The sequence below is a fragment of the Ictidomys tridecemlineatus genome, chromosome 3 (genome assembly GCF_052094955.1).
Source record: "Ictidomys tridecemlineatus isolate mIctTri1 chromosome 3, mIctTri1.hap1, whole genome shotgun sequence".
In the NCBI taxonomy this organism is placed as follows: domain Eukaryota; kingdom Metazoa; phylum Chordata; class Mammalia; order Rodentia; family Sciuridae; genus Ictidomys; species Ictidomys tridecemlineatus.
The window spans coordinates 50244089-50383647 of NC_135479.1; the positions used below are offsets into that span (position 1 = coordinate 50244089).

General features: G+C 46.0%; 9 protein-coding genes and 1 non-coding gene across 32 annotated transcripts; 4 read left to right on the forward strand and 6 right to left on the reverse strand.

The window, feature by feature from the left end:
- Positions 1-537: 537 nt before the first annotated feature.
- Positions 538-4835, forward strand: Chrne (cholinergic receptor nicotinic epsilon subunit; the record flags this gene model as incomplete). Its single annotated transcript, XM_078042734.1, has 11 exons — positions 538-705; positions 830-874; positions 1000-1109; positions 1246-1401; positions 1831-1931; positions 2297-2497; positions 2573-2687; positions 3909-4023; positions 4118-4304; positions 4392-4498; positions 4614-4835. Coding segments are annotated over 11 exons (1461 nt in total), but the record flags the coding sequence as incomplete, so codon positions are not given.
- C3H17orf107 (chromosome 3 C17orf107 homolog) lies at positions 2827-3922 on the reverse strand. Its single transcript, XM_005337362.4, has 4 exons — positions 3719-3922; positions 3432-3623; positions 3036-3314; positions 2827-2952 (listed from the first exon to the last, which is right to left on the reverse strand). The coding sequence occupies exons 1-4, from the start codon at positions 3860-3862 to the stop codon at positions 2854-2856; spliced, it is 714 nt and encodes a 237-aa protein (XP_005337419.2). The 5' UTR covers positions 3863-3922; the 3' UTR covers positions 2827-2853.
- A 563-nt stretch (positions 4836-5398) lies between the features above and the next one.
- On the reverse strand, positions 5399-55957 carry Mink1 (misshapen like kinase 1). Of its 14 annotated transcripts, none has more exons than XM_013363787.4 (34): positions 55664-55957; positions 23085-23150; positions 21260-21316; positions 21047-21172; positions 18928-19038; positions 18439-18529; positions 17866-17996; positions 17518-17572; positions 17281-17359; positions 16865-17031; positions 16328-16397; positions 15754-15964; positions 13816-13932; positions 13240-13326; positions 12813-13031; positions 12418-12591; positions 11835-12095; positions 11362-11447; positions 11119-11229; positions 10859-10977; positions 10508-10596; positions 10253-10276; positions 9959-10122; positions 9378-9483; positions 9159-9296; positions 8844-8952; positions 8108-8275; positions 7856-7999; positions 7508-7642; positions 7243-7343; positions 7011-7160; positions 6764-6923; positions 6533-6672; positions 5399-6251 (listed from the first exon to the last, which is right to left on the reverse strand). In XM_013363787.4, the coding sequence occupies exons 1-34, from the start codon at positions 55718-55720 to the stop codon at positions 6168-6170; spliced, it is 4107 nt and encodes a 1368-aa protein (XP_013219241.2). In that variant the 5' UTR covers positions 55721-55957; the 3' UTR covers positions 5399-6167. The 14 variants fall into 14 exon arrangements, with proteins under 14 accessions (XP_013219241.2, XP_013219244.2, XP_013219240.2 ...); XM_013363790.4 differs by having other exon boundaries at positions 11835-12035; positions 16856-17031; XM_013363786.4 differs by having other exon boundaries at positions 9378-9480; positions 16856-17031; positions 55664-55956.
- Positions 9607-9679, forward strand: Trnav-cac (transfer RNA valine (anticodon CAC)). Its single transcript has one exon. It is a non-coding gene; the product is annotated as a tRNA-Val (tRNA).
- Positions 55958-62262: 6305 nt separating the features above from the next.
- Pld2 (phospholipase D2) lies at positions 62263-75513 on the reverse strand. 7 transcript variants are annotated; one of them, XM_040269478.2, is made up of 25 exons: positions 75371-75513; positions 74401-74510; positions 74181-74311; positions 73936-74078; positions 73447-73552; positions 73290-73355; positions 73080-73138; positions 72854-72946; positions 72607-72759; positions 71763-71912; positions 68470-68553; positions 68263-68341; positions 67332-67442; positions 66998-67168; positions 66534-66660; positions 66224-66342; positions 66019-66132; positions 65775-65879; positions 65473-65561; positions 65250-65363; positions 65045-65094; positions 64225-64359; positions 63877-64030; positions 63309-63423; positions 62263-63033 (listed from the first exon to the last, which is right to left on the reverse strand). In XM_040269478.2, exons 2-25 carry the CDS (start codon positions 74507-74509, stop codon positions 62809-62811), a joined length of 2802 nt encoding a protein of 933 aa, XP_040125412.1. In that variant the 5' UTR covers position 74510; positions 75371-75513; the 3' UTR covers positions 62263-62808. The 7 variants fall into 7 exon arrangements, with proteins under 7 accessions (XP_040125412.1, XP_040125413.1, XP_013219266.2 ...); XM_040269479.2 differs by lacking the exon at positions 75371-75513 and adding an exon at positions 75285-75309; XM_013363812.4 differs by lacking the exon at positions 75371-75513 and adding an exon at positions 75045-75203.
- Positions 75514-81745: 6232 nt separating this feature from the next.
- Positions 81746-82495, forward strand: C3H17orf114 (chromosome 3 C17orf114 homolog). The gene is made up of 2 exons (XM_078041267.1): positions 81746-81818; positions 82302-82495. The coding sequence occupies exons 1-2, from the start codon at positions 81746-81748 to the stop codon at positions 82466-82468; spliced, it is 240 nt and encodes a 79-aa protein (XP_077897393.1). The 3' UTR covers positions 82469-82495.
- A 2860-nt stretch (positions 82496-85355) lies between these two features.
- Positions 85356-87454, reverse strand: Psmb6 (proteasome 20S subunit beta 6). Of its 2 annotated transcripts, none has more exons than XM_005337366.4 (6): positions 87299-87454; positions 86845-86912; positions 86277-86408; positions 86030-86159; positions 85697-85841; positions 85356-85570 (listed from the first exon to the last, which is right to left on the reverse strand). In XM_005337366.4, the coding sequence occupies exons 1-6, from the start codon at positions 87398-87400 to the stop codon at positions 85428-85430; spliced, it is 720 nt and encodes a 239-aa protein (XP_005337423.1). In that variant the 5' UTR covers positions 87401-87454; the 3' UTR covers positions 85356-85427. The 2 variants fall into 2 exon arrangements, with proteins under 2 accessions (XP_005337423.1, XP_077898861.1); XM_078042735.1 differs by having other exon boundaries at positions 85356-85590.
- Positions 87455-87545: 91 nt separating this feature from the next.
- Vmo1 (vitelline membrane outer layer 1 homolog) lies at positions 87546-96137 on the forward strand. Of its 3 annotated transcripts, none has more exons than XM_078042738.1 (4): positions 87546-87721; positions 95079-95271; positions 95361-95476; positions 95754-96137. In XM_078042738.1, the coding sequence occupies exons 2-4, from the start codon at positions 95089-95091 to the stop codon at positions 96049-96051; spliced, it is 597 nt and encodes a 198-aa protein (XP_077898864.1). In that variant the 5' UTR covers positions 87546-87721; positions 95079-95088; the 3' UTR covers positions 96052-96137. The 3 variants fall into 3 exon arrangements, with proteins under 3 accessions (XP_077898864.1, XP_077898863.1, XP_077898862.1); XM_078042737.1 differs by having other exon boundaries at positions 87546-87689; XM_078042736.1 differs by lacking the exon at positions 87546-87721 and adding an exon at positions 91192-92464.
- On the reverse strand, positions 91958-93402 carry Gltpd2 (glycolipid transfer protein domain containing 2). The gene is given in 6 exon segments (XM_013363778.4): positions 91958-92035; positions 92037-92171; positions 92173-92494; positions 92589-92626; positions 92628-92743; positions 93387-93402. Coding segments are annotated over 6 exon segments (705 nt in total).
- Positions 96138-111647: 15510 nt separating the features above from the next.
- On the reverse strand, positions 111648-114374 carry LOC101956892 (transmembrane 4 L6 family member 5). Its single transcript, XM_013363761.2, has 4 exons — positions 114204-114374; positions 112706-112786; positions 112052-112188; positions 111648-111828 (listed from the first exon to the last, which is right to left on the reverse strand). Exons 1-4 carry the CDS (start codon positions 114372-114374, stop codon positions 111648-111650), a joined length of 570 nt encoding a protein of 189 aa, XP_013219215.2.
- Positions 114375-139559: the final 25185 nt, after the last annotated feature.

The following is a 139559-nucleotide window of genomic DNA, read 5'->3' on the forward strand; positions in this document are numbered from 1 at the left end:
ACCCTGCTGTGGGCTTGTGATTCCAGGTGCTGTTCAAAACCTTCTCGTTTTGTGAGAGATTAGGTCTGCAGCTGGGGAGCTGGCTGAAGACCAGGTAAAGGATGCCAGAATGAGGTGGGGCAGTTGCCAATAGATGTAGCCAAAATGTCCCCAGCTGCAGCAAGGGTGGGTAGAGGATTAGGTGACAGTTCCCTAACCGGTCCCGGAACTAACACCCTCCTCCCTCTCGCACATGCACCCTAGCCTGTCCCCCATCAACCCTGCCAAAGCTCAGAATAACTCAGAACCAGACAGCAGGATGGCATGGGCTCTGCTTGGTGCCCTACTCCTCTTGGGGCTCGTTGGTAAGGACAGGGGTCAGGGAGGCAAGTGGATACACAGAAATACTGACATGAAGGCACTAATAGAGAGCTTTGGTCCCCAGGTGGGATATGGTTGGCTTAGGAGACAGCTATAGAAAGATACAGAGCCTCAGGGACCTGTGTAGACCCACAGGGGCAGAGAGGAGAAGCCCTCCTGCCTCTTTGTGTCCAGTGACCCTTCCTTCTTGATTTTATCCCAGTCAGAGGTGAGGGAAAGAATGAGGAGCTGAATCTTTATCACCATCTCTTCGACAACTATGACCCAGAATGCCGGCCAGTGAAGGAGCCTGAGGACACTGTTACCATCAGCCTCAAGGTCACCCTGACCAATCTCATATCATTGGTAAGATGTCCCACTCCCACCCTGACCTTAAAATCCCATTTCTGGCCCCAACTACTGAACTCTGCCCTAAGGCTCGTTTCTGGCCTTGAAATCCTATTTCAATCACCCAAACTCCTATCTGCAGAATGAGAAGGAAGAGACCCTTACTACCAGCGTCTGGATTGGAATTGTGAGTCAAATCTGGGGAGCAGTGTGAGGTCTTGCCCAGGAGACCCTTTTCTCCCAAACTTCTTGGAGGCAGCACCAGGTGGGAAATGTGGGGTACATGTCTTTCTATCTCCCAACTCTTCATAGGATTGGCATGATTACCGATTCAACTACAGCAAGGATGACTTTGGGGGCATAGAAACCCTGCGGGTCCCTTCAGAACTCGTGTGGCTTCCAGAGATTGTGCTGGAAAACAAGTAAGGACCAGTCAGGCCACCAGGCTGGAGGGGAGCCGGCCTCAGAGGCTGGGCAGGACTTGGGTGAGGTGGGTGGCTGGGTGCTTGGACAGGTGTACCCACTTGTGTAAAAAGCACGGTTTCTCTGAGCCCACAGTATTGACGGCCAGTTCGGGGTGGCCTACGACGCCAATGTGCTCATCTATGAGGGTGGCTACGTGAGCTGGTTGCCTCCAGCCATCTACCGCAGCACCTGTGCCGTGGAGGTCACTTACTTCCCCTTCGACTGGCAGAACTGCTCACTCATTTTCCGGTGGGAAGAGTTACTCAGAGGCCCGAATGATTGTGGGAAGGGCCTGGAGCAGGGGGCGGAGCAGGACGGGGAGGTGGGATTCCTGAGACCAGGCTTTGTCTAGAGGCAGAGCCAGGCCTTGGAATGGGGTGGGCTGCTGGAGTTGGGTTCTAAGTAGGGTTGGGGCCGGTGGGCAGCTGTAGTCTTAGCTACTCTGGAGGCTGAGGCAGGAGGATTGCTTGACTCCAGGAGTTGGAGGCCAGCTTGGACAACATAGCAAGATTCTGTTTCAACAAAATAAAAGCAAAAAGGAAGCAGGGGTGTGCAGGTGGGGTCTGGGTAAGGTGGTGAAGCCTTATTTCTAAGCCATATTCAAGCTTCCAGGGAGGGGCCCACAGCAGGGACCCAGGTCTGAGTTTCTGGGTGGGTTCCCTGGTTCTGATTCCACAGCTCTCAGACATACAATGCCAAAGAGGTGGAGTTCGTCTTTGCAGTGGACGAAGATGGCCAGGCCGTTAACAAGATAGATATCGACACCGTGGCCTTTACTGGTGAAGTTCCCTCTTGCTCTGAAAAACCTAATTCTAGATGGGGTCTAAAGAGGGGATTCATTAGAGTGGGATTGCCCCAAACCAGGCATCCTGAGAACATATTAGACAACTCGGCCTTAGCTTGACCCCTTTCTGAATTCCTGATCGTCATTTTAGTTTTGGCTCCTTGCTTGTGCTCTTTTCATACCCTGGCTAGGACTGCCCTTTTCTGCCCGATGTTCATGGCCCAAGAAATGCACCCTGGTCAGACAGCTGCATCTTTCTTGGCCAGAAGTTACAGGTTTCCATGGTCAGGTGTGCAGCTGGAGAGCAGGGCAGGATGCCCCACTTGCCAGAGTTGACTGACTGCACCTCCCATCCTGCAGAGAATGGCGAGTGGGCCATTGACTTCTGCCCGGGGATGATCCGCCACTATGACAGCGGCTCCGCTGACGGCCAGAGAGAAACTGACGTCATTTACTCGCTCATCATCCGCCGGAAGCCGCTTTTCTACGTCATTAACATCATCGTGCCTTGCGTCCTCATCTCCGGCCTAGTGCTGCTCGCCTACTTTCTACCAGCGCAGGGTAAGGAGTAGCCTCAAACCTAAACCTGGGCTCGCTCCTGGGGTCAGGCCCGCTCTCACTGGGTGTTCGCTCCAGCTGGTGGCCAGAAATGCACCGTGTCTATCAACGTCCTGCTCGCTCAGACTGTCTTCTTGTTCCTAATTGCCCAGAAAATCCCAGAGACGTCTCTGAGTGTGCCGCTGCTGGGCAGGTAAGGGTAGAGTGAATTCTGGCGTTGGGGGCAGGGTCAATGTAGAAGTCAGAGTCAGAAAAGTTGGACATGGAAGCTTGAGGGTGGGACCGAGGGCGGCCTGGGTAGGGACTAGGCCAAGACCAAAGGACTCTAGAAATTTTGGCAGTCTCCTTCCCTCCTGGCTTTATTTGGATGCAGTGTGGGGCCGGGTCTGTGATGGATTTCCTGGTTCCCCGGTGTCCTCACTGCTTCTGGGCACCACCTTCATGTCTCCTGAGTATTTCTGGTGGAGGATAGTTGTCTTCAGTGCCTCCTCAGCCCCACCACCTCTGATCCTCAACACAGCCCCTCTCATCCCGAACTCACCGGTTCCCCGGGGATCCTAAGGCCCAGCTGGGGTCGCCATTGTTGCAGGAATGAGGTGGACCCTTGCAGACCGCGTCCACACAGGCACAGCCACGCCCCCTGGAGCAGGAGCCTGGCGCTGGCACCCGCTGCAGCCCCGGCTTGCTGAGCTCCCTGGCCGGCAGCCAGGGCTACCCGCGCCAGCGCTCTGCCTGGATCCCCGGAGTTCAGGGCTAGGCCAGTGCTGCTGTCGCTGCTATCCAGTCTCCGCATCTCCTGCTGCACCCACAGGGCTGAGATCTGCATTGGGAGTATAGGGGCTAGAGAGGGGACGAGGTCTCTGCCTCGCTGCCCTAATTCCCTTACCCAGTCCTTTTTCTCCGCACTCCTCCTCACACCCTATCCCTAGTGCAGCACCTCTAACAAGGTGGCGCCAAAATTCATGATGCTGGATGCAGCTTCTCTTAGCACCAACACTAAGGTGGGCTTCCGGGCAGGCGGTTCCCGCGGCTCCAGAGATTTCAGTTCTCTGAACTTCTGCTCCAGATACTCGTGGGCTGCAGCCACAGCGAGCTCCAGTGAAGACAAAAGAGGGGGCTGGAGGGCCACCTGGAGAACGAGCAGGGATAGTGGCATCATCAGGTGTGGGGTGCCTTTGAGCCTCCCTAGGCTGCCCTTAGGGTGGACTGTTCGCATAGCCTCACCTCGGTGGAGCTGTGGAAGTGGTAGACCCACAGCAGAGTGTCTAGGGATCCAGGAGTCCCCTTCATGGCCGCCACAGATGGTGGGAGAGGCAGTAGGGCCTCACTGAGGGGGAGCAGGTAGGGTTTGAGGTGTGTTTGTGACATCAGAGAAGCCAGTATGCTGTAACGTCATGAATTCGGGGATCCTCAGGTATCTTATTTTCGTCATGGTGGTTGCCACGCTCATTGTCACGAATTGCGTCATTGTGCTTAATGTGTCTTTGCGGACGCCCACCACTCATGCCACGTCCCAGAGGCTGCGCCACGTAAGCGGAGGAGGCGGTTAGGGTGGGGAGCGGGGTAGGGGGATCGCCCTTGAGTGGCAGGTGGGGCTTGGAATTGATCCCTGCCCTGCCCCAGGTTTTGTTGGAATTGCTGCCGCGCCTCTTGGGATCTCGCCAGTCTCCTGAGGCTCCCCGGGCCGCCTCAACCCCGAGGCGTGCGTCGTCGGTGGGCATATTGCTCCGCGCAGAGGAGCTGATCCTGAAAAAGCCACGGAGTGAGCTTGTGTTTGAAGGGCAGAGGCACCGGCACGGGGCCTGGACGGGTGAGCACAGCGGGCCCCAGCGGGCCAATGGGGGCATCCGAAGTGGAAGAAACCTAGTGACCCAGCCCCGGTTTTCGCCCCTGCCAGCTGCCCTCTGCCAGAGTCTGGGTGCTGCAGCCCCGGAAATCCGCTGCTGTGTGGATGCTGTGAACTTTGTGGCTGAAAGTACTAGAGACCAGGAGGCCACTGGTGAGGTGGGTTAGGAGCCAGAGGCAGGATGGGGAACTACAGAGGCCTCCCACTGTCTCCTGTGCCCCTAGCTCTTGCAGATATTCCTTTAGGGACTCAGCTTTACTATCTCTTCCCCAGGAGGTGTCCGACTGGGTGCGCATGGGGAAGGCCCTTGACAACATCTGTTTCTGGGCTGCACTGGTGCTCTTCAGTGTCGGTTCCAGCCTCATCTTCCTTGGTGGCTACTTCAACCAAGTGCCTCGTCTCCCCTACCCACCCTGTATCCAAGCTTGAGCTTGTACCTGCTGGCACTACAACTGCCCATCCACCTCTAGCAGGAAATAGATTTTGAAAAAACAAGTGGTTGCCATTATGTATTATGTTTCCTTCCTAAGAGGTACCACAGTGACCATGTGGGCAGGCCTGGTCCCTGTCCAGGTGTCAACAGAAGTGGAGGGTGGATGGTTCAGGCAGGCTGTTGGTGCCAATCCTCCAGAAAGCAAGGCTTGCCCTCCTCAGTTCAGCCTTGCTGACCTCTGGGCTTTTCTCCAGCCCAGCCCTAGTGACTCCAGGCCTCCTATGAGCTTCTAAGTTCTGTTTATCCAGTTAATAGCTATTAGGAGAGACCCCTTTGCAGGACTTGCAGGAAGCCCTGTGCTTCTTTGGCCTGACTCTGATAGAATAGGTGGGGACCCAATACCCTCAGTGAAGGTCACCACTGAAGGCTGTGGCTGAGGATGCCCTGGTGTGCCCTGTCATGTCTTCTAGGTTTTCTTGGCTCAGCCCACTCCACCTCCATAATTACTCATCACAGATTCCATCCCCCACTCCCCCAGCCCTAATCCTACCAGTCCAATGGTGCATGCTCTCCCTGGCTAATATCCAGGGTTATGCGAAAAAACAGAATAATATGGGGCCTGAAATGGTGGGAGCTGGTTGAATTGTCTTTATTAACAAACGGGATATCCAAGGCCACTACATTGAGGAGGGGCAAGGGAAGGAGAAGGGCTACTTGCTGCTCACACTATATACAGATGCAAGCAAGGGGGAGCATGGAGGGTGAGAGCTTCCTGCTCCCTCCCTCCACCAGGGAAGGGGAGAGGCTAGAAGAGATGGGGGCTGGGAAGGGGGGAATGTTTTGGCTGGCGGGGTCCCCACTCCATTCCCTGGGGTTTGGGGGGAGGGGAATCATTAAAGTGCTTTCAGAAAATGAGGAAATGGTCCCTGCCCCTGCAGTGGCTGGTGACCCCCCTAGAACCTAGGGCCCAGTGACCCCCCCCCAGAGTCTGGTACATTCAAGGGGGGAGCCGGCTCCCCTGACGTGCAAATAAAGGGGTCCAGGGCCCTGCCCAGTCAGCAGCAGTGGGGAAAGGGATCTAAGCCCCAAGCACTCTCCTCTTAAATGGAGAAAGTGGGGAGGGGCGAGGCCCACTCAATTCCTGGTAAGGGGAAGCTGTGTCCCTCCCCAGAAGTTGGGGACAGGCACAGCTGTGGGGAGAGAACATGTTGGGGAAGAGGGTGGTCACGTGATCACAAAAGCATCAGGGGTCAGAGGTCACGTTCCCAGCAGGCTCCAGTGAATCAAACCAGTAAAAGCAAAAGCCCAGGGAGGGGAAATAGGGGCGGCCTGGGAAGTCTGGCTGTGGGGGAAGAGCTGGGTCCAGTGTGGGGCAGCCCCAGCCCAGGGCCCCGTCACCAGTTCATGATGCAGTTACGGTTCAGAGTCATGAAGTAAACTTGGCTGCTGCCTCCGGAGCGGACTGAGGCAAAAAATACCTGGGTAGGAGAAGAAGTCACCAAGGGTTGGGGTGAGACAGAGGAAGTAATGAACTGCAGAATGAGATGGGGGTACCTCTTGCAGCCCCACAAAAGGCAGAGGTATGCTGCTAGATCCCAGGGGAGGAGGCATCAGAAAAGCTCTCAGAACCAAAGGAGAGGTAAGGCAGATGTTAGGCCTGCACACTGTTTCTAAAGGTCTCCTTTCAGGAAGACACCACAGCCATTCCCTCCCCAGATCTCTGCCCAGGGACCTTTAGATAAGAGAAAGAGCTTCCCACCTTGTCATTCCGCTCACACAAGAACTTGAGCCTCTGGGCCCTTTTGTGCATGAAGACCCCGTCCAGGTGGCCCGTCTCCACAGAACGGATCTCAATGGCTTTCTCACCCCAGCCCATTATCTGGTTGGAGCAGATGTAGGCTGTGGGGAGAAGGTGGAGGAGGGGCAGTGAGCAGGCTGCTCTCCTGTGCTACCTGAGGGGCAAGTGGCTTGGAGGGTGGTCATCACTCACCTACAGAGGTGGGCATCTCTCCCCACTGCAGCACCACATCCTTAATGATCCGCCCGTATGTGTTGACGTAGACACCCTCGTCCTCATAGCACAGCAGCATCTCCATGCCATCAGTGTTGGGGAGGAAGATGATGGCGTGGGGCGTGATCTGGCTCTGGATCTGAGGAGGAGAAGGGTGGGCTGTGTCCCCATGGTCTGGTGCCCAGAGTGGATGGTCCCACTCTCCCCACAGCCCCACCAAGCTCACATGCACAGGGATGTAGATGTCGTAGCTGTTCCCCGAGTCTACATCCACAGCATGGAAGCCGGCACTGGAGCCATAGATGACCTTGAGCCGCTGTCCTTCCTCTACTGTCAGGTCAACCAGCAGAGGACGGTGAGGGAGGTCAGCAAAGGACTGTAGAGGATAGGAGGAATTAGGGGAATAGGTGGAGAAGCTAGACGGTGAAAGGGTGTCATGGGGCTGAGGCTGAGATTACCTTGAAGGCCATGAATTTGTGGTAGGGCTTGGGGGCCCAGGCGTACACCTCCACTGAACTCTTCAGGGCAATGACCAGGAACTTAATACGCTCATATTTCACTAGAGGCAGAAAAGACAGACAGATGCAGGAACTTCCTTTCTCAGCCCGCTCTGGGCCTGCCACCAAGCTGCCCCAAGTCCAGGACCACGTGTCCAGCTTTCAGGCTCTCCCAGCATTCAGCCCAGGCTCTTTTTCTCCTTGGCCACTCTGTTAACATCCTTACCGACACGATAGTGCCCGCAGCCCTCCATGTCCCCCACAGTGGTCCAGCCCTGCTTCTTCTCCACTTCTGGGTCATTGTGCAGAATCTTGTTCCGGAGCCAGGACAGGTAATACACCCGCAGTTTGTTCCTTTTCCCTGAGGGGTGGACACACATACACACACACACACACACACACACACACTCCCGTCCTCATTGGAGGTCCAGCTGCTGCCTCCCCACCATCCTGTCTGCAAACCACAAGTGTGGCCCCACCTTCTGGCTCCTGGACCAAGGTTGCCCTCCTCCCCAGGCTGAAGATGGTGACAAAGCTGAGGAGCTGAGCCCCTCCCCCCACTCCACATACATACCTGAGATGGTGATGAGCAAGTTGAGCCCTTCCAGTACGTCCATTTGCTGGAAGCGTCGCCGCCCAATGAGCCCATACACCTTGCCCTGCCCGCTTCGATCCAGTAACATCAACCCATTCTCTGTGCCCACCAGCAGGTTGACCCCTGCAACAGGAGCCCTCAGGCAGGTCAGAAGCAGAGCCAGGACCCTCACCTGACTGTGAGTGCAGGAGCTGTGTTAGACCCCTCTTCAGCCTTCTTGGCCTGGCTTACCCCAAAGGGCTGCACAGAGGATCTCAGAATTGAATCGTTTCTTGTACTTGCGAATCTCGGGAGTTTCACTGTGAGCCCGGGTGTTGGTGGGGTTCACATTGACCACAGAGCCCTTCCTCACGTCGTACTGTAGCTGATCTAGCCGACCTCCTTCTCCACCTACTAGGGCTGCCAGGAAGAAGAGGGAGGGTAGGCTGCAGCCCTCTCACCTATCTCTTTATCTCCAACCCCCTACACATGGCCTTGGTACCTCAGAATATTCAGAAGGGAAGGGAAAGACTGTTGAACAAGGAGGTGCAAGGAAGAGGTACAAGGTCAAAAGATTTGGTTCAAGGGCTGGGGTTGTGGCTCAGCAGCAGAGCGCTTGCCTAGCATGCCTGAGGTACTGGGTTCGATTCTCAGCACCACATGAAAATAAACAAATAAAGGCATTCTGTCCGTCTACAACTACCAAAATAAATTAAAAAAAAAAAGGGGGGAAAAAAAGGCTTGGTTCAAATCCTAATTGTCATTTATCCATTTTGTACTTCTGCCCAGGTCCCTTGGCCACCATTCTGAGCATGTGCCTCCTCTGTCAAGGGGTCTCAGAAGTCTCCCTGCCTCTGTGCCAGAGAAGGAGTTGAGGCCCAAAGGAGAGTTCCTGCCTGTACTCTGTAAAGCCACGTCCTCAGGGACACCTGCATTCCCCCCCAAGCCACCTCGGGGGCCCGCCCCATGGCAGATTTCCTTTCCTCACCTGTGATAGGAATGGTGTCCCCACTGCCTCCTGGCTGGTAGATCCCTAGATCCACAAACATGGTGAACGAGCTCTTGCCAGGGGCCTTTACTAGTCCACGAGACTGGTACTGTTTGGGGGCAGTGGTAGTAGTTAGTCAAACAAATAAGACCCCAGCCTGTGGCCCTGCCCCTCTCGTTCCCAGGCCTTAGGTCCTCACTGAGAAGCTCACAGTGCCCAGCCCCATCTACCCCTCTTACCACAGTGCCCCAGCTCCCCCCAGCTCTCCTGCCATTGCAGGGTTCTTACCCTATGGGCCTGTTCCAGCCCACTTACATCACTGCCCCCATCCTTGGAGGGGGGGCTTTGACCTTTGCTGTTCTCGGTTGGCGAGTGGCTGGGCTGAACCACATCTGGAAGGTTTGTGTAGCCATTGCTATCAGCATGCAGCAGGCTTCGCTCCTCTTCGGGAGTCTGCAGAACAGAGGAAAAGTTTGGTCCTGGCACAGAGGAGGGTACGCCACAGGCATGGGAAAGGGCGGGAGGCCCACTCACACGCTGAACCACCATGGTGCCACCCCCATATGGGGGCTGAGTCCCGGCTATCTCCTCGACGTCATGAACCACCATGGTGCTGACACTGTCTGTGTCTCCATCGCTGCTGTGGGAGAGAGGAAGGTGGCCCTCCAAATCCTGCCTGCCACACACAAGTGCCACAGGAAGAAGAGGCGAGCCAAAGACTCAGGCTTCCAGTTTCTCTTCAAAACATGACCTGTTCTGGGCTGGGGATATAGCTCAGTTGGTAGAGTGCTTGCCTCACATGCACAAGGCCCTGGGTTCAATCCCCAGCACCACCAAAACAAAACAAAAAACCCACGACTTGCTCAGCCTTCACTAAGCAGTCAGGCGCTCCCTGCATGGTACTCAGGGCAGATTGGTGCAGAGGCACCTAGAAAGTCCCACCACAGTGGATGAGCAGAAACCCAGAACCTCCACCCGATGCTCCAGAGAATGGGGACCACTCGCCCTCAGGCCTGTTCACAGCCCCACCTCTCCTCCCCACCTATCATTATGGTCGAGGTCCCTCTTCTCCCCTTTCTCTGACATGGGACACCTCTCCCCAGGACACGCCATACCGGCCCCCAGGGGTGTCTCTGCTCCCCTCTGATGGTTCGCCATCGCCTTCTTCCTCATCATCTTCGCTGCTCTCCACCTCCTCACTGGATGATGAATAGTCCATGGCTTTCTTGGGAGGCCGCGGGGCCTCATCCAAGGTTCGCTCTTTGAGTAACACAAAATCCTGCAGGGGAGGAGAGGCGTGAGAGGAGGGGGGAGGACACAGAGGGGCCGGGGCAGAGGAGGTACAAAGGGAACCAGTGCAGACCAGGGCAGGAAGCAGGAGAGGGCTCCCACAGTGGCCCCTCACTAACCTCACCAATCGCTCGCTTATAGCTCTGGGAGGGGCCGCAGGGGAAGAAAGGCAGCCAGGAAGAGGCAGGAGAGAGGGTTAACAGAGGTTAGTGATGTGGACGTGCCATCTATGACCCCCACAGTCCTTCCTCTCATGTGCATTAGTGAAGGCCCCCTGACACCCAGCCCCTGGGGCTCTGGAGGCCCCTCCACATCCTGCCCCTAAGCCCCCGTCCAGGGTAAAGCAGGGCCACGCCTGCCACCAGGTGACTCACTGCGGGCCGGCCTGGCCGTGAGCGGTGGTCATCAGGCTTGGCTTTGTTCCCAGGGGAGAGCACTGGGGAGCTGTCCAGTTTGGTGGAGGCTGGACACAGCAGGGTGAGAGAAGAGTGGTCAGTGACACTGGACAGGGATGGCCTCAAGCCTATACCCTTGGCTGATCCCTGGTCCTGAGCCCAGAGCTCAGTAACATGTTCCATGTCCATCCAGGTCCCCTACACCCTGTGGGTGTTCTAGTTCACAAAGGCAGGCCTGTGGTGATCAGGCTGTCCAGGCCCAGGGCAGGCCATCAGGCCCAGGGCAGGCCATCGGGCCCAGGGTAGGCCATCGGGCCTGGGCTCACGTACCTCCCACTCGGTTTCGGTTTCGCTCCAGTGAGCCGGCCTGGGGGAGGTGCCCATGAGAGGCAGGGAGGACGCTGTCCGAACGCTCCCAGCCTGGGTCACTCCTCCTGAGGTCAGGGTTACTGTGAAGGGGTAGAGTGAAGGTGAGGGAGATAGGGGCTCCCTTCTGGGGTGTCGAGCTGCACTGCAGAGGGAACCATCACCAGAGGGAAGCAGGTGGCAGAAGTGAGAGGTGGGAGTGAGTGGAGGGACAACTCCATTACCTAGAGGCGTTGGGCGGGCCAGGGGGCTGAGCAGGGGGCCCTGGAGGCTTGGGGGTGCCCCGCTCTGCCCGCCTTTGCAGATAGATTTGCCAGGCGGAGTTGCTGCGAGGTCTGTGGAGGGAGCACAGGGTGCCGGGGCAAAGGGACTGAGGTGACTGGGTCAGGGCTTGCCCACCCCTAAGTGGGTAACTTGGTAAAGTCCCTTATTCCCTAGGCTGCCACCTGACTCCACCCAGATGTTACCTGGCACGGACAGCTTGAGCTGGCCGGGACCCTCCGGCCCCACTGGTGTTAAGGGCAGTGGCAATAGATGAGGTCCTCTGAGGCACCTGGAAAGGCGAGAGCATGGTCAGCACACCCCGTGCCAGCCCTGCAGGGGCACTCAGAACACAAGACACCTCCGCAGCCCTGAGGTGTGGTCCCTAGCTTTTTGGGGAGTTGGTAAGTCCTGGTTATGAAGCCGGGAGACGGCAGAGCTGCGATTCTCACTCAGAAGGCTGCCCCAGTGCTTGAAGCACCCTGGTGCTTTTCCACCCCCCCACATTCAGCACAAGGAGTTACATGACCCAGCCTTGTGCCTTCAGTCTGGCCAGTTCACCCCACAGGGCATGGGCCTTTCCCACTCTTTCTATCTTGCGTGCCCATCTGTTCTCCTTCCTTTCTTTCCTGTCACTACTTCTCTGCTTTTTCTTGGACCCCCACAGGGCTGTCCTTACCTTGGGTGGGGCCTCATTATCTGGCCGGACCCAGGAGGGGGGGTTCGGGCTGGGTCCAGGCCCTTCGGAGGTGGGGTCTGAATTCTGGCGAATGACAGCTCCGCGGGCACTGGGCGTGGCAGTTGGTGTAGGGACTGCTGGGTCAGGGTCGTGGGAGGCTGGGAAGGCAGCCAGGTTTCGGGTGGGCTGGTCCTGCAGGGACTGGGATCGGGGTACAGGTGCTGCATATGGCTTCAGTGGGACCCGGTGTGCCACCAGGCTCTGCAGGGAGAGACCAGGAGGGTGGGCTGCCTGCTCTGTGGCACATCCCCACCTGCCAGTTGGGGTCTGGGCTGAGAAGAGGCATTACTTGCCCCCCTGTCAAAGGGCACAGGTTTCCTGGAGCCCAAGAATAGATAGAAACACATCCAAGCTCATAGCAGCAAGCAGGCGATGGACTGTCTGTGCCCATGTGGCATTTGCTCTCTAATCCTAGGACTCCAGTGAATATATGTATGGACGTGGACACGTGTACTCTGAGTATGACTACCTGTGTGTGTATGTGTGTGTGTGTGTGTGTTATGACAGGAATGGGGAGACTCACCTTGTGCGGTCCCTCCTGGGGCTCCACCGGCCTCTGCATAGGAGGAGTTTGGGAAAGGGGTCCTGGAGGGCCAGGAGAGGCCTGGGGGGTTGGGGGCTCTGGCCCTGTGCTGCTTGGCTTCGTCTTGGCCAAGGGAGAGTTCTGCTGCTTGTTCATCCTCGTTCTTTCTTCCACCTATGATACAAAGGGCTGTCAAGCAGGCCAACTCTTACCTTCCTGGTCTCAAAATATAGATCCCCACCTGCTCTAACAGCCCCAGTCCTACAGCCTGTGTTGGTGCTCCCTTCCCCTAATCAAAGCCCACTATTGGGGAATAACTGCTTTTTGCACTTTCCAGGGCTGGAACAGTGGGTCTGATGGATGGAATCTCAGGAGGCAAAGAAGACAGTGAGTACCTCTCGGGCCCAGGCTGGCTTATCAGCAGGATTAATGCCTCGACCATAATGATACAGAGGCTTCCTGTCCCCAGGCAGGATCTGCTGCTGCTGCTGCTTCTGAAGCTGCTGCTGCTGCTGCTGCTGCTGCAGGGACTTGAGGTAGGCATGCTCCTGCTGCAGCTGCCTCTGGAGCCGTTCTGATTGCCTCTGCTCCTCCAGCTGCTTCCGCTTGTATTCCTGGGCCCAAGGGTAGGGAAAGAGGGCTCAGCAGGGTGTGACCATGGAAATTAGAGCAGGCGTGCCCTTTCTCTCCTCCAACTGCCTAGACAAAGCTGCTTTCCTGTGATGTCTTGGGTGAGTCCTTTCCCCTGAAGTGTTCCCATCCCAGTCCATCAAAGCAGCTCTGGATGGCATCTTCCCAAAGGACGCCAAGGGACCCCATTACCAGCAGTAGGGCCTGTTCCTGGAGCAGCTGTTGCTGAAGGATCTCGAGCTGTCGCTGCTCCTCCTCTAGCCTGTGACGAATATATTCCTGGGGGGCGGGGGTGGGGGCACAGGGCAGGGAAAGAGGGAGAGGCAGCAGAGGGGGGGCAGCAGCAGGCGGCGAAGGGAGCGATCAGCAGGGTGAGGATGAGGAGGAGCAGGGAAGATGAGCCCCAGGGTGGGGGTGGGGGTGACGCAGCACAGATGGGAAGAAGAGGGCACAGGGAATGAGGAGGAAGCGAGTGGGGGCCATGAGGGAAGGTGCAGGGGAGGAGTCAGGGATGGTCAGAGAGATGGGGAATGAAGGCACAGAGACAGGAGGAGGGCAGGGAGCCAGGGTTGGGGGTTGAAGGGTGGGAGAAAACAGAGAGAAAGAGTGAAGCTAGAAAAGATAGGGGAATCTAGGGGTAGGGGAGCCAAGGGGGAAGGGCACAAGGGAGCAGGGGAGGCAGGCAGCAGGAGCAGGGGGAGGGTGGACGGGGAGGACGGGGCAGGTGGAGAGGGAGGCGGGTGTGTAGTGCGCGCTGGCGGCCCGTACCTGCTCCCGCTCTGCCTGCCGCCGCTCCTCCTCCCTCCGCAGGGCCTGCATGTCCTCCAATCTCCGCTGCTGCTCCTTCTCCTGCAGCTTCCGCTGTTCTCGCTCCCGCCTCTGTTGCTGTGAACCAAAGACAAAGTGGTCTTTAGACCATGCCAGATGTTAAGACAGCCCAGCCCAGAAAGGGGCCCTCAATGAACAGGAGCAGGTCTTCTTGTTTGCTAGGGGTGGTGGAGAGGACAGCTTTAACATGTTTCTGCAAATATACCTGCCCCTGTGCCAGAGGCTGCAAGGGTTTGGCTTGGGGAAAAATGGTTTGTTTAAGGTAGCCATGAGCAGGGGACCAGAGGCTAAGAGCTGATTGTGTCCTTGGGGGGGCCTGAATTGGATGACACCTTCCTCTAACCATTACTCCACACAACAACAAACAAAACCAAAGCTCATCTTCAATAACCTCAGCGCCCCCAACTCCTGGACTCAAAGCAACCTTTGCCCAGAGTGACCTGAGTGCAACAATGAGTGCAAGTGACACACTTTGGCCACCAGAGGGCACCAGGTAGCCACACACAGAAAAGCAACCTTTGGATTTAAGAAACTGCCTTGACTAATCCATAGTCCCAGGTTGCCTGTGACTTTCAGAATCTTCCTGACCAATGGTTCTGGACTCCCCAAAACAAGAAAAAGTCAAGCTCAGTCCCAGGGGCCCTTACACAAGAAGGAACTTGTGCTTGTTCTACAATGAGTTCCTAGCAGCCTTCTCCAGGAGATAACAACTTGTTACCCCAGATTCTGTTTCAGGCTATCCAGCACTACACGTATTAAAAAACCGAGAAAGAGTCTTAGCAGCACCCACTTGAGTCTAATGTATGAAATATGATATGTCAAGAGCTTTGTAATGTTTTGAACAACCAATTAAAAAAAAAAGAAAAAAAAGAGTCTTAGCAGCCTTTCTTATAGATTATTTTTTGTTCTGCAGAGCCTGCTTGAGAAGAGAGTAATAGGTGGTGTGGATGCTATACAAGTTCCTTGCCTCCTATTTTTGTTAAGCCCAGCTATGAACTTTGAAATTAGGTAATAATTCAACAAAAGATACATTCATTTAAGGCATTAAAAAAAACAATCTATATTCTCCTTACCCCTGCAAAATAAGTAATTTAAACATGTATGTATATGCAAATATATTATAATTGGTTGAAAAGAGAGAAAACTACACTTATTTAAAAATAAGATTCTGGTGGCACACACCTGTAATCACAGTGGCTTGGGATACTGAGGCAAGAGAATTGTGAGTTTTTTTTAATATGTACTTTTTAGTTGTCAATGGACTTTTATTTTTTTATACGTGGTGCTAAGGATCAAATCCAGTGCCTCACACATGCTAGGCAAGTGCTCTACCACTGAACCACAGGATCGTGAGTTTAAACCCAACCTCAGCAATTTAGCTAGGACCCATATGGCTCAATGGTAAAGTACCCCTGGGTTTAATGCAAGCCAAAATAACCAAAAATAAAAGGAGACTTTGAAGGGGTCCTTTTCCCATTCCAAGCAGATCAGCAGCACATCTGATAGTAAGATGAACAGGTGCACTCAAGTACACAGATCCCTCTCCCTGAGCCTGGCAGCTCATGGAACCAGATACATCCAGAGTAGAGGTTTATAGCAGAAACCAAGAGAGGAGCAGTTTTGTCCTAGGGAATCGCAATGACCTTTCAGAAACTGGCTGTTCTCTGAAGGGTGCTGACAGTACAACCACAAAGGACTGAGGGGACGGGGGACAGTGGATGGGGACCCAGGCCTGGAAACTGAGTTTCTAATAACAGAGGATAGAGCTTTTGTAGAAAAGTCTTAAAGAAGTGGGGTTGGGAAGACCCAGCTCACTCCTTGTTCTTCCTGCTGCCTTAATGGAACCATGGTTGGGACCAGGGCAGAGGTTGGCCCTACCTCCTCAACCCGCCGCCGCTCCTCCTTCTGCTCCTCTATTCGACGCTGCCGCTGGTGTAGCAAGTGTTTGATGTGTGCCTCGGGGTCTCGTTGTTGCTGCTGCTGCAGCTGCTGCTGTTGCTTTAAAGCCTCGGAGTTGCTCTTATTCTCCTGCTGGAGTCGGAGGAATTCCCTGCGTAGCGTGGACTCCCCAGGCACATTCATGATGGAGCTGGGTCAGTGTCACAAAAGAGTGCTGGGTCAGGACCTGCTAGTTCCCACCTCATCCCTGGGGTGCCTGTCTGAGTGGGTGCTTTAACTGCTAGAGTCTGCCTCTGGCCACTTCCAGGGGGCCAGGAGATTTGTCTTTAATATTCTGGCCGGTACCCGCTGCATCCCTGAATCACGTCCCTCCTCACCACTGGCTCATGCGTTCATTTGATCTCTTTCTGGCACTCAGGGAATTGGTATATATAGGCATCTACCTTTTTAATGCCACCACCATGAGATTGAGAGTCTTCAAAGCCAGGATCATTTTTGTCCCCTCAGCTAATACAGGATGGCCCTAATTCTTGCCTCTACCTGCCAAACCCACCTTGGCTCTCCTTCCTCTCCATGACTGTCATCTTCTTCTTCACTGCCGCTGTACTCATATTCTGTCTCCTCTGCAGGGGGAGATCACCGCTGTTTCTTCATCCAGTGCCCCATATCCCACCCTGGGCTAGGGAAACCTTAGACAGGGATAACTAGTAAAGGTCTGTCGGATAACCAGCATGAGGCTCCATCTGCCTCCCCAGAGCAGTGGGGAGGCAGGGGTCTCAGGTGTGGGCCAGGACAGAGATGGGGACACGACCCCACAAGAGGGGGCATGGGGCAGATGTGCACATGCACTGACACATGCATGCGCTCAGTGTGAGATCTGCCAGGATGTGAAAGGGCGATCCTCATTGGAAGGCTGACTCAGATCAAGTGGTTAAAAACCCTTCTGGGGCTGAAAGTTTGAGAAAGGAAATCTTGGAGGAGAGCTGAGACCTGGGAGTTGCGTATGAAGCGAAGTCAGGGCTGAAGGGAGTGGGGGCTGAGGTATCTCCTAAGACCCACCACCTCCTACCTGCCCACTGACCTTTCTCACCCCGCTTCTTCCGGGACCGGTCAATGTGGTCCTTGAGCTGGATGCGGACCTGCCGCTCCGTGGGCTGGTCGCGGATGAAGGGAAACTTGAGCAGCTGTTCCGTTGGTGGGCGGCTCAGATAAGTCTTGATGAGACAGGTGTCAATGAAGTCAATGAACTTCTTAGACCTGGAAACAGTGGTGGCTCACACTGGGGGGGGCCTCTCTTGGAAGGGGAGGGTTGCAGGAGGAAGAGGGTGGACCACTTGCCCCAAAGCCACCATGACTTTCCTCCTGGCAGCTCCACTTCCCAATCCATCACCACCCACCACCCATACCTCTTCCACGGGGCAGATCACATACACAGAAGAGTATTAGGGTGGGGGTCACCCTGCCCAGAGACCTCTTTTTTCAGACCCCAAGCCCTCAGAGACCTACCATTTCTTGGACTTGAGCCTGGGTGGAGGGTTCCGAGGGATGAGGAAGAGGGCTCGCATTGGATGCATGTCACACAGAGCTGGGACAAGAAGAGACACCATCAATCCCTTCTCCACACTGAGGGCCCAAAGGACCTCTCTCCTCAACATGACCTCCCAGGTCTACCTCCTCCTTATAGCCACTCTCTGGGCCCCCTCCCTCCTTTCCCATCCTACCCAGGACAGACTCAGCACTTACGGGGGGCTCCCTCTGCCATCTCGATGGCTGTAATTCCTAGAGACCAAATGTCACTCTAAGGAGGGGAGAGAGGGAGGGACAGGTGAATATTCCTGACAATTCTGCCCAGTAACCTCTCTCTGCCCATCATCTCCAGCCCCTTTAGGATCCCTTCCTGAGGCCCCTGTCCTCCAAATGATCCTATTTTCCCATCTATCCTTTCCTTGCCATAAAATGTTCTTTACTAGGAACATGTCACCACATTTTTACTTTTTTTCCCCCCCACTCTGTTCATGCACCCAAACTTTCAACCTCCCCATCTCACTTCCTTTCCCTGTGGGCCCCATGCTCCATCTTCCCACGTCATACCCTGTAATCGTAGGTGGCATCAGGATTCTCATCACAGGCAATAACCTCCGGGGCCATCCAGTATGGGGTCCCAATGAAAGTGTTCCGCCTGCCCACAGTGCGGTCCAGCTGAGCACTCACCCCAAAATCCACTGTGAGTTGGGAGAAGGGGATGTCAGCACAAGGAGTCCCCTTCTGCTCCCTTGACTCAGGTCCCGTGTGCACAGCAGCTGAGGCCCTGGCCCCATCTCTGAGAGTGCTTAGAAACCCTCAGCACTCCCCCATCAATGTCCTGGAGAACTTGACAAGCCTTCCTATATCCTGGGGATCAAGGGACAGCATCCCAGGCAGTAAGGGTCATGATACCCCATCTCCCTCTGACAGATGCACAGTACTGGGTACCCAATAGATGGCAGGTGAGAAGCTTCTCAAGTGCTTTTCATCAGAAGGGAGGAGGGAGGCATCCCAGGGCAGAAGACAGGAAGGGAGGAAGTAGACCTCCTCAGGATACAGGCATTAGACCTGAGACACCAAAGGAAAAAGGGGGCCCCCATTCTCTGCCCAGTAGGAGGGCCTCGCAGTGAATCAGCGTACCTAGCTTGACCTCAGCATTCTCTGTCAGCAGCACATTCTGCCCTTTGATGTCTCGATGGATCACCTTGTGGGCATGGAGATGGGCCAGACCCTGGGACAGCAGAGTGGAGAAAATTAGCCATGGTGTTGGAGGGTGTGAGAAAGAACAAGGAGGGGAGCAGAAGTGATCCATCTAGATAGAGGTAGGCTAAAGGTGCAGACCTTCCCCACCAGGGCCCCAGATATAAACTGAACTGTCCTGGGAGAAGCATCCTTAAATTGGTGGCTCCCTCCCCATGAGGCCCTAGCAGCTGCAGTGTTACAAGAGGAGAAGTGGCAGAGCTTGGAGCATCTCCTACAACACCCTGAGAGCTCTCAAAGTTGGGACCCTGTCTCCACCCCCATGCTCCTTAGAGTGGGCAGTTCTCTCTCCCCAGTGTGGGGAGGTTGCATGCCCATGGAGAAGCTCTGGTAGGGTGACACGGGGAGGGGAGGGAGCCTTGAGCTCACCCTGAGAATCTCCCTGCAGATGTAGGCAATACAGTCCTCCTTCAGGGCGTTCCCTTTTGTGTTCTTTACCAGGTCAGTCACTGAACCAGCACCACAGAACTCCATCACGAGCTATGTCCCAGGAAGGCACCAGAAGGGAAAGTATTCATCAAGCAAGGCCTCTGCCCCCTGCCAGACCCCTGGAGGAGGACCAGAGACCTTGGACCAGAACTGATCTAGGTCAGACAGCAGGAACTGCCTGACCCCTAAGAGGCACAGGACATCCTGAGATCAAGAGAGAAAGAACAAGAACATAGCTAGGAAAGAACTAGCAGGTGCATTTTCCTTGGGGAAGGGCCCAATGCTTTCATCAGATTTTCACTGAGATCCCCAGATCCAAGTGGTTATGAACATTAGTTCTGTCTGTTGGGTACAGTAGTAGACACTTGTGAAGTCAGCAACTTGGGAGAGCAAAGCAGGAGGATTGCAAATTTGAGGTCAGCCTCAGCAACTTAATGAGGCCCTGTTTCAAAATAAAAAATTAAGCCAGCACAAGCTGGGTGCGGTGGCACACACCTGTAATTCTAGCAGCTCAGGAGGCTGAGGTAGGAGGATCTCAAGTTCAAAGCCAGCTTCAGCAAAAAAGAGGTGCTAAGCAACTCAGTGAGAGCCTGTTTCTAAATAAATATAAAAATTGGACTGGGGATGTGGGTCAGTGGTTGAGTGCCCCTTAATTCAATCCCCAGTATACCCCATCCCCACCAAAAAAAAAAAAAAGAAAAAAAAATTAAGCCGGCAGAGATGTGCATATCTGAAATCCCAGCAGCTTGGGAGGATAAGACAGGAGGATTACGAGTTCAAAGCCAGCCTGAGGGGCTGAGGCCATAGCTCAGTGGTAGAGCATCTGCCTCGCATGTGTGAGGTCCTAGGTTCAATTCTCAGCACCACATAAAAATAAATAAATAAAGATATTGCATCCCAACTACAACTAAAAAAATTAAAAAAAAAAAAAAAGCCAGCCTGAGCAACTGTGTGAGGCCCTAAGCAACTTAGTAAAGTCCTGTTTCAAATTAAAAAAACATTTTATTTGGGGATGTAGCTCAGTGGTTAAGAGCTTTTGGGTTCAATTCCTAGTACAAAAATAAATAAATAAACTAAAAGGGCTGGGATGTAGCTCAGTTATAGAGTACCCCTGAGTTTAATCCCCAGTACTGCAAAGAAAAAAAAAATGGATGAGACGTGTACATTTGCTATTAATTTGAAATAATTTGCTTGTGTCCTGAGTCTGGGCCTGTACCTGGGGCAGGGGAACACAGTGGTAAGAGACAGTGCCTAGTATGTCCAGAAGAGGGCACCCAGCCACTAGATCATTGAGGCAATGATCTGCCACTACACACACATCTGGCAGCTTAACCTGTTTCTCACCTTTGTGTGTATGAATCTATGTCTTCAAAAAGCCTCAGAGCCTTTAAGGCCAGGACCATGGCTCATAGCCCATCTGTGCAGGGTATATGCAAAGTGCTTACTAAGTACTTGCCTGGCTGACCGCTGGGAGGGGAGGCCTGGCATGAGCTCCAAAACTCCCAAAAGCCATTGCGATACTGCCTGCTGCTCTCCCCTCAGGGCCGGGTGCAGCACCACAAAGGGTGAGGCTAAGAGAATCCCACTGGCACCAGTGTTCAGGCAAGGGAAGGAATGACTCTTAAGAATGTTCTGGGCCAAGAGGATCCTGGGCGGGCTCTGGTCAAATAATCATCCCAAAAGGCAGTACACTGCTGGGAGGGGTCTAGATCATGTCATTTCTGATAGACATTTTGGTTTTGTGGGTCTCCCTGGAGCTGTGCTTACAGGCAGGAAAACTGATGGACGAAGTGCCCCTCGTCTCTTCTAGCCCTTACCAGGATTTTACTGCCCATCAGACTGCTCGGGGCAAACATAGGGGCAAATACCATGCTGCGCTGTGCTGGACGGAGGGTCCATGTGAATCATGAGGTCCCTCTGGATCAAGAGACAAAAAAGGCTGTGTATACTGAAGGGAGGGTTGGCAGGCAGAGATGCTGGGCCCTGACCCTGATTTCCACATAGGCAGCCTAGAGGGAGACAGGAAGTATGAAAGGAGCAGCCAGAAAGCATTTCTCACCCAGAGCTGGTCATCATTCCCAGGCGGGCTCTTCTTGATGAAGGCTCCATAGTAGGTGGCAATGTTGCGATGGTGAGAATACTTCTTCAACATGTTGATTTCCTGTTTGATCTCTTCCTCTTCGTCCTAGGTGAACATGAGGAAGTGAGTCTGCTGACCACTCTATCCCTCCACTGATGCCCAGCCTGCCCTCTGCCCTGTTCTACTCCCTACCTCTGTGACATCCATGACCTTGATGGCAGCCAGCTGCCCAGTCTTGACATGCCGACCCTATAGGACAGAGAGGAGAGCATGGCGGGATCTGGGTCTATACTCAGAGAACAGACCAACAGAGAAGGCTTGATTCTGGGAGAGGCCTTATCTTTTAGCTTAATTCTAGTCTTACAATGTGCCCCTCACTGTGACCAGATGCCTCAGTGTACATGTTGGTCATAGATAAGCTAGGTGTGGTGGCACATGCCTGTAATCCCAGCAATTTGGGAGGCTGAGACAGGAGAATCAAGTTTGCGGCCAGCCTCAGCAACTTACTGAGACCGTCAGCAATTAGGGAGATAATGTCTCAGAAATAAATAAACAAACAAACAAATAAACAAACTAAAAAACCATGTTTGTCATAGACAATAGAGGGAGAAAGCATCTGAGTCACTGGGGCCAACAGAGCTCCTTAGACTGAACTGCCAAGCTACAAAGATGAAACCCCTCCTATAAAAAACTTGAGAGTGATTGTCATTTATTCCACAGATTGAAAGCTAGAGTGGGAGAGAAAGATACTTCTCCATTCCAATGGAGGTAGCTGGGGGAGGGGCTGTCCCCTCACCTCTGTGAGGCAGAGTGCCGGACAGGAGGCCTCTCCAGGATCAACCCACCCCAAGGCTTTTTATTAGTTGTCAACAGGGAAAGAATAGAGACTCAACTAAGGATCTTAAGGAACCTGGGGAAACAGGGACCCAGAGGGGCATAATGACTCCGTCACTAGTCTTAATGGGCGGAAACTTCCCCTTTTTAACTCCCAGTTGTTCCCTATCCACCCCATCCTTCTAAAATTCCTAGGAGGAGCCATCAAAGGCTTAGACAGGAAAGTCCAAGGCTTCCTGAGAAGGGGAGGGAAGGGGAAGGCAGCCACTTGTGCAGATGGACCTGAGTACTGCCAGCCCATGGATTATTTTTGTCCTCCACAGCCATTCAAGACCCCAATCCCAGAGAAACGGAAGCACACAGAGCTACTATTTCCATGGCAACAACTAGGCAAGAGATGGGGCAGGGTGCCTGTTTCCCAAGGCTTACAAGGGAAGGAAGGCAAAAGAAAGTCAAGTGGTCCCAGTGACCCAATAAACAAAGAGAGGACTTGTGAAAATGCCAAGTGCTGTGTTTGGAGACAAAGAAGCAGGCTGTGTGTTCTAGGAGGCTGCTAGCACTCTTAACATCTCCACTCCCTTTCCCCCAATCCAAGTGTGGACAGTGGTCAGGCCATGTGAGAAGGCTGGGTTTAAAAGTACCATCAGTGGCTGAGAAAATGCCACTTCTGTGCAGGAGAAGGCAGACTCATAAGCAGAAGACCTGAGCTCTGGCTCCAGCTCTGTTGCACGAAGCTGTAGGAGGTCATGAAGCCACTTCCCCTCTGCAGAAGGCTACCTATAAGGGTCACCAACCCCAATTCCTGGGTCTCTTTGTGGTCTTCGGAGGAGTCAAACCCACATCTCTGGTCTGAGTTCTGAATTCCCAGATGACCTCTGACACCCAAATATGCTCCCCACTGCCTCCCTGGCTCCTCCCACTTCCTGTCCCACAGCCACCCAGCTGCAGACCTGTTCCTGCCCTGCCCGAGACCAGTTCTACACTGAGAGGAGAGCCCAGTCAAATGCCCCACTTCTTGCAGCTATTCTCTTTGCTCTCCTCTTTCTTGGGTCTTTTCTCCCCCACCCCGGCCTCTGTAATTACCTGTAGCACCCCTCAAATCTCCAGAACTAGAAAGTGCTTCATCCATTTGAGAGGGCCTTGCAAATGTGGAGGTCACACTTCTGCACGATTAGAATCTTACCTTGTACACCTGTCCATAGGTTCCATTGCCAACCACCTCCACCAGCTCAAAGATTCCAGCAGGGTCCTGGGAAAAGGGGACAGGAAGGACACAGAAATAACAAAGTGTCAACACTTCAGAAAAGGACTCTGATGCTAGAGGGGAAAAGAGGGGTGTTCTGTCAGATGATGAAGGGTATATGAGAATGTCACTGGGGGACTTGCAGGGCTACTATGGTGGCCAGCTTGCCCTGCCCCTGGATGGTTCAGAGTTCATGTTCTATGGGAAAAGTCAGGAGGGGGCTGTTAGGAGGGAGCATGGAAGTCAACCCAGATGGATTTTCAAAGACACTGAGCAGCTCTGTTGCATCCGCACCTGCAAATGACAATGTGAAGGACCCACCTCTGGGGTTGGTGAAAACTTTAAGTGATGTAATACCCATAAAATGCCAAGATGGAGTCTGGCACAGAGCGTGTGCTCAATAAAAGTTAATTACCATCATTATTATTTTATTTTAAAGGCAGGGATGAAGAAAGCTAGCAGGGTGCACGAGGGGCTAGCAGGAATTCTTTCTCCTCTGGTCCTTTTCTCCCCTTCCTAGTCCTCCTGAGACTGGTGGGGGGGTGGGTTTCAAGGCCAGGGTTGGAGGCACTTTGGGGCAGGTGAAAGAAACTCCAGGGAGGGAAAGAACAGATGTTGGTTAGAAAGGGCCTCTGGCGGACAAATGAGCAGGGAGAACTCCCTGTTCCTCCTCTTTTGAGCCAAGCAGTGCCAGGAGGAGAGGGCCCAGGGCTGAACAAAGCCTCTAAGAGGCTCTTGGGTCTGCTGGGCCATAGCAGGCAGCCTGGCCTCAGAGGCACAGCTGCCATGGCTGGGCTGAGGCCACCCACACACTCCAGGCAGGACATTTTTTTTTTTTTTTTTTTGAGAGAAGCTAGCAGGTGGAGCTGCAAGCTGGAGAGAGGCCCTAGCACTGTCGATGCTCCTGCGGCTCCTGTGGAAAGGGCAGGTCCTTCTCCACCACTGCAGGGATAGGGAGGGGAGGCAGAGTGAGGACGGCACCTGAGAATAAACTCTCCAGGAAACACCTAGGCCTCTGTGCTGATCATATATAATCCAAGACCCCCTTCTCCCTCATTCTGAACACTAACAAGGTTTCTGAAAAAATAAAAACACAAGAAAATAAACCTCACAAGCAAGGCAAGCATACCCCTTATCCACCGATGTGAGCATACAAAACAAGAGTCAGGCATGGTGGAGACGTAGTTCAAGGATTTGAAAGAATGTCCTCACTGAACTTGCTGCACCTTCTAGAGAGGAACTAGAGGACAGGAATGGCTCCCTGAATCTGCCCCATCATAGCATGTGGCACACGCAACAACTGTATTTACAGGTCTGCAAACTCCTGGGGAAAAGACCCATGATCTCATCTCTCACTAAGGCTGTCCAGCATCCAGCCCAGGCCTGGCATTTGGGAGCCTGAGAGGAACTGCGAGCCTGCCCCAGAGGGCACTTGACAGAAGTTGGAGACCTCCCAGGGGCTCTGATGGGGACTGGGCTGACCAGGCCAAGAACTTCATGGGGTATGTTCAATTATTTTGCTTCTATTGAAGTTATTACTAAAAAAATCTTTTACTAGTTTGTCTAAAAAAATCAGTAAGGTTCACAGTAAAGAGGCATCACTGGGGTGGAGGGCAAATAAGAGGTTTGTCTGAGAACTGCAAGAAACCTAGAAGAAGTTCTCATGTCTAACTACAACTCCAGACTTAGAGCTTTGAGGAGAACACACTTCCCTAAAGATCTCCCCAAGGGCTGGGCATGGTGGTACATTTCTATAATCCCAGTGGTTCTGGACGTTAAGGCAGGAGGATCACAAGTTCAAAACCAGCCTCAGCAATGTTGAGGTGCTAAGACACTCACTGAGACCCCGACTCTAAATAAAATACAAAATAGGGGATGTGGCTCAGTGGTCAAGTGTCCCGGAGTTCAAGTCCCCAGTACCCTCCCTCCCCCCACCAAGTCTCCCCAAGATCCTGGCACAGCAACACACACCTGTAGTCCCAGAAGCCCTGGAGGCTAAAACAGTAGGACTGCAACTTCAAAGCCAGCCTCAGCAACCTAATGAGATCTTGGGGAACTTAGCAAGACCCTGTCTCAAAAATTTAAAAAAAGGGCCTCTCAAATTTTTTTTAAAAAGGCCCAAGGCCTCAGTGGTTAAGCATGCTTGGTTCAATCCCTGGTATAATGTGTGTGTGTGTGTGTGTGTGTGTGTGTGTGTGTGTGTGTGTGTGTGTATCTCCCCAAGACAAGAGCTCATCCCTTCTGAAGCCTCACAACTTTCATAGTTGGGAAGTCCTTTCTTGAATCTAACTTTGATTCTGCAGTGGAGGGAGACAGAAAAAAGAATCAGGGTTGTGATTTTCTGAATGTTCCTGATCTAAGAGGGAAAATAATGATTGGCCTGCTAAAAGCACAGTGATATATCACCATTTCCTAAAATCACTACAAATAAATCTTAACTTTGCAATCCTAATTTTAATCTGTCTCCTTCCTATATGTTTGGGGGGAACTAAGGGATGAGGTAATCTGAGGTCAGACATTGATATTCAATGGAGCCCCGCCTACTCTGCTTGTGGAACAGCAGCACATTTTCCCCATCAAAATCCACCCCTAGGGGCTGGGGATGTGGCTCAAGCGGTAGCGCGCTCGCCTGGCATGCATGCGGCCCGAGTTCGATCCTCAGCACCACATACCAACAAAGATGTTGTGTCTGCCGAGAACTAAAAAAAAAAAAAAAAAAAAAAATCCACCCCTAGCATCGTGCTCTGCAGCTGCCCCTCCCTTCTCAGCATCACTGTCCCCTCTCCTTTCAAGTGTCCTGATTCACTCTCAATTCCTGCACCTGCCATGTCAGCCCTGTCCCTTCCGTCCTCCTCTGTGCAGCTCCTGTCCCTCCATAGCTCTTTTTGCTGCCACTGGCCAATTTGATCCTCCAAGCACAGTGATCTCCTAATTGTCCCAGCACTGTCCCAGCTCCCCATTGCTGGAGGTCAGCCCAAGCAGCTCTGCTTGGAATCCACCCTGCTCTGTCATGAACCAACCAGTGTCTGCATTTGCCCTGCACAGGGCTAGGCCTTAATGAGGGGATATCAATAAGAAAACCTTATTTCACTCATCCCTTAAGTATTCATTAGGTACTAATTATGCAGCAACTCCTGAACTAGGCACCATGGGAGCTCAACCATGTATAAGAAGCATATCACCTCATCATTTTACAGATAGGCCAAGTATCCAAAATGGACATGTGGCAGTATATGACATAAGAGCAAATGAAAAAGCTGGTATGGTGGAAAGAGCATGGGAAAGTGGCTTTCCAGTGAGAATTTGGGCATTAGCCCTACGTGTCTGGGACCTCATCTTCCTCCCACAAACTGAGAGGGAGTTGGACTGGGTAAAAAGCCTGTTTTATGGTTTCAGGGGAGAGAATTAAATTCTAGTTGGGAACGTCTGGCCATCTCCCTGGAGGGCTTTGGAGGCTGGTAAGTTTTCAACTGAAGAGAGGAACTAAAGAGCAGAGAAGGCCATGTGCTGCTGAGGGACAGCCAAGTTGAGATTAGGGGAGACGTGGGAGTACATGTCTATGGGGCATTTAAAAATAGGATCTGGAGATAAAGATTTTGAGAGAGATCTTGAGTGTGAAAGACATAAGACAAAATATTGAGGGAGAGTGTCCAGGGAAAGCAGAAAGGGAGAGCCAAGGCCAGCCTCAGAAGTAGCTGAAGGCTGCACACTAGAGGGCAGGTGAAGAGACACCAGGAGAAGGATGACCCTGGAGGCCATCCTGTAGGAAGGACAGGGTGAATGTGGCTCAAATGCTCCAGAGCATTCAGAGGACACTGAGAAAACACCCCTGGCCTTAGCCTAGGGAACCTTTGTGGGAACTGCAGTTGCAAAAACAAGGCGGAGAGAAGGGGCCAGGGGAGGCAGGGAGCAATGAGGAAGTAGAGACTACAGGGGCAGTACCCTCTCTGGAGAGGCTGAACTTTGAGAGGAAGGGGAAATCAGATGATGCCTGGAGGAGGCAGCAGGGTCAGACAAGATGGTTTTCAAAATAGGGAAGAGTGTTCATGCCCGAGGAAGGAAAGAAACCAAAAGGGAGAATGAGAGAGGAACTGTTTTTTTAAATAATATATGTATATATATAGTTTTTTTCTTGTTTGTTTTTATAGTGCAGAAGATTGAACCCAAGGCCTCACACGTACTAGGAAAGTGCTCTATCGCTGAGCTACAACCCCAGTCCAGGTGTATGCATATTTTTATTCCATAATATATAAATGATCTTTCTCTGGTTTGCAGTAGTGATAAAACCCAACAGTGCCTATTTCTCTCTTATTCAGATACCCATGGATTAGAATGCCCAGAGAGGTATAACACAATTCAGATTTGATTTTTGTGTTAGTTAGGCTACAAATGTAGCCCTTCAAATATGGTGCCTCCATTCACCTCTTCAAAGGTGAGGGGTCTCCAGAAGGAGGTGCTCTGCTCCTGGGAAGCACCCAGGCGGTCCTGGCTGGCCCTGGCACAGCTTTACAATGTGCTGTCAGTCTTGTCTAGCTCTTCTTCGTGATGCCCCCAATTCTGTTCTCCTCTCAGGAATCTGCTTTTTGTCTAGCCAGCTGTCGGAAGATAGGAAGAGATGATAACCAGAGCATGAGGATATCGCTGAGAAGAGCGAGAAAGGACAGGGAGAGATGAGAAGTGAATAGACAGTGGTCTCCTGAGGTCAAGAGGAAGGAAGATGAACGTCGTGGCGTATGCCTGTAATCCCAGCAATTTAGGAAGCTGAGACAGAAGGATTACATTTGAGAATAGCCTGATCAACTTAGCAAGACCCTGTCTCAAAAGTAAAAGGGGCTTGGTTTTCTTTATTGATCTTATCCCTGCCCTGAGTTGAAATTTCTCAAGAACAAGACCAAGTAGGTACATTTAAAAGAATAATCTAACAATAAGACATTCCCACTTGGCATTTCGATTCAATATTGTACTGCAGGTTTTAGCCAGAATGATTAAAAAGAAAAAGAAATGAGAGGTATCTAGAGGCAGGCACAATGGCACATGCTGGGAATCTCAGCAAACTCAGGAGGCTGAGGCAGGAGATTGCAATTTCAGGGCCAGTCTGGGCAATTTAGCAAGACCCTATCTCAAAATAAAAAATAAAATATACAACAGGCTGGGGATGTAGCTCAGTGGTAGAGTACTTGCCTAACATGTGTGAGGCTGAAAAGATTTCATTTAAAAAGTAAAAAGACAGCCAATAGGATGGGAGAAAACATTTTCAAATTATGTATCTAGGGGCTGGGGCTGGAGCTGGCTCAGCAGTAGAGCACTTGCCTAGCACGTGCAAAGCCCTGGGTTCGATCCTCAGCACCACATAAAAATAAGTAAACATATAGATAGGTAGATAAATAAATAAAGATAGTGTGTCCAACTACAACTAAAAAAATTATGAATCCAATAAGGATTCCTACAATTCAATAATAAAAAGATAAATAGGGCTGAGGGTATAGTTTAGTGGTAGAGTATTGCCTAGTATTTATGAAGCTCTGGGTTTGATCTCCAAACACACACACACACACACACACACACACACACACACACACACACACACACACACAAAATGAAGATAAAAAGAAAGAGCCAGAAATGTAGCTCAGTGGTAGAGTGCTTGCCTAGCATGCACAAAGCCCTGGGTTCAATCCCAACATATATCAGAAAAATAAAGAAAAAAGATCAAGAGCCCAATTTATAAATGGGGAAACCCTTTAGCACTGTGGACTACAGCCTGAGGTGGTCAGGGGCACCACCTACAGACTATGGGTGAATGCTAGTTTTTGTATGCTGGCCATGCAGCTCTTGGGTTGGGGTGGGCTTTGAGGAGCCCCCCCCACCAGGGTCCTTCTGTCCCCTGATTCCCTAGGAGGCCTGGCACTGAGCAGAGGTGCTCTCCAAACAATACTGCACACTCCTGGGCAGCACTTATTGTGCCTGTGGGGTAGGGAGAGAGGGAAGTCTGAGCTAGGTAAACAAGTAAAATTAAAACAATAAGAAACAGGGAAAGGATCTGAATAGCTATTTCTTCAAAGAACTTATATTCAGTGGCCAAAAAGCACATGAGAAGTTGTTCAGTATCTATAGTCATCAGGGAAATGCAAATCAAAACCACAATGAGAATACCACTTCACTCCCACTAGAATGGCTATAATCAAAAAGTTCGGACAATAACAACTGTTGATAAGGATGAGGAGAAATTGGAACCCTTGTATATTGCTAGTGGGAATGTAAAATAGTTCAGGGCCCTTTGGAAAAAAGGAAGTTCCTCAAATGTTGAAGAGAGTTAACATTATGACTTAGCAATTCCACTTCTGGGCAGACTCTCAAAAGAAATCTGTACATGAATGTTCACAGCAGCATTATTCATAAAATACCCAAAGTAGAAGAAACAAGAATGTCAACTGCTGAGTGGATAAACGTGGTGTGTGTGTGTGTGTGTGTGTGTGTGTGTGTATATATATATATATATATATATATATATATATATATATACACACACACACACATACACAATGGAATATTACTGGCAATAAAAAGGAATGAAGTGCAGGACTAGAAGTGGTAACAGGAAAGAATCTTGACAGTGTTATGCTAATGAAAGAAACCAGTTACAAAAAGGTCCACGTATTGTAGGACTCCATGTCCAAAAGAGGCAGATTCATAGAGACCTAAAGTAGATTAACGACTGCCTGTGGAAGGGGTGAGGGGGGAATGATGGCAGCTGTGAATGGGGGCTGGGTTTCACTTGGAGCTGATGAAAATATTCTGAAAGTAGATACTGTAATGTTTGTACAAATCTACTAAAAAGCACTTTAACAACCTTTAAGAGGGTGGAGTTTATGGCATATGAATTATATTGATGAAGTTTTATTAAAAATAACCCTAAGTGCTGGGCATGGTGGCACATGCCTGTAATCTCAGCAGCTCAGGAGGCAGGAGGATTGCAAGTTCAAAGCTTAGTAAGACCTGTTGCAAAATAAAAAATAAAAAGGGCTGGGGATGTGGTTCAGAGGTTAAGTACCCCTGGGTGAGATTCCCCCCACTCCCCCAAAAAGACAAAAAAAAAAAAGTATTTACCATAGTGCTTATTTATTTATTTATTTAGGTACTGAGGACTGAACCCAGGAGCACTTAACCACTGAGTCACACCCCCCAACCCTTTTTTGTATTTTATTAAAGACAGGGTCTTCCCAGTGGCTGGGGAGGGTGAGGCAGAAGGATTGTGAGTTCAAAGCCAGCCTCAGCAACTTAGCAAAACTCTAAGCAACTCAGTGAGACCCTATCTCTAAACAAAATACAAAATAGGGCTGGGAATGTGGCTCAGTGGTGAAGTTCCTGTGAGTTCAATCCCTGATATCTGCCCCCCCACCCCGAAAAAAATAAATAAAGAACAGAATCTTGCTGAGCTGCTGAGGCTGGCTTTGAATTCACAATTCTCCTACCTCAGCCTCCTAAGATGCTGGGATTATAGGCATGTGCCACTGCAGCCTGTGGGGAGTGGTGACTTGGCTCAGGATCTCTGACTGTCTCGCAGCAAGAGTCTGTGCCTGGGCTGGGAACTTCCTGTACAAAGATGCAGGTCAAGATTGCCCAGTTGCTATGGTGATGCCCGGCTAAAAGATTTTATGCAAGGCATAGGACTATTGGTCTTGATCCTGAGTTCAGACACCAGCTGCCAGGGGTAGAGAATTATGAGCACAAAAAGGTAACTATAATCGGACTTTGTCCTTCAGCCTACCTGCATTGACGAAACTTTCTCACAGAAAACCCTTTTGATGATAGAACCTATATAATAAAGATTCTAAGCTAGCTCTGGTCATTGTTCCTCTATCAGAAGACGGTGTCCCACATAGCTGGTCCCAGCGTTCTCTCTATGTGTGTCTGTTTGTCTTTTCCAATCCCCCATTGCCCCTTGCCAGTTTCTGAATTAATGGCCATGCAGGTTGTGGCAGCAACTGGCTTAATAAATTATTGATTAATGATAATTTCCATTCTAAAAAAGCTACCCTTCCAGGCACAGTGGTGCACACCTGTAATCCCAGCAGCTCAGGAGGTTGAGGCAGGAAGTCCTCAAGTTCAAAGTCAACCTCAGCAATTTAGCAAGGCTCTAAGCAACTTAGGGAAACCCTGTCTCTAAATCAAAAATAAAAAGGGCTGGGGGGCTGGGGTTGTAGCTCAGTGGTAGAGCGCTTGCCTTGCATGCATGAGGCCCTGGGTTCAATACTCAGTACCACATAAAAAATAAATAAATAAAAATAAAAATATTGTGTCCATCTTTATATATATATATATATATATATATATATATATATATATATATATATATATATATATATATGCTCACTGGTTAAGTACCTCTGGGCTCAATCCCTGGTAAACAAAAAAACAAAACAAAACAAAAAAAGCAAACAGAAAAAGAAAGTTACCCTAATGTGGAAAGGAGTCCTTAGTGTTTCAGGTCAAATATAAAAAAAAGTCCTGAGTCAAAAAGCAAATAACAACATATGATAACTCATATGATTAAGAGTTTGATAATTTGGTTTCTATTCTTGGATTTGCCACAAACAGGCTGTGTTTTGGGTGCAAGTCACTTAAACCTTCTGGGTTCCCTTTTGATGCACTAAGAAAACTCTTCAATTCTACTAGAATTTCAAGTGTACGTCCTCACTCCATGGAGCTGCCACCTTAATCTCTACTCCTTCCTCATTCTGTGTCACTGACTGCTAGGCTGGGGAACAGAAGAGTGAATAAACTGAGACAGCTCCTGCCATCCTGGTATGCACAAAACAACTCTACAATTGATTATTTAAGGGACAGTGGTGCCTAGCATATGTGAGGCACTGGATTCAATTCTCAGCACCACATACAATAAATAAATAAAATAAAAATATTGTGTCCAACTAGAACTTAAAAATATTTTTAAAAATTGATTATTTAATTATAGCTGTGATGTTCTAGGTGCTATGAAGACATATAGGGCATTAAGAGAACAAACTTGATCACAGGAATCAGGAAAAGGCTCTTAAAAGAAAATTGGCCCAAGCCACAAACAGAAAGCTGTCCCAGCACCTCATCTAAAAAGGCAGGCTATCACATGTCCCTTCCCCTGGCCCCTGCCATTACAAACTTAAGAGATCTCCCACCTTTGCTATCTCAGAGTTTGCACTTACTGCCTACAATCCTCACTGCCCTTTAATAGTTATAATAACTAGCAGTTTTAAAGAATCTTCTTTGTTCCTGGTACTACCAAGTACTTTAGAAGTATAATCTCAGCCAAATGTGGTGGTGCACACCTGTAATCCCAGCTACTTAGGAAGCTGAGGCAGAAGGATTACAAGTCCAAGGCCAACTTGGGCAACTCTAGTCCCCGTCTCAAATAAAAAAAATTTTAAAGGGCTGGGAATTATCTCAGTGGTAGAGTGCTTGCCTAATATATACAAGTCCCCAGCACTGGGGGAAAAAAAATATAATCCCATAACAAACTTAGAGGTAGGTACAACCGTTACACTCAACTATAAACTCCTTCAAGTGAAGGAAAATCAGAGCACTTACATGACTTGCCCAGGGTTACACACAGCTAGGAAGTGGTGGAGCCAGGATCTGGCCTCAAAAATCTGATCCCAAGGCCTACAGTGTGCTTTACTTGGCTCACAGCTCCTGTGGCCTAAGGGACTATGTTTTCAAAAGTTTGGTTCCCTTTCTTGCCTCAGTAAGAGTCCACGAGATGAGTTCCTGACCTAAGGCAGCCCATCCAGGACTGAAGGAAACTTGAGGGCAAACTTCCCTTCAGCCATTCCAACCAGGTGGAAGATGCCAGATGGTACATGGACAGCCAGGACTACTGAGGCTTTATACCACAGGTAAAGGAGAGCAGAAGCTCTCAGTGAGCAAAGAGGGACGATGAACCTAGAGATCAAAGCATATGCAGTCGGAGAAGGGACAAGAGCTACAGAGGAGACAGGAGTGGGAGAGTGAGCAAGTGAGTGATTTTAGCCACCCCCTGCTGTTACATGAATCCAGAACCACCCTGCAATTCCAGTTCTAGAGATCCATCTACGCTGCAGTTCTGGTGCTCAGTCTCTAACAAAATTCTTGACCTTAAATAAAAATAACGTTGACAGCCTGACACTGTAAAACAGGAGTTTTACAAAGACCAACTAATTTAATCCTCACAGAACTCCATAAGGTAGACAGTATTATTATTCTCACTTTACAGAAGAGGAAACTGAGACTCAGTGGAGGGAAACAACTTGCCCAACGTCAAACAGCCATTTCAGTGGTAGAGCCAGGATTTGTATGCACACGGCTGACTCCAGAATCTATTCTACAACCATTTCTTTATTTGAGCTAGCCACAGCAGGTTCCTGCAACCAAACAAACCAGACACCACATTCCTACTGCACTTCTCACATCACTGGGTTTCATTTCCCAAAGTAGAACAGAAGCTGTTTAGATGATAACTGGGTTTCATATACAGTATGAAAGTTGGGCAGATTCATATTGATATGGGTGCTGAAATGAAAAATAATGGTAGAATTTTTTCCATGCCACTCTGTCTCTGTGACATACTCAGGATGCACAGTGAGCATGTGAAGCCAGTATATGAGTGCTTTCTTCCTCTCACTATAGCTTTTTATTTAAGCATATCTTATCATCCCATATTTTACATATACTGAAACTATAGACAGATGTGGTGGCACACACCTGTTATTCCAACAACTTAGGAGTCTAAGGCAGGAGAACTGCCGGTCGTGGCTATCCAGGGCAACTTAATAAGATCTTGCCTCAGAATAAAACACAAAAAGGGCTGGGATAAGCTGGTTGCAGTGGCACACACCTGTAATATCAGTGACTTGGAAAGCTGAGGCAGGAGGATTACAGGTTTGAGGCCAGCCTTAGCAACTTAGTGAGTCCCTGTCTCAAAAAATAAAAAGGGTTTAGGGATGTGGTTTAGTAGTTAAGTGCCCCTGGGTTCAATTCTCAATACCAAAAAAATAAAAATAAATAATAATAATAAATAGAAAGGGTTGGGGATGTAGCTAGCTAACTGGTACAGCATTCATGTGGTATGCATGAGGACCTGGGTTTGATCCCCAGTATGGAGGGTAAGGTGGGATTTTACATACTTATATTTTCTGGCTGATGAAGAGACTATGGAAGGAATCACAAGTGTTGGACCTACTTATTGAAGGGCGGGACTCTGAGACAACTGACACATCTTTTTGTGTGGTCAAAACAGTCAGCAAAGTTGGGGAGGTAGCTCAGTGGCAGAGCATTTGCCTAGCAAGTATAAGGCCCTGGTTCAATCCCCAGCACAGGAAGTTGGTGGGGGGTGGGGGGTGGTGAGAATAATTTTCTTAAAAATATTTTTTAGTTGTAGTTAGACACGATACATTTATTTATTTGTTTGTTTGTTTGTTTATTTATTTATTTTTATGTGGTGCTGAGAATCGAACCCAGGGCCTTGCATGTGCTAGGCAAGCGCTCTATGCTGAGCTACAACCCCAGCCCCCAGAGGTGAGAATAATTTAAGGATATAGGACTGAAAGGATGGAAGAGATACAAAACTGGGTGGGTCAGAGAAACACATAGCCTAAGGTGGGCAAAGAGGCAGAAGGGCGCAGGCACATTAGGGTATGGACTGTCCCTCAGACTCTGCACCCCTGTCTTGAAGCCTCTTTTGATTATTGCTAGTGTGAGAATCTCCCCAGCTAGAGCCCAACAATTCCTGAAGGCACTGCTTATGCTTCTGACTCTCCTTAGCATTGGGCAATGACAAGGACAGCATACTGATCCTTCCCAAGACACCCACTTACAACTTCACCTTGGACTCTGCTTGCTAGAGCTGGCCAGGAAAGAACCAGACACAAGGCAAGGGCTTTACCACTGAGCTATATACCTCCAGCGCAAAGACTTTATACCATCTAAAAACCTGGCGGGAGCTTTTAAGCTACCAACAAGGAGAGAAGAGAATTAATATCCTGAGAAAGTTACATGTGTAAAATATAAAGGGTTAGATTTGCTTGTGAAGCAACTGCGGGAGAAGCAGATAGGATAGGAAAATGGATCCCTCACTTTCTGCTGACCCATGAGTTTATAATTATAGAAATTCAGAACTGGAAGGGTCCATTATGAATTCCAGAAAGTCCTGGGAGCTGCTAAAATGGTAGAAAAAATTAGAACCATAAAGACTGGGGGGAACTTTGGTTTGTGTAGAGGGGAGCGAGGGGGGGTTGGGGCTGTGGAGATGGGAAGACCAGAAGAATGAGACAGACATTATTACCCTACATACATGTATGGTTACACTACTGGAGTGACTCTGCACCATGTACAGCCAGAGGAATTAAAAGCTGTGCTCTGTTTGTGTACAATATGTCAAAATTCTATTGTCATGTACAATTAAAACACACAAAAAAAAAAGAAAGAAAAGAGTCTGGTGTTAAAATTAAAAAAAAAAAAAAAAGACTGGTGGGTGGGAGATGGAAATTCTTGGGAAAGAAGCATACAAAACCCTAGTGGAGACAAGGGAAGAACTGGTCTCGCCTGTGCTTCGAGCCCAACAGTGATTTTTCATTCAGATATGCCCTGGCAGGTCCTGCTGCTGTAGCCAGTGCCTTTTCCAAATCCAGGCAAGGTGCCATCCTACCCGAACAGGGAAACAGTGCCAGAAGGTGGGTGGGACTGCCACAGGGTGTCAGGGACAGGAGGATAAGGCAGAGTGAACCAACTGTGAGGATGGGAGAGGGGGGACCCCACTTTCTGGGCTGCAGTCCCACCTGAGTACTCACAGGAGATAGGCTTCCTCCTGTCCCCAACCATGCCAGGACTCTATAGTAAGGGGAGAGACCTAGGGAAACTTCTGATAAGACAGAAACAGAAGGAAAGAGGGGGAGAAGAGAACTAGGGGCCACCGGAGACAGAGAATGGGAACTTGTGGCATAAAGAGGGAAGCCAAGCCAAGCAACTCGCCCTGGAAGACAGGGCTGCCAAGGCTACGCAGCCCTTGTTCTCTGGTTCCATTTCAGAGGAGACCAGGACTAGGCTGGGCTGAGAGGCTGGTCCTCCTCCCTCCTGGCTGAAAACAATAGGCCTGGTTTCCTAAGCTCTTCCTGTAAATCAGAGGGCCCACAGGAAGAGGAAGAGAGGGGCAAAGGCAGTGAAGCGCCAAGGGAAAGCTTTTGGGGGGGGGGGGGTTTCCACCTCCCATAAACTTGGCAGCTCCTTCAAAGCCGGCCCTCAAAACACCAACCATCCAAGTACTAAAACACTGCATTCTGTGAAAATGCTGGATTTTGGGTACTAGGGATGGACTAAACCCATGGGTGCTTTACCATTGCACTATACCTACCCCCAGTCTGTCTTTTATCTTTTGAGACAGGATCTTGCTAAATTGCTGTGGCTGGCCATGAATTTGTGCTCCTTCTGCCTCAGCCTCCCCAGTTGCTGGGATTACAGGTGTGCACCACCATGCCCAATCAAATGCAGTTTTAAAGCCCATCCCCTAGTCCTCCTACCAACTGGATTAATACTCCTAATCTCCTTCTATGTGAGATTTTCTGATGCCACCACCAGGGAAGGGGCAAAAGAACTGGCAAAGACATGGAAAGAGGGGCAAGTGTTCTGGTAGAGGGGGTGGAGTCTCAGACAACCTTCACTTAGATATGAATAGCTAGAGGATGTGTGCAAGAGGAGAAAATACAGGAGGGCCTATGAAAAAGACAGACTGTAAAAGAAAATGGGAGAGGGGAAGGGAGACCAAGGGTAGGGAGGTGATAGGAAAAGTCCCAAGAGATCACCCCCCACTTCCTACCCAGTAGAGATACCAGACACAGCCCCAAAGCAGAAGTCAGAAGTCTGCCAAGTGAATCAGGGGAGGATATAGTGTGACCCAAAGGGCTTGGTGTGGAAAGCAAGCCCAAAGCCAAAGCATGAGAGTTTAAATATTCCTAGGGGGAGAAAGGAATAGGGGACAGATGCTTATTACAGCACCTCTTCACTGCGCCAATAACCAAAAGGAAGAAAGAATGGGTAGAGGCTGAAACCCTACCAGTTCCCTATTGTCCATCATGCCCACTGATAAGTGACTCCCCCTCCCAATATTGCAGATTGAACTAAGGGGTGCTCTACCTCTGAGCCACATCCCCAGCCCTTTTTATTTTGAGACAAGATCTTATTTTAACTTGTTGGGGCTGACCTCAAACATATGATCCTCTTGCCTCAGTCTCCCAAGTTGCTGGGAATACAGGTAGGCATCCAGGCAAACAGGAGTCTTTAATAAAGCCTTCCCCAAACACCTTTTCCCAGCTTTCCTTACTGCCTGAAATAGACTCTCCACTCTGAGAGCCCTCCCTCTCACACTGTGGACCTCAATCAGACCCCTCTGTGCTGATTCTACTCTGTGAAGTATCACTCCTCTGTGTATCCACGTTTTGAAGTGTTTTTATGGGAATGAAGCTCAAGAGGGAGGAAATCAAGTAGGCTTCAGGAGTAGATGGGAGGGAAAGAAGGCAGGAAATTTATATAGGGGAGGAATGGTGGTTATAAGCGACTCCTCCTGGGTCTCGTAAGCCAGGATGTGTGAAACACGCGCACACACACACGCTTGCAGATACACGCAGAGGCAGAAACAAGTCAAGACGTGACACATCCATGAACGCTAATTCCATTCTCATCAGAAACCGGTCAGAGCAGAGGGGGCCCTGCCTGAAATGAGGAGGCTGGGAACCTGGCGTCCTAAGTTGGTTTTGCTGCCTCCATGTAAGGCTCCCCACAGACCTGGCGGCCTCAGACAGGGCCAGGTCTAGAGGTCTTTACAGAAGGAGAGGCCTACAGGAGGTGGTAACTGACATGTGGAGAGAGGAGAGAGCTTTTGGGAGCAGTGTGGAGTAGACAGGCAGTGGAGGAGGGAAGGCAGGAGGGAGAAGAGGGGACCAGAAATCCAGCAGCCTAGTACTGGTTCTAAAATGGCCGCAGGCAAGGCAAGGACAGATGGTCCCTTTCTGATGCTGTGCTGGGGAAGGAGGGAAAGGGAAAAGGGAAAAATCAACACCATTACACTCAGGAATTTAAAAATAAACGGAAAAACCTAAAAGATAAACAGCCTGCTTCTGATGTTCTGTCTGTCTCCAGTGCCTTCTAGGAGAAAATAGAGCTGTAGGCCTGGGAGGCCAACCCCTAACCTTGGGTCAGGAGACTGCCAGAGGTCATTCTAGCCATCTTTCTGTCCCCAATCAGAAGATCTTGCAAAATCTTCTAGGCAGCCAAGACGCATCTTGCCTTTATCTCCCCAATCTTCCTTCCCAAGTCCCACCTTAGTTTGGTAAGGCCTTAGTTGTTTTTTTTTTTGGGGGGGGGGGCTACTGGGGATTGAACTCAGGGGCACTGGACCACTGAGCCACATCCCCAGCCCTACTTTGTATTTTATTTAGATCAGGGTCTCACTGAGTTGCTTAGCACCTCACTTTTGCTGAGTCTGATTTTGCACTCAAAATTCTCCTGCCTCAGCCTCCCGAGCTGCTGGATGACAGGCATGTACCACTGCGCTCCGCAAGGCCTTAGTTTTATACACAAGAGTCCCTGGGTTAAATCTCCAGCACCCAAAAACAAAACCCCAAAACAAAACAAACAAAAAAAGCATTTCTTTAAAATGTTACAAGCTGTCAGAGCAGTTTGATTCTCTCTCTTCCACAAGGATCAGTCTCTGTCCCTGGCCTGCAGAATTAATTTCATCACCTCACAGCTGTGGCCACCACCCCGTTGCCCAGTGCTTCACAATCTACTAGGTGCTTTCAGTCATTATCTCATTTGCACATCAAGCCTGCAGGGTGGCCGAGAAGGAATTATTACCCCATTTTACAGATGAGGAAACCAAGACTCTGACAAGCTAAAGTCATGGTGAAGCCTGAACTCAAGTCTGCTTAGATTTCTGATGGTAACACCACACTGCTGTTATGGCTAGCTTCCCCCTGCCGGTCATGGGCTCAAGAGATGAAGCTGCAGGTTCAGATGTGACTGCCTCACAGCTGACTATGTCAGGTGTGGTTTACTTTGGTGTCCTTGTGTTTCTTGCTGGTGTGAGACAAGGCAAGGGGGAGGAGCCCCACTCTCTACCGCATCTTTCAGTTCTATGCCCACCCTTTCCTACTTCTGGGTCTTTGCACTTTTTCTTCCAAGTTCATCACTCTCCTCTTTACCAGGATGTCTTGTGCCCATCCCTTCAGATCCCAGTTTGGACATTACCATCTCTAGTCCCTGCTCCTGCAGCACTTGAACCACCCATTTCATGATACCAATTACATTTTTGTGATTGATTTTTTGCTTGTCTGTCAACTCTGATAGACTAAGTTCTTAGAGGTCAAGGCCATACTCAAAGCCTATCTATGCAATGAATGAATATAGAAGTAAAAAAAAACATTGGTGTTTCTAGAAAAACCTTCCTTGCTCCTTAAAGCAGTGGTTTCTAACACTAGTTTGGAGTTATTTCCATCCTTCCAAAATGATCCTTAAATATTCGCTTCAGTGCACTATGCCAACAACTAAAAGTGAATCCTTTTTGTCATGTGAATCAACACTCCATAATTCATTTGCTTGGTAAATAAGCATTACCAGAAAGTGGACTTTCTTAGAGGAGGAAACTCCTATATGATCAGCAAAACCCAAACAGAACATTAATAAAGGCCCAAACATCACCGAAGGCAACAGGGCAAGAAGAGATGAAGGGAAAGCCTCCTGGAGGAGAAGAGAGTTAAAGACGCTGGCAGAGGCTGGGTTGGGTGAGTAGGGTGGAAGGGGGCCCCATCTCAGTTAGAGAACAGCTTACTGGAAGGTTCAAAAGTGTAAAAGGAATACTCAGGGTAGGTCCTCTCAGCTGAAGCAGAAAGCAAGACAGGATGGTGGCGAGATGCAACTATAGGGGATGGTTAGTGTTCTTACTGTACTAACAACCAGAAGGCCTGGGTGCTGGTTCTGATGTTTTCCGTGCAGTTTAGGCAAACAAGCACATCATTTAAGCTCTCATGGTCTCTTTTCCTTACCTACCCAATCCCATGTCACAAAAATTCATTGATGTAGCCCAGTGCAGTGGTACCCACCCCAGCAACTGTGGAGACTGAGGGAGGAGGATCTCAAGTCCAAGTCCAGACTGGGCAACTTATGGAGACTCTGTCTCAAAAGAAAAAAAGGTCTGGGAATGTAGCTCAGTGGCAAAGCACCCCTGGGTTCAAACCCTAGTACCTCCCACCAAAAAAAAAAATTCATTGATGTAAAAACATTCTGAAATCTATAAAGTGCTACAAATTTGCCTAGAGTCTTTGTGAAGAAATTGGCTCCCACAAAGCAGAGAAACTGTTAAAAGGTGATTTACTGGAACCATTGATATCAGTGGGACTTAGGTCAGGAGAAAAGAAAGACAAAAAGTAGAGAGGGCAGGTGAGGGAGAAGAGAGGAAATAAGACCTGTGGCCTTGGAGGCAGGCCCACTAGGGGCAGTCCCCAGGAGCAGACACCTGGAAGAGCAGGAGAAGGCACGGTCTAGAAGCAGGAGGAGCAGGCAGGCACGGAGATACCAGGCCCATTCAGGCTGCAGATACCAAGCTAACGGAGGAGGACAACACTAGTAATCAGGGGTTGGATAATAATAAGCTTTCTCCCTGCTGGTTTTCAATGGTAGCACAAACAAATCATTATATCTCATTGCCAACCTCCTACTGTTGGGAGTCAGGTGTCCACAAATCCAAGGGGAAAAGACTAGGGAAGCTTCATGACCAAGAAAACCTGTGCCTTGTCTTACCCCCATATTGCTTCTAATTTCAGAAGATAATTGGAGGTCATGAGAATTCGGAGAAGGAAGGTAGGGAACAGTGTCACAGGAGGTCAGAGAGGATGAAAAGGAGGAAGCACAGAGGTGCAAAGCTGAGTCAGTTGGAAGAAGAGAGGGTGGAGGGTGGGGCAGGCAGGAAGGTCTGAATCACGGACTTCAAAAGGAAGGACAAGGTTACTCTCCACAGTGTGGAGACCAGATATTCTCTGGCTCTGCCAAGAACCAACCCAGAATAAATTACAGCCCAAGGGATGTGGGTGAGACAGGAGGAGGAACTTCCTGACCAGCAGGATGGAGCAAGCATGTTCACACAACTTTTCACCAGCCCTGTCTCTCTTGTTTCTCCTAAGAAACCCTCTCTGATTCCTTTCATACCAACTCTGAAGGCCTGGAGAACCAGTTCTTGCATTCATTCAATGAACATTGAGTACCTGCCGTGTGTCAGGCTCTGCTAGCTACTAGGGCAGGCACCAAATACAACAGAAACAGTTCTTTCCCCCATGGCCCTCACAGCCTAGCCAAGGAAGCAGAGATTAACGAAGGACACATCAGCTGGGCATGGTGCTGCATGCTTGTAATCCCAGCTACTTGGAGGCTGAGGCAGGAAGTTTGCAAGTTTTTTTTTTTTTTTAATTTATAAACTTTTATTCACTTTTAAAAAAATATTTATTTTTTTTATTGTTGGTTGTTCAAAACATTACATAGTTCTTGATATATCATATTTCACACTTTGATTCAAGTGGGTTAGGAACTCCCATTTTTACCCCGTATACAGCTTGCAGAATCACATCAGTTACACTTCCATTGATTTACATATTGACATACTCATGTCTGTTGTATTCTGCTGCCTTTCCTATCCTCTACTATTCCCCTCCCCTCCCCTCGGAAGTTTGCAAGTTTGAAGAGAGATTCTGTCTCAAAATAAAGCTGCAGCCAGGGATGTATCTCAATGATAGAGTGCTTGCCTAACATGTGTGAGGCCCTAGGTTCAATCCCTAGTTCCACTTTGTATAAAACTGAAAGTACTGAGTACTATCAGAAAGATTAAAAGGAGGTTGTGATGGGGAAGAGGGCCTGGAAAGGCCTGCTAAGGAAGTGATATTTAAGGATAAGTAAGGATTAACCAAACAGAGGCCAATGGTACAGAGGGCCCAAGGGGGCTCTAAGGCAGGAGAGAGGCTCTGGTCTCTAGGCAGCAGAGGAGCCAAGCATCTCTAACCACCGAGCCCTGAGTCTGCGCCTTTGATGACACTCTTTAGACATGTTTGTACGAATGTCTTGTTTCTCACATCCTATTTCACATATCCCAAGTCTATCCTCATCAGAATGTCCCCAGGGGTATGGCACAGTCCTCTCAATCCCCACCATCTGAGTACTTCCTCTGGGTGGGTCCAGAGCTTTCACACAAAGCAGGATCAGAGGGACTGCCCGGTGACTGCCAGAATTCCTGACTCAGTGGGCAGGACAAACAGGAGTTTCATGTCAGGACAGAAGATTTTCAAGTCACTCTATTCTAGTGATGCTGGAAGACTTTCAGGAGATGGCAAAAGGCTCTAGGACAGGGCAAGGGGAGTCAGGTTCACAGAATTCCAGACCTGCACCTGGGGCTATGACTCACCACAACCATTAAGATTGAAATCAATAGGCCAAGTGGTTTTCTCTTTCTTAAACAAAACAGTAAGTCAGGAGAAGAATGTTAACAGAACCCCAGAAGACACCCTTTCTGAGTACTTTCTTCAATAAGAGAAGCTGCAGCTACCACCTCCCATGGCTTTTATTTAATCCTCTTGTCAACACTAGTAGGTGGGTCTTGTTATCTTCAGTTTACAAAGCACAGAATGAGGTACAGGGGTACTGATTATTTGCCAAAGATCACATAGTAAGTAGAAAAACTCGGATCTGAATCCAAGTCTCCAAGGTCTACACTGCTGGAAGGCTCCATCTATTGCAACCTCCCCTCATAAAACCAAGTGAAAATCCCCTGTCTTCCCAAGCCAGTCCTCACTTGGTTCCCACTGCTCTTCCTCTTCAGCATTAAAGGACAGGAAACAATCTTTAGAGTGTACATATTCCAAAGGTCATCTGTGTCTTCCCACAGATGCTTGGCCCCATGCCCACTCTCCAATATGGTGCCCTCGCTGAGATCTCCATACTGGGGACTGACATCTCCTAGACCAGCTCTAAACCACCAGTCCACACTGGCAACCACTTCTACTCTCCCTATCAATCTCTCCTAACCCTTCGCCCGGCTTAACACACAGTCACCACCTCTTATGAGCGCCTTTCCTTGCACAGAAAACACTGCAAATCCCACATCTGATCTACTGATATGGTTAAACAGCCACTCAGATTTTTAGGAAGGAAGAGACAGAAGAAGGGCTCCTGGGTCTGGAGGGAACTTGGAGAAATCATACTGGCTCACTGGGAAAGCACACACACCAGGACCCTACCCTGGGGGACTGAATCACCTCCAGGGGCAGGGGCCTGGTATGTGTATGTTTCAAAGGTTACCAAGGTGGTTCTGGCTGCACCTCTGATTAAAAGCTACAGAGTTCCTACACCCTTGTTTTTTTTTTTTTTTTTTTTTTTTGGGTGAAGAAACTAAGTCCCAGAGAGACGTGAACTAGAAATGCAATGGAAACTAGAACCAGGTCTCCCAGCTCCTAATGTCATGCTCACTTCATGGATCACATTGCTCAAAGGCAGTTAAACCAAGCTGCACAGACTCTCCTATCAGCAGGGCTCCAAGTGGGAGCTCAATAGAGACATCAATTTTACCCAAGGACATCCTGACACCAGGGAAGCAGATCTGGGCAGTTACAGGGCACTCATTGTTAACCTGTAAAATATATCTATCTAATCTGCAAAGGCTGTACCTGGGACCCCAGGATAACCATCACACACTTGAGTACATTTCTGGTGGGGACCAGGCAATCCAGCAAATTAACCAAGCATATGAGTACCAAAGTCATTTCTAACTAGTTCTGGGAAGTTGGCCTACTGCTGGAACCTTTTAAAATGTAAAATGTCCAACCGCCCATGTCTACTGTAGGCACAAGCACTCAAGTCATCTTTTACTTTTATTAATGATTATGATGACAACAACATCCAGGAAGTGCATAATGGATGACACCTGGGAAGACAGAGTTTCTAGGAGTCAACACTGGAACATATCTTTATTCAATCTTTGAGCACTAGGGTTGGGTAGACTAGGTTTGACCCAAGGAAAACAATCAGGCTCAATTCATACCTGGCTCAATCTAAGAAAAAAGGAGGCTTTAGATTGTAGAAAGGAACTGTGGTGAGAAGGGCCATTCAATATTGGCAGCCCTAGAAGGCGAGGTTGAACACATGTAGCCTCCTCTAAGGTCATGAAGCTAGCTTTCCCTGCATCCTTGCGATGAGGATGCTATTTGAAAGACATGCAGAGGTCTTTGTGCTGCAGGCGTTTGCATGGTAATCTAGGGGCATAGCCCTGACCAGTGCACCCTAAGATACCACCCCAACCTACCACTCAGTGGACTCTGTGCCTGGATTTTGACCTTCAAGATGGGCCTCTCGAAGACAGGGGGCTCTCCTGGCCTTCTCTCTTCCATTCTTCCAGGTTCACTTTAAAACTAAGTCTCTCTCTCTCCCTCTTTTCCCCTCTTCCCCCACTGAAGATCAAAGGAAAAAAAATGTAAATCATGTGGACAAGGAAAGAACATCAAATTGCTCACATCCATCCTAAGACATCCACTCACTGCCAGGTCATGTTTTGGATCTGTCCAAGGCTGTGGACACCACAGAGGGATAAGGAGCCTGACCTGGCTCTCAACTCTCCCTTCAACACACGTACCCCCTTACACACAAATACAGAAAGGCTGTTAAATCTTATTATCTTCATCCTCTAATCGACCTTCCTTCCAACTTCCTCTAGCACTTGCCCCCAGAGCCCTAGGATGAGATAAAGTAAAAGATTGAGAACAAGCAAGGTGACAGATAAAAGCACAATGGAATTGGAAAGCAAGTTACAGCTGGAAGCTGAATACAACAGAAACCCTTCTCTTTCCACAGCCCAAACCTCTTGTGATTCCATGCAGCCATTTCATTTAAGCCTTCAGGCCTACCACCTTGGAGCCAGGAGGGAGGGCAGTGCTCTGGGCTGGCTTATGACACACGGATTTCTCAGTTCACCTCACCTGACTCAACAGATATTAAGCACCTGCTATGTCTGGCCCTCTGCTCAACTCTGCACACACACAGAGGGATGAGCTGTAGAGTGGTGGGTGGTTGCCAGGGGTTGGGGGAGCAGGGAACAGACTGTTACTGTTCATGAGGAAGACTGAAAAAGTCCTAGAGATGGACAGTGGCAATGGTAGCACAATGATGTGAAAGTACTTGATGCTACAGAACTGTACCTTTAAAAATGGTTAAAATGGTAAGTCTAATGTTATGTATATTTAACCATAATAAAAAAGATTTTTTTAAAAAGCAGTGGGAGGAAATGAGACAGCCTTCCTCTCTTCCCTATGAAGAATAGGCCTTCTTTTGAATTATTCAACTCTGTTTCCTCCAGACTAAATCTTCTGCATTCTTTTGCACATCTTTCTCTTCTTGTCATCCAAGTGCTCTATCCAGTGGCCCAACATCCAGAAATCCCCATCAGTTCTGGAGCCAGGAGGGAGGGCACCATGTGCCCTCCAATGCCAAGCCCCTCACAGTTTCAAAGGCTCAGGCTAAGGTCCCTTACTCCCTCCTACCCTCAGAACTGCCCCAGGTATACCAATAAAATCTGCCCTCCACTAGGACACAGATCTAGACCACGTGCTCCTGGAGGGCAGAAACCATTTCTCACACAGGCTGTTTCTAATCCAGAAAGTGGGCCACATTCCAAAAGTCTCCATGTACGTTACCAAGCAGCATTATGGATGGTGTTAGAGCCCTCGTCAAGCCCACAAGTCCTGTTTACCATAGGTCACAAAAATATTATATATTTATGATTCAAGCAAGCAGAGAGCAGCACAGGCTGCACATGGAGCAGCATGCTGGCTACACACGGCCCCCAGCCCACCCACATGCACAGGGTGAATGGAAAATCAGGTTCTGCAGTGAGTCAGACCTGAGTCTGAATCTGGGCCCTGCCACTTACTGGCTGTCCAACCTCGAGCAAATTATCTAATTTCCAAGTAACTTCTCTAAACCTTGGTTTCTTCATGTAGAAAATGCGGACAATCACTCTACCTCAAAGGGTTATTGTGAGGGATAATGAGATTACATAAGCAAAGAAACTACTGTGTAGTAACTGCTCCTTGTTGTTCCTCTTCCAGCCCCCAAACCCCCCTTCTGAAATGAATCCACATTAAAATATAAATAACTTGTATCAAAGCAATCATTGTTCTGAACTGAAGAAAGAAAAGAGGGGTTTACAAGACAAGACTGGAAGGACAGAACCACACGCTCCGGATCCACACGCGCGCGGCCTGTTCGCTCCACCTTGCTTTCACATGTGGGCCCAAGGTAGTTTCCAGGGTGAGTAATGACTTTGTTAAGGTTGGAGAGACATCTCCAGTTTCTCTGAACCTCGGCTCTGCAAGGCCACGCGACTGTCAAGTTCTGTTCTCCTCACTCAGATCTGGAGACACAGGCGGGATGCTGCCTTGCTTAGGGCTCTGCTCAGGGCTCGGTGTCCACCACTCCCAACCCCAAAAGATGCACTAGGGCAAAGTGCCTTCTACCCTCTGGTCACTCCCTTACAATTTGTGTGATGACAACCATTCTTCACCTCCATCTTCCAGGGGACAGCCGGAGGACATGAGAGAAGAGACAAACATGCCGGCCCCTATCTCAAGCACTGTGCACACATGCCTACCTCTGCTTCACACTGCTTAGGCTTTGGGGTGCCCTGCCTAATTGGTTTCTCGAAGACTCCGTCCTCAGCCACTCAGAATGAAAGCCCAACTACTGCATGCTTCAGCCACTTTCTTACAAATGTGCCTTGAAAGAAAGAGTGGGTGGGTGATGAAGAGAGAACACAAAAATCTTCCTTACAGTCTGGCTCGGAGCCTACCCCCTTTTACCTTCAGAGGTGTGCTGGCAGACAAATAAAAGCTGTTAGTCTAAGAGATATGTGCCATGCACAAAAATAATTTAGAGCCCTGTATTTTCCTCTCTGTACCCAGAAAGAAGTAAAGAAAGGGACATAGAAGTACTTCCTATTTCACAGAAGAAACTTCTCTAGTCCTTCTCCTGGCTTCTACCAAACCCATAACCAGTTCACCAGGGCTCTAGTGGCAATCTGGGTGGAGAAACAATTCTCTAATGCACTGTTCCCAGGATTGCAGGATAGTTAAAATGCCTGAGCCCCACATACTAAGTGCCACTACTGCTCCCAAAACATAGTGACAGTTAAAACTCCATCTCCAACATTTTTCAAACATGTAGACAGTGCTAGAGTGGTTGAGAACCACAACTACACACTTGTATGGTTTTGTGTTCCATGGGGCCCAGCATACATGAGGCACACTTCATGACTTATGAATTGAATCTAGTAGGAAAGCATAAGTCTCTTAGATTTGTATTTCACTAAGCAAATAGTTACTGAACTGCTACTATATACTCAGCACTTTTATAGGCATAGTATCCATAGGAAATATGGATCACAGTCCCTATACATAAGGTAGTGGGGACATCATTCAATACAAAATGATTCATAAAACATCACTCAATACAAAGCAACAAGCTGAGCATGGTGTCACATGTCTGTAATCTCAATAACTCGGGAGGTTGAGGCAGGAGGTTTGCAACTAAGCAAGATCCTAAGCAATTTAGGAAGACCTTGTCTCAAAAGTTTAAAATAAATAAATAAAAATGGCTGGAGATATAGCTCAGTGGTATAGTGCCCCCTGGGTTCCCATCCCCAGTATCAAAGTACACTCACACACACATACACACACACACACACTCCCTATCAATTTATCTATCTATGAACTATAATCAAATTAAATCATAAGGTCTATAAGGAAACAGATAAGATTATTAGTTAAGGGCTAGCATTGTCAGAGGAAGCTTTGTGGAAAAAAACAGAAGTTGAGGTGGCTCTTTAAAGGAAGTGGAATTTTCTTCACTCAGCCTTTCTGATCCTCAGTCTGTCCCTGAAAGGACCACTGTCTATGGAAAACTCCTCTAAACCTATGGTTCCAGGAGAAATTCAGGAACCCAAGCCCTTCAAGTCCCATCCTAGAATGGTCCCTCAGTAGAAGAGGGTTGCTCAGTGGTAGAAATTTTCCATTTTCCCTCAGAAGACCAGCTTTTATCAGGCCTGCATTACAGAGGCCTTTTATCCCAAAGGCAAGGCAGAGGTGTCCAAGATGGAACCAGTAGACTTCTGTCACAAGCTGAGTGGTGGGGTTCCCAGGTGTGATTACAGAAACTCCCCACTTCACCTGTAATCTCTGGCCCTGAGAGTCTCCAGCTCTGGTGATGTGAACTTCTCAGGCGAGTGTCAAATCTTAACTACCTCCTCCGCCAAAGGTCTCTAGGTCTCTGGCCCTCTTGCTCACCAACCACTTCTACTTTCCTTAGGCAAACAGTCCCTATTTCCTCCATTCATCTTCCTCCAGCCTCTTGGGCTCCTCCCACATGCTGTGCCACAAAAGCTCCTCGAAGCCCATCCCACCATCCTCTACACCACCAACCACCTGACATTCAAGCTGCTCCTAGAGTCTGGCTCCTCTACCAAGCCCAAGACTTGTGGCTTCCCCAACCCTGTTTCTCTTCAAACATGCAAAATCAGTAACACTCCCCCTACACACCCCACTCATCCTTTACTTATACACAATGTAAATTGAGAGTCTCGTCTATTTTTATACACTATCTAATGTTAGGAAGAATCCCACTTACCACAGACCACAAGAGCTGAGCCCAGGCCTGGGCCTACTTGTTCTTATTTCTGGAAGACTGACTGACCTATTCTAAACCCTTGTCACCACTTAGCCACCATACAAGCTAATAACATCTAGTGATACACCCTTCTCCCACACATACAAGCTCCAGAGGACAAAAGCACTCTCCCATCTTCTGCAGAGCCACAGACTTGTACTTAAAGACTCTTCTCAATAAATAAATGTAAGGGTCATAGAGTCATATGCTCTTTTCATATATGCTGTGGATTGAACCCAAGAGCACTCTACCACTGAGCTACATCTCCAGTCCTTTTTATTTTAAGACAGGGTCTTGCTAAATTGCCCAGTCTGTCCTGGAACTTGCAGTTCTCCTGACTCAGCCTCCTGAGTGCTGGGATTACAGGCTGCGCCACCAACCCCAGAACATGACCTTATCTTTTGAAACAAACTATTTTTTCACAAGGTTCACAAGACATTCTTTTGGAAGTTAAACCAGGTATAGTTTTTGCATAGAACCTATACACATTTTCCTCTATACTTTAAAACATCTTTAGGTAACTTATAATACCTAATTCAGTGTAAACACTATGTAATATTTACTATATTATATTGCTTAGGGAATTATGACAAGAAAAATCTGTCTGTACATACTCAGTGCAGAAACATTTTTTCCCCTCCAAATAATTTTGATCTGAGGTTGGTTGAATCCACGGATGTGGAACCCATAGATATAGAGGCCCAACTGTACGTGATTATTTGATTAATGTCTCCATTCACTGCTAAGACTATGAGAACCTTATCTGCCTTGATCATTACTGTGTCCTCTGTACTAGGTCCTTCCTCAACCAGAACACGAAAGCCCACTCAGTTAACAGGTTCATCCTCGGGCTATCTGACCAGTGGATAACATTTTTAGGGGCCCCCTTGGGTCCACTATTTCTAACCTTAAGTAAGAACAAAGAAACTCATGTACCTTTTAGATTGATACCCATTAGAGGATTTTTCTATAGTTGGGAGAATCCCAAACTCAAGTTAAGGACTGGCTGGCTGGGAGGAGAATGGCAAGAACTGGAGAGAACAAAGAATGAATGGGAGGTGTGAACAGGGTCCAAGTCTTCTACCAAACCATGTTTATGTATTCTCCTATAGTCCGTGGGCATTCAAGAAATGCTTCAGAGTTGACTTATTAATTTGATTACTTTTGTTCTGTTTCTTCATCCTAGGGAAGAAGAAACCGAAAAGGACAGAGGTATAAAGTAGGTGCTGAGGAGGATAAGAACTGAATATCAGATTCCAGAATGACTGATTACTAACCTTGGGACAATGGCAAATGTGTGTAATTCACAGCAATCGTATTTAATGCACATGTCCCAACCTTAACAGTTCTAAGATACTGAGGAAAGCACAACAGTTAAGAAAAAGGGAGCTTAGCTAGGTACAGTGGTGTGCACATGTAGTCCCAGCTGCTTGGAAGGCTTGGAAGACAGAAGGATCACTTGAGCCCAAGAGTTCGAGGCCAGTCTGAGCAACATAAGACCTTGTTTCAAAAGAAAGGAAGAAAGGAAAAAGAGAGCCTGAGCTTGCAAAGGCATTTCTTAGATGGATGCTCCCAAAGTTCTGATTAAACAACTGAGTACAATCTCACACCCTGTTATAGAACCTGGTTCTCAACACTAAACTGACGATACTCAGTGACTTGGGAAGGACAGTACTGATAACCTTCTGATGTAACTTTACCCAAAGACAGAACAGTTCAGCAGGCAGACCCTCAGATGGTTTCTGGAGATGCCCTCCAGGCCCAGCACTGTTATTTATTGCTGGGTTACGAGGTTACCACATTCCTTATTTATAGACCTATATTAGAACATAAATTTGTTGACAGTAATAGCACATTTTCTGCCTTCTTGTCCCTTATGTGACAAGAAGATGTTCTTCATGGCCCATCTATGTCACAGGCACACAGTTCACAATGGGAAGGAAATGGAGGCAAGATGTGACATCAGGGTCCTATGCAGCAGCATGTTGACTGAACTCTTGGGGCAAGAGTAAAGGGGTGGAGAAGTCAGCTCTCTTGCTCATCCTCTTATTGTTATCTTAACTGTCAAAACCTCACTTTCCCAAAGAACCTCCTCTGTATGTATTGCTAAAGGCTGTGGTAATCTGTCCTATCTCACAGTATAATGGGTCTGGAGAATGGCTGAATATCTAATACCAGCAAAGTTCTCTGTACTTTTCCTTCCAATGTTTGGCCAAAGCATCATTTCATTTTATTCCAAATCCCACAAGCTCCCTAAATGCCCCCTGCCCCCCCCCCCCCCCCGCCACACACACACACATGCAGTTTTTCTAGGAAAAAAGTCAGGAAATAACCTTACTCTGCTGTAAGAGGTCAGCCTTCCCATTCCCCTGTCCAAGGCATCTGTTTGGACAGCTAGCACATCAGAACACAGCAGCAGTCCCACCCTGTGCAGCAGCCTAGAAATACATGCCCAGAATTGCCAGCTTTCCAAGTGGTGCTGGCTCCACAGCCATATGAGAAGAGAAGGAAGGGGAAGAGACTTTTCCAGAGAACAGCCACAACAACAACAAAATCATTTGAAAAAGAACATCTCTGTCAGCAATTACCACCTCACAACAAGTCCTTCTTGAATGTGCTCTACATTATTTCAATTTAGCAACACTGAGCCCAGCTTCAGTTTCAAGGACACTGCAGTCTAAAACTTCTAACTGGCTGGACAGTAAAGAGAAGCTGTTTGATTTATGAAGTGGGTCAAACAGAAGCAGTGATGCAAAAGGAAAGCGGTCAGCCTGGGGTCTTTCTGTCGTTGTCCCATTCACTTCCGCTCATACTTCATCCTTTGTGAGAAGCCCAGAGTTCCCAGCAAGAAGGTTCTTCTGGAATCTAACCGAGCTTGGACATAGAGAAAGAAGGTTTGAAACAAGAGACACAAATTTTCTAGTGGATCATCCTAATTATATTTCAAGGACCATTGCTCAGATGGAGGCATCCAGAATTCTGTTTATTACAAGGCCAGGTCTGATTCCAAAAGCATCTCAGAAAGGATACAATCTCAATGATGTGTATACATAAATGAGGGGAAGAGGAAGCATAACAACCTCTACTGAACACTTTCTCTAAGTAAGCACTGTGCTAAGAGCTTTCAATTGTTAGAATACACACAAATTCAACAAGCATCTGTGCTCTACAGTGTGCAAAACACTGTTTTAGATGCTGGGATACAAAAATGAACACAGCACTCAAAATCCTAGCTTTCACAGAACCTGCATTTCATTTTATTTTTGTGATGCTGGGGATCAAACCCAGGACTTTGCACATACTAAGCAGGCACTCTGCCAACAAGCTGATTTGCTGGCTTGAATTTGCATTTCAGTCATGGTTGACAGAAATAAATCTATGTCAGCTGGTGATAAATACTACGAAGAAAGATAAAGCAGACTAAGGAAATGCTATGTAAAATTTTGTATAAAAATAAAGCAGGGAAGGGAGTGCTATTTTAGACAAAGTTGTCCTGGAAGACTTCTCTGATTGTTAGCAGTAATAAGGGCTACCACATATGTGTGCCAGGAAGTGGACAAGAATTTAACGTGCAGCATTTCACTTAATCCCCGACAACACTAAGTTCAATACAATCATCATTCTCAACACATAGAAGAAAAAATGGAGCTCAGAGGTAAAATTCTTTGCAGAATCTGCAGTAAGGGGAGTAAGAGTAAAGTGGATCTGAGGTCCAGGTTATATAGGAAATGAAGAGGCCAGGACTTGAACACAGGAATCCAATTCCAGGCTCCATGTATCTCTCCTCTATACTGTGCTACCATGTTAGTGGAGAAAAAGAGCCCCAGAGATGTCAGTGTAGCCAGGTATGGTGGCAGACGCCTGTATTCTCAGAGGCCTGGAAGGTTAGGGCAGAAGGATCTCAAGTTCTAGGCCAGCATAAGCAATTTTATGAGGCTCTAAGCAACTTAGCAAGACCTTGTCTCAAAATAAAATATATAAAGGGCTGGGGATGTGGCTCACTGATAAATTGCCTCTGGGTTCAATCCCTGGTATCAAAAAACAAAAAAAAAAAGGAAGTCAGTGTGGCTATAATTGCAAAGTAGCAGATGCACCTGGCAACTTCACTTCACACATGGCTAAGAGATTAATGCAATTCAGTTTTCCTACTATCAGACTATTTTTTTTAAAAAAGAGAGAGTTACAGGGAGAGAGAAAGAGAGAGAGAGAGAATTTTTTTTAATATTTATTTTCTAGTTTTCGGCGGACACAATATCTTTGTTTGTATGTGGTGCTGAGGATCGAACCCGGGCCGCACGCATGACAGGCGAGCGTGCTACCACTTGAGCCACATCCCCAGCCCCCTATCAGACTATTAACTCTCATCACCAGCTGAACAACAGGCTTACCTTGAAACAAGAAGAGAGACACCTTAAGTTCTTTAGGCCAGCTACCTAATGTTGACTATGGTCCTCTGCCACCCCGACTTCAACCCCCAATACACAGTCATGTAAGTCAAGGGAGACATCCTTTACTGCCAATTCTCCAGATTACCATTTCTCTCTGGAAAGCAGAAACAGAACAGGTGATGACTGAGCCGGCTGCTCGATAGAGCTAAGGCAGCTCTGAGGTGAACTGGAGGGGACAGACATTGAGAAAAGATAAGCAGCAAGGAAAACACAGGCCCTCTCCAGTCCTATTTCAAAGAAAGCACAGTTCTTCCTCAAGCCCTGGAGTGCTGAGCTGGTAGCGAGGGACACACGGGAAGGTTTCTTCAGAAGCAATGACAAGACACAGAAGCACAAAGAGCACACACCCAGCTCTCTTGAGGGAAAGGAGAGGAGAATAAGGCAGGGGGTTATTAAGGAAGGAGATTAACATTGCTTCAAGCAGGGAAGTCCCGAAGGGAAATACCACATCCAAGGTCAGTGAGTATTTACAAAATTGCTGGAAATCCCAGGTTGAGAGTCCAGGCCCATCTACCAGGGAGGCTAAGAGGAAAGAGAAGCCCAAGTAGAGTCCCACAAAGTTCAAATCAAAGGTCATGGTTTGGACCCACCCATTTTGTAACTATATTTTAGTTATCAGAGCCACAGAACCTGTAGCCAGAGTTAATCAACAACCAAGGTGAGCCAGGAAGGTGGGGTTCATCCCAGCGTGGACCACACTAGGGGACATTTACTCACAACCTGGATTTGCATCTTATATTCCAACTGACTGGAGTATCCCAGTTTAAACCCTGGCTGAGCTGATCTCCTAAAGTCTTTGGACCCTCTCCCGTACACAGACAGACACACACACACACACACATACACACACACAGAAATTCAATGCTTGGTCTCCCTTCCTAGCAACTTATCATCTTATCTCCAGCAAGTCAGGTTTTATAGCCCAACACTGCATCAAATAAATTATGACCTGAATGGCCAAGAAAAAACTGTGTCACCTAGAGAAACCCAATTAACAACATGACTCTGCTCTCTTCAATTCCTCTCTTCCCTCCAGTCATATCCGGGGCACCTGTGTGGCTGACCGCCTTTTCCCATTCCTGGCCATGTTCCTAGCTAACTCAAAAGCCAGAAGACAATGTGAATAGGGACCTCCTGAGAAGCTCACCTACAGAAGCAAAACCCTGCTCTCCTTGCACCTTGACCTGCTGAGAAAGTTGGAAGGGCACTAGATCAAACACCACCTGGGTGACAGCCTTAAGTATTCACCTTGAAATCACTACATTGCCCTTAAGCCAAAGCTTCCAGCTGAAGAAAAATATAAATGCTGCTAAAAGCTCCTAAAGGAGAAGTAAGTAAATTCCCCACGCCGGGACAATAGAAAGGTATTCTGAAGAAATTCCTGCTGCAGTTGTTTCCTCTAAACCTCTTTCCTAATTAGCCCCTCCCTTGAGAGATCATCATTACCTCTACCCCCACTGCTTTTCCAGACCTCCAGACTGCTCACATGCAGCATGTGTTTTCTGTGTGTACATATATGCAAACATCCTTTCTTAGCCCTTGCTAGAGTTTCTGAAGGGAATAAATGCTTCCCCTCCTCCCCCAGTGCACTTGTCTATCCTCCTGGCCCCACACTGCTGCAGAGTTGGTAATGTAATATCAGGGACCCCGAGACCGGAAATGCCTGGATCTGGACTGCTGCACTTGAAACCCGAGAGAAGGGACAGGGAAAACTGAACGTGGGGCTGGAGAGACCGTAGGAGGTGTGGGGTGGAGTGGGGAGGCTGAAATGCCGACCAGAGAAGAGTTGCAATTCAGGGGTGGGCGAGGAAGAGAAAGAGGGATGAGGGGGAGGCTGTCAAGGCAGTTGCAAAGTCAAAATTGGAGAACCGAGGAAGGGGGAGGAAAGAGATAAGTAACAGCAAGGGTGTAAAGAGGGCCAAGAGGAGGTGAGGGGTCATAATAAAGACTATGCAGGTGATGAAAGGGGCCTAGGTTTAAGAAATTCAGTGGTGACTCTCGAATACCTAGGAAGAAGGGGGTACTGGATCCCAGAGGTTAGGGGTGGCAGGGAGGTGTGGGGGCGGGGCACCACAGGGTGGGGACCAAACTGGCTCCCAGAATCTGCAGCGAGTGAAGCGAGAAGGAGAGCAGAGGGCGGGGGCCCAACAGCGGCGGTACCCCGGGAAAGGGGCAGGGGTCGCAGAGAGGAAACGGGCTGGTGGAGGGGGACGCCAGGAAAGCACGTGAAGCGTGCAGCCACCAGGCTCCCTCCCTTGCGGCGAGGTCAGTAACCAGGGCGAGGCTGGGGGACGGCGCGCTCACCCGCAGGGCGGACAGGTCGATGTCGTCCAGGCTGCGGGCGGGGGCTGGGTCGCCCATGGCCTCCGCCGGGAACCGGGCCCCGGGGCCGCTCACACTCCGGCTCGGTTATTCCACTGCCGCCGTCGCCGCTTCTCCCCCATCGGGGGACCCTGGGGGCGGACTCCACCGCGCCTCCCCCGGAGAACGCGGAGGGGGGAGGGCCGGCGGGAGGACCGACCCACCGACTGACAGGAGCAATCGCCCCGGAGTCTGCAACCCGAGCCTCCCGACTCTCTTGCGCAGGCGCGGAGCGGCGGTGCCCCGGGAGGGTGGAAGAGGGAACGTGACGCTAGCGCGCCGGGTTCCCCCTCCCCCTAGGCGCTGGCACCTGCGCGCAGGCGCAGCCGAGCAGACGAAAGGCGCGCACCAGGACTAAGCGACCGCGCGAGCCTGGCTTGAAAGAAGTGGGCGGCGGCCGGGGCGGCCGCAGAGCGCGCCCACCAACGGGTGCGCCTGCGCACACGTTTTTTCTTCCCTTTTCCTATTTTTGCCCTTTCTCTCTCCTGTTTCCTTCCTAGATCTCCTTTGACGCCTTTCCTTTCCTTTCCCTCCTTTCGCGTGCCCAGCTGCCAATCAAGCCACCCACCTCTCTATTTGCGGGGGAAGGGAGGCGGGACCCAACCCCCTCTATTACTTTGGGAGTTGTTATGGTAACTCCCCACGCGAGGGCTGGGTGGCCTCTAGATAGGACGGGCTGTCCACCCACCCAATTGCCATGGCAACTGTGGAGCCGCTGAGGGAGGGGCCTCTCCGTGAGAACTTGGCTGGAGAAACCACGTGGGAGTTGGGGGGTGGAGCGGGCATTGGCTGCCGCGGGAATGCCCTTTACTCTCTACCCCAGCTAGAGTGAAGAGCGTTGAAGAGGGGAATCTCAGATCTGAGCATAGGGAATCCCACTTCAGACCTTTGTCTCTGCACCTCTCTTAAAGTGTTCTGCACAGAGGAACTGTTTGATCATTGGAATCGCCAGTGGCAAAAGGGGAAGAGGAAGAAACTGTCTAATCCCTTAAAACTTGCTCAGGTCACCTGAGATCTAACCAGGTTGGCATAGCACCCCTGGCCATTAGCCTCACTAAAGGCTGGATAATGCTATCTAAGAACAGGGAGTCACATTCTGCCCCCACTGACTAATTTGCTTTGTGACCTTGAGCTTTGCTTCCCTGGGCTTTTCTTTCATTGCAAAGTTCAGGGGGAAGTCTTTGGGTCTCAAGATTTCTTCCAACACTAATACTATCTCTGAAGGACCCCAGCAACCTTAATATAAACATCACTTAGGAGTCTGACGGGTAGTTCAGGGCTGTATCCCAGCTACTTGAGAGACTGAGACAGGAGGATAACAAGTTCGATGCCAGCCTCAGCAATTTAGTGAAACCCTGTCTCAAAATAAAAAGAGCTGGGTATGTAGCACAGTGGGAGAATTCCCCAGGGTTCAATTCCCCAAAACCAGAATGAAAAAAAAAAAAATCTTAGGAAAATTTGAAAGAAAGGTCCTTGGAAAAAAGTTGAACGACCTATTTTCTGGACCCTTAGCACATATAGATGTTTAAATCACCTCTCTTGAAGGCTCTCTTGACCCACTCTGAATTTGGCTCTTCTATTTTAGCTACCTGGCTTAAGCCCTTTAAATTTAAGACTTTTGAGTTGCAGGTGTCTGTTGACTCTCCTTAAAGGTAAGAATAAGGTCAGTGTTGGGTGCACAGGGCTTGGCACCTGCTAGAGCAAATGAACACTTAAGTTGAATGAAGGCCTCTGTTGTCCAGAGAGGCACTATAATAGTTCAAGGTCAAGATCATTGGATAGAGCTGGTGTTGTAGCTCAGAGGTAAAGTGCTTGCCTAGCATGTGAGAGGCACTGGGTTCCATTCTCAGCACTGCATATAAATAATTTAAATAAAAGTCCATTGACAAAAAGAAAAAAAGATCATTGGATATTACGAATAAGTATAGATTTCTTCACTCCCACCCTTCCCCCACCCCACCCCTATTAGGGATTGAATCCAGGAATGCTTCATCACTGATAGCTACACTCAGTCCCTTTTTTTTTTTTTTTTTTTTTTTATTTTGAGCTAGGGTCTAAGCTGCCCAGGCTGACCTGGCATTTGCTATATCTTCCTGCCTCAGCCTCACAAGTAGCTAAGATTTCAGAGTCGCTCTACCACACCCTACAAAATACATAGAATTTGAAGTTAGCACTTTAAGCAAATCACTACCTCTCTGAGGCTCAATTCTAATCATCTGTAAAAGAGATAATAATAGACGTTAGGATAAAATACAATTATAAATGTAAAGCACTCAGCATATACTAGACCCTCAATAAATTTACTAGTGACTGACTTATAAAGTGTTTAATAGATATTAAATGAATGAATGGAATAAATCAAAGTCACAGGGATGGAATAAATGGCCACCCAATCCTCAAGAGGCAACGAAATCTGGGAGTAAACAGGACAAAGAACAAGTTTGGCCCTAAACTGATAATTACTTTTTTGTTGTTGTTCTTACTGGGAATTGAACCCAGGGGCACTTTACCACTGAGCTACATCCCCTGACTATTTTGTATTTTGAGATGGGGTTTTGCTAAATTGCTAAGGGCCTCCCTAACTTGCTGACATTGACCTCCAACTTGCGATACTTCTGCCTCAGAGTAATTGCTGGGATTAGAGGCCTGGGCTACCACACTTGGTTCCAAGATGATAATTATTGAAGCTAGAGTAGGAATCCATGGGTAAACATGAATCTGTGAAGATTCCTTACCCTATTCCCTACTTTTGTATATTTTTAAGTTATCTATGATAAAAACAAAAAGATAAACTAATGGTGGAGGGAGACCTGGACTGGGCATCAAAAAAATTTAAAATACAAAACATACAACAGGGGGCTGGGGATGTGCCTCAAGCGGTAGTGCGCTCATCTGGCATGTGTGCGGCTCGGGTTCGATCCTCAGCACCACATACAAACAATGATGTTGTGTCCGCTGAAAACTAAAAAAAAAAATAAATATTAAAATTCTCTCTCTCTCTCTCCCTCTCTCCCTCTCTCTTTAAAAAAAAAAAAAAATACAACAGGGACTAGAGATATAGCTTAGTAGAAAAGCGTTTGCCTGCCATGCATGAGGCCCGGAGTTAGATTCCCATCATCAAAAATAAAATAAGATAGGCTGGATTTATGGTAGAGCGCTTGCCTAGCAAGTTCGAGTCCCTGGGTTCGATCCTCAGCACCACATAAAAATAAATAAAATAAAGGTATTGTGTCCAACTACAGCTCATAAATAAATAAATAGATAAATAAATAGAGGCTGGAATTGTAGCTCAGTGGTAGAGCACTTGCCTAGCATGAGTGAGGCACTGGGGTTGAGCCTCAGTACCACACAAAAACAAATAAATAAAATAAAGGTTAAATTCTTAAGGAAAAATAAATGAAAGCAGTACCTCTTTTAAAAAAATAATAAGGGGCTGGGGATGTGGCTCAGTGGTAAAGTGCTCGCCTAGCATGTGTGGGGTGCTGGGTTGGATCCTCAGCACCATATAAAAATAAAGATTTTTATGTCCACCTACAACTTAAAAAATATTTTTTTAAAATAATAATAAAATAAAAATAAGACCAGCTGGGGTGGCTGGGATGTAACTCACTTGGTAGAGTACTTGCCTTGTATGCACAAGGCCCTGGGTTCAATCCCCCACCAGAAAAAGAAACAAACAAAAACTAGCTGGGGTATAGTTCAGGGGTAGAACATCTGTTTAGCATAGCTTCTATCCCCAGACCCAAACATACAACAAAAGATTAATTATAGAACCCTTGGAGGAATAATGAATATTGTATTGGCCTAGTTGTCTGCCACCAACCTTTTCCTCCATGCTGGGCCTACAGACTTTGTTTTGTTCGGTGCTGGGGATTGAACCCAGGATGTCAGACATTTCAAGCAGGTGCTCTGCAACTGACCTATACCCTCAACCTCTAAGCCAGCTTTAGCAACTTTTCCAAGCCCTAAACAACTTAGAGCTAGTTTCAAAAAAACAGATAGGGCTGGGGGAGGGGGGGTGTGGCTTAGTGGTTAAGCACCCCTGGGTTCAATCTCTGATACCTCCCAAATATAACTATTTTTATTCTAAGCCCTCTCCTACTATTCCCTTACTAAACACTCGCACATGCTAGAGGGCTTCCAATCAAGATTTGAGGACTCAGGAAGGAAAGTCAAGTTGCCAGTGTTAAGTAGAGGCCCATCTAGCCCCTGACCCTACCTGGGGCAACTACTGCCTCCACCCCACTCCACAATTATGAGGAAAGACATAATTTTCCTAAGACTTCTTAGGAAAGAAGTACTTAGTACCAACAATGAGGCTAATTAATAGAATGCCAATTAGTACCCAGAGATTGCTCTGTGTGGGAGGGGGATTTCTTGCACAGAAGTGGCTTTTTTGGTCTGGGGATTGAATCCAGGCACTGACAGTGGCTTCTTTAGAGAACCAGAAACCTGAACTCAAAGGAAAGGATGGGGGGCTGGGAATGTGGCTCAAGCGGTAGCGGAGCAGCCTGGCATGCGTGCGGCCTGAGTTCGATCCTCAGCACCACATACAAAGATGTTGTGTCTGATGAGAACTAAAAAATAGATATTAAAAAAAAATGCACAAGGTCCTGGGTTCAATCCCCAATACTGCAAAAAAAAAAATTAATTAAAAAAAAAAAAAAAAGAAAGGATGGGGCGGGCACTTTATGTCCTCTTCCCATCATCACCCCCCTGAATCCCCATCTTGCAGGAAACCTCATTAAACTTGCTTTACTCTGCTTGGTTTCTTTCTGCTTTTGTGGCCAATTGTGATACTGGTGATTGAGACTGGTGGAATGGAAGGGCATAAATGAGGCCCAGTGATCAACTTTTTTCTAACTTTGAAATATTTCATACATATTTAAAAAGTCATTTTAAAGAAAAGTTATGAATATATGTGTATATATAATCTAATAGGCATGGTAGCCCACACCTATAATCCCAGCAACTCAGAAAGTTGAGGCAGGAGGTTCACAAATTCAAGTCTAGCCTGGGCAATTTAGCAAGACCCTGTCTCAAAATAAAAAATAAAAAGGACTGGGGATGTAGCTCAGTGATAGAGCAACCCTGGGTTCAATCCCCTGTCCAAGAAAAAATAAATAAATACGTTAGTAAAATTTAAAAAAATGTATAAAACCCATTACACATATATTTACACACACACAGTGTGCATATATACATTTATGTATAGTCCATAAAGTGTGTTTCATAAACTACGTATTCACTACTCAGTATAAAAGATAAATTGAGTTTATCTTCAATTGAATTGAAGCTGTTTGTGTACCCCTCCTGGGAGGTAGCCATCCTCAGTTTGGTGTTATCTTCTTTCCTCCACTATGCGTTTTAGTCTTTCCTCTTGGGCATTTCTTCAATAGAACTTTGTGCAGTGCTAGAAGTGGTGTATATCTGCACTGAATAGTATGGGGGCTGTTAGCAATAAGTGGCTATTAAACACTTGAAATGTGGCAAGTGTGAAGCACTGAATTCTTTTTTGCTTCTTTCTTTATTTGTGGTGTTGAGGTTCGAACCAAGGTCCTAAGCATGCTAGACAAGAGCTCTACCTCTGAGCCACATCCCCCACCCTCTCTCGATTTAATTCACTTAAATTGAAATACCACATGTAGCTAGTAGCTACTATGTTGGACAATGAAGCACTGCAACCTGCCTTAAGGGTGAGGACTTTGCTGCACTTAATTCTATGAGTCTAGAACAGTGGCTGGCAGATAGCAGGAGCTCAGTTAATATTCAGGTCAGCGACTGAGTCTTTATAGCAAGCTGGCCATATAAGTATTATTCCCATTTTCCTGTCCAAACCACTGATGCCCAGAGAATTAATGTATCTTGATAACTTCTAAGTGATAAATCCAGTTTTCCCTGACCTTGACCTTTCAGCCCTGCCTCTGTTTGGTACTGGGGATTAAACTCAGGAGCACTCCACCAGAGCTACATTCCCAGCCCTTTTTATTTTTTGAGAAAGGGTCTTGCTGAATCATTCTCAAGCTTGCAATCCTTTTGCTTTAGCTTCCTGAGTTATTCAGACTACAGGTGTGAGCCATTGCACCTGGCCAAGCCTATACTGAGTGTGTGTGTGTGTGTGTGTGTGTTGAGCTTTGAACCCAGGGTCTTATGCATGCTAAACATGAGTTCTACCCCTGAGCTGTACCCCTAGACTCAAGCATGTACTTCTTAACCATTCCAAAGGGGTTTCACTAAGCTCCTCTGGGTACTGCTACTTGAATAAGAGGCAGCCTGTCAGGCCCTTCTCAGGGCACCCCTGTCATTGGCAGCTGCAGTATAAGCTCCAGGGTTCTCCGTGTCTTGGTTTTGCGTTGCCCTTCCTTCTACTGAAGCAGCAGCACTGTGCACTGAAGCTACAGACAGAAGCACGGAGATGCATGCAGACAGGAAGAAGAAAGGAGTGGGGATGGGGGAGAAGGTGTAGGAGACTGGTGTCCTTTGTAGGCAGGAAGGGGGTGTCTGAGACGGAGCACTAAACTCCTTCAATAAAGAGGCATATGCCTTTTCTAAACTTTTATTTATGAAATGCTTATTGAACTGGTAAGAAGTTAGTGTCTGTCAGCAGGCTGGTGAAGGGAGTTAGTGTGCCTTTTTCCCTGACCCCAGTGGGGGCTGCAGCCAGAAGTGGTTTTATCCTTCCCTCCATCTTGGCAGCAATGGGCTGAGAGACCCTGGGGTAGGGAGGGGGTCCAAGGGCAAAAGGAGAGATGGGGAATGCCCAGGGTAGAGTCCCCTCCTCCTAGAATAAGAAGCTTAACTCCAGGCGTCTGGTAGGAATTATGCTTCTCTGGAGCAGTGGTTTCAATGCTGAGGCAGGGAGGGTGAACCTCAAAGGGACCCTCTTCTGCCTCCCCAGATCAGGTTTGGAGTGCCTCTTTGACTACTTTTCAAGTAAAGGTTCTCTATGATTTCTCTAGTCCCCTCCAGGGATGCCTGCTTCCTCGGATCTCAAAGGGCACCCACTCTCTGTCCTCAGGGTTTAGGGACAGAGAACCGAACATGGTAGAGTTCCACAGCTGGTGACCTCTCCCTGTCTGAAGCCTCAGCTATGTCCACACTTCTAGGGGTATCATCCCCTCCTTGCTCCCCAGCGGGGGCAGCAAAGACTCATCTTCCAAGAACTTGAGAGGGAAGTGAACCAGGTGGCCCTGGACCAGGTTGAGCTCAGACCTGGCCAAGGAAGGGCTGACTGTGGCCAGAGGTTCCACGGTCACATATTCCCGGAGAGTCCGCAGGGAACGGGTGGCATTAGATGGCAGACAGCGGAAGATCTGGGGGCAGGAGAGCATGGAAGCCAGTTACACTTGGAGACGCTTGCACAAGAGTCTAAGCTAACTGGCCTAGACTCTTGACTCCCCATACCACTTCTCAATATCCCCCATGTTGACTGGGGCCACTAAATCCCCTAATAGTAAATGCTCCCTACTCAAAAGGCAAGTCCCCCTCCCCCCCACCTCCTTTCTGAGAATGACTGTTTCTCTCTGCCCCACCTTCAGCAAGATAATTCATCAAATCCCCAAGGCTAGCCCCCCCCCCCAGCTCCCACCTGCTCATAGATATTGGCATTATTCTCTGCTGTCTCTTGCCACAACTGGAAGAAGTCATCACAGATAGGGTCTCGAAGATCCAGGTTTGGCCGTGCATTTGCCCCGAGAATCACACTATGGAAGAAAAGATCCGGATGGGGCCAAATTAAGATTTTTTTTTTTTTTAGTTGTCAATGGACCTTTATTCTATTTATTTATTTATAGGTGTTGCTGCGAATCAAATCCAGTGCAAAAAGCTCTACCACTGAGTCACAACCCCAGCCAAATTATGATCTTTAGAGAACATGAATATCAGAAAAGTTATAGTATCTCTACCCTGGTACTTCAAACTAGATGGCACTATTAAACTGTAAAATAAGTAAATGAGTCCAACAGAGCATTGATTTGTCTCTATTTTTAAATTTTTTTTTCTTTTTTTTGGTGTTCCTACTTTGCTGATAGCCTAAACTGGATTAGCCTGCCTCCTGGGAAATTGAACACTAGCTCTAGGCAGTTCTCACATCTGACTCAAAAGGCAAGTCCCCCTCCTCCACCCCCTCCTTCTTGCAGCACCCCACCCAGCTCTACCTGAAGCAGTGCTTCCGCAAGCTCAAGGCAAACCTGCCCGCCTGATATTCTGCCCCATCCATCAGGGATGGCTCCATCTCTGTGTCCTCAATCAGCACCGCCAGTTCGCTGTCTCTCTTCCCCAGCAAGCTCCGGTCATTGATGTTCGCAGAACCTGTGGTAGGTGCAGGACATGCTGCATCTGCCTTGGCCCAGGGGCATCCTCAAATATCCCATCACTTTTATCAGAAAACTGGCCTGTGGGCAAAACCTCCCTTGACCTTCAACTGCAGTCTCTGTCATCCCTTGTCACCCCTCTGCCTCTCTCCACCCTCCTATTGATGCTAAGGGCCCAGATCCAAAACTGACCAATGATGACTGTCCGGTCATCTGCAATGAGCAGCTTGCTGTGGATGTAGATGAGTTCTGAGACTGGGTGCCCGCCCAGCTCTCCGTGTGTGCGGAGCCCACAGATGGATATGTAGTCCCGCCAGGCTGTCCCCACTGCACATAAGAGAGGATGGGGAGTGAGGTGAGAAGTACCCTCTGTGTGCAGATGGGGCCCTGTCCCACCTCTCTCCTCATTTCAGAAGCCCTGCCTAGAGTCTAATCTGTACACTTCTCTTGGCACTGAAAGGCCACCTGGGGTCTGAGTAGCTCCAGAAGCACAGAAGAATGACAAGCCCCATGCAGTGGCAAAGGCCTTAATCCCAGCGATTTGAGGGGCTGAGACAAAAGGCCAGCCTGGGCAATTTAGCAAGACCCTGTTTCAAAAATAAAATGAAATTGGGCGCAGTGGCTCACGCCTGAAATCCTAATGGCTCTGGAGGCTGAGACAGGAAGACTGTGAGTTCAAAGCCAGCCTCAGCAACACTGAGGCACTAAGCAACTCAGTAAGACCCTGTCTCTAAATAGTAAAATACGAAATAGGACTGGGAATGTGGTTCAGTAGTCAAGTGCCCCTGAGTTCAATCCTTGGTACCTCAAAATAAATGACTGAATAAATGAATGAATTAAGCAAAAAGAGCTAGGGAATACTTCAGTGGTAGAATACCCTTGGATTCAATCTCCCCAGTACCATAAAAAAAATAGAATGACAGCCTCCTTTCCTTACTCCCAGACCTTCAGCTCCCTAAGGTCCCTCTCCCCAGAGGTCTGGTGGGGGCTTGACCCAGTCCCCAGCACTCACTAGCTGCTTTGAGGCGATGCAGGATTGAGTACTCCCCACGACATAGGGTCCTGAGAGGAAAAAAAAAAAGGTGAGGGAGGTGGAGGCTGGGCAGGGGAAGGGAAGTTTCAGGAGAGGTGGACCTCAAAGGTCTAGCAGGAAGGAGTCAAGACAGAGTTAGGAGGGGGCATGGGCAGAATGAGACGCAGAGCCTGGCTGTGGTCACCTGTAAGTGAAGTGCAGAATGGCCTGGATGGAGTTACCTCCACCCGTGGAGATGTCACCCTCGAAGCCAGGGAGCAAGGGCAAAAGCACGTATACTCTGAAACACTGTCCCTGCCTGGGGAAAGGAGCAGAGTCAGAGGTGTGACGCCCCTTAAGTGAACCCTACCCACTCTGGCTGGGCTTAAACCATGCCCACTGTCCCCACCATCCTGAGTCCACCTTACTTGTGGGCCTTCAGGATTCTGTCCACAATCTCATCGCCCACCTTGTTCAGAACCGTACGCCCATCTGAGCAGCTAATGAAGAACTGATTCTGGGACAGGGACCAGAGAGAGACATCAGCAGCCTGGTCCCAGGCCCTGTCCTCACTTCCCACCCCCCAGTCCCCAGCCCAGGCCTTGGTCTTGCACTTTCCCATCTAGTCCAAGCCCACCCACACCAGCCCTCCACGATCACACTGGCACTCTGAGCCTCTCCCCTGGGACATCCCTTCCATCGTCTTCCTCCACCCTCACCCCCGTCAGACCTCAATGTAGAGGAAGTGCTGGCTCTCCCTGATGGTGTGCAGGTAGGCATTGAGGATAGAGTTCTCCAAAGTTCCTGCTGACCAGCGGTCCACAGACCGCAAGACCTAGTGGCACAGTGAAAATAATGTGGTTTCTAATCCCAGAGGAGGTAAAATCTTGGGAGCTCTCACAACAGGGAACACGGGTGGAGCACTGGACTGAGGGTAAGGGGAAGAGTGGGCTGGCTGAAGTCAGGAGCCTCACCTGCACAGTGGTGCACTGTCCCCCAGGGAGTGTGAAGGGGAGCTGGTGTGCGGTGCTGGTGGACTTAGGCAACAGGTAGGGGTACATGGGTATCTTGTACTTGGCCTTGGTGGTCTGAGGTAGAGGGATGGCAGAGTTAGCAGGAGGTGGGCAGCTAAGCCTGGCTCTCCCTCCCTACTTCCAGATGCCCTGGAGGAGTGAGCACCTTGGTGAAGTTCCAGCGCTGGATGAAGTGCCGGGCGAGGTCTCGGGCAGCTGAGCCATGGATGACCACTCCAACGTCCCGCCATGGCATCCGTGGTGTGGTCTCCCTGTCAATGAAATCTGGGAGCCCCAGGCGAGTCAGGGGAGAGGTCAGGCTGGTCTCTTGGGGATACCTGGGGCAGGAGGAGGAGGAGGAGGCTACCAGATGGAAGGCTACATTATCTTTAACCATGTCAACCAGTTCTCAGTCCCAGCCTCAACTTCTGCCCCTGCTCCCTGCTCTTGGAGGCCTTGCAGGAAGGGAGCCTCACCTTCAAAAGGCCGGTCCAGCTGCACCCAGTCTTTGGTGATAAGATTGCTGTAGTCCTTGCCCAGCCAGAAGAATTGGTTGTGAGAGAGGTCTGGGGTGGTTGCAGAGTCTGGGCATGGGGTGGGAGGCTGTAGGGGCAACACGGGGCAAGGCGAGGTCATGGGGCCATATAGAGCCAGGCCAAAGAGAAGACAGGAACACTGAAATAGGCTGAGAGAGACAGAGACAGTAAGAATGAAAGAGAGTTTGATCCTTCATCCCTCCCCTTCAACTGCACTTTTAGTTAGTGAAAATGGAGAAAAAAACTGGGTTATAGTATTCTCAAAGTGGGTTCTTGGGATTCTAGAAAGATTGAGGGTGGGCAATGCTTGGAATGACTGGAGGAGGAAGGGTAGAGCTGGGAAGGCATATGGATTTCGACTATCTGAGTTTGGGGAAACCTCAGGAAGGCCATGGGAGAATTACCTGTGGGGTGGTTGATTCAGAGGAGTCTCCAAGGTCAGTGAGTCGATAGTGTAGATCATCCCAGCGGCCATAGGCAAGGTCCAGACCCCCCAAGAAGGCCACCACTTGGTCTACTACCAGAAGCTTCTCATGATGAGCCCACAGTGTCACTTGGTCTGGGTGACGCATCACCTGGAGCATGTGTAGAGGAAGGAGTCATGAGGGTGGATTTAGGTAAGAGAAGATGGAGAGGGAAAGATGGAAGGATAAGACCTCCAGGGAGGGGGCTTCGAGGGGATGGGGAAGTGTGGTGAGGAGGACCCTTCTGTGGGAGGGGTCTCTGAGGCAGAGTCACCTTTATATTGGGATGCAACAGCATCAGCATCCTCTTGCTATAGCCACTGTTGATGCCCAAGGCCAATTCCACTTCCTTAAACAGCAGTACAGACACACGGACACCCTCCTCCTGGTGGTGAATAAGGGAATTAAAAACCTGTACCTCTCCCAGATTGGCCCCTTTCTCCCCTCCCTTCTTCATGTTCAGGATTCCTATATGGCCCTCCACCCTGCTTGAAGATCCTAGATGCTCTGCATGCAACACTGCCTTAATGCTTGCAGCAAACTTAAGACTGACTTATCTACTCATCCACTCATCTATCCACACGTCTATCCACCTACCCTTCATTATCTATCTATCCATCTTCTCAACCATTTACTCATCATCTTCCCCCCCCCCCCTGTGGTGCTGGGGATTGAACCCAGGGCCTTCTGCATGTGAGGCAAGCACTTAACCAACTGAGCTATATCCCCAGCCTACTCATCATCTTATCTACCATCTCTCATTCATTCCCCTTCCCACCCACTCTGTATGCTTCCATGTTTCCAACTCATATTCTTCCATTCATCTCCTTTTCCATTATCTATCCATCCACTTACCCAGTCACCTTGCATCATCCATGTAGCCTTCCTCCAAGCTATCAACATCTACAAATGCCCCCTGATATGACAGGTGCTGTGCTTTGAACTAGAACTAATGCTGTTTATCAGTCCAGTACGAAATATACATGTACACCCCAGGTAACAATAACGTGCTATGGGTACCATGAGCGAAGTCTGCCAGTACTGAGAAGAGGTGATGTCTGACTGACACTGAGCCAGGACAAGCATATTTCCCTCCCTTCAAGTCTCAGATTCCCTATCTTATCCCTTGCTGCTGTCCTTCCAATCAACCTTCACCCACATGCAATCCCACCATTCCTCCTTTTTAGCCTGATCACTTTCCTCACCGCCTTCCTCTTGAGCATAATGTCCAGTCTCCAGTCGTCTGAATGGGCTGGACGCTTCAGGTAAATCTCAGGACTCAACCTAGGATTCAGGGCAGTAGGTAAGAGTCAAGCTGAGCTCCAGCCAGGCAGCCACTCTTTGCTTCACCTATATGCGGATCTGCTACGGGTCTACCCTACCCCTTCTCTCATAGGTCTTTCCCCACTCACCACCAGTCTGTGATGAAAATCTCTTCTCGAGCTCGAAGGATGGCATCTGCTACAGCAGCAAAGTAACCTGCCCCATTCACGAACCTGGGGGGAGGCCAAGCCAAGGAGGTCAGGGGAGGTAGAAGCCAGAAAGTTCTGGAGAGTGAAGATGGGAGGACAGTCATAAGTCAGAGGTGAAAGCAAAGTCAAAGATCAGGAATTATCAGAAAAGTCAGAGGGTATCAAAGTGGGGCTTACCAGTATGATCTGCCAATATGAGCTACATTAAAAAAATGATAAAAGACACAATAAACTAAAGAAACAGACTAAAGACTAGGAGGATTAATATATTACACATAAAGAACTCCAGCAAATTGATTAAGAAAAAGACACTGAAGAATGGGCAAAGAACAGAAAAAATTAAAATAGTTAATCAGGTCTGGAGCTGTAGCTCAATGGCAGATGCTTGCCTGGCATGCATGAGGCACTGGGTTCGATCCTCAGCACCACATAAAAATAAATAAATAAAAGTAAAGATATTGTGTTCATCTATAACTAAAAAGATGTTTTAAAAATAGTTAATCATAGAAAAAGGTATGCAAACAAGAAACTGAAATTAAAATGAATAACTTTTTTTGGGGCAGTACTAGGTATCAAATCTAAGGCCTCATGCATTCTAGGCAAGCATTCTACCACTGAGCTACATCCCAGCCCCATATGCATACACTTTTCAATACCATTAAATATACATAGTAATTTTAGTTCTAGTAATATATGTTCTTTTTCCTTTTTGTTTGTTTGTGGTGATGCTGGGATCCTAACCCAAGGTTTTGCATGTTTTACCACAGAGTTACACTTCCCTTTCTAGGAATACATATTCTAAAATGCTTAGGCAAAGACTGTTTATGGAAATATTGTCTATGAGAGTGAAAATGGGAAATAACACAAATGTTTAATTTCTAATACATGTAGTAAGTGGAGGGGAGTTGCAAGAAGATGTATATATCATTTATGTTAAAAAATAACATATGTGCATGCACATATAAAAATATGCAGGAAAGGATCTAAGAGGATAAATATCCACTACTGTCAGGGTTATTTCTGGGAAGAGAAATGGGATTGCTGGGACAGGTATAAGGAAGGAGTAAGGAGGAGTAGAAAGAGTGTTATGTAATGAGTGAGGTTTTTTTTAATATTTATTTTTTAGTTGTAGGTGGACACAATATTTTTATTTCATTTTTATGTGGTGCTGAAGGTGGAACCCAGTGCCTCACGTGTGCTAAGTGAGAGCTCTACTTCTGAGTCACGACCCCAGCTCCAATGAGTTAAGTTTTAATCTTTCTTTTATTTTTTGTATTACTGAATTTTGACTTTTTGTTTGTTTGTAGTGTTGGGGATCAAACACAGGATCTTGGGGGGAAAAAAAAAAGTACTAGGAAGGTACTCTACCACTGAGCTACATCCCTAGCCCTTGACTTTTTTTTTTTTTTTTTGGTACCAGGGATTGAACTTAGGGGTACTTAATCACTGAGCCACATCCCCAGCCCTTTTTGTATTTTATTTAGAAACAGGGTCTTAATGAATTGCTTAGCGCCTTGCAAAATTGCCAAAGCTGGCTTTTAACTCAAGATCCTCCTGCCTTAGCCTCCCAAGTGGCTGGAATTCAGAAGGCATATGTTACTGCTCTGGGCTAGCCCTTGACTTTTTTTTTTTTAGTTGTAGATGGACACAATACCTTTGCTTTATTTATTTATTTTTATGTGGTGCTGAGGATCAAACCCAGTGCCTCATGCATGCTAGGCAAACACTCTACCACTGAGGTTCACTCCAGCCCTAGCCCTTGACGTTTAAAACTAACAGTCCAGGATGGTGGTAAAGAGCAGAGTCTTGACCCCTCTACTCACATTTGAGTCCCAGTTCAAGTGTTCACAATGAGCGTAACCTTGGGTAAATTACCTAACATTTCCTTGCCCCAGTTTTCTCATCTACAAAAGAGAGACAGCCGCACCTACTTCACAGAGTTGTGAGGATCCAAAGGTTAATGCATATAAAACAATTAGTTTGTGGAACAAAGGAAATGCTATGTAGTGGTAGCTATTGTTAGTTCTTGTTTTTTGTTTTTTTTTTTTTTTTTTTTTTTTTTTTTTTAGAGAGAGAGAGAGAGAGAGAGAGAGAGGAAGAGAGAGAGAGACAATTTTTTTAATATTTATTTTTTAGTTATTGGCAGACACAACATCTATGTTTGTATGTAGTGCTGAGGATTGAACCCGGGCGGCATGCATGCCAGGCGAGCGTGCTACCGCTTGAGCCACATCCCCAGCCCAGTTCTTGTATTTTTTTTTTATCTCAATACTACCTCCAAGAAAAAATTCATTCCACCACTCCTCTCTGCCTGTGGTAAAGTCTGACCTCTTGGCTTAGCACACTGACCCTGCAAGATCAGGTGCTACTGACTCCTAGGCTCTTCTCTGACTGTTCCTCTCTGCAGTATAATCAGTCTTCACGGTTCCCAAACATGTCAAGCTATTTCAACATTCTTTGCCTGGACTGCCCTTCTCCATTTTCTTTATCTTGCTAAAGCAAACCTCAGGATTATGCCTTCTGGAAGTTGATTCTGACATTCCATTGCCGGGGCAGATGCTCCCCCTCTGTGCTCCTTACACTGTATCTATCATGCTTACAGCAAGTTCACATTGTTTTATTATTAGATCACCTACTTCCCTAAACCAAAGAAGCCTGTATCATATTGCCAGCACTGGATAGGCATATAGTAGGTACTTAGAAAATGCTTAATTAGTGAAGGAATAAATCAGAGAGATTTGAGGAGATCACAAACAGAGAGGGTTCAGCTGGGTGTGGGGGTTCAGGCCTGTAATCCCAGCAACTCAGAAAGCTGAGGCAGGAGGATCTCAAGTTTCAGGCCAGCCTCAGCAACTTAGTGAGGCCCTAAGCAACTTAGCAAGATTTGTCTCAAAATAAAAAATAAATTGGACTGGGGGTATAGCTCAGTGGTAAAGCACCCCTAGGTTCAATCTCTAGTATGAAAAGAAAAAGAAAGAAAGAAAATAATAAAAGATAGAAAGAAAACAAAATCAGAGAGATTAAAGAGTTCCTAAGAGGTCAGCAGTTAGGAAGGAGGGGGGGTCAGGAGCATCAATCAGGGTGGTTAAAGCAATCTGGGAGATAGGAGGAATCAAAGTGGGCATTGGAAGCAGAAGGTGTCAGAGCAGATAAAAGAGAGGGTCAAGTACTCAGAGAAGACCAAGGGGGTCAAGAAAGCCACACACAAGCTCAGAAGGATTTCAGTGTCTCACCACCGGGCTAGGGTCCCAGGCCTGGGTGGGGCATAGCTGTCATGCCGGTGCAGCTGTAGGAAGTCTTTGCCTGGGCCCTGTGCCAGCTCAGTGATCTCCTGGCCCCACCACCGTGCCTGCCGGTAGCTGCTGCACTTGAGAATCAAGGACCTGGACAGAAACAATGAGATGAACCACCTATGGTCTCGCCCAGAGACTTCCCAGCTTTGGCTGTTACTTTTCTTTATTTTTCCTTTCTTTTTTTTTGGGGGGGGGGGGGTTGGAGGTGGGGGGACTGGGTCTGAACCCAGAGGCACTTTACCACTGAGCTACATCCCCAGACCTTTTTTATATTTTATTTTGAGACAGGGCCTCACTAAGTTGCTGAGGCTGGTCTCAAATTTGGGATCCTCTTGCTTCAGCTTCCTGAGTTGCTGGGAGTACAGGCCTCCACCTCTGTGCCCGGAACTGGTTATTACTTATCCCCACTTCCTTCCTTGACCCTAATCATAACTCCATAGACACAGGGCATACACCTACCTTACTCACAGTTGTGTCCTCAGCAACTAGCATTGTATCAGGCAATTAGATTTGTTGAATGAATAAATGAATGAATGCCATTCCTCGTCTTTTACATTGGGAGCCCTTCCTCCAGGCTTGTACTAACCCCCATGTCCTTTGGTCCTGACTTTAAGAGCATACCAAGCATCTGGCTGAACTTGTTCCCTGCTTTAAAACTGTAGTGGATCCAGAGGGTGGGGGTAGAAAAGCCTTCCTCTCCTGTGATGTTTTCTGCTAAACTCAATTCAGGGTCAAGGGCTGTTCCCCCACTCACCAGTTGACTCTCACACCAGGGAGCTCTTACCTGTGGGAGGTATCGATCCGCACCCCATATCGTGCCTCTGTTCTCCTTTTCCCCACCTGCACCTCGAAGCCAGGGTCAAAGAGCTGAACAAATGAGATGGCACCAGTCTCCAGGCGCATGTACAACAGGAAGGAGTCTTTCACCACCAGCCACCTGGAGCAGGAAGGGCTCTGTGCTTTCTTCCCTGCCCTCCCAATCTCCCTCCTCACCTGTATCCACTGTCTGGCTGCTTAGCCTGAGCCCTCACCTCTTGGACCAGCGGTAGCAAACTTGGTCTCGGCCACAACAGGTGAAGCCAGGAACATGGTGACCACCGGAGCGCTTCCGGATTACCCCTTCCCTGCAGGAACATCAGGAAAAGAGAGATGCTGGGTGGGGACTCCAGACCCTAGCCTACCCTGCATTGCCTGCCTTGTTCTCAGGCAGGGATGAGGATGTGTGCAGATGGCTAGGGGAGGGGTCCACACACTCACAGTCCTTTGGAGCCCAGGTCCGGGATAAAGGAGAGCTGGCTGACTTCCAGGAACTCTGTCTGCAGAGGAAAACAAAAGCTTGGAGGGAAGGCATGACTTTCAACCCCTCAAACTCTAAGTGATTCTGAGTTAGAACACCCCCTGCCTCCTGGGGGTCTAATTATCCTGCTCCACCTCAAAGGACCTAGGCATCCAGTCTTTGGACCTTACCATGGCATGGTAGTTGCGATAGAAAGACATGGTCAGGAGATGATTGAGGTAATTCTCCAGGTACTTCTAAAGTAAGGATGGCAGAGAGAGAGACAGATGAGACCAGGGACCTTTGCACACTGCATAGCTTTCCAGAGGACCTCGTGTCTGCTCGCACCTGTTTGCTGGCTGCATGTCTGGTGGAGCCCTCAGGACCTGCTCGGGGTAGAGAGGGCATCTCTCTGTCAGCTGCCTCTGGGCCTGGAGAATGGGCAACAGCAAAGCTGTGGAAGGGATGGGGTGAGGCTCAAGTAGGAGTTGCAAGTCTCGATGCCTAGACAGTGAAGGAGGGGTCTTGGAGGAGGGGAGAAGGCCTAGATGCTGGCAGAAGGAAGGCTCCCTACGCTGGGAATGGAGACAAGAGAAGGGGAAGGCTGCCAAGGGCATTTTGGGCATTCAGCCCAGCTGAGATATTGGCATAGAACCATGGAGAGGGAGAGCTGAGCAGAGAAAGTTTCCTGGTAACCAGGTCAGGGGAGGGGGCTCAGCAGCTACAGTTGGGGGGAAGAAGAAAGGTTATAACTGGGGGTGAAACAGGCAGAAAAGTGATATCTGTCACAGGCAAGGGGTACTTGCCCTTCACAGGAAGCAGTGTGGTCCCCCTCACCGAGCCAGAGGTAGAAGACTCATCAAGACTTTGTGTCTCAGGAGGTCCCGATGCAACTCTTGGAAATGACGGAACTTCTTCTTGGTTGTCCATGTAAAGTCACCATGAGTCAAGCGGACAGAATATAGAGTGCAGGTTCCTATCTGGGGGTGTGAGAAACTGAATCCATGTCCCCTGATTGGGTCCCAGTCCCCCAGTCTGGCCAGGATTCCCGCTAAGCCCCTCCCAGGTGCCAGCCCAGCCACCTTGGATCCACTGGTGTATCTTTCAGTGCCCACCACCTGGGCTATGACAGGGACCCCAGGGGCAAACACCAAAGGGTGTACTTTCAGAGGCTGAAGGTCGTAGATAGCCAGAAAGGGATGCATTCGGTCAGCTGGGAAGAAAAAAAAGGCCAAGGGTATAGAATCCAAGAGGCCCCAGCACCCAGACCTCCCCTCCCTCAGGCTCATACTCCCTGTGTACCTGGGTCCTCTCCCTCCCTCAGAGTGTCCACCTCATCCGGCTCCATATGTAATTGGCTGGAGTCCAGGTCGTCCCCAGAAGGGAAGGGGCTCTCCAGGGTCGCTGTCATCCTAGGAATATGAGGAGGCCTCAGCAAAGTGACATGACCTTCAGAATCTGGCCCCCATCCTAAGCTCCATAGTCCTCATCTTTTCCACTCATCTACCTCTGGCTGACTCCCATCCCAACCTTTCTCTGATTACAGATCCATTGATCTGACTCGCCCCACCAACCCTCGTGTAACCTCCATCCCTTCCTGCTCAGGTCCTTCATCCAGAACCCTTCAGCCCCGCCCCTCGTCCCTTATTCAGGTCCCGGGGGGAACACCCAGACAGGCCCGGATGGCCAGGAACTGGGGTATCGCAGAAACCTGGGGAAGGAGTCCAGGGTGGTTAAGAGGTCCCGCGGGGCTCAAGCCAGGCCAGACCAGAAGGGAGAGAGGGTCCAGGCGGGAAGGAGGAAGTTACGCGGTCCCGCCCGGGAGAGAAAAGCCGAAATCTGGGCGTGTGGCTGAGTCAGAAAGCCCAGCAACCCCAGCCCATTCCCGTCCCCGCCCGATTTCCGGGGCCGGGACCTCTGCGGCGCCCCCTCCCCGGCCCCCTCACCCTGGCTGCGGGAGCCGGCGCCCTCGCGGGTTCGCTAGCACAGGGAGCATAGAGGAGCCAGAGCCAGAGCCCACACCCCAGAGGGCCGGGGCGGGGCCGGGGCTCAGGGCCTGCCCTTGGGGGCGGGACGGCCCCCCAGCCTCACCTCCTCGGGATTCTCGTCTTTTCTGTCCCGCCCCCGCCGTCCTCCGCCCGCCCCGCTGTCCCTAGCGCCGCAGTGGCCCCAGGGCCGCCCATTACCCAGGGGCGCCATCTGCCACCCGTTTCGTGCGCCCTGCAGGCGCTGTCAGCCGGTTTGTCCACCCGTCCCGCGCCTTCTGTCACACCTTGTTCTGAGGCCACCCAGAGAGCACTCAACGCTGCGCACATTCCTCCGCTCCGGCTTCGGCTCCCGGCCCGGCCAGCCGCGAGCTCTGCCTGGAATCCTGGCGCAACTCGCCTCCACCTCGGGAACCTCCTATGCTCCCTTGCTGAGCAGGCTGCGAAACCACCTCGGGCCTGGTGGAGGGAATGCGGGAATAAAAAAAAAATTCCGAAGTGTGGTGGCTGCAAAATCATTACTGTGTGAAAGTTTGCATTCTTTCATTCATTCACAAAACATTTATTGCGTGCAAGGTCTGTGCCAGACACTGAGGGTACAATAGTAAACAAGAGCCTCAGAACCTGTTATGCTGGAATTTACAAACTAAGGAAAAACAGGATATTTTTTCAGATCCTAAAAGTAAAGCTATTTCTTTCTTTTTTTTTTTTTTAAGAAAATTTGTTATTTCGATAGATATTTGTGTTGTTTCTAGTTTTTGTCCATTCAAATAAAGCCTCTATGAACATCTTTGTGTGTCTTTATGTGCATATGTGTTATAATTTCTCTTAGGTAATTAGCTAAGGGTGGAGTTGCTGGATTATAAAAGCATGTTTAATTTAAAAAGAAACTGCCCTGCTTAGCATGCATCAGGCCTTGGGTTTAATCTCCAGCACTGAAAGGAAAAAAACAAAATTGTCAAGCCTCCTTCTAAAATGACTATTCCAACCGGGCTTTATTCTGGAGGCTGAGGCAGGAGAATGGCAAATCCGAGGCCAGCCTCACAATTTAGCCAGGACCCCCAAGCAAGTTAGCAGAACCTTGTCTCCAAAAAAAAAAAAAAAAAAAAAGGGCTGGGGATGTGGCTCAGTGGTTAAGCACCCCTGGGTTCAATCCCCAACACCAAAACAAAAAGCAAAATACAAAATGTTTCAAATTACATTTTCAATACCAGTGTGTGGTAATTCTAGTCATTCTTCAGCATAGCCAACATTTAATATAATATTGTCAATCTTAAATTAGTCATTCTAAAATAGGTGCATCATTGCAACTTAATTTTATCTCTCTTTTTTTCTCTCCCCCCCTCCTTCTTTTTTTTTTTTTTTTTTGGTATGGAGGATTGAAACCAGAAAGCCTTACCTACTGGACTACATCTCCAGGCCTTTCAATATCGGTCTCTATAAGTTGCTTAGGGCCTCGATAAATTGCTGAGGCTGGCCTCGAACTTGCAGTCCTTCCTGTTTCAGCCTCCTAAACTGCTGGAATTACATGTGTCCACCAGCCACTGGGTTCAGCTTGTATGTCTCTTAATATTATGATGTTGACCATGTTTCTTGTTCTTACTACTATTTATATATATTGGGTAAAGTGCCTGTTCAAGTTTAAAAGAGAGAGAGAGAGAGAGAGAGAGAGAGAGAGAATTTTTTAATATTTATTTTTTAGTTTTCAGCAGACATAACATCTTTGTTTGTATGTGGTGCTGAGGATTGAATGAGGGCCGTGTGCATGCCAGGCGAGCGCGCTACCACTTGAGCCACAACCCCAGCCCAAGTTTTTTTTGCTGATTTTTAAAAATCATGTTGTCTTGCTGGATTATGAGAGTTTTCCATATATTTTGGATACAAGTCTCTTTACAGAAGTACATATTGTAAACATTTTGTCCCAGGATGTGATGACTTTAAAAAAAATTTTCAGTCCCAGGGTTCTAGGGATTGAATCTGGGGCACTTTATGATTGAGGTGCATCCCCAACCTTTCTAAATTTTTTTTTTTGAGACAAGGTCTCACAAATTCCCCAGATTGACCCTGAATTTGCCATCTTCCTCCTCAGTCTCCCCTGTTACTAGGAGTACAGACATGCTCCACAGTGCTCTGCTCATTTTCTTAAAAATTGTACCTTTTGAAGAGCTTAAGTTTTTTTGTTTTGTTTTGTTTTGTTTGTTTGTTTTTAAATGGTTTATTCTTTCTCTTTCTCTATCTCAGTGCTGGGAGTTGAGCCCACACATGCTAAGCAAACACTACTTCTGAGCTACACCCCTAGCCCTGTGGTCTATTTAAACAAACAAACAAAAATAGACTAAAGGTCAGTAACAATTCCTTTTTTTTTTTTAGGTTCTGGGATTGGATTCAGATGCACTCCGCCATTGAGCCACTGAGTCGCATCTCCAGCCCTATTTTTTATTTTATTTAGAGACAAGGTCTCACTGAGTTGCTTAGCACCTCGCTTTTGCTAAGGCTGCCTTTGAACTCGTGATCCTCCTACCTCAGTCTCCTAAACCACTGGGATTACAGGTGTTCGCCACTCTGCCTGGCTCCCTGTGGTCTATTTTAATAATAGAATATTACTTACAGTAAAATGAATAAAGTGTAAATGGTGTAGCCACTTTAGAAAATAGTTCAAGCAAGGCATTCCCAGTACTGGGGATAGGGGAAGAAAATAGTTTAAATTGTTAAATGTAGAGTTACTATATGACCAATAATTAGACTCCTAGGTAGATAACCAAAGAGAAATGAAAATAATCCCTCAGAAAAATTCGTGCACACATATTCGCAACAGCATTACTCATAATAACCAAAAAGTGGAAACAAGCCAAATGTCCATCATTACAAGTCTCTTCTTAGAAGTACATATTGTAAACATTCATGAATTAATCTCTGTACAATGTAATGTTATCTCACCATGAAAAGAAAATAAGTACTGATACATACTGTTAATAACATGGATGAACCTTGGAAACATTAGGCTAAGTGAAAGGAACCAGACACAAAAAGCCACATGTAAGATTCCATAAATTTGAAATGTTCAGATTAAGCAAATCCATATAAACAGGAATGACAAGAATGGTTGACAGGGCTGGGGAGAAGGACAAATGGGGAGTAAACTCTAAAGAGGACAAAGGTGCTGGGGATCAAACCCAGAGACTTGCACATTCTAGGCAAGTTCCCTATCACTGAACTATATTCCCAGCCCTGAATTGTGTATGTTAAAATTGTGCATGTCAATTTTATGGTATGGTGTTATATTTCAATGAAGCTATAAACCATAGCTGTTAATTCATATTACAGGGATGAATTTCAAAATCATTATACTGAAGTAAGCAATACACAAAAGAGTAATACCAGATAATTTCCTTTATACCAAGTCTTAAAACAGGCAGAACCAGCCAGGCATGATGGTGCAACATTGTAATCAGGGGACTCGGTGGCTGAGGCAAGAGTATTGCAAGTTTGAGGACAGCCTGGGCAATTTAAAAAATTTTAAATTTAAATTTAATTGTTTTTTGGTGCCAGGTATTTAACCCAGGGGTGCTTAACCACTAAGCCACATCTCCAGCCCATTTTTTTTTTTTAATTGTGAGACAGTGTCTTGCTAAATTGCTTAGAGCTTCACTAAGTTGTTGAGGCTGGTCCCAAACCTGTGATCCTCCTGCCTTAGCTTCCTAAGCCATTAGGATTACCAGTGTGTGCCACTACATCCAACCAGCCTGGGAAATTTAGCAACACCCTGTCTCAACATAAAAATTAAAAAGAACCAGGGATGCAGTTCTAAATAAAAAGGGCTGGAAGCCAGGTGTGGTGGCACTGTCTGTTACCCCAGTGACTAAGAAGGCTGAGGCAGGAGGATTACAAGTTTGAGGTCAGCCTCAGAAATTAAGCCAGGCCCTAAGCAACTTAATGGGACTCTGTCTCAAATTAAAACATTAAAAGGGCTGGGGATATATCTCAGTGTTAAAGTACCCCTAGATTCAATCCCCAGGACTAAAATAAATAAATAAATAGGCTAGGAGATGTAGAAAAAAGTAAAAAATAGAGAAGGCTGGGGATATAGCTCAGTGGTAGAGTGTCTCTAGGTTCAATCCTGATTACTGGAATGGGGTGGGGTGGGAACAGACAAAACCAATCAATAGAAATCTAGTTACCCACTGCCTGTGTCAGGGTATGGGGAAAGACTGACATATAATGGGAATTTTATTTTATTTTTTGCAGTGATAGGGATTGAACTCAGTACAGCTAGGCAAGATCCTTCTCTCTGAACTACATCCTATACTCCCAAAGGAATTCTTTAGAATGTTTTTTTTTTTTTTTGGTAGGTGGGATTGAATCCAGAGGTGATTTATCACTGAGCCACATCCCCAGTCCTTTTTATTTTTTGAGGCAGAGTCTCACTAACTTGCTTAGGGCCTAGACAAGTTGCTGAGGCTGGCCTTGAACTTGCAATCCTCCTGCCTCAAGCCTTCTGCGTCGCTGGAATTACAGGTGTGTGCCACCATGTCTGGTTATAAGGGAATTGTTTAGGGTGATAGAAATCACTCATATTTTGATTGGAGTTGATGATTATATGAGTATATACTGGACAGAATTCATGGAACTGTACATTATGTGTATTGAATTGTACATACATTTTTACTTCAATGGTTGTAAAAAACAAAACAAAATAGATTTCTAAGTCAGGCCATATAGTATAATAGTGCTTCCTAAAATTTCCCATGGAATGGTACCCTTAGGCAACAATGATGCACTATTTGATGAGTTTTACTCCAAGGCACTTGGAATTTTTGGCTAGATTGCTCTCAACTCAAAAGCCCCCAGACTAGGCTCTGGCCAAGCTACACAGGCTGAGGACATCGATGCCTGAGAATATGGTTGGAAAGCTCAGTGTAGTGGTTAATGGAGCCTTTTCTGTAGTCAAACAGACTTCGAGTGGGGTTGGGGAGGCATGATTCCATTCCTGCTCTGCAAATAACTACCTCTGTGACCTAGGGCAAATTATCTTATCTCTTAGTGCCTCTTTCCTCATCTGTAAAATCAGGACAGTAATAATAATAATCTTAAAAGATCATTGAGTTCTAGGGGTGTGGTTCAGTAGCAGAGTAGAGGCTTAAGGGCCTGGGTTTGTTTCCACCTCCCCATCATTAACATGATAAAATGAGATAAAAATGTAAGTCTCTAGCATCCACTGGGCACTGCATAATTAATCAATTACAACTATTTCCATAAAAAATGGTCAAGAGTGCTGAGCATATGACACTGTACCTGTTGTCCCAAGGAGTCCAAGACCAGCTTGGGCAACATAGTGAGACCCCGTTTCAAAACAAAGAAATAAACATAAAAGGGACAAAAGCTGCCAGACCATTTAATGAGAACATAACATTTCCCTGTCTAGTAAAGTTTCTCATTTTTAAAAAAATTGAGTATTCTTTCAAAATTTATACATTATACCTTTGGTACTTCCTTTTTTTTTTTTTTTTTGGTATCAGGGATTGAACCCAGGAGTGTATAACCACTAAGCTGTATCCCCAGCCCTTCTTATTTTTTATTCCAAGATAAGGTCTCACTGAGTTGCTAAGGGTCTTGCTAAGTTGCAGAGAGTGGCTTTGAACTTGTGATCCTCCTGCCTCAGCCTCCTGAGCCACTGGAATTACAGGTGTGTGCCACCATGCCTGGCTCAACTCCAAATCTTATTCTAAAGTTAAAAAAAAAAAAACAAAACAGTGTTGGCTAGGTGGCTCAGTGTTGAGTGCTGATGGCAGGACAAGCTAGCATGCGAAAAGTCCTAGGTTCAATCCCTGGTACAAGAAGGAAGGACGGAAGGAAGGGAGGGAGGGAGGGAGGGAAGGAAGGAAAGGAGGGAGGGAGGGAAGGAAGGAAAGGAGGGAAGGAAGGAAAGGAAGGAAGGAAGGAAAGGAAGGAAGGAAGGAGTGATTGAGTGTGGGCAGGCCGGCTAGCCACATAACTTAGTGACAGAGCACATGCTTATTAGCATGCACAAGGCCCTGAGTTCAATACCTAGAAGAAGAAAAGAAAGAAAATTCAAACAGATTCTCAACCCTAGCAGTGTCTAGCCTCTGGCACCAAGTTTTCAGGCATTGTTCTATTGAATTTTCACCTAGTCATAGCAACTCTGTGTTTATCTCTGCCATGCCATGCTACAGCCACCCCCCCACCCCATTCTCCTGCTTTTACATGAGTATCAGAGAGAAACACAAAATTCAAGGGACTCAAGACCTCAGCACCACATACAAAGATGTTGTGTCTGCCACCGAGAACTAAAAAAAATAAATATTAAAAAAAAAAGGGGCACAAGAAATAAATGTCTGAGGATGTAGCTCAATGGTAGAGAACTTTCCTTGCATGCTTAAGGCCCTGGGTTCAATCCCAAGTAACACACACACACACACACACACACACACACACACACACACACAGGTGTCTCAATGGGGGGTATTCTCTCCCATTCCCTCCTCCTCCCTGCTCTTCCCCTTCTATCCCCTGGCGCCTATAATCACCAGGCAGTCTGAGGCTAAGTGGTAGTTTTGCCCTTGGTTGGGGGGGCTTAGAAACCACACTCCTCCCCTTGGGGCCCTCCTGGCCGTTCCAGCATCCTGGTCTTCTCCATTATTGAGATGGGTCTGAAGGGTGTATGGTGTTTCCCATGGTGTGGGTGCCGGAGACAACGGGGGACTGAAAGAGGAGCAGGTATGAGGGTTAACTGAGGGAACAGGGGGATTGTTAGGCATACAGATAGACAAGTGTACGGGGAGAAAGATAAACCCTCAAACCAGCAAAGGAAAAAGGATCCTGTATCTCCCTGGTTTGGAGGTGGATTCCTCACTTTCTCACAAGACTGGTTAAAGACTTTGCAGAGTCCAGTACAAAATGGAATAGTGGTGCCCTGTGGCAAAATTTAAAAACTTCAAGATGGTGACAGTAGACCACTATTCCAAGCGTGGGAGACTTTCTGAGCAGGAGAGGGACTTAGGGGGATTTTGCAATTGCTCAGGCTGCATGCCTGTGAAGCCAGCCTTGCTTTTTAACATCCCTGCTGCTGCCACCAACTTCTCTCATCCCCCAGACTCCCAGGACAATTTCTTTCCTCTTCAGCTACTGATGGGAGGTGGTGTGGGGGGAGTTGAACCCTTAACCACAATCCCTTTCTTTCTCCTCCAATCTCCCTTGTAGGCCTGGGTTCTGCTGCCCCTCCAGATTCCAGCCCAGCTATCACCCCCATGGTGATTGAGGGAGGGCCACCCTCCCCAGGGGCTGCTGCCTACTTCAGCAGAAAAGCCCGACTCTCCTTCCGCCACCAGCTGCATGACGTAGCATCGGCCAATGACTCCACCATTTGAAGGGAGGCAATCAGGGGCTGAACCTCCAGGAAGACTTGGAAACCTCCCTTTACCCATTTCTCAATGGTCCCAGTGTCTGGCTCCCAAATCTATCATGACCTTCTCATTAAATTCTTTCAGACTTTCCAAGTGTTCTGTGTATGACTGGAAGGTTGACAGGGTCAAGGCACTAAGGCTGAGTATAAGGCTGAGGTGGGAAGTGTAGCATCAGGTGGGAGTGGGTCACAGAAATGGTAACTATGAGGCAGACCCCAGGTGTACTAACAGGAAAGTAAATTTGCTGAAACCCAGCTTCAGAGATGAGTGTGGTGAGAGCAAGTTTGGGGAGATGGTTTGCAGGGTATGGTGGCGCTTGCCTGTAATCCCAGAGACTCAGGAGGCTGAAGCAGGAGAATTGTAAGTTCGAGGACAGCTTCAGCAATTTAGTGAGGCACTAAGCACTGTCTCAAAATTGAAATAAAATAAAAATAAAAGGCTGGAGATGTGGCTCAGTGGTTAAGCATCCCTAGTTTCAATCCCCAGTTTGGGGAGGCGGATTGTGGGAGGTTGGGCAGAACAGATAGAATTAGGGAGCATATCATTCAATAAATATTTGGTATTAACTGCCTGCCAGATATAGAGAATGTATCATTGAATCAAGAAGAAAAAACTCTATTTCTTTCTTTCTTTTTTTTGAGCTGACTTTCTAGTACAGGGAGAAGACAAGTAAACAAATAAGTATGACAATATGAGATACTAACAAGAAAATTAAACAGGGTAATGTGAAAATGAGATGGCAGAGGATGGTGTTTCTTTAATTTCAGATGGATAGGAAAGGCTTTTCTGAGTTGAGACCTGAACGACAAGCAGCTAAGAGAAAGCTGGGAAATGAGGTATCAGCGTAGGCCACTGACTCTAGCATACCACTCTGATGCAGGATAGCAGTGAGGCTGTATATATGTGGGGGAAGGGGTATATGGTAAATTTCTACCTTCCACTCCATTTTGCTATAAACCTAATACTGCTGTAAGAAATAGTTTCAAAAAAAAAAAAAATCAGGCTGGTACAGGGCTGCACACCTATAATCCCAGTGACTGGGGAGGCTTGAGTCAGGAGAATCACAAGTTGGAGGTCAGCCTTAGCGACTCTGCTGGACCCTTAACAACTTAATGAGAACCTGTCTCAAAAAAATTAAAAGGACTGGGGATGTAGTTCAGTGGCAAAGCGCCCTGGGTTCAATCCCCAGTAACAAAGAATAAATTAAAATTTTCACAGGACTGGGGGTATAATTCAGTGGTAAAGCTGTTACTTAGCATGGATGAGGCCCCCCCCCCGCCCCCAGGCAGAAAAAACAGTAAATGGTAAGGTTGTAGGAAACCAAAAATAAGGAATGACTGGAGTGTTAAGGTTAAGCAATTGTTGAACTTCAAAGTCTTGGTAAGGAGCCAAAATATTAGTCCAGGTGGTACAGTAAGACATCCAAGAATGTTAAAGCAGGGAAGCAACATGGTCTCATGTTTACAAAGGTTACTTCTCTTGCTGTATGGGAAAAGGACTGTCCTAAGGGCAAGTAGGAAACAGAAAGGCCATTTAGGAGGTTGTTGCCATTCAGAGATCATGGTGGTTTGGATCAGGATTGTGGTATGGAGATGGTAAGTAGATGAATTCTATGTATGCTCCTCTCTCCTGCCCTCTAAACCCCTCCAAGGCAGGATATTATGCATACTAGAACGAGGTTTCCAAATGTATCTTTTATGGTTCCCTGATCCCTACACTGGAGAAAAGAAGACTAAACATTTGTCACTGTCAATAAGCACCACTGAATTCCTTTAGGTCCTTGACGTTGGAAGGAACAGAATCCATTCTCAGCCTTCTGTGAGAATGGTGACTTTCAGAGCCAGTCTAAAGCATTTAAATTCCACTTGCAGACAAGACCAACTTCTTTCCCCTGAAGCCAAGGAAGTCACATTGCTATGTCCTGACCACAAGATGAGGTAACAGAAATTAAGTATGGAGAAAGAGAACCATGAAGTGAGGCTAAAGGAGAGTTCTTCTGGTCTTCGGCCCAGTAATCACTGATGATGACTGCTACGCCAGGAGAGATGACCTCAATCTCAGAATTCTAAATTCTACCTTGGACTTGAACATAGAGGGGTAGGTATTGTTGGTAGCCCCCACATTAACCTTATTCTAATAGTTTAAGTAGCTAGAAATGATAGAGAAAAGGAAATATGGGGGATAGTTTGGAGAAAGAAGTTTGAAAACCAATCATGTAGCTTGGGGCAACCATGTAGCATGTGTTACTGTTGGTCATCGATTCTACCAAACACATCACCTGGTGTAGAATGTTGAAAGCAGGGGAGGCAGTTGTATGTGGGGACGGGCATATATATGGAAAAATCTCTAACTTCCACTCTATTTTACTGTAAACCAATACTTCTCTAAAAAAGTTTACCAAAACAAAAAAGCAAAAACAAATCCTTAAAAAATCAGATTGGGTGCAGTGCATACTTTTACATGCTTGTAATCCTGACTATGTGAGGTTTGAGATAGGCTGGCAGTGAGGTAGGAGGATGGCAAGCATGAGGCCAGCCTGGCCCCTGCTGGAATTACAGCTCAGTGGTAAAGCACTTGCTTAGCATGTAGGAGGTTCTGTTATGATTAATCCATAACACCATAAAAAGAGCAGAGAAAAGAAGGGGGAAGGGGTGGAGAAGGGAAAGAGGAGGAGGGAGGAAGAAAGAAAACCACACATGCAAAAGTCTAGTGAAGAGTGGTGGAACATTCATAAACTCCCTCAATCTCCTGTGTAACTCCTCTTGAGTTTAGTGCAGTGGTTTGCACAAACCACTAGTGGGCCAGACAAGTTCAGGTTTGAGGTAAGAAAAGAACCTCAAATTACAAAGACTCTCTTTGACAAACTGTTTATTAAATTCTTATTGGTACGGGGTGAATATTATTACATCCTAGAATCGCAGACTTAGGGAGGTGGTAAAGTAGCAATGGTGAATTTGGGTATCTGGTCTCCCAAAAGTACCTGCCGCTCTACCCCCGATTCTTCAATGGCTGCCAGGCGGATCACCCCTCCACTGGAGCCATCCCGTTCCATAGCCAAAGCAAGAGCTGTGGATAAAAGGAGGAAGTTGGATTTGGAGTTAGTTGCTGGGAGTACTGTAATAAAGGAGAAATGTTGGTCTGGCTTAGGTAGAGAGAGTTGACGACCACAGGCCCAGAAACCCAAGTTCTCACCATTGGCAGTGAACTGCAGACACTCCTCCTTAGTCATGCCTTCACGGTAGGTAGCATCAACATAGCCATAGATATATGAACTCCCAGAGCCTCCAATGGCAAAGGACTGCCTTACCATCATACCTCCCATGGGAACTGAGTATACCTGCCAGACGGAGAACAGTCACAGTGTATAACCTTCTCCCAGCACATATACATCCACCTTCCCATTGTGGGATCAGTCTGGGGAGAGTTAATGGTAAGTGAGGTAGAAACTGAAATGAGAAATAGAAAATGGTTGGAGTAGAGAAAGGATCTAAGGCAAGGCTTCAGTGCTGGAGTAGATTATTTCACCTGTCCTCCTTCTTGAGGATCCCAGCCAGCAATGATAATTCCCGCCATCAGATCTTCCCGGTATCGGTAACACATCTCCTTAAAGAGGCTGGCTGCTGTGTGCACCAATGGAGGCTCATTCAGTTCAATGCTGGAGGGTTGGGTGGGGGTTACAAAGAAGGCAGTCTTAGGTCCTGACAGTGAGCCCACTTAGTGCATCAGGTCCCAGGACCCTTCCCATACTTGCTCCTTCCCTGCCCACAAGCACCTGTGGAATCCAAGCTGATAAGTGACAGCATCTGCTACAGCCTGGGTGTCAGCTGCAGAGCCTGAACGGCAGCAGAAAATATGGTCATGAATAGGAGTCAGCTTGTCAGTCACTCGATTGGCAATATAGGACCTGCAAGATGGCAGAATAGTGAGGGAAAGACCCCACCTGCCTCCCACCTCCATCCCATCACTATCCACAAGGGAATGGGGGGTACCTGGGGTGTGAGTGTTTTCAGGGATAGGAAACCAGTATTGCTTATTGGTTCTCATACAAATGGAAGTAGGCTGGATGGAGAACAGACTTTTATAAGGATGAATGAAACTATAGAAATACAAGCTGGGATAAATCTTTCTCTCCAGGTAGACGAGAAATTTCCCTGCCCACATTAGTCTGGAGGATTAAGGATGGACTGGCAGGGCTAGGGATGCGTGGCTCAGTGATAAAGCACTTGCTTGGCTGGCCACAGGTTCGATTCCCCAGCACCGAAAAGAGGGAAAACAGGATAGTCCCGCATGCAAGAAAGGGAAAGATGGGAAAATCTTTTATAAATCTGTCCTGAGCTCACCCAGTGGTTGTTCTGGAGTCTGCTCCCAGAACCACACCCCCGTCAAATTGCACAGCCATGATAGTGGTCTGAGAAAAGGGAGAGAAGGATGAGTCTAGACTTTTCCACATCCCCCAACATACATAAACCCCAACAATTCCCTCCCCAGATCCCATAATACAAAACTCGTGCGCCGCGGACCCATTTTCCAATCCTGTGGGGGCCTCTACACTCCTCTCAAAATACCAGAATTCCAACCCTCATGCTCAGAGGTTTCATTTGCCCTGAAAGATAGAATTTCACGCTTCAACCCACCCTTTACTCCCCATCACCAACGTACCACACCACTCCAGCAACCTCAGAATACCTCTCTCTGGCCGTGAGCATAACACAGTCCACCTCCCCTCTCCCAACCCCACTTGGGCTTTATCCTCCCCAGTTGTGCACATTTTCTGAATCCTGACTCCTTCCTCACCCCTGTGGAGACTTCCCGGTTTTCCCAGTCTGGGGCTACAGCCTCCCGCCCCCAGGCGGGTGCGGGACCCTCTCCTCGAGCAGCAACTAAGGTGGCCGCCATCTTCCTCCTCCTCTGCTGCCACAAAGCAACTGTCGTAAAGCGCTCTGTCACTCTCTCTGAGGCCTTCTGGGAGAGAAATCATGCCGCGGTTGACGGCAGAAGGGAAATGAAAGTAGAGGCTACGTTATTTTGCGACAGTGAGCACTTGATGGCAGTGTGTCAGGCAACAAATTAAAGAGAGCGGGGCAGAGAGACAGCGAAAAGAGAAAGTCCTGTCTTGCTGTGGTGGCGCGCGCATATTACCCCAACGAAGGAGGGTCGCAAGTTTGAGACCAGCCTTGACAATTTAGTGAGATCCTGTTTCAACATAAAATAAAACAGGTTTGGTGGATGTAACTCAGTGGTAGATCATCCCTGGGATCAGTGCTTAGTACAGGGGAGTCCGGAAAGCAGGGGATGTTGCTCGGTGGTAGAGCACTTTTGCACATGCAAGGTCCTGAGTTCAGTACTGGCCTGGGCTGTACTGATCTGTCTGATTGGAGCCTGGAGATCTGAGTTGGAATAATCGTGGGGTGTTTTCATTTTTCTTGGCTGTAAACTTAGCAGCGGTTGAATTACAGGGTCTTATGGTAACTCTATTTAACATTTTGAGGAACTGACCATTGTTTTCCGTAGCGACTGCACCAGTTTTTATATTCGCACCAGCCATGTGTGAGGATTCCAATTTTTGTGCATACCGACCAACACTTGGTATTATGTATCTTTCTTTCTTTTTCTTTTTCTTTTCTTTTTTTTTTTTTGTGGCCATCCCAGTGGATATGAGTGCAATCTTCTGGCTTTTTATTTGCATTTCCCTAATAATTAGTGATATTGAGCATATTTCCGTGTGCTAATTGGCCATTTGTGTATCTTCTTTGGAGCAATGTTTATTTAAGTTCTCATTTTTAAATTGGGATTTTTTAAAAAATTGTTGGGTTATGGGAGTTTTTTAAAATATTTATTTATTTACCTTTGAGACAGGGTCCTGTTGTGTTGTTCTGTGCTGACTTTTTTTTTTTTTTTTTTTTTTTGTACTGGGGATTGAACTCAGGGGTACTCGACCACTGAGCCACATCTCCAGCCCTATTTTGTATTTTATTCGAGGCAGGGTCTCACTGAGTTGCTTAGCTCCTTGGCATTGCTGAGACTGGCTTTGAACTCAGGATTCTGCTGTCTCAGCCTCCCAAGCCGCTGAGCTTTTTATATTATTCTTGATATTAGAAACATCCTGTACATGATTTCCAAATATTTTTCTCCCATTGGCTTGTTTTCTTAAAAAAAAATTATTGGTTGTTGATAGATCTTTATTTATTTATATGTGGTGCTGAGGATTGAACCCAGTGCCTCACACATGCTAGGCAAGTGCTCTACCATCGAACCATAGCCCCAGCCCTGGATTGTCTTTATACTTAATTCATTTGTATTCTTTGAAGAAGGAAAGTTTTGATATGTGTGTGTGTGTGTGTGTGTGTGTGTGTGTGTGTGTTGCTGTGAATCAAACCCAGGGCTTCATATTTGCTAGGAAAGCTCTGTACCACTGAGTTACATTCCCAACCCTTTAAAAATTTTTACAGATTCTTCCTAAATTGTTCAGGCTAACCTCCAACTTGGGATCCTTCTGCCTCAGTCTCTGGAGTCACTGGGATTACAGGATGTGCCACTGTGCCTGGCACCTGTGTTTTCTTTGAAGAGTTCTGTAGTGCTGACTCTAACATTCTTATATCCGTGATCCATTTCAAGTCATTTTTTTTTGTATATGATGTGAAGTCTAAATTCATTTATTCCTCTTCATCTTCCTCCTCCTTCTTTTTTGGTACTATGGAATGAACCCAGGGGTGCTTAACCACTGAGCCACATTTCTGGCCCTTTTTTTTTTTATTTTGAGAAAGGTTCTAAGTTCTGAGGGCCTTGCTAAATTGCTGAGGCTGGCAACTTGCAATCCTCCTACCTCAGCTTCCCAAGCCACTGGGATTACAGGCATGCCCACCACACCGGCTTAAATTCATTCTTTTGCATGTAGTTACCCAGTTGTTCCAGCCCTATTTGTCAAAAAGGTTCTTCCTTCCCCCTTGAATGTTTTTGGCATCCTTGTCAAAAATCAATGGAGCAGGGAGTTGGGGTTATGGCTCAGTGGTATAGTGCTTGCCTAGCATTTGTGAGGCACTGGGTTCGATTCTCAGCACCACACATGAGCAAATAAATAAATAAAGGTACATCAATAATTAATAAAAATATTTTTTAAAAATCAATGGATCTGGACTGGGAATATATCTCAGTTGGCAGAGCGCTTGCCTAGCCTGTGCAAGGTCCTGGATTCAATCCTCAGCATCACCTAAAAGAAAAAAAGAATCAATTGACCAAAAGCTAGAGGTGGTGGCATTTGCCTATAATCCCAGTTACTTGAGAGGTTGAGGCAAGAGGCTTGCCTTGAGTCCACAAGTTAGAAACTAGCTTGGGCAACACAAACTCCAGCTTAAAAAAAAAAAAAAAAAAGCAATTTACCAATAATATATGGATTTATTTCTATACTCTTCTCCTGGTTTTATTTCAATGAGCTATTATTTAATCCTCATGCCAGTATCATACTGTCCTGATTACTGTAGCTTTGTAGTACATTTAAAAGAAAATTATCCAGTATATCAGTGCATACCTGTATCCCAGCTACTTGTGAGGCTGAGGCAGGAGGATTATTTAAGCTCTGGAGTTCTAGATTAGCCTAGGCAACATAGACCACATCTCCCCCCGCCCCCTCCCCCCCAAAAACGCATAAAATTTTAAAGAGTGAAGTTCAGTGTCATTTGCTACATTCAAAATGTTGTATAACCACCATCACTATATAGTTTCTGAATGTAGTAATTTCTGAAATTGGAAGTGTGGATCCTTCAACTGTGTTTTCCTTTTCAAGATTGTTTTGGCTATTCTGGATCCCTTGCATTTGCGTATGAATTTTAGGAGTAGCTTGTTCCTTTCTGGGAAAAAAAATTAGGAATTTTGTTAGGGATTGCATTGCACCTGTAGATCAATTTAGGAAAGTGCTGTCTTTTTCTTTTTCCTGTACTGGAGATCAAACCTAGTGCCTCATACATGGTACTACTACTGAGTTAGGCCCTGGCCTTTCTTGTATTTCGTTATAATCCCTTTTTGTGTGTGTATGCTGGTCTTATGTATCTATTCACTGTGCTACTGAGCAACATTACTAAACTCTTGGCCTCATTTGTGATTTAATTAATTATTTTTTGAGCAGGAAAGTGACAGGAAATAAACTGCATTTTAAAGTGTTATTTTTTTCTGCTTTACTGACAATACATTATTGGGAGGGAAAGGATGGACAGAGGGACAACTAAGAAGCTGTTGCAGCTGTGTATGATGGCACATGCCTGTAATTCCAGTGACTTGGGAGGGGCTGAGACAGGAGGATTGCAAGTTGGAGATCAGCCTCAGCAATTTAGCCAGGTTCTAAGCAAATTCCCAGGACCCTGTCTCAAAAAATTAAAAGGGCTGGGGGTGTGGTTAAGTGGCCCTAGGTTAAATCCCCAATACAAAAAAAAAAATATTGCAATAAAATTAGTTATCCATAAAGTTGTCCTGGACAAGGGTAGTAGTGTAGTAGTGGTGGAAAAAGTGGGAAATTGTTAGATACTCACATATTGGATGTTGATGTGATGAATGGGAAACAGAAGAGTCATATTACAAGGTTTATGGTCTAAGGTCCTGAAGAATGGAGGTATTTACTGAGCTAGCAATGACTAGTTTGAATATGTTAGGTTTGCTATGCCTAGTTCACATCTAAGCAAAAATGCAGAATTCACAGTTGTAGACATAGGATTCTGGAGTCAAGAAGAAAGTGTATGGGAGGTATAATTTGGGAATTTGCCTCGGAAAAGGGCAGGCTTTTTCATGTTCAGTGCTGTTTTGGGAGTGGCCAAAGAATCATTTGGTAAACATAGGATAGACACAAAGTTAGGGAGCTGAGTGTCTGCTTGGTGTGAGGCATGATGTGCAGGTCATGGAAAGGAGAGTGTGCTGTTCATTCAAGGAGACAGAACAATGGACAAGATGCACTTTCAGGGGGAAGGTGATGGGATCCGTTTTGCAGATGTTGTTTGAGCTGACTGTGAATGTCATCAGGAAAGAGTTGCTATATGTCAGTGGAACCTAGAAGACAGGTCTGGGCTGGAGAGGTGGCATGGAGTTGGCAACTGAAGCCACAGGAGTGGTTGAAATAGGTCAGGAGAAGCTTGATCATTTCGGCTGCCGGGAACAGGAATGACACATCTTCCCACACTGTTTCCCTTAAGTGCCTGCCATCATTACACAAAATGCCTGAGGTCGGCTGCTGACAAAGAATACTTCATTCCTCACGGTTCCTCCCATTTTCCTGAGACTACAGAATGAGCGAGAAGCTCAAAATCATCCCCGCGGGGGGCAGGACTTGGCTCAGATGGCGTCACTGTGGGAGTGGGACAGCCAAGCTGCCAGCTCAGGTGTCTCCCATCAGTATTGGGGTCGAGATCCTGGGCTGCGCTGATCCCTTCCCAGGGTTCTCCCTTCTGGGCCAGTCTCTCACCACTGCAGACTTCAAGCCAACGGGAGGAGTCCGTGTCCGGCTATCAGTCCCTGGGTGCGGTTGTGGCCATTCTCCAGGGTGCCAGCAGCCCCGTCTTTGTAGCCCGCTAGTCCGCTCTCTGGTTCCTGGACACGCCAGCTCCAGCAAGCGGCTGCGAGTTGGGAGGGCGAGGAGAGCGAGGCGGGCGGCGTGACGGATGATCCAGGGGTGATATGGGGTCAGGAAATGTCCAATAGGCTTCGCTGCATTGCGTGCCGGCGTCCGGTCCTCCCAGCGTCCTTGTCGCCACCCAGTGGAGGCAGATCTGGGACCAGCGCAGCGCGCGCTGCAGCAAGAGCAATAACATTCGTGAGCCCAAAGACCTAGCCAGCCGAGTTCCTGGGGACCTACCTGGCAGCTCCTGCATTCCTGCCTGATTCTCCCAGACCACCATGGTTGTCAGTGATGTGTAATGGGTGGAATCTGGGGCATGCACGCGAGTCACCAGTGCTGTCACCTTGGTGAAGGCCTTGCTTAAGGTGAAGGTGGAGCCAAGGGGAGTTAGGAACCTGTGTGCTTGGTGGGATGGGATGGGGGAGATGATTTGAGAGGGCGATGGAAACAAAGAAGTGAGGACTGGCTTGTAGGAGAGAGATCACTCACCTGACTAGTTCCTTCCATCCTGACAATTCCACATCCCCTTTCCAATTTCAGACTGGCAATAAAGGGCCTTATCATGCAGCCCAGCACTCCGTGAGGCCCCAGACAACAAAGCTCTTCTCTTTGGGTACCATCAGAGGATCCGGCTCTTGCTGGATCTACTTAGCAAGCAGGTGGATTAGGCTCTGAACACATTGTCCCTAAGGTCTAGCTTCAGCCCTTTTCTGCTATACTCAGTTTCATGATGGGAAAGAGGAGATGAGGAAGAGGACTCATCCTTCACCAGACCCTTAGCCTAGCTCCCTTTCCCCCTGGGTTCTATCTGGGGCTCTCAGACTCAGCCCTGTCTTGAGCATACCCTGTCTTGAGCATACTTGGAAGGCAGTGGACCTTCTGGAATGCAGGACTTTGCCAGGGCCTGCAGTCTGACAGGATGCTTGGGAAGAGGGGAAACTAAGTGGTGAGGTCCAGAAAAGGGAGCTTGGGTTCTAAGGGCCTAGACTCCTGAGTTTTTCCCTGAGCAGGTAAGGAAAGAAGCCATTCACCAAGGATCTGATCACTGAGATGAAAAAGCACCAACACAAAAATAGAGGAATTGCCTGGTGGAATCAGCAACCTAGGGCAGGGTGAGGCAGTGAGACCCCCCCATGGCTGCTGCTGAGACCACTGCCCCCTCACTAGCCCCTAGCTAGTGTCGTCATAGGTCTCCAGGAGGGGAAAGATATGGGCAATGAACTGAGATGCAAATTAATTTATTATTAAATTAATTATTAACCTTTTAAGACCCCTTCCCCTGTATACTTTGCCCAAAGGGCATCTACCGTAGGGTGAGGGACTGAATGAAGATTTGGGGGGAATTGGCAACAATGACACATCTCTACATTTCCTTTTCCTGTAGGGTCAGCTTATAGTAAGAGGCAGCATGGGTATTACTGGGGAGAGAGGCTAGGGTAAGAACCAGTTCCCCTACTGTGGACTGTAAGTTAACTCTGGACTTGGATTCCCTCCACTATAAATTGAGGATAATAATAGGTACTTGCAAGCCTCATGTGAGGATTAAATGATAATGATTGTGAAAATGTTGTAAATGGGAAAGCTGACCACAATTGCCCTACAAATCTTCCCAAGTTCAGTGGGGCAGGGGAGGTCTTTGGGATCCAGCGACCACTCACTTCTAAATTTTCCATTCTATTCCCAGAGAACCTTGTCATGATCTAGGTATGTGACCTTTCAATTATGTACTTTAGGTTTTATCCTTTTACATTCTTTTGGTTTAACTTTTTAAACTCCAGATTGATTCCACGCTCATTTATAAAAATTATCTTCATTAACTACTTCCACATGCCAGGCCCTACTAGGCCTCCAGAATATAAAAGTGTTCTCCCAGAGCTAAACATCCATTGAGGGAGAATTTTCTATTTGTTTTCCCCATGGGAGCTCTGAAGAAGACAGGGGCCTTGTTTTTCTTGGATGCTTACAGGCCAAAACTCATTATTACTAAACAAATAGGAATTGAATAAGCAAAGCTGTGTGTATGAAGGGCAGGCAAATCAGGGGTGGAACTCTCTAACAGATCTAGACAGGTTTTGTTTGCTTTTTGTTTTGTAAATTAGAAGTCCACCCGGTGGAAAGAAAGTAAGGATATAGTGGGGGCTCATGGTGCAGCAGCTCTGGAGGCCAAAGCTGTAGGATCACCATTTCAAGGTCAGCCTGAGCAATTTAGCAAGGCCCTAAGCAACTCAGCGAGATCCTGTCTCTAAATAAAATGCAAAAGAGGGCTGGGGATGTGGCTCAGTGGTTAAGCGCACCTGGGTTCAATCCCCGGTACCAAAAAGAAAGCTTGGATACAGGAAGTGATAGAAGAAACAGCCTGTTTTGTTCTTAGGGGGTTCTTAGAGCCTTATCCATAAACATCTTAGAGTTGGGTATATCTGGTACTCTGGATTCTCAAAGGGTCAGCACTCCAGTCTCTAAGAAGACCCATCCCAATTCCATCCGTTCATGAATTGCCATATGCTCACTCTATGCTCCTCACATCCTAGGGCTCCCTAGGTTGCCCCTGGCCAATCCTGTCTCTGAGGCCTAGTCCTGGACTTTGTTCCCAGTGTTGGAATGGTTCCCTGCTTGCTGGTTTTGACTTCAGGCAAGTCATTTGTCATTTCTGGGCCTTAGTTCCTTCATCAGCCACATAGGAAAGGTAATTCAGATTTCCTAACATTGTGAGGATTAAATAAAATATGTCTGCAAAGCACTAGCCACAATTTGTGTCCTATAGTAAGCCTTTAGTATGTGGTTATTATCTCAACTTGCCCACTGTCACTACCCCTCCTTTCTTAGCTTTGGGACTCTGCCTTCCTGAAGTCTGTGGAGTTCCCGGAACAGATTAGTTTTGAATGTCACTTAATCCTGGAGGCCCTTCCGCAATTGGAGCCTAGATTGGGGCTGATAGGGACTGGACTGATATAAACCTGAGTTAAGAGGCCTGATTCACAGATGCTGCAGGATGGAACCGAGTGTGGGAACCAAGCTGCTGATGCTGTTGTGGGCCGTGTACTGCAAATATGCGCTGGCAGATGGGCTGATCGGCTACCCTGTCATTGAAGTGACCAACGGGGGTCCCTGGGGCGACTGGGCCCTGCCTGAGATGTGTCCTGATGGATACTTTGCCAGCGGGTTCTCACTTAAGGTGAGAGCTCTAGGGCTTGGAGGGGGTGGATATGGCATGGGGCCATGGAGCCAAGGATGGCGGTCCCCTAACTCATCCTCACTACCCAGGTAGAGCCCCATCAAGGCATTCTCGGTGATGACACAGCTCTGAATGGGATCCGGCTGCACTGCACACGTGGTAACTCTGAGCTCAACACTCAAGTTGTGGAGTCCCAATCTGGAAAGTGAGAAGGGGCAGGGGCCAAGCATGTCTTAGGGTCAGGGCATGTCTCTTACCCTCCTGTTACATGCCCTCTCCCAGCAGATAGACTCCTCCTGAATTAGTTTAGACTTGAGGAGGTGGATGGAAGTCCACCTGTCTGCACCTCACGGAAGGTCAGGTGGTTAAATCCAACCGAATGGGGTGGCCCTGACCTGCCTTGGAAAGTCCCACGTTCTGGGTTGGCCTCAAGGTGAGTAGGGAGTGCTCGCAGAGCTAGCGCTTCTCCTCTTCCCTTATAGGTGGGGTGCATGGAGTGAGCCTCTATGGTGTCCTAGTGGTGGCTTCCTAGTGGCTTTCTCACTTCGGGTGGAAGCACCCATAACCCCTGGGGACAACACCGCGGTGAACAACGTGCGTTTCCGGTGCTCAGATGGCACGGAGTTGCAGGGGCCTGGGCTGGACTGGGGAAAATTTGGAGAATGGAGCACGTCTTGCCTGAAAGGTGCATGTGGCTTACAGACCAAGGTTGAGCAGCCTAGAGGCCTCCGTGATGACACTGCACTTAATGATGCTCGAGTATTCTGCTGCCTCACCTAACCTTGTCCTAACATTGTCGCAGTCCTCTCCCCGGCTGGCCCGGAGGCTAGTCCCATCCCCCGGGGATTAAAACATTTTCATCCTGACTTTGGTTTGGCTTGTTTTAGGAATGAGAAATTGTGTCTCCTTGTTTGCCTACTAACCCAGTACTGGGCCAGGTCTACATTTGAGTGAGATCTCAGGCGGTTCATGGTAGGCTGCTGCAAGTTATGGGCCCCTTCGTCATGAAAAACAGCGTGTGTATGTGTGTGTGTGTGTGTGTGTGTGTGTGTGTGTGTGTGTGTGTGTATGTGTGTGTGTGAAGGAAGTCTCTGGCTTTCTGAGGACATCTGTAAATACCCCACCCTCATTAAGAGCACAGGTTGTCTCCTTTCCAAGTTACCTGTGATCTCAGGTTAAGAAACTTCTGCCAAATCAGGAGGTGACAATGCTACAATAGCTTTAAGTCTTTATCTTCTAGAGTTTAAGAGGCTAAAGTGTCTTTTTCCATAGTTTCCAACCCCCCCCCCCTTGCTAAATCCAAATTTGACTTTTTAAATACTCTTAAGGACCTTTTGTCCTTCATTGCTGTTCTCCCTGCCTAGAATCCCCCAGGTACCTAGATGATTAGCTCATCCTTCAGATTTTAGCTCAAATCTCATTTTCTCAGACTTTTCCCTGTCATTAAAAAACAAAAACATTAATAAACAAAAACACAATAACTCCATCAGTTAATATCTATTCTATTACCAATGTGTTTTTAAAAAGCTTTTACAGCTGGGTGCCCTGGTAAACACCTGTAATTCCAGCCACTTGGGAGGCTGAAGTAGAAGGATCAACAGTTGGAGACTAACCTGGACAATTTAGCTGAACTTGTCTGAAAATTCAACAAAAAAGGGTGGGGATGTGTGTAGCTCAATGGTGTGACAGTGCACTCAGAGCATGTGTGAGGCCCTGGGTTCAATAATCTCCAGTACTGAAAATAGAACAATAATTAAATAAATAAATTAAAACGTGTTAACTATCAACTAAAATAATCCTTTGCTTTTTTAAAAATTGTCTTTTTCACTCCTGGAATGTTCAATTCTTTGAGAGCACAGAACTCATCTGCCTTGTTTACTACTGTATTTCCTGCACAACTTAATAGCTTAGTAACTTTTCAAAACAAAACAAATGGGGTGTAGGGGCTCCAACAGGGGCAGGAGAACACCAAGCTCAGGAGGCCCTCAAAGACTCCTGCTGATTTAGGGAGTAATCTGAGCCGGGAGGGTTGGAGGTGGACTCAAAACAGTTTATTCCAGGGACTGGGGATGTGGCTCAAGACGAAGCGCGCTCGCCTGGCATGCGGTTTGATTCTCAGCACCACATACAAAGATGTTGTTTCGGCCAAAAACCAAAAAAAAAAAAAAAAAAAAAAAAAAAAAAAATTCTCTCTCTCTCAAAAAACAAACAAACAAACAAAAAAAACAGTTTATTCCAGTGAGCCAGGGAGTGGGTGGGCCAGGGAAGGGGTCCAGGAGGAAAACAGGTGTAACCGGCAGTCAGTGGAGGTTCAGTGAGCAGAGAGCCCTTCAGAAAAGAGAAAGGGAGTGAGGACCTAGCCAGGAGCAAGCTGCCACAACTCCTCCTCATGCTGTCCCACCTCCTTTTTCCTCCAGTTCTCACAAATGACACCAATAATATAACCCAAAACTTGGTCCTTGTCCCCAGTGCCAATTTAACAGTTTTGAGAAAAAAGTAAAAGTAATTTAATTGCTTTGCTAGTGAAGGAGAAACACGGGGGAGTCCTGTCCCAGAGGCTGTGATTCTGCCCATCAGGGAAAACAGAGGGCTTTTAAGAGGCTCTTCAAAGGGCTACATTCCAGGTGTGCCTTGATTGGGGTGGGGGGGGGGTGTCCCAGGAGTCCTGATAGCATGTTAGGATTTACTTGTTAATTTGGGAGATATTCACTTCCTAGGTCCTCTGGCAGACAAGTACTTTCCCTCACCCCCATTCCCCCAGGTTAGGGAGGGGGAGAGGTAGAGGAAAAGAAAAACAGGGAGTGGGCGGGCCAGGGAAAGGGTCCAGGAGAAACAGGTGTAACCTGGCAGTCAGTGGAGGCTCAGTGAGCAGAGAGCCCTTTGGAAAAGAGAAAGGGAGTGAGGCTTCAGAGCAAGGAAGGCTACATTCAAAACGTGAAGTGGACAATGAAGAATATGGTGACCTACCTGTCCTCCAGCCCCACTCTAAACTCCTCCCGTTACCTGGCCACCAAAGGGGCCCCGCCAAAAGTAACTCCTCCTGTTAGGTTGGTGGTGGTGACTTAGAACAAAGCAGCCCAAATGGGAAAAGAACATCAATCAGATGCCAATGGAAACACCTGTCAATCAGCCAGATCTCCTGACTAACGCCTGTCAATCAGCAGGACCCCCTGGCCAGTCCTGGAGTTCAGCCAACTCCCCTGACCACCTCCAAGGGGGCAAGGGACCCTAAAAACACCTTTTCCTGTCCCAAGCCCTTCCCTTCCTGCTGTAAGCCCCATAAAAGTCCAGTCCGGTCAAGCTTCCACGAGGTTTCTCCTCAGACCCTTCCCCTGTCCACTCTGTGGGTCTGATCGAGTTCCAACCGGGAGTGATGTCTCAATAAAGCCTCATTCAGCGGCCCTTTTAAATCTGCCTCCTTTGGTCGCTGCCTCCCTTGCCTGATCTGATACCTCCCATGACCTAGCTCAGCTAAAAATCTGTAAAACCCAGATTATCCTCATGCTGACCTGATGTCCCCCACCCCATTCCCCAGATGTGCCTCTCTGGAACTGAATAGAAGCATCACTCCCTCCATTTTTCTTTTTCTTTTTGTATTCGCTTTCATGTACTTTCAATCAAATGATAAAATAATAGCGTTCACCAGGTACACGCCACACAGCACCATCTCCAGGCAGGAGGCAACCACCAGCAAGGAGAGCAGCGTCACATTCCAGGGCACCACTGTGAGTGGCTCCTCGCACAAATTCCAGTAAGCATTGTACTTCAAGTAAGCGCCTCTGTGGACAGGTAGGGTCCAGTAAGTGAAGGAGATCACCCGGCGCCCTACCCCCACCCGCAGTCCCCTCCACTGGCAGGGTGGGGTTTTCAAAGGGTTGGTTAGTTATACCCACATGGAGGGAATTCTCCTGAAGCTCAGTGGCACCCACGTAGGAAGAGCATGGGAATCATGGGATGCAGAGACTGGGGGTCACTAATAGATGCTAAGCCTTACTCGGATTCTTGGAAGTGGTAGTCCCACTCGCCGTTTATGAAGCATTTGGGTCCAATTCTGAGGCCGACTCCTGACACGGAGAGGCAGTAGATGGCACCAAGCATTCCGAAGATCGAGCACAAGAAGGAATGTGGAATCTGGACCAGGTATGGAAGGTGGGCTGAATAGGGCCACCCTGTCCCCATTTGTGGCCTGACGATACCTAGCTCCGTCCCTTATATTGCCAAGCTCCTCTGGAGCCAGGTTGAAATACATTCCTGGGGCTGGAGATGCAGTCCTGTAACAGAGTGCTTGAAAATACGTTTTCCTATAAACCTGGGGCTTGGAGTTAGGCAAAACTAAGGGCCAACAGAGATTCATGGAGGCTAGGAACTCTGTAGAGGGTGCTGTGGCTCTAGGAGAGACTGGTTCAGAGATCAAATCCTCAATCGCTTTCTCCTTTTTGGGCAGGTGGGGGCGCCCTGGGGATTGAACCTAGAAGTGCTCTACCTCTGAACTACTTCCCCAGCCCTTTTTATTTCTTTTTAATGAGAAAGGATCCTGCTAAATGGATGAATTTGAGATCCTTCTGCCTCAACCTTCAGAGTCACTGGGATTACAGGTGTGCACCACCACGCCCTGGCAAAGCTCTTCTTAATTTGAATCTCACCCAGTCTGGATGTGCAACCGCTGCCAGAGCTGCTACGATTCCCGACCACAGCACCTGTGGGACCAGAGTCAGTGTGATAGTGTGAACCCTCCACCCCAACCTAGGTCTTCAAGATATTCACCTCTTCTGGAAGCTGCCTATGGTGTCCTCAGGCCTTTGGACTGTAGGAAGACCTTACCTCTACCTGTCCTGGAGCATGGTTGGGCTCTATCTGACTTTATCATTATTTATGTACCTACCTTATCTCTGGCCATATGGCAGCTTCCTTGAGAGTTGGGTTCACTATTAAATATTCCTCCTAATTCTTGGCACGTAGTACATGCCTTTCTGAATTGGGAATATGGAGGCCCTGGGCCACACTACTTCATGCTCAATGAACTGATTGGTTTCTCTGGGTCTCAGTTTTGTCTTAGTAAAAGGGGTTTGTGAAACCTCCTTCACATAGTTGTTCTTAGGATTGAATGGTAACCGGTGGGCCTAATGTCAAGGCTGATTTACAATAAGTTCTCCTTAGCTATAAATGCCTTCAGTAGTGGGAAGAGGTAGTGGTGTTGGAAGGTCTGGTGAGCTAGGATGTGCTCAAGTGTGCTCACAAATGCTGTGATGTGGGTTGTGGGATTTCCTAAGATCCAGCCCCTGATCTTTTTTTTTTTTTTTCTGTGACTTTTCTCACAAAGTTCATCCCCTTCCAGGGAATCAGCTATTCCCTCTGCCAATAGACACCTCCACATGCCTGGAGATCTAAAACCAACTGCTTGAAGGATGTGTTCACTCAAATGTCTTGGTTTTAGCTCAGATTCAGCCTGTCTCAGAGTGAACTCATACTATTTCCCAAATTCATCTCCCTTTGATTTTGGGAAATAATCATCCACCACGTCACCTAGGCTGGAAAAACTTTAATCCTTCGCCACCCAGTCAGATCTCAAGTCCTTTTTTTTTTTTTTTTTTTTGAGAATTTTAACATTTATTTATTTTTTCTTAGTTCTCGGCGGACACAACATCTTTGTTGGTATGTGGTGCTGCTGAGGATCGAACCCGGGCCGCACGCATGCTAGGTGAGCGCGCTACCGCTTGAGCCACATCCCCAGCCCCAGATCTCAAGTCCTTTTGATTCTTCCTTCAGTGGCTCCTGAATCTGTCAGTCCTTTCTCTTTCTTTCCCTATTCAATTTCTAATCAAATTCCATGTGGAAGATATTCTTAGCCTCGCTACTAAGTTCCCGTAGCTCTTGCCCCATGCCACCCCACACTTCTTCCTACATGCTACCACCAGATTAATCTTGGTCTTGCCAGGGTACGTTGGTACATACCTGTAAACCCAACCACTCTGGTTTCTGTACCCAGAAACTCGGCAACAGAAGGAGACCCTATCTCAAAATAAAAATAAAGTGCTGGGGTTGTAGCTCAGTGGGAAAGTGTTCCTGGGTTCAATCTGGGGACGGTGGGGGTGTTATTTTATTTTATTTTATTTTTTGTTTTGGTACTGGGAATTGAATCCAAGAGCATTTAAATACTGAGCCACATTGAAGCCCGGTTTTATATTTTTATTTAGAGATAGGCTCTCACTGATTTGCTTAATGCCTCCCTAAGTTGTTGAGGCTGGCTTTCAACTTGTGATCCTCCTGCCTCAGCCTCCTGAGCCTCTGGGAAAATAGGCTAGCACCAGCAAGCCCCGTGGGAGGGGAGCTTCTAAATCCTAGCAAGTCCTTTGAGTCTCCTCACTCTGCCTCCAGCCTTGTCATTGTCTTCATAGCCCAGCCAGGTTTTTTGTTCATCTCCCATCCCTGGAATTCTACAGATGTTTTGATCTTTCCTTCCTTATTGGTATATACCATAAAAGGCAGCATTTGGTTCTTTTCCAGGGTTGGGGCTGAGAGTTTTAGTTCTCTTATATCATCCCCAGTAACCACAGAGAAAACCTGATGAGTTGAACAAAATTTCCACTAGCACTTTTTTTTTGGGGGTGGGGTGGGGTACCAGGGATTGAACTTGGGGGCACTCAACCACTGACCATATCCCCAGCCCTATTTTGTATTTTATTGAGAGACAGGGTCTCACAGAGTTGCTTAGCACCTTGCTTTTGTGAGTCTAGCTTTGAACTTGCAATCCTCCTGCCTCAGCCTCAGGCATGTACCACTGTGCCCAACTTCCATTAGCACTCTTGCTCCCCTGCTCCTGTGTCCAGGCAGATTCAGGGCCAGTGCTAGTCCCCTTTGCTGGTGAGGTCAATTACTGGGAAGTTCTAGGATGCAAAGATACCTAGAATTACCTCTGGATTTACGTGTGTGTGTGTGTGTGTGTGTATGTATGTGTGTGTGTGTGTGTGGTGTGCTGCGTTGCTGGAGATCTAATCCAGGTTTTTGCCATGCTAGATAAATGGTCTACCACTGAGTTATATCCCCAACCCAGATTTACCAGTTTCAAATGAACCATCTGAGAGTTTTACTTTTGGTCAAAGTATTTGTCTACCTTTGTGGTCTAAGCTTCCCTTCTTCCTCCCTGCTGTCTTTATTGTCTTCATGAAAAGAGAAGAGTCATCATTAATTCAGGAGGCAACACTGTTTATAGCTTGAATCTGCCCACTTCTCTCTATCACATGGCCACTGGCCTATTTCAAGGTACTGTTTTCCCCTCTATGTCATTACTCCCATCTTCTGCATTTATGGCTGACCTCCTACTATTCATTCTTCACACAATAGCTAGAGGATCTACTTCAATCCAGTGGGGAGTGTAACAACTCTCACTCTGTTGATAGAAATTAAATTTATCCAAAAACTCCCAGAAAACTATTTGCCAGTATTAGCACTGAATATTTGTAAACCTTAAGATCCAGCGGTGTTGCTCCTAAGAGTAACAGTGGAAATAAACACAAATGCTCACCTACGATGCCTATAGGAAGGTTGTTATTGACCTTATTTGCAATAAACTCAAACTGGGAACTAAATGTCCATCAACAGTAGAAGTTTAAATTAAAGTATATTCACACAATGGCATGCATAAAAAATAAAACCTACAGCTACACAAAATAACTCAGATGGCTCTCACAATATGATATTATGCTAAAGAAGCCGGACACAATAGAGCACATAGTGTATGATTTCATTTTAAATAAAGTACTGAACAGACCAAACTAGTTTATGGTGTTAGAAGACTGAATAATCATTACCCTTGTTGGTGGGGGTAGTACCTGGTGAGAGGCATGTGTGGGATTCTGGTAATAACAATCTGTGTTTTGTTTGCTTGTTTGTTTTTTGAGATAGGGTCTTGCTATTTTACCAGGGTTGACATGGAACTCCTCGTCTCAGCCTCAAGATCCTCCTGCCTCTGCTTCCTGAGGAGTTGGGACTACAGGTGCATGAATGAACTGGTTTTTAATCTGGGTGCTGGGTATGTGGGTATGTCCACTTTGTAAAAATTCATTGAACTGGGGCTGGGGATGTAGCTCACTAGGAGGGCATGTGCTTAGCATTCACAAGTCTCTGAGTTCAATCCCCAGCGCACATGCACGTATACACACACAACCCAAAAACCAATAAGAAATAACAAAAATCCTTAACTTCTTGCCCTACCTCTTTGTAATAGATTTATTTATTTATTTACTTATTTTTGTGGTACTAGGAATTGAATAATCCAGGGCACGGGCACTCTGCCACTGAGTTACATCCAGTGTGCGTGTCCTCTCTCTCTCTCTCTCTCTGTGTGTGTAAATGTGTGTGTGTGTATTCATATATATACATATATACACACATATGTATATATATGTATACATATATATGATCTAATTTTCCAGGTTGGCCTCAATCAAACTTATGATTTTATTCTCTCTCTTATTTATTTATTTATTTTGGTAGCATGGACAATTCAATGTAGGGACACTCTCCATCAAAGCATATCATAGCCCTTTTAATTTTTAATTTTAATTTTTTATTGCCCAGGCTGTTGTCAAACTTGCCTCAAGTTTGCTGGGATTATAGGCATGTGCCATTGCACCTGGCATAATCTTCCTTTTGAGTAACTGGAATTTCAGGTATGGGCTACCACGCATTCCTGGCTTACTCTCTCTCCACTTCTCTCTCTTGCTCTCTCTTCTTTGCAGTATTGCTGGGGATCAAACCTAGTGTCTCACACATGCTAGATAAGTGCTCTACCACTGAGCTATTCCTCCAGTCCTATTTATTTTTATTTTTGATAGCACCCCCTGCTGTCTGAAATCATCTTACATATTTATTTCCTTCATTCAGTGATTATTAACCTATTTCCTGTTAGGTGAAGGCACTGGTCTAGGCACCAGGCACACAGCAACCAACAGAACAGGCAGTCCTGGCTCTCATGGGGCTTTACGTCTTGCTTCCTTCATACCATTTGCCCCCTCTAAGAAACCCCAAGATTTAAGGGGAGCAGGGACCTTGTCTGTGTCTCTGTGATGTCAAGTGGTACTTCCTGGGAGTGGCTCAAGGTGTAGAGGGGGAGGAAGACAGTTGTGAGTGAGAATGCACACCCTTAGAGATCACCCCTGAAAAGGACTAGTAGACTGGATGGAGGAGTGTGAGGTAGTTTAGGCTGGAGAAGGGACATGAGGTGACACTGGGTGAGTGTGTAGGCCTGGGGGAGTGTGACATCTCAGAGGGAGCTGAGATCTGAGAGACAGAGAAAAGTCCAACACTATGAATCCATGCAAAGGATGAGAAGTAGAAGGGACCTCAGAAGGTAAGAGGGAGTTGCTAGGTTAAGGAGAAGTATCCTTGCTTAGCTAATAGAGGTGTGATTCAGAAAAGGGACAAAGGCAAGACATCTTCTAGAGAATGTTATCTGTCATCTGTCCTGAAAAGAGGGAAACTCTGCTGGGTAGGTCTTTCATCTTTGCCCCATATAAACACTACTTCCCCTAAATGGGGAAAGAGAGGAGGAGGAGGTCCAGGAAATCTGTGTCCCCTCTTCCTCCACTTCTCCCAGCAGATCCTCATCTCCAGGAAGCCTTGGGGGCAACTTCTCTGCCTGACTGACCTGCTTCTGAGTTTGTCCTTAGCACCCAGCACAGAGTGGGCATCCAGAATGTGGGCTGAGAGTCAGAGGATGAGGAGAAGGGAGGGACAACACTGAGCTGAGAGGTACAGTGACTGATGGGTGTCATCACTGCCTGGCTCCAGACATTTTTGCTGCACCCCCAATGCCTATTGCCCTGCCCCTGATAACCTTCCACACAACCAGCTGCTGCTTCTGCTTGGACCTTTGTAGTGAGGGGTCTCCATCATCTGCTCAGCTGTGAGGGTGGTGGGGCCGAGCAGATAGGACATGCTTTGACCCAGAAGCAAAGCTCTTTAGAGACTTGAGCCTCCCCTCCCTGACTTTCCCTTCCCTTAGACATTCATCTCAGGTCCTTGGGGGCTCTTCCAGGGCTGTCTACAGAGTGCTGAGTGTGTAGGGGGAGAGTTGGACTCTGCTGGGTAGATTTCACCAGCACTTTCCATCCCCTCTGGAACTCCCACCTTTTCCCTCTCTCCTCCCTTCCCATTCAGAACCCCTCATGGTTGTGCCCACACCCCTGATGACTGGCCTGTGCTCTAGACTCCTCACCATCAATCCCCCGCCGATGAAGCCAGGCAGGAGCAAGACATGCACGCTGAGTTGGTCAGCTCTCCAGGTCTTCCCATCAGGCACCAGTAGGAGGGCATTGGCCACGATGCAGACTAGGGAAAGAGATATAAGGGAGAGCCCCGCACAGCGGGTACACTTCTTCAGATCCATGGCAAGGCAGGGAGTGAAGGTGAGCCAGAGGTTCCAGGATCCAAAAGTAAACAGGCTGGAGCATGAGTAAAGGGCAGAGAAAAGAGGTGGTAGAAACTGAGAGAGTCAGAATGATAAGGGAGAGAGGCCCTTATCACCAGCTGCAGCTTGTGAGGGGAAAGGGAGGAGGTGGTGATGGAACAGGTGGGGGAGCTAGTCACACACTGCAAGCTGCCTGGCCTCAGTGTCTACTTTCTCTTTTTCTGCACACACCTCTCTGTAGTCTCTCTTTGGTTTCTTCCCTGTTTGAAGACTTAACCAATCCATTTCATGCCTGTAACTCTCAATTCCCTCATCTTTATAAGGGGTAGAGCGACACCACTTGCCTCCTGAGCTGGTTGTGAGGGTTCCTTAGGACAAGGGGAGTATTTTGTAAACTAGGCAGCACCAGAAAGTGTATTGTGGCCTCATGATTTCCATTTGTCACACAGTGTCCCTCCTAGAAAGAAATGAAAAGGATGATAGGCTTCAGTTGTTTTTATTTCACACACACCACACACACACACGCACACACATAGATACACACACACATATATGAAATATACATATGGTAATCTCTCTCTCTCTCTCTCTCTCTCTCTCTCTCTCTCCAGGGATTGAATCTAGGGACACTTAAATACTGAGCCACTTCCCTAAATCTTTTGTATTTTATTTAGAGACAGGGTCTCAATGAATTGCTTAGGACCTCACTAAGGGCTGAGGCTGGCTTTGAACTTGTGGTCCTCCTGCCTCAGCATTCCGAGCTGTGGATATTATAGACATGTACCACCATGCCTAGTATCATTTCATATTCTTTTTCTTTTTTAAATTTTTTTATGTAGATAGACAACAATACCTTTATTTTTTTTTTTTTACTTATTTTTATTTGGAGCTGAGGATTGAACCCAGTGCCTCATGTGTGTTAAGCAAACCACTCTACCACTGAGCTACAACCCCAGCCCCCATTTCATTTTCTTAATATTTGTTTATTGGTTTTTTCTCCTTTTGAGACTACTACCTGTTTCTCAGGGTAGACTTGAGAATGAGGCCTGATTTGTTAGAATATTCCATTATCTGGTATCAATGTTTGACTCAGTGACTGCTGTACAATCCAAGCCTGTTCCATGAAGAATCCACTTTAAAAATTCATTTTTTTTTTGTTGAAGTGCTAAGATTGCTGGTGGCTTGTTTACACCATGAGGCAGGTCCTGCCTGTTTGAGCAGGAAGTCAATCCACAGGAAAGAACCCTGAGAGATAGAGTGAGGTGAAACAACATCATGTGAATCTGCATATCCAGCCATGCCTGATCTCTTCTTGGAATCTTTTTTTTGGGTACTAGTGATTGAACCCAGGGGCATTTAATCACTGAACCACATCCCCAGCCCCCCCTTTTTTGTGTATATATATATATATATATATATATATATATATATTTAGAGACAGGGTCTCACTGAATTGCTTAGGGCTAAGTTGCTGAGCCTGGCTTTGAACTTGTGATCCTCCTCCTGCCTCAGCTTCCTGAGCTGCTGGGATTATGGGTTTGCGATACCACACCCAGCACTCCTTGGAACCTTTTATTTTTTAAAAATTTTAAAAAATTTGTTTCTTTTTAGTTATATGTGACGAACTACCTGTTCACTGAAGGAGAAATGCAAGCCCCAAATAATATTGATAAGAGCAACCAAGTTTCCCCGAAGGAGGAGATAATGTGACCAGATCGTGAAACTGGGAGATTCTCAAGATAGAGCTCTCTTAGCTTTACTGTCATTTAAAAAATTAGACTACTTTTTCTAGACTCTGATAAGACACATTTTCTCCTGTACTCCCCTCCTGTGGCAGGAAAAAGACCAGAAAATATTTTTTTCCCCCAATGTCAAATTTTAATGTGCTGATATAAACCAAAGTTTAATCCTCTATGGTTGAAGTAACAAGAATTTCTTATGTATCAAGACAATCTCTTATGTCTAGTTTTATTCTTTATTTTATTTATTTATTTATTTATTTATTTGCGGTGCTGGGGATTGAACCCAGGCACTTGTGCTTGCAGAGCAAGCATTTTGCCAACTGAGTTATATTCCCAGCCCCTTAAGTTTTATTCTTTAGAAAATTAGGGTTTGTACAACTCTGGTCAAACAACTTCTATTTTAGGGTATTACACTACATTACAGAGTCTAGATTTGTCTTTAAAAGCTAAAGTTGATTAATATACAACATCGATGTAATTGTGGTTCTATTGTTGATTTTTAGTATAATAAGTGTATTCATATTTTCCAGGTATAATGATGGACCCAGCCTAAGTTAATTTCTGTTTTACTGTAAAACACTGAGATTTCTATTTGGTCTTACCATAATTTGATGTTTTAAAACTTGCTTGGGATTTTTGCCTGTGCTTTGAACTTATCTGTGCCCAGCTGTCCTTGACCAGATAACAACCCTCCCTGAAATCCCAGCTGTTCCTCATTAACTTTGATGTTGGAATCTGACTTTGTTCCCTACATTAAGATGTTAAACAATGTAGATCATAAACCTGCTATCTGCCCTTGTACTTGCTTGAGTGAACCCTGTCAGTGTAAGTTCCCAAGACACCGCCCCCCTGGCTTTTTTTTTTTTTTTTTAATAAAAAACTTTTCCGTAATAAGACCAGCTGCAGCCCTCTGGCCCTGATTTTCCAGGTTGAGTCAGCCACTGGCCAGCGCTCTTGTGTACACAATATAAACTTGTTTTAATTTGGTTTAAATTGGAGTCAGTGGTCTTTTCTTTGCATTGTGTTTCAGCAATACAAGTCTTTCAAATAGGAGATGTAAAAGAACATTTAATCAAGCTGTTGTTCTCTAAAGTTTTTTGTAATGGTCGTTTTAGACTTTTAATGTTCTTTAACTGGACCTGTTATCAATAAGACATGTAAATTTAAAAAAAAATATTTTTAGTTGTTGATGAACACAATACCTTTATTGCATTCTACCACTGAGCCACAATCCCAGCCCATGATATATATAAAATTTTATGCTACTTTTTACACTGGGGTAGAAATTTAAATGTATTTCCAAAAGATAATGAAAGCCTGATCTGTTTAAAGGTTAATATTACATGTTTCAGATGTAATGTTATATTGTGTTAGCTAACATTAATATAGACTCAGGAAACAACATATAAACTTTATAAAATGATATTTAAGAAAGAAGCAAAGATCATTTTAGAAATAAAACACTTTACCTACGGTTTGCCATGAGTCCCATCTCACCTGAGTTAAGACTCTGCGTCTCACCTTATTCCATGTTAAAATAATTTAAAGTAGGCCAGACTTAACTCATTTAAAGTCATGTTCAAAAGATAAATTTTTGTTATAGTGATTAATGCGATCACAAAATAAACAGGAGATATATAACTAAGTAAGGTTTAAAATTATAGAGGTTACATTTCTTAGTTCATAGTTATTATACAAACTCAAAGTTTTTTACTCTTGTTAATTTTACCTTGTATTTCCCTTATAAACTTTGAATGTCATCTATTAGTGTCTTACAGAAGTACAACTTTCAATATAACAACTTAAATTAATTTGAGATAATAGGCCATCATCTACACACAGACAGGAGGTAAGGCTAACTTCCAGTCCTAATACAGACTGCAATCAAATAGAAGGGTTAAATTAAAATGACTGCAACACTATAGACATTAAGGTTAAAGCCCAGTACTCTTACTTTACAAATGATGAAACTGGTTGCTAGATGTTTAAGACCAAAAATTGGAGATTAAAGTAAAGGAAGTAAAAGGGCCAAGAAAGAAACATAGCCAATATTCAGCTCTTGCCCTCTGAGTCAGCTTGAACCTAGGGAATAAGAGAACTTCTCTAAGAACTTTGTAACTCTGGGCCACATGACTCCCTGATCAGGGGGATCACTGAGACTCTGGAGAACAAAAAACTGACCAGTGCACATGCTGCAAAAGAGGAGGGTCATTAGAAAAGGGAGACATCCCTTATGCTTCTAAGAGAAGTCAAATGGTCAGCAAGATCCTTGCCCTATCCTGCAGATGGCACTAATGGAGCTAAGAGGCTGCTCACAAGCTCCAAAGAGTGACCCCTTGAGTGGACTCAGCTGACTATTAACAATAGAAAGGAACAAGGTCAATTTGGCCAGCTTGGTCTTGAACACCTAGCAAAAAATTATAACTAAAGTACAGCCATGTGTGGGCATTTAAAACAAAAAACAATAGTTCTTTTATTAGAACTTAAGACATACTGACTTGTTTTAGCCTCACAGCACTGGTACCTCCAAAATTCTGAGGCATTTTTTTTTCCTTTGTGAGGCTCATATTTACTCCTGCCTATGAAAAATTGGATTGGCCTCTGTACCTTAGTATTCTTACTCCTCAAATTGACATTTTTACCTAATGACCAAAAGTTTGTCTATCCTGATAATGGCACACACCAGACACAAGAAAGCCCTCAGTTTAATCCCTTACTCATAGGGCAAGACATATGCACCAGGATTGGCACAGGAACAACGGGATTAGGAACCTCCATTTGCTACTATAAAAAGTTGTCACAACAGGTTATTGAAGATGTCCAAGGAGATGGTGGAATAGAGGAGGGAAGTCGGGTTCTTGGCTGCTCCATGGAGTGAAACCAAGAAAGTAGACAGGCAGCTTCTCAACAAGATGAGTGAACAAAAAAAATGCAGGGGAGTTTATTGGAATTTTAAACTAGACATTCAAAGCAGTATTGGAACTCAGGATGTTGGATATAATAAAATAAAGAAAAAATCTCCAGTAGCATAGCAATGCTTCAGCAGGGCTGAAAGCTCCAGCCAGTGCAAGGATAGGGAATTAAAGGAACCTGCATTTTTTGGGAGGCCCAAGGTGAGTCTGGGTACAGAGATGTCGAGGGTCTGTCAAGTGGGCCTGCCAAAAGTAACTAGCTCCTCCAATGACTTGGCTCCACTAAGGCTATATAAAACCCAGACTCTCAAGGTGGCCCACCTCCATTTTCCCCATGAAAGTTCTGTCCTTCTGGTGCTGAATAAAGCATCACAGGTCCCAGAGGTTTCCTTCCATTTCCTTTTTCTTTTTGTATTCTCTTTCATGTGCTTTCATGCAGGCCACAGCCGACTGATTGATAAACAAGTAGCTGATCCACAGACTGGCAAGCATGTAGCCAGAGATTTAGGGGATTGCTGAAGGTGAGAGCTCTGCTGAACAGAGGTATCCTGTCTGCATGATCACTCAGCAATTAACTGGATCTTCATTCATGGGAAATATGTCTGCGAGACAACCTGAGAGAGACATTAGAGAAGAAGGAGTCCCCCAAATGAGAAATGTATGAAGGAAAGAAGTGAGAAAAAGCCATAAGTAGTAGAAACTATAAATGATCAAAAGGTGCATCAAGAGAATTGCATAGAGAAGTGCCATTCATAAACAATGAAGGAGGAAGGAGCATGAAGACTGGGAAGCAGAGATGAAGAATCTGAGACCTGGGGCAGGCTAGATGAGAGGTAGAGCAGGATCACCAGAAACTCATGTTGAACTACTAGAGCAACTGTCCTGTTCTGAATAGTGGTCCTTCCCAATGTAGATCTGAAGAGGGGATTCCGTCTTTGGTCCTGATGAACTAAGAGTGGGCCATGAGCAGGCAACATATTTGTCTTCAAGTTGATCAGTAGTGAGGCTGGGAGACGGTACTTCTTCATTTTCTTCTATTTTAATTTTAGAGCTGAGGATTGAACCTAGGGCCTTTTAGCCACTGAGCCACTTCCCCAGAACTTTTTAATTTTGAGACAGGGTTTTGCTTATTTGCTGAGGCTGGTCTCAAACTTGTAATTCTCCTGGCTAAGGCAGGGGTTCAGGAAGGAACAGGTGTAATTGGGTGGCCAAGGAACCTCAGTGAGCTGAGCCCTGCGGAAAAGAGAAAGTGAGTTGAGTATGTAGCTAGGAGCAAGCCTGTCCCTTCACAACAACACCTCATGTTGTCCCACCTCATTTTTTCCTGCAATTGCTACAAATTGCAACAGTAGCAGTCCCCAGCTGTATGCCACACAGCAAGATCTCCAGGGATGAGATGATCGCCAGCAAGCAGAAGAGCATAACATTCCAGGGCACCACATTTCGTGGTTCCTCGCATAAATTCCATTGAGTACGGTTGTTCAAGTAAGCGCCTCTGTGGACATTGGGTCAAGCGAGTAAAGACAATAAGGCGAAGACCTTCCCCACCCCAATCCCCTGTGCACGCACCCCATGGGATTTGCAAAGGGCTAGTTAGGCCCACATGGAGGGAACTCTCCCGAAGCTCTGTGGCACCCAGGTGTCCCGGCCCAAGTGGGAAGGGCATGGAGATGGTGAGATTCATAGAGTGGGGGATGTGAATACAGGCTAAGCCTTACGAGTTTTTTTGGAAATGGTAGTCCCACTTGCCATTCACTGAGCACTTGGGTCCATGTCTGAGGCCATGTCCTGACACGCAGAGGCAGTAGATGGCACCAAGTATTCCGAACATCGAGGAGATGATGGACCGCAGCATCTGAACCAGGTGTGGAAGGTGGGTTGAATAGGACTGCCCCTCCCAACCAGCATATGGCGCCTAGCTCTGCCCACCACATGGTCAGGCTCCTCTGGAGCCAGGTTAAAAAGAGATTCCTAGCACCCGGGTTGCAGTCCTGTAACAGAGCGCATGCAAATACATTTTCCTGTAAATTCAGGGCTTGGAGTTAGGCAGAACTAAGGGCCTGCAGGGATTCATGGTGGTTATGAATTCTGCAGAAGGTGCTGTGGCTTTGAGAGACAAGTTCAGAGACCAAATTCTCAACCTCTTTTTTTGGGAGGGGGCTGGGTTGTCACTGGGGAGTGAAGCCAGGAGTGCTCTGCCACTGAGATAGATCCATAGCCCCCCCTTTTTTTCTTATTTAAGAGACAGGATCCTGCTACATTGTTGAAGCTGGCCTGGAACTTGAGAATCTACTGCCTCAACCACCTGGGTCCCTAGGATTACAGGTGTGCGCCATCAAACCAGGAGGAATCTTTTCTAATTTAGATCTTACCCTGCAGCGATGTCCACAGCAGCCTTTACCACAAGAACCCTCAGCCCCTATCAGAACTGCTGCGATTCCTGGACACAGCACCTGTGGGACAAGAGTCAGTGTGATAGTGTGAACCCTCCACCCAAACTCATATCCTCAAGGTGGTTACCTCCTCCAGAAGCTGCCTATTATGTTAACCAAGTTCCTGTTAGGTGAAGGCTCTGGTCTAGGCACCAGGCACACAGCAACCAACAAAACAGACAGTCCTTGCTCTCATGGGGCTTTGGGTCTTGCTTTCTTCATACCATTTGCCCCCACTAAGGAAGTCAGGCTTCCAGGGGAGCAAGGACCTTGTCTGTGTCTCTGTGGCATCATGTGGCACTTCTGAGAGTGACAGAAGTTGTGGAGGGGAGGAAGATAGCTGTGGATGAGAATGTTGGGAACACATCCTTGGAGATGGCTCCTAAAGAAAACTAGGTAGACTGGGTGGAGAAGTGGAGGGTAGTTTAGGCTGGAGAAGGGACATGATGTGACACTGGGTAAGTGTGTAGGCCTGGAGGAGTGTGATATCTTAGAGAAAGTTGAAGTCAGAGAGATGGAGTAGAGTCTAACAGCCATGAATTCATGAGGGACCTCAGAAGGTAAGAGGGAGTTGCTAGGTAAAGGAGAGGTACCCCCACTTAGCTAATAGAGGTGTGGCCAGGAAAAGGCATAAAGGTGAGACCCTTCTAGAGAATTTTATCAATCAGCTATTCTGAAAATTGGGGAACTCTGCTGGTAGATGTCTTATCTTTACCCCACAAAAATATTACACTAGGAAGACCACCAAAAACTTCCCCTAAATGGGGAAAGAGTTAGAGGAGGAGACCCAAGAAATCTGTATCCCCTCTTCCTCCACTTCTCCCAGCAGATCCTCATCTTCAGGAAGCCTTGGGGGCAACTTCTCTGCCCTACTGACCTGCTTGTGAGTTGATCCTTAGGCACCCAGCACAGAGTGGGCATCCAGAATGTGGGCTGAGCGTGAGTGGATGAGGAGGAGGGAAGGGCAACTCTGAGCTGAGAGGTAGAGTGACTGATGAGTGACATCACTGCCTGGCTCTAGACATTTATTCTGCACCCCCATGCCTTATATTATCCTGCTTTGTTAACCTTCCACACAATCAGCTGCTGCTTCTGCTTGGACCCTTGTAGTGAGGCGTCCCCAACATCTACTCAGCGACGAAGGCAGGGAGGGTCAGGTGGGACATGCTTTGACTCAGAAGCAAAGCTCTTTAGAGACCTGAGCCTCCCCTCCCTGCCTTCCCCTTCCCTTAGACATTTATCTCTTGGTGGCTCCTCCAGGACTGTCTACAGAGTACTGAGAGTGTGTGTGGAGGATTGGGCACATTCCTGTCCCCACCAAGCACTTGCCATCCCCTCTGGAACTCTGTCCTCTTCCCTCTACTCTCCTTTCATACCCAGAACCCCTTATGGTTGTGCTCACAGCCGTGGTCACTGGCCTGTGCTCTAGATTCCTTACCATCAATCCCCCGCCGATGAAGCCAGGCATGAACAAGACATGCATGCTGAGTTGGTCACTGCTCCAGGTCTTCCCATCAGGAACTAGTAGGAGGGCATTGGCCATGATGCAAATTAGGGAAAAGGGTATAAGGGAGAGCCCCACATAGCAAGCATACTTCTTCAGGCACATGGTGGGCAGTAAGTGAAAGTGAGCCTGAGGTTCCTGGGTCCAGAGGAATATAGTTTGGAGCATGAGAAAAGTTGGAGAAAACATGTGGTAGAAACTGGCAGGATCACGATGATAAGGGAGAGAGGCCCTATCACCAGCTGCAGCTTGTGAGGAGTAGGGGTGGATGCTGATGGAGCAGTTGGTGGAGTTAGTCACACACTGCAAGCTGCCTGGTGTCCATGTCTTCTTTTTCTGCATCCATGTGCTCACAGTCTTTGATTCCTTACCTGTTTGAACATATCACCAAGCCATCTCATGTCTCTAAGTCACAATTGCCTCATCTCTATAAAGGGTAGAGTGGTACCACTTGCCTCCTAAGCTGGTTGTAAGTATTCCTTAGCACACAGAATATTTGGTAAATTAGGAAGTTCAAAAATTATGTACAGTGGCCTCATCATTTTTCTTTGTCACATTGAGAGATTTCCTCCCAGAAAGAAATAAAAAAGATGATAGCAGGCTTTAGTTGTCAGTGTATTTCATATATATATATATATATATATATTTCATATATATATATATATATATATATATATATATAATTTTTAAAAAAATTTAACTGGGTATTGAACCCAGGAGCACTTAACCACTGAATATCTCCAGCCCTTTTTTTCATTTTATTTAAGACAGAGTCTTAGTGAGTTACTTAGGGCATCACAAAGTTGCTAAAGCTGTCTTTGAACTCATGATCCTCCTGCCTCAGACTTCTAAGGTCTGGGATTATAGGCATGTGCCACCATGTCTGGCTTCATTTTATATTCCTAATATTTGTTTATTGATCCTCTCTCCTTTAGAGATAACTACCTGTTTCTCAGAATAGACTCGAGACTGAGGCCTGATTTGTTAGAACATTGCATCATTTGGCCTCAACATTTGACTCAGTGATGACTGTACAATCCAAGGAAGTTCCATGAAGAATCCATTTTTAAAATTTATTTGTGTTCTTGTTTTCGTTCATCAATTAGAGGTCAAAGTAGTTCTTTTTTTTTTTTTTTTGCACCAGGGAATGAACTCAGGGCCACTCAAGCACTGAGGCACATCCCAAGCCACCCCCACTTTTCTTTAAAATATATTTTAGGGAAGGTGGCGGGGAAGAGAGTGCGACACCCCCGTGTACCGTGTCACTGTGCAGGTGATTAGCGAGTTTAGAATGGCCAGAAGCTATCTTGTTAGGAATGTCCAACAAAATCGGGGTGCACTGAAACCTAGAGGAAGAATTTCAACACCCGAGGATCAGTTACTGCGGCTCAATTGCGAGTGAACCGTGGGCCTGGAGATTCAGGCTGATTGATCAGCGGTCTGCCCGGCAGCCAGAGCCTGCATGCCGACGTGCCAGCCACGCAGAGAAACAGTGCTACGGATTCTGTGGGGTCCTGCCAACTGTGCCCTCACAGTGCTCCAGACTGAGTTCTGGGTTTGAGAGGGGAGAGAAACAGTCCAGATGGGCCCTCCACACCGGACACCCCACTGAGGAAGCCAGTGGCCACCATCTTGGAGAGCTGACGTCACGATCGCCAGTTTCCAACAGATCTGACCCCATTGCAGCAAGTTCAGCAATAGAACAGGTGTGTGACATTTAGCCCTTCTCCCATACAGCGGGGAAATCGCATAAAATCTCTCCCTGGCTTTCCAGGGGCGTGATTATCAGAGTGAGTGTGAATAGAGGCGTGGGGAAAGGTAAAGGCACCTGACCTCCAACTCCCACCTTCCACCAGCGGTGAAAACGAAATCTGTCTCTCCAGCTCTCAGAGGAGTGGCTATCGGAGAGAATCCAAAGAATAGGGGGCCGGTTCCCACGTGCTCTACATCCAGGAAACTGCAGGCCCAGAGTGTAGCTTGAACTGTGGAGAGGTACCACACTGGGGAAGGCCTGTCTGGCGGGAGAAGCGAGGAGACTAGAGGCCAGGAATAAACCTAAGTGAACAGGATTGGAGAGACACCAGGTGGGGGAGGAGGGAGCAGCCTCATATGGATTGTTTCCTAGAGCCCGAGGGCAAAATCGTGGTCGGGAACTCACAGCTCCACCTACTGGAAGCGAAGAAAAGAGAAGCCTGACAGTGCTTTTTTTTTTTTTTTTTCTCTCTCTCTTTTTTAATTGTAATTTTTACTTTACTTTATTTTATTATTTTTAAATCATTTCTTCTTTTTCTTTTCTATTTTTTCTCTTTCTTTCTTCTCTCCCTCTCTCTTTCTTGGTTTGCTTTCCTACCTTTTCCCTATCTTCCCTCCTAAGCATGACCACTCCGATTACATGTAATTTACTAAATGCAAATAGATGAATATTACAAGATGGTCTATAGTCCGCCTAAGCAAGTACTCCTGTCTATTCTCTTGTTAATATCTACTTGCATTTGAGCAACCCCCAAAGAAGCTAAGATATACTAACCACCAACCATCATATCTCCTGACCTTAATATAAAATCCTAAGTTCAAACCTCAATTCTCTATATGCTATTAAAATCTGTAGGCCTTTAATGAAACTAATGAATTTATCTTAAATCACAATTAAATCCAACATCTCTAAACATTGTCTCCCAGCACAAAGGAGAGAAATCTTGGAGCTATACAAAACTAAAACAAATTTATAGGAGAAAACAGAAGTACAGCAGTCAAACAGAGTTGGAAAGTAATGTGAGCACCATGAAAAAACAAGGGGAAAAAGGATTACAAACAATGCAGGATAACTTAAATTTACAGGAGAACCTAGAGATATCAGAAAAATGGACAGATTAAGAACTCAAGGCATACCTGACTCAGATGGAATGGAATCTTAAAGAAGTCATTAGAGAGCAAGTCCAAATAATGAAAGAATACTTTGAAAATGAATTAGATAAACAGATTCAAGAAGCAAAAAATCAACTCTACCAGGAGATAGAGATTAAAAAAAAAATCAAACAGTAATCCTAGAAATGCAGGAAACCATAAACCAAATCAAAAACTCAAATGAGAATATTACAAGTAGACTAGATCAAGTAGAAGTCAGAACATCAGATAATTAAGACAAAGTATATCAACTCGAAAATAGTATAGTCAATGCAGAAATGCTGGTAAGAAACCACGAGCAAAACATGCAAGAGATATGGGATGTCATAAAAAAACCTAACTTAAGAGTCATTGGGTTAGAGGAAGGTATAGAGGTCCAAACCAAAGGAATGAGCAATCTGTTGAATGAAATAATTTTAGAAAACTTTCCAGGCATGAAAATATGGAATGGATTGCCAAATCCTGGAACCTTACAGGACCCCAAATGTACAAAACCATAATAGACCAACTCCAAGACACATTATTATGAAGATATCCAACATGCAGAACAAGGAGAGAATATTAAAAGCTACAAGAGAAAGGAGGCAGATTACATTCAGGGGTAAACCAATTAGGTTAACAGCTGATTTTTCATCACAGACATTGAAAGCGAGAAGATCCGGAAACAACGTATTTTAAATGCTGAAAGATAATGGATTCCAATCAAGAATATTGTATCCAGCAAAATTAAGCATCAGGTTTGACAATGAAATTAAAATATTTCATGATAAACAAAAGTTAAAAGAATTTGCAGCCAGAAATCCAGCACTGCAAAGCATTTTGAGCAAAATGCTACAAGAAAAGGAAATGAAAAACAACACCCAAAACCAACAGTGGGAGGTAACTCAGTAAAGGGGGAAAAATAATCAAAGAGGAAAAACAAGCCAAATTAAAATAAATAAATAAGTAAGTAAGTAAATAAATAAATAAACATGACTGGCAGTACAAAAAATATATCAATAGTAACCTAAACGTTAATGGCTTAAACTCACATAAAGGAGGAAATCAAAAAATTCTTAGAGATACATGAAAATACAGACACAATATATCAGAATCTATGGGACTCAATGAAAGCAGTTTTAAGAGGGAAATTCATTGCCAGGAGTTCATTCCCCAAAAAAAGAAAAAAAAAAAAACAACAAATAAATGAGCTCACACTTCATCTCAAATCCCTAGAAAAGGATGAGCAAAACAACAGCAAATGTAGCAGAAGGCAAGAAATAATTAAAATCAGAGCAGAAATCAATGAAATTGAAACAAAAGAAGCTATTGAAAAAATTGACAAAACTAAAACTTGCTTCTTTGAAAAAATAAATAAGATTGACAGACCCTTAGCCATGCTAATGAAGAGAAAAAGAGAGAGAACTCAAATTACTAACATACGGGATGCAAAAGACAATATCACAACAGACACTACAGAAATACAGAAGATAATTAGAAATTATTTTGAAACCATATATTCCAATAAAATAGAAGATAGTGAAGACAGTGATAAATTTCTTAAGTCATATGATTTGTCCAGATTGAGTCACAGGATACACACAATTTAAACAGACCAATAATAATGGAGGAAATAGAAGAAGACATCAAAAGACTAACAACCAAGAAAAGCCCAGGACCAGTCGGGTATACAGCAGAGTTTTACAAAACCTTTAAAGAAGAATTAATACCAATACTTTTCAAGTTATTTCAGGAAATAGAAAAAGAGGGAGCTCTTCCAAATTCATTCTATGAGGCCAACATCACCCTGATTCCGAAACCAGACAAAGACACTCCAAAGAAAGAAAACTACAGATCAATATCTCTAATGAACCCAGATGCAAAAATCCTCAATAAAATTCTGGCAAATCGGATACAAAAACATATCAAAAAAATTGTGCACCATGATCAAGTAGGATTCATTCCCTGGATGCAAGGCTGGTTCAATATTTGGAAGTCAATAAATGTTATTCACCACATCAAATAGACTTAAAGATAAGAACCATATGATCATTTCGATAGATGCAGAAAAAGCATTCGACAAAGTACAGCATCCCTTTGTGTTCAAAGCACTAGAAAAACTAGGGATAATAGGAACTTACCTCAACATGGTAAAGGGTATCTATGCTAAGCCTCAGGCTAGCATCATTCTAAATGGAGAAAAATTGAAAGAATTCCCTCTAAAATCTGGAACAAGACAGGGATGCCCTCTCTCACTACTTCTATTTAATATAGTTCTCAAAATACTGGCCAGAGCAATTAGACAGATGAAAGAAATTAAAGGCATAAAGATAGGAAAAGAAGAACTTAAATTATCACTATTGTGGGTGACATGATCTTATACCTAGAAAACCCAAAAGAGTCTACAAAGAAACTAATATAGCTAATGAATGAATTCAGCAAAGTGTCAGGATATAAAATCAATACGCATAAATCAAAGGCATTCCTGTATATCAGTGACAAATCTTCTGAAATGGAAATGAGGAAAACCATCCAATTCACAATATCCTCAAAAAAAAAAATTGGGAATTAACCTAACAAAAGAGGTGAAAGATTTATACAATGAAAACTACAGAACCATAAAGAGAGAAATAGAAGAAGATCTTTGAAGATGGAAAAATATACCCTGTTCATGGATAGGCAGAACTTACATCATCAAAATGGCGACATTATTAAAAGTTCTCTATAGGTTTAATGCATGCAATGGAGAAAGGATAGCATCTTCAACAAATGGTGCTGGGAAAACTGGAAATCCATATGCAACAATGAATCTGAATCCCTTTCTCTCGTCATGCACAAAAGTTAACTCAAAATGGGTCATGGAGCTTGATATCAAAACAGAGACTCTGAGTCTAATAGAAGAAAAAGTTGGCTCCAATCTACATATTGTGGGGTTGGGCTCCAAATTCCTTAATAGGACACCCATAGCACAAGAGTGAAAACCAAGAATCAACAAATGGGACTTACTCAAAATAAAAAGTTTTTTTCTCAGCAAGAGAAACAATAAGAGGTAATTAGGGAGCCTACATCCTGGGAACAAATTTTTCTCCTCACACTTCATATAGAGCTCTAATATCCAGAGTATACAAAGAACTCAAAAAATTAAACAATAAGAAAACAAATAACCCAATCAACAAATGGGCCAAGGACCTGAGCAGACACTTCTCAGAGGAGGACATACAATCAATCAACAAGTACATGAAAAAATGCTCACCATCTCTAGCAGTCAGAGAAATGCAAATCAAAACCACCTTAAGATACCATCTCACTCTAGTAAGATTGGCAGCCATTATGAAGTCAAACAACAATAAGAGCTGGTGAGGATGTGGGGAAAAGGGTTCACTTGTACATTGCTGGTGGGACTGCAAATTGGTGCAGCCAATTTGGAAAGCAGTTTGGAGATTCCTGGGAAAGCTGGAATGGAACCACCATTTGACCCAGCTATTCCCCTTCTCGGACTATTCCCTGAAGACCTTAAAAGAGCGTACTATAGGGATACTGCTACATCGATGTTCACAGAAGCACAATTCATAATAGCTAGACTGTGGAACCAACCTAGATGCCCTTCAATAGATGAATGGATAAAAAATGTGGCATTTATACACAATAGAGTATCACTCAGCACTAAAAAATGACAAAATCATGGCATTTGCAGGGAAATTGATGGCATCAGAGCAGATTATGCTAAGTGAAGCTAGCCAATCCCTAAAAGCAAATGCCAAATGTCTTCTTTGATATAAGAAGAGCAACTAAGAACAGAGCAGGGAGGAAGAGCATGAGAAAAAAATTAACATTAAACAGGGATGAGAGGTGGGAGGGAAAGGGAGAGAGAAGGAAATTGCATGGAAATGGAAGGAGACCCTCATTGTTATACAAAATTATATATAAGAGGAAGTGAGGGGAAAGGGAAAAAAAACAAGGGAGAGAAATTAATTACAGTAGATGGAGTAGAGAGAGAAGATGGAAGGGAGGGGAAAGGTAGGGGGGATAGCAGAGGATAGGCAAGGCAGCAGAATACAACTGACACTAGTATGGCACTATGTAAAAACATGGATGTGTAACCGATGTGATTCTGCAATCTGTATACGGGGTAAAAATGGGAGTTCAGAACCCACTTGAATCAAATGTATGAAATATGATATGTTAAGAGCTTTGTAATGTTTTGAACAACCAATAATAATAAAAAATAAATAAAATAAAATATATTTTAGTTGTAAATGAATCTTTTAATTTAATCAATTAATTTATTTATATGAGGTGCTGTGGATCAAACCTGCGGCCTCACACAAGCCAGCTGAGTGCTCCACCACTGATCCACAACTCCAGCCCCTCCCCATCCATATTTTGTATTTTATTAGAGAAAGGGTCTCAGTGAGTTGCTTAGAACCTTGCAAAATTGCTGAGACTGGCTTTGAACTTGTGAATCTCCTGCTTCCACCTCTGGAGCTGCTGGGAATACAGGCAAAATTCTGTTTTTTTGTTGAGATAATGAGGTTGATGGTGGCTTGTTTCACCTTGAGGCAGGGCCTGCCTGTTTGAACAGGAAAGATTCTAGAAGAAAGAACCATTCAGTGAGAGAGTGAGGTGTTATGACATCATTTGTATCTGCAGATCCAGTCATGCCTGAAGCCTGATCACTTCTTAGAACCTTTTCTTTCTTTCCTTCCTCCTTCCTTCCTTCCTTCCTGCTGAGAGCCATTGCCAAGTAGGAATGACGCATCGAAATCCTTGCCAGCGTACCCCATGTTAAATGGACTTGCCTTGGAAATTTGCTGTGATCTTGCTTGTGTGTTTGAGAAAGGTGACCCTGCTCAATGACCAGGGTGGATCCAGGATTAGGGTGTATCCTGCAGGAAGTATCCCCATCTGTGGGTTTAGGGAGTGACAATAGGAGTTTTAGGGAAGTTGGAGGTTGAAGATTATTCCTGCTGGGAGTAGGGCGTGCCTGCTGCCTGAGTTCCCGCTGAGTTCTCGTGGAGAGAAGTATTTAGGACGTGAATTGTGCGGGAGATTGGGATTGCCCCTGAACCTGTGTGGAGGCGGTGTGAGATCGGGAATAAAGAATTGCTGTTTGAACCTACGAAGCTGTGTGGTGGCTCGTGATTCTGTGTGAAGCCGAGACATTGGCATTTGGCACCTTCCTTTCTCTCTCTCTCTCTTTCTTTCTTTCTTTCACCAGGGGAGCTTAACCACAGCCATATCCCTAGGCCTTTTTGTTTTTTTATTTAGAGACATCGTCTCACTGAGTTCCTTAGGTCTAAGTTATTGATGTTGTCTCTGAACTCATGGTCCTTTTTCCCTCAGTATCCTGAGCGGTGTGAGATCAGGAATAAAGAATTGCTGTTTGAGAATACAAAGCTGTGTGGTGGCTCGTGATTCTGTGCCAAGCCGAGACATTGGCATTTGGCATTTTGGTGGTCCATACGCGGAACGTCTGAAACTTGGGTCTAATAATGGTACAGCAGCAGTAGTTACCCCTGATCAAACTTTTACATTTTTAGTTCCCAAACAATCAGCTCAAAAGATAGAGCTTAATGCAGTTTTACAAGCTTTTGTGATGTTCAAAGATTCTGTATTTAATTTATTTTCTGATAGTCAATATATAGTTAACGCTATAATATCCCTTGAAGATGCTGGTAGGATTTCCCCTTCCTCTACTGTTTTCTCTTTGTTTTCCACTATACAAAGTCTAATCTGGGATAGAAAAGATCCATTCTTTATAGGACATATTAGGGCACATACAGGATTGCCTGGAGCCCTTAGTTTGGGCAATGATTTAGCAGATAAAACTACACATGATATACATATTTTTTCTACTGTAGAAGAAGCTACAAATTTTCATAAAAGGTTTCATGTTAATGCCAATACTTTACAAAAGTGTTTTAAAATAACTAAGGAACAAGCCAGGCATATAATAAAACAATGTCAAAATTGTGTGACCTTTCTACCACAAGTTAATCTTGGAGTCAATCCTAGAGGACTGATACCTAACCATATTTGGCAGATGGACGTCACACACTTGCCAGAATTTGGAAAATTAAAATATTTACATGTTACAGTTGATACTTCTTCCGGATTTTTGATGGGCTCCCTTCATGCCGGAGAAAAAAACTAAAGATGTTATAGCTCATTGCTTACAAAATTTTGCCACTGTGGGTGTTCCTAAACAGTTAAAAACTGATAATGGTCCTGATTACACTTCTAACTCTTTTAAACAATTTTGCTCATCATTTGGTATTACTCATATAACAGGAATCCCATACAATCCACAGGGACAAGGCATAGTTGAAAGAGCTCATCAAACTATTAAAACGTACTTATTAAAGCAAAAAGAGGGAATTGGAAAGGGGTATATATTCCCCAAAGATAAACTTAAAATAACCCTTTTTACTCCAAACTTTTAAAATTTGGATTCATCAGGACTTAGTGCTGTGGAAAGACATATGTATCCGAAAAATGTACATAAGCCCAAGGTACTTTGGAAAGATATTCTAACAGGACAATGGAAAGGTCCTGATCAAGTTATTGTCTGGAGTTGGGGTTCCATTTGTGTGTTCCCACAGGGAGAACAGCAGCCAATTTGGATTCCAGAGAGGTTAACCAAATCAATTTCTACAGAAAAAGAAGATGATTTGACTGAGATCCATAACAGCTGATATCCAGAGCTCCAGCTTGGCTATTCTTACATCTGCGACAGTGATTAACCATGGTGCTTTTTTTCAATATCTATTTTATTATTACATTTTTCCCACATCATAAAGTTCTATTTTATTTTTTGAGCTCATACAAACCTAGGTTAATGTTTTTCTGATCAGTTTTATTTTTTTGACTGTGTTTTATTTTTTGACTGTTGAGTTTTTAAACATTGCAATGGAGATTTCACCTAGGTATAGCCACAAGGCCTTTACTTACTATTGTCTTATGTGTTGTATGTTATGTGTGCACTGTTTTGTGTTGCATGTCAGTATGTGTGTATGTCCATATTTTTATATGAGGAGTGCTCATGAAAAAATGGATCCAAATTATTTTTTTTATTCACATGATTTAAGTGGTTTAATTTAAATTAGGTACACAGCTGTTAATGATTGTTTTTAAAGGTGGTTAACAGATCTGTTTGCTTACTAATTTAAATTAGGTAAACAGCTGTTAAGGATTGTTTTTAAAGGTGGTTAACAGATCTGTTTGTTTACTTTCACCTTTCCTTTTCATTATATTTAATTATTCTGTTCAGGATAATGTCTCTTTAGCATCATTGCCAGAATTCCCATCTCCATCCCAGTGCTGGTGAAGACTAAGAAAACCAAACTACAGCTTCTATGATAGCTATCACAGTAAGCTGTATAAACTGATGCATCAATGAATATAACTCAACAAGTAATGCTCAATCAAGGACTTGATTTACTTTGGGAGGAAATGGACATATTGATAGACTCTTCCACTTTGAACTGCCTGCAGAACTTGCCTGGACTATATATCAGTTGCATGCATTGTGAACTATCGTCTGGTGCAGTGAATTGTGGTACTGCTGGCATATTTTTGCTAATGGTGTCACCAGTAATGCAATTTTTCCAAAGGAGCCGTCAGTTGGCTTGGTGTCGTGGCATTTCTGTATCCTCCTCCCTTCTACTAGTGAAGGCTAAATTTGGGGGCCAACAGAGGTGAGGCAAAGAACCTCACCCCCCACTGGCACCAAGGTTAAATTTGGGGGCCAATAGAGGTGAGGCAAGAACCTCACCCCCCCACTGGTGCTTAGGCCTATCCTCAAGCATGGCTGAATGCTGGACCGGTAGTCAGTGATGGGTTGATCTGGTTGCAGTGGATTCAACCTAAGACAGGAAACTGACGTCTAAAGGTCAGTTCTCCCATGACGAGTAAGAACCATATGTTGAATTGGACAATCTACCAGGCACAGTCCTTAAGCCACATTGCTTGTTGTTTAATTAATCAGAAGGGGGGAGATGCTGAGAGCCATTGCCAAGTAGGAATGACGCATCGAAATCCTTGCCAGCGTACCCCATGTTAAATGGACTTGCCTTGGAAATTTGCTGTGACCTTGCTTGTGTGTTTGAGAAAGGTGACCCTGCTCAATGACCAGGGTGGATCCAGGATTAGGGTGTATCCTGCAGGAAGTATCCCCATCTGTGGGTTTAGGGAGTGACAATAGGAGTTTTAGGGAAGTTGGAGGTTGAAGATTATTCCTGCTGGGAGTAGGGCGTGCCTGCTGCCTGAGTTCCCGCTGAGTTCTCGTGGAGAGAAGTATTTAGGACGTGAATTGTGCGGGAGATTGGGATTGCCCCTGAACCTGTGTGGAGGCGGTGTGAGATCGGGAATAAAGAATTGCTGTTTGAACCTACGAAGCTGTGTGGTGGCTCGTGATTCTGTGTGAAGCCGAGACATTGGCATTTGGCACCTTCCTTTCTCTCTCTCTCTCTCTTTCTTTCTTTCTTTCACCAGGGGAGCTTAACCACAGCCATATCCCTAGGCCTTTTTGTTTTTTTATTTAGAGACATCGTCTCACTGAGTTCCTTAGGTCTAAGTTATTGATGTTGTCTCTGAACTCATGGTCCTTTTTCCCTCAGTATCCTGAGCCACTGGGATTACAAGTGTGGGCAACAAGCCTGGTGCTCGTTGGTACCTTTTCTTTTCCCCTTTAAATATTTTATTTGTTCATTTCAGTCACACATGTCAGTAGAATATATTTAGACATATCATGTATGTGGAGTTTGACCTCCTATTTTATTGGTTGTCCATGACCTGGAGTTACACTGGTCAGGTATTCATATATGAACCTTGAAACCTTTTGATGGTGTGAATTGGTTTGAGTTGTATTTCTGGCAGCAAGAATGTAAAATGTAGATTTTGATACAGAGAGTAATGCTTTAAACCCTGTCTTCATGAGGGCCTGTGACAGAGATATGGGGATTCATAGTTTAGGACTGAGACTCAGCTGAGTCTCAGGCACAAATAGGAGTGTCCAGCCCCCTGCAGAATCAGCCCCCATACTTGTAGGTTGTGGTAGTGCCCAGGGAAGAGATGAGGGTAGCCATAAGTTCCTCGGGACTTCACAGGGCATGCAAAGAAAAGTGGTATCGTGTGGAAAGTGGGAGCCATATGGGGACCTCTGATATGGCTTTTCCCCAAGTTCCACCCAAAATACTAGAGAGACATGGATAATGGAGCAAACTTACCACTAAAACTGAGTGCCAGGATCTGAGAGGAGACCTTGCTGTTTAAAAGTAGGAGAATCTGGATGGAAAAAAGCAATGAAGAATTGACCTCCAGAGAGAGAGGACACCTGAACAAAGAAAATGCCTTGAACTTTCCCCAACAGGTTGCCTCTGACGCACAGGCAATAACTGTGGTAAGTGATATTTGTTTATTCTTCTGGTGGCTTGTTGAATGTTTAAAAAATATTTCCCTGCTCCTTCCAATATCTTCTGTTCTTTTTTTTTTTTTTTTTTTTTTTTTTTTTTTTTTTTTTAGTTTTTTTTTTTTTTTTTTTTATTGATTGTTGTTCTTTTTCTTTAAAGTTTTTACCTTCTCCTGTGTTTCAGAAGATCTATTTAAAATCTGAACAGCAGTTATTTTTATTTATTATTATTATCATTGTGTGTGTGTGTGTGTGTGTGTGTGTGTGTGTGTTTGTTTGTTTGAGGTCCTGTGTGTTGAACCCAAGGCTAGATAAGTGCTCTACTAGTGAACTGTATCCCTGGCCCTAGTGGTTATTTTAAATATTGCAAACAGTGTGAGAACTATGTGTGAGAGAAACTGAGAGAGACATTAGAGAAGAGGGAGTGTTAACAGTGGTCCCTTCGCCTTCCGAATGTAGCCCTCATTGTCCTAAGATTTATTTTTCTCTACGTGTTTTTTCTCTCTCTTCTTCTCTCTCTACTTCTCTAACAAGATTAGAGAGACAGTGTTACCTTTTCTTCTAGTTAATTGCCCTTGCACACACTCACTATAGAAAGAAGACTGATGAGGATCTGGGAAGTGAATGTCTCCCAAGTTAACAAGTGAATCCTAAGGCACCATCTGGGTGCCCCCTATCAGAGCACACCTGGAATAAATAATTCTTGAGGTTTTTTTAAGATCCCCTTTCCTTCCTGATTGGGAGAATCATAGCCTTTGGGAGGGGAGCCCTTGTGTTTCTTCTTTGCTAGCAAAGCAATGAACCTTCTTTTACCTTTTTCTCAAAACTATGTCCTCATTATTAAATTGGCATTGATTGGCATTGGAGACAGGGACCAAGCTTTTGATTACAAATTTTGGCTACCCAGATGGGACCTGAGAGCAGCCCCTACTCTGATTTCCTTGGCAAGCATGGCACTCCAAGCAACTGTACTTCCAGTTGAGGATGTAAGGTGAACATTTTGAGAGGTGACTACTGGAAAGTTAGGAGGTGGGCGAGTGAGCCTCAAGTGTAACTGAAGCAGAGGAGCTATTCCTGTGTGTAAAGGGAGGGACTGAGGGATACCCAGCAGCTGCCAAAGCCCCTTTGCTTCAGATAGCTCTCACCTTTCTTCTCTGCACTATAAGGCTTGCTCCATCTTGGTCTCCTTTGAGAAGAAGGGAACTGAATGCAGTAAAGTCATGACACCTTAGCCATGTGTTAAGCTCCTCCTTTGTGCACACTGAGACCCTTGATTCTACACTTTGGGTTCCTCTTTGTGGGAGCATCTGGTCCCCTCATGGGGCCATCTGTGGTGCCAGTGGTGTAGGAGTCATGGTTACATGGACATTGGAACTTGGTGAGTTTTCCTGCCCTCTCTGGTTTGTCTGTTTTAAACATTCCCATTTGTTGGCCATGGTTCAGGGATCCTCTCTGTGTGTCTGTCACTATATTTTTTGTTTGTTTGTATCTCTTTCTGGCCCTTTAAGTCATGGACCATAGTGTGTTGATCCTACACATTGTTTCTTGGAAAAGATCTTGACTGAATGGGCCACCAGTAGATAAAAATGTGTCTAAGAAAAAGATGATGTTTTACTGTAACAATTTGGTCTTTGAATGTTTTTCTGAACTATTTTACAATCTTGAAGTTGAGAGTGGGTTTGTTAGAGATAAAATAAGTATTCTATATTTACAGGCAAGTATACCATTACATAATAAATAGTCTTAACCGTCAAAAACAAAGTCGGATACAGAAGGTGCTGCCTCTAATGTGTGAGCACAGCAGGACACTAAAGGAGAATTGAAAAAAAATTTTTCCCCTTTCCACCCAGTACTGACAGTCCGAGCCCTGCTTCTCAGCTTGGCCTCAGGCAACTGCAAATCATCCTGCTGTGGATCAGGGATACCAGTCTTGGGATAAAGGAAACAAACAAACAATCAAACAACAACAACAACAACAAAGCCACTCAGAAAGCTGCCTGGTCTCTAGAGAAGTGGGCAAAAAGGACCTGACCTCTACTCTGCTTTTCAGTTGCTCTTCGGCCATGGGAGTAAACTTGGAGTTTGAGAACAAGGCTCAGTTTGCTGCTTCTGTAGACAAATGACTTTTATGTAGGCTATAGGTCTCACTTAGTTGCTTTCTAGGTTCTTGACTCATGGGTTTAAAGAATGAAATCCATAGATGATGGCAGAGGATGAAATTAAAAAAAAAATAATTTTGAGTGAGAGGAAAAATAAGATGAAATTCCCCATCATGTAAGGGTAAAAGTTGTGGAAATGTTTTCTAGTTGAGTACACTAGCCTGCAGACTTAAGGCTTCTGGATAAAACCAGTGACCAAAGTCCATGCTGAACAGAACATTAAAAGCATTGAAACTAATTGTTGGAATCTATGCTGTACAGATGTTGGGAAGGTACAAAGCTATTGGCTTGGCCCATGACTTTTGGGTACACGCCCATTTCCATTTTCTGGGGACAGAGGAGTGGACTGGGATGCTTGACCTAAAAGGTTTCCTTTACATTGGAAAAGACCTTATCTGGGGGCTGGGGCTGTATCTCAGTGGCAGAGTGCTTGCCTAGCATGCTTGAGGCATTAGGTTAGATCATCAGCACCACATTAAAAAAATAAAAGGCTTTCTGTAGATCTAGAACTATTAAAAACAATAAATGAATGAAAGAATGAATGAATGAATAAATAAATAAAACCTTATCTGTGACCCATTACACTTATTGTCTGTTGATTAACTAGCCTTTTTCTCTTTCTTTCTTTCTTTCTTTTTTTGGGGTACTGGGGATTGAACTCAGGTGCACTCAACCACTGAGTCATATCCCCAGTCCTATTTTGTATTTTATTAGAGACAGCGTCTCACTGAATTGCTGAGCCTTGCCATTGCTGAGGCTGGCTTTGAACTCATGATCCTCCTGTCTCAGCCTCCTGAACTACTGGGATAAGAGGCATGCACCACCATGTCAGGCTAACTAGACTATCTCAATGGGGGGTAAAAAATAAAAGCTGCCAGTCACAAGAAATGGGGCAAGGTTACAGTACTAAAAAGAAAAATTATAACCTAGGGACAAAATAGTCTCCCTTTTTAAAGATCTCACAGGTAGTTCTATTTGGCCAGAGAACACTTCTGGGTGCAGCCCTACTTGTCCCCCAAATCTAAAATACATGATTCAAGCACCTAGGTCTTCGCTCTGCTGACCTCTGCAGAGAGATCCCTAAGAATATTTGTATGGGCAATGTGACCTTTATTGGACAGAATGCCCCAGATACATACAGAACAAAGACAGAATCTCTGGGCACAATTGACAGTGGGGAACTCACATAAAGTTGATGACATTATGATGATGACAAGGGGGACTGGTCAAACAACAATAACCTGTTCCTATCCCTTGAGTGCAAACTGGAAGGGAAAACGATTTAAGGCACAGTTTTTAAAAAATATGCCAGGCAGTTCCTGGGAGAAAATTTGTTATGTAAATTAAACGCACAGATAACATGCTCACCCAAAAAGTAGCAACTTCATTTGCAAGTGCCTCCCAGGAAAAGAAAACCAAACCTGCTCTGCTGGAGGTCTCCTAGAGATGAATAAGGCATTTTAGTCCAAAGGGACATTGAGAAAAGTGATCACTTTTATCTTACCCAAGATTTTATTTTAGGAGAAAATAACTTGTCCCCAGGAGGAAGGGGATAACCCCTTAACAAAGAGACATTAATGGGGATTCTGGAAATCCATTCTCTTCTGGTCAGTTGTTTAAAGTGTGAATTGAGTCAACTTTTCCAGATCTCCTAGTCTGCCTGTTAGAAAATTTTCCCACTGATGAGTAACAATTTGTGCAAGGCTTGAGAACTTTAACAGTTGTGATGTCCATTACCTTTAGGATTTTTCTTTGTTAGAGAAACAGATAGCTTACAATTTTGACCAGGCTTAATTTTTTATGAATAACCTGAATATATGTGACTAGAGCTATGTATACATCTGAAACTAAATATGTTTGAACCTTATCTAAATGTGTTGAAAAAGTTTATAAAATAAAAGTTCATATAGATTTTACCAATAAGTGCTATCTTTTATAAATTGCATCTGACATAATAGGGCCACACTGCCATTTGAGAAACTGGCTTATATCTGTCTGCTTTAACTAAGTCTAGTTCTGATTATTAACACTGTTCCCTAAATGTGTAAGAGATTTAAGGCTATCCTTTGATTTTTGCTGGTACTGCTAAATTTTGCAAACCTGTAATGATCTATGAATTCTGAATTTTACTGTAAAAAATTAAACCTAGTTAATATAAGGACATCTGTTTCATGGTGATGCTAACTATTAATCTTTGTGTATTAAATATACTCATTTCTTCTAGTATAGAAGTTTTAAAATAAAAGCTTAGAAAAGCACTTTATCGAGTGAATGTTCACCAAATTAAAGTTGTTTGAAATGGTAACTTTAAACTTAAAGAAATAACAAATTTAATTGGAAATTTATTTATGTCATTTAATATTCTGTAACAGGACCAGTTATCAATAAGATGTATGTAAAATTTTATGTTACGGGGCTGGGGATGTGGCTCAAGTGGTAGCGAGCTCAACCAGGTTCGATCCTCAGCACCACATACAAACAAATATGTTGTGTCCACCGAAAACTAAAAAACAAATATTAAAAAATTATCTCCTCTCTCTCTTTAAAAAAATTATGTTACTTTTAACATTGGGGTAGAAATTTAAATGTATTTTTATTTTTAAAAAATATTTATTTGTTTCTTTAGGTGTAGATAGACACAACACAAAGCCTTTATTTTTATGTGGAGCTGAGGATCGAACCCGGTTCCCGCTCATGCTAGGCGAGCACTTTACCCCTGAGCCACAATTCCAGCCCTTTAAATGTATTTTTAAATTAATGAGAGCCTGATGTGTTTAAAGGTAGACATGGTGAAACATAAAAATATTTTTACCCACAGAAAAGGGTAAAAATCTCTCTAAGCTTTTCTTTGATTCACATTTCATATGTAATATGTTACTTGTGAAGACTCTATATGTTAATGTTTTGCAGAAACACTCCTTCAAGAACAAACCACCTCAGTTACTTTGAGGTAATAAGCCATCACCTACGGGACAGATGGGATATAAGGCTAACTTCCAGTAGTAATACAGATCCAATTAAATAAAAGGATTTAATGACTGTAAGGTTATACACATTTAAGTTAAATCTCAATTCTCTTACTTTAAGACTGGTGAGACTGGCTTGCTGGATGTTTAAGACCAAGGCTTAAAGATACAGGCTAATAAAGGAGCCAAGAAAACCAATATTTGGCTTCTGCCCTCTGAGTCAGCCGAAACCCAGGGAACAAGAGACCTTCTCTACAGAGCTTTGCAAGTCTGAGTCACATGACCTCCCAATCTGGGAGATTAATGAGACCACTGGAGAACTGAAAGCCAAATAGTGCACCTGCTGCAAATGAGGAAGGTCATGGAGAAGAAAATCATCCCTGATGCTTCCAAGGGAAGCCATCTCATCACAGAGATCCTACGTAGCAGGTGACACTAAAAAGTTAAGAACTTGCTTCTAACTTTGCCAAGACGAAGCCCTGTTGTGGTGAGCCGCCTCTGCCACTTATGCAGATTATGGTCGCCATTACAAGATGGCGCTGGCTCCGCTGTGATATGTGACAAACAACTCCTTATTTGGGAGAGTTGGCGCATGGTTTTTCAGCACCCTATGAAAAAGTTCCACGTGGCAGCTTCGCATTGGGGCTTGAGATGCTATATTAAGGCTGGGAGGGGCATCCGAGAGATTAGCAGAAGAAATATCAAGGGCCTGAATAAACCGCTGAAAGAAGATTCCCGAGTTGCGTCTTCCTTGCGGGCAAGGGGTCGCGACACCCTGTGGGATCTCAGCTGACTCTGAACAGCAGATAGAAACAGAGTCAATTTGACTGGCTTGGCCTTAAACACCTAGCAAACACACTTATATCCAAAATGCAGCCATACCTGAGCATTTAAAAAGAAAAACGATAATACTTTTAATAGATTTTAAGATGTTCACTTATGTCAATCACACATCCCTGATGCCTTCCCAAATTCTGAGTTTTTTTCCTTTGGGAGGCTCATAATTATCCCTGCCTACCAAATTCAGATTGACCTCTGTACCCTAATCTTCCTTACTCCTCCTCAGACTGATGATTTACCTCACAACAAAAGCCTATCCATTCCAATAATAGCACACACCAGATGTGAGAAACCCCCCAAATTATTGCCTTACCCCTAGGGCTAAGAACAACTCTGGGATTGGTACAGGAGCAGCAGAATTAGGAGCCTGTATTCACTACAAAAATCATAAGTACAGGTTATTACATATATCCAACAGATCACTGATTTGGTACTGACTTTTCAAATCAGTTGGACTCCCTGACATCCTGCGAAATCAGGGAAGAATGTTCTTTTTATGTAAACCAATTGGGAGTGGAATGAGATTAGGTTAAACAGCTGCAGAACCACCTGGAATACAAAAAATAGATCTGACTCAGCAGACTTTTTGAATCTGGATTCGTGATTTTCAATATGATAAGTTAAAAAATGTTACCCACCTTAATAGTTCCTTTCACAAAGAATTCAGTCTCATGGCATAGGTATTAAATCCTATGTTTTATTGCCTAGACCTATTCAAGTACACTTTAATGTCTTACAAAATATTATGTTGAATGTGAGAATTGTGTGCTCCAAAAATGTGTCAAACTATAATGCAAAGTTTAGAACAAAATATTATGATTCTCAAAAGGCCAGTAGCTACTTGCTCCTTGAAAAAGTGCTAAACATTTTATCTCATTGATAATAGCTGGAATTGTTATGTTGGCTGGGATAATACCTTGTGCATCTACACAAGGTATTTTACTGAGACCTGCAAACTCAAGTACATATTGATCAGGAAATTTTAAGTAAAATTCAACAAGTAAATGACTCTATTATTTGGCAGGGGAACAAGTACAAAATTTATGATAGGCTCAGAGACTTCAATGTCATTAATGTTACCCAATTTTGTATTACTAGAGTTCCATAGAATGATATTGAGATTCAATGGCAAAATGTAAGTAATAACCTAATGGGACTTAATCCTTTTCATAATGATCCTTTGGATGTGTTGAAATTACAATCTCAGGTTCTGATTGTGGTTGATGTAAAGGCATCTGCTTTTAACAATGAAAAATATGGGGCAATTTGGCTGAAGCAATCTCTTCCCTTAACCTTTTAAATACTTTTCTATACGTGTAGCTGGGTTACTAGCTATAACTATACTGTTAAACTTGTGTCTGTTCTTGTTTTGCAGAGTCTGTCAAGCAGGATGGAAATGATAAAAACATCAGGATAATATGATTCCAAGAAACAGTTTTTTAGGGAGATGGCTTGTCCAACCCAATCCACCTCCCAGGAAACATGTCCTCCCATGCCCATTGCCTGACTTTTTGAAAAGGAGGACTTCACTCATGACAATCTGAAGCTTCTCCCACATATATACCACTCTTCAACCTCAACCAACAGGGTCTCCATGTTCTCTTCCAGAACTCTGAAACTTCCCAGAACTCAAAGTCAGGGGAGGTCGCTGACTTTGTGCCTTCTCAAGAGGAAGCAGCCAGACTTGATATTGATGCCCCAATTTATTATACCCCTTTCAGAGTCTGAAATGAAGGATATGAAAAATAAGTTCAAGAATATTTACCCTAAGCTTTTGTCATTTAAAATCCTAGGACTTGGGTTGGGGATTCAGCCCAGCTGGTGGAGTTCTTGCCTCCAATACACAAGCCCCAGCAACACACACACACACACACACACACACACACACACACACACACAAACACATATCCCAGGCCTTATCCAGAGTGAATGAACTCAAAAGAAACTCCACTTGACTGGCACCTCTCCTCCATCCTAGATACCTATTAATACATAATGGGTCACCTGGTGCCAATATAATAAGCCCCAAGTAGTTACCTATTTACATTATTGTCCCACCATAATGGATCAGCAGGGCCCCAATACAATGGACCCCAGGTATTGCCCTTCTGTCCCACTCCAAATAAAGCCTATATAATCCATTCCTTTGCTTTAGCCTGCTGCAATTTTCTGCCCTAAAAATGAGTCATGCCAGGGCTGGGGCTGTAGCTCAGTGGTAGAGTACCTGCCGTGCATGTGTGAGGCACTGGGTTTGAGCCTCAGCACTATATAAAAATAAATAAAGATATTGTGTCCAACTAAAACTAATATATATATATATATATATATATATATATATATATATATATATATATATATATCATGCCAAGGTTCTACCAATTGACTCCACCACTAAATACTGAATAAACAAAAGACTGCTGATCTGAGGTTTATCTCCAGTCTCCTACATTTGTCATGTATGCATCTTTTGTCGTAACAAAAGGTGCTAGTATACTAGGCATGGTGGTGCACACTTGTATCCCAGATACTTGGGAGGCTGAGGTAAGAGGACCACCAGTTGGAGCCCAGCCTGGGCAATTTAACAAGAATTTGTGTGAAAAATAACCAAAAAGGGATGAGGGTGTATGTAGCTCAATGGTGTGGTAGAGCAAAAGCAGAAGGTATGTGAGACCTTGGTTTCAGTAATCTCCAGTACTAAGCATAAATCAATAATAAAATAAATTAAAACATGTTAACCATCAATTGAAATAATCCTTTGCTTCTTTTATTTTTATTTTATTTATTTTTTTTATAATTTGATCTTTCTTTTTTTAAAAAATATTTATTTTTTAGTTTTAGTTGAACAAAATACCTTTATTTCACTTATTTATTTTTATGTGGTGCTGAGAATTGAACCAGGTTCTTGCATGTGCGAGGCAAGCACTCTACCACTGATCCACAGCCCCAGACCATCCTTTGCTTCTTTTAAAATTTCCTTTTCCACAAATGGAATGTTAAATTCTTTGAGGGCACAAAACTTATCTGCCTTTTTTTACCAATGTATTTCCTGAGCAACTTAATGGCTCAGCAACTCTGAAAAAAAATAGTAAGTAGGATGTGGGGCCTCCAAACAGGGTCAGAAGAACACCAAGTTCAGGAGGCTCTCACACACTCCTCCTGGTTTAGGGCATTATCTGAGTGGGGAGTGTTGGGAGTGGACTCAAAACAGTTTATTCCAGGGGTCCATGGAGTGGGCAGGCCAGGCAGGGGTCCAGGGGCAAGCAGGTATAAGCAGGTATAAGTGGAGTCTCAGTGAGCTGAGCCCAGCAGAAAAGACAGTGTGATCAAGGACTTAGCCAGGACCAAGCAGGTCCCTCCACATCTCCACCTCACACAGTCCTGTGCTTTGGATACTGCTGGTTATTGGTGAAGAGTCCTGCTTCCTCACAAGTGAAGTTTGAACATTAGAGAAGCATACTGAGGCCAGCATATAAAGCAGGGTTTATTTAAAAAGGGGTAACATAGATTCTCCTGGGAGGGAGAAGGGGGCCATAGCTGGTATCCTGGAATCCCAAGAAGCCAGGTGTTCTGCCCTTTTTATATGTCCTAGGCTTCCTTTGTTCTTCTGCTCTCTTCCTCTTATCTTTCTCCTTCCCAAGTTAGGGAAGGAGAAAGAGCATGCTCTTTCTGTGGGGTGGTCAAAGGTGGAAAAGAGGTGGGGAAGGGCAGCATGACAGAGCCCAGGACACCTTAATCAACAACCTTAGAGCTCCCTGTAGGGAGGGGCAATTCCTGGGACAGGTTACCATAGCAACAGGTTGGAGCAGGGGCAGGTTCTTGATAAGGGTGGAGGAAGGGCTCTGAAGGAATTAACATTTCAACCTATCAGAGGACAGTCTCTAACTTCCCAACTCAAAATTGGCCTCCTAGATCTGACCTGACTCCATTTACATATCTCTACTGACTGCCTGTCTGATTTTTGCTTCAGCTTTTCTTGTAATCTTCACAAATGACAAAGTAATGTTACTGAAAGCTGGGTCTTTGTCACCAATGCCAATTCGTGCCAATTTAATAATGAAGACATGGTTTTGAGAAAAAAGTAAAAGTAGTTATATTACTTTGCAATTAAATGAGAACCACAGGGGACTAGTGTTCCTGAGGCTGGGTTCTGCCCATAGGGAAAACAGAGGGCTTTTAAAAAAGATTTTCAAAGTTGTAAGATCAGGAGAAGGCGGGCAGAGACCAAAGGAGGCCGATTTAAAAAGGCTGCCAAATGAGGCTTTATTTTGTTTTATTTTATATTATTTTAAAAAATATTTAAATGTTTTTGATGTACCTTTATTATTTATTTATTTATATGTGGTGCTGAGGATCAAACTCTGTGCCTCACACATGCCAAGCAAGTGCTCTGCCACTAAGCCACAACTCACCCCCCTCCACGAAGCTTTATTTTGATATATTCCTGGGCAGAACTCAATCAGACCCACAGAGTGAACAGGAGAAGGGTCTGAGGAGATACCACATGGGAGCTGGTGTTAGACCACGTCACAAGAAAAGACCATTGACTCCAATTAAAATGAAATTAAAGCAAGATTATTATTTTGACCTGCCAGGCTGCCTTTACCATCAAAATCATGGGAGCCAAGGACAGCCCAGAAGCTTCCTTACAGCCCAGTTTTATAGCCCCAAAAGTTACACAATGGGGGATTATAGATAACAAAACTCTGAGAAGCATAACACAAATTTACATTTTTGCTGGCCCTGATATCAGAATTTATGAAGGTGTTGGAGACTCAGAGAGGGTTGTTATCTGGCCAGGGAAGGCCAGAATTTATGAGATGTCACTAAGGTTTAGGAAAGGTTTGTTATCTGATCAGGGAAAACCAGGCTTGGGTGAGTTCAGGACATGGGCAGGCATTCCAATCAGCTTTACAACATCAACTAAGATGTTGTAAAGACATCTTAATATTTTTACAGAAAACATACAGACATCCTAATATTTTTACAGAAAACAGAAATGAATCTTTCATAACTTGTGACAAGCTGGCTTCTGATCTAAAGAGAGAACTAGACTAGGTTTATCACTGGACCAGACTGGGGTTTTATGGGGCTTATGCAGGAAGAGAAGGGCTTGGAATAGGAAAAGGTGTTTTTGGAGTCCCTTGTCCTGCTGGAGTTGGTCAGGGGAGCTTGTCTGAACTTCAGGATTGGCCAGGGGGTCCTGATGATTGACAGGCATTAGTCAAGAGATCCTGCTGATTAATAAGAGTTTCTGTTCGTGGCTGATTGAGGTTTCTTTCCCCTTGAGGGCTGCTTTGTTCTAAGTCACCACCACCAACTTGACAAAAGACTACTTTCCAGGTGTGCTCTGGAGCTATTCATTTCCTAGATCCTCTTCTTGTCGAGCACAGATAACTCAGAGTAATCTTGTTCCCTGACCCCAGGTTAGGGAGGCAGTGTTGAGAGCCACAGCCAAAGGGGCCCCAGAAAACTTCCAGCTGCCAGCTGACTCCCCAGCAAACCTTCAGACTGCCAGCTCATTATTGACTCACAGAGGCCCAAGCAACATCTAGCTGATTGGCTCCTCTGTGGTGATGCTCATTGGGCTGTTTCCCTGCCCTTTCAGACCACGGAGCTGCTCATTGGGGGACTTCTTTGGCTCCACCCATGCAACCCAGCCAATCGGCCTCAAGAGCAGGAGGATTGGGGAAGGTGGAGAGGCTGGTGTTGGGGTGAGAGGCTTGTGGGAAGCCGGTGGTGGCAGTTGGGCTCTGAGGGTTTTTTCCTGAGGAGCTGTTTTGTTTGGCGTGTGTGGTTCTGAAAATAAAGTTAGTTTCTTTTGACAAGTTGCTCCTGAATTGTGCCCAGCCAGACTGCAGCATTTGGTGGCTTGCACAGGGAGTGACTGAGGGTAAGTAAACTGCTTGCCCCTGAGGGCAGGGTGAGAGGATGGGTAGCCATTTTAAGATTCCTCTTTTGTTTTGCTTCACTTTTGTTTTAAGTTGCCTGTCCCTAGAGATGAGTGAGGCGGATGAAAAACCACTTCCATCTGAGGAAAAACTATTTGCATCTGAGGAACAGATAGGGAGAAAGGCTATAATGATTTTTTGTTGTTCCATTTTTATTTCATTTTATCTCGGTTTTGTTTGGTGTTATCTTTTTGGGTTGTATTATAGTAGAAATATGGGATCAGAAATTTGTAAAAAACAAACCGAAAGAGTGTTAAGTAAATTGTTAGAGGAAGGAGGCATCCCAGTAAAATTAAGAGCAGTCAGGGCATACGTTGATACAATACAAAAATGTAGCCCATGGCTTTTTAAGGAGGAGTTGTAAATATCTCACAATGGAACCATCATGGTGAAGATTTAAAAAGGATAGAAAAGAAAAGCCCAGGGACTCTGCCAGTTGGCACATTGCTATTGTGGACGTTCATATCTTGTTTGCTTAGTCCAAAGCCTTCAGTTCAGACAATGGTAGAGGAAAGAGAAGACATATTGATTCAAGTAAAAGAGAAGGTCTCTCGAACTAGTCAGACAGAGGAAAAGATTCAAGTAAAAGAGAAGGTCTCTCAAAGTAGTCAGACAGAGGAAGAGAGTTTAGAGCAGAAAAAGCCATCAGGGGGAAAGTTACAAAAGGAGACTGCTACTAACACCTTTCTATCACTAGAGGGTGTAAGGGTCCAATCAACAGTGCCACCTCTACAGGAGACTGCTACTAACACCTTTCTATCACCAGAGGATGTAAATGTCCAACTAACAAGGCCACCTCCATATGCTGGGAGGCCCCCAACCCCCGCAGTTGATAGTTGGGATCCTGAGACAGGATCTCAAGTATTAACATGCCCTGTATTTGAGGTAGGAGGGCAGCGAATTTACCATGCTTTAAATTTCAAAACAGTGAAGCAGCTAAAAGAGGCTGTAACAACCTATGGTCCTCAAGCACCCTTCACTGTAAGCTTGGTCGAATCCATTACCAACTTAAATATGACGCCAGCAGATTGGGTTAATATGTGTAAAGCTGTGCTAAATGGAGGACAATACCTGTTATGGAAGGT

Bases quoted from the DNA above. Each gene is read 5' to 3' on its own strand.
- Vmo1 (XM_078042738.1), top strand. From the start codon at position 95,089: ATGGAACCGAGTGTGGGAACCAAGCTGCTGATGCTGTTGTGGGCCGTG. The intron at 95,272-95,360 runs GTGAGAGCTCTA...CTCACTACCCAG, and splicing joins CCAGCGGGTTCTCACTTAAG to GTAGAGCCCCATCAAGGCAT. The intron at 95,477-95,753 runs GTGAGAAGGGGC...CTTCCCTTATAG, and splicing joins GTGGAGTCCCAATCTGGAAA to GTGGGGTGCATGGAGTGAGC.
- Pld2 (XM_013363812.4), bottom strand. From the start codon at position 75,094: ATGCTCCCTGTGCTAGCGAACCCGCGAGGGCGCCGGCTCCCGCAGCCA. The intron at 71,913-72,606 runs GTAAGAGCTCCC...GTTTCTGTCCAG, and splicing joins CGGATCGATACCTCCCACAG to GTCCTTGATTCTCAAGTGCA. The intron at 66,133-66,223 runs GTGCTCACTCCT...CCTCTACCTCAG, and splicing joins AGCGCTGGAACTTCACCAAG to ACCACCAAGGCCAAGTACAA.
- C3H17orf107 (XM_005337362.4), bottom strand. From the start codon at position 3,862: ATGTCACAAACACACCTCAAACCCTACCTGCTCCCCCTCAGTGAGGCC. The intron at 3,624-3,718 runs GTGAGGCTATGC...CTCGTTCTCCAG, and splicing joins ACTTCCACAGCTCCACCGAG to GTGGCCCTCCAGCCCCCTCT. The intron at 3,315-3,431 runs GTGCTGCACTAG...CTCCCAATGCAG, and splicing joins TTGGCGCCACCTTGTTAGAG to ATCTCAGCCCTGTGGGTGCA.
- Psmb6 (XM_005337366.4), bottom strand. From the start codon at position 87,400: ATGGCGGCCACCTTAGTTGCTGCTCGAGGAGAGGGTCCCGCACCCGCC. The intron at 86,913-87,298 runs GTGAGGAAGGAG...CCCTTTTCTCAG, and splicing joins ACCGGGAAGTCTCCACAGGG to ACCACTATCATGGCTGTGCA. The intron at 85,842-86,029 runs GTGAAATAATCT...TCCGTCTGGCAG, and splicing joins ATCCTCAAGAAGGAGGACAG to GTATACTCAGTTCCCATGGG.
- LOC101956892 (XM_013363761.2), bottom strand. From the start codon at position 114,374: ATGTGCCTGAAGAAGTATGCTTGCTATGTGGGGCTCTCCCTTATACCC. The intron at 112,787-114,203 runs GTAAGGAATCTA...CTTGTCCCACAG, and splicing joins TCATCGGCGGGGGATTGATG to GTGCTGTGTCCAGGAATCGC. The intron at 111,829-112,051 runs GTAAGGCTTAGC...CAATGTCCACAG, and splicing joins TACCATTTCCAAAAAAACTC to AGGCGCTTACTTGAACAACC.
- C3H17orf114 (XM_078041267.1), top strand. From the start codon at position 81,746: ATGGGTCTGAAGGGTGTATGGTGTTTCCCATGGTGTGGGTGCCGGAGA. The intron at 81,819-82,301 runs GTATGAGGGTTA...TCTCCCTTGTAG, and splicing joins GGGGACTGAAAGAGGAGCAG to GCCTGGGTTCTGCTGCCCCT.
- Mink1 (XM_005337364.4), bottom strand. From the start codon at position 55,720: ATGGGCGACCCAGCCCCCGCCCGCAGCCTGGACGACATCGACCTGTCC. The intron at 21,317-23,084 runs GTAAGATTCTAA...TCTGTCCTATAG, and splicing joins CCTATGGACAGGTGTACAAG to GGTCGGCATGTCAAGACTGG. The intron at 10,277-10,507 runs GTGAGTCACCTG...GGCCCCTCCCAG, and splicing joins CACGGCCAGGCCGGCCCGCA to AGCTATAAGCGAGCGATTGG.